Source organism: Euleptes europaea, chromosome 15 (assembly GCF_029931775.1).
Source record: "Euleptes europaea isolate rEulEur1 chromosome 15, rEulEur1.hap1, whole genome shotgun sequence".
Taxonomy (NCBI): domain Eukaryota; kingdom Metazoa; phylum Chordata; class Lepidosauria; order Squamata; family Sphaerodactylidae; genus Euleptes; species Euleptes europaea.
In genome coordinates, this window is record NC_079326.1 from 112,958 (window position 1) to 257,136 (window position 144,179).

Here is a 144,179-nt window from a genome sequence, read left to right on the forward strand (position 1 = left end):
GCAGTGTGATGCTGTCACTAAAAAAGCAAATGCAGTCTTGGGCTGCATCAACAGAAGTATAGTGTCCAGATCACGCAGAGTGATGGTATCGCTTTACTCTGCTCTGGTTAGACCTCACCTAGAGCATTGTGTTCAGTTTTGGGCACCACAATGTAAGAAAGATGTAGACAAGCTGGAACATGTCCAGAGAAGGGCAACAAAGATGGTGAGGGGTCTGGAGACCAAGTCCTATGAGGAAAGGTTGAAGGAGCTGGGTACGTTTAGCCTGAAGAGAAGAAGGCTGAGAGGGGATATGATAACCATGTTTAAGTACTTGAAGGGCTGTCATATAGAGGAGGGTGCCGAGTTGTTTTCTGTTGCTCAAGAAGGTTGGACCAGAACCAGCGGGTTGAAATTAAATCAAAAGAGTTTCCGTCTAAACATTAGGAAGAATTTTCTAACAGAGCGGTTCCTCAGTGGAACAGGCTTCTTCATTTTTTAAAAAAATTTTAAATTATTTTTCTATACTAATTCTTCTTTTAATGGTTTGTCGTTTGGGGAGCTTCCTTCTCTCATCTCTTATCTCATTGTCATAATTCGGTCTTTTATATCCTTGAGATCTCCAGAAATTGCATCCAGTTTCCGATTGACAAGTTCGTAGATATTGTTTGTCAGAGACTAGTCGATCCATGAATTTAGTCTTACTTTCCATGGTTGCTGCTTCTGATAGTTTGTTGAGGTTTAATTTGTAAAATCCGGACAGGTATACGTTGTGAGTTTTAAAGTGGTGTTACGGGGGACAGGATATAAGGTTGCACGCCTGCCGTTCCTTCCTTTTGCCTAGGAACTTGGGAAGTATTTGCCAGTGATGCCACACATCCGGTCTCAAATCCCATAGTATTCTCGCGATGGCAGACGATAGCTGATGCTTCCGGATAAGACATGGCTTGAAAATTTGTTTACTCAGAAAAGCCTCCTCCCGGAAGTGGGGGAGGAAATCTGCTCGTCCCTCCCCTTTACACTTCTGAGTTTCTGATTGGTGGCTATAACGTCATTCAAAAGGTCCCAATTGTTATGTCTATCCATTGATCAATTTGATTAAGATCCTGCCGGCTTATCCAATGTTTTTAAATGTCAAAGAGTCATCTGAACCTCAGATGGGGAGATACGGATTCTATAGATATTTTTTCCACTCCTTCGGAACTTCCAATTCCAGGTAAAACAAAAGAGTTCTTGTTACTTACTCGGATTTTAGAAGAGAAGGTATTCTTACTTATGTATCGTTGCTTAGATGGTAATAGGTAGGGGAGAGCTGAGCCTAATTCCAGAGAGATGTTCGTGGCAGTGGTTTCCCCTTAGGCCAGGCGGGACCTCATCCAGGATTCTGAGAGTCGTCCAATGGCTCTCTCAGCAAAACTGGGGGTCAAACCGCACTTCGTGGGCAGCAGGGGAGATCCTGTTTCCCAATCCACTATTTAGGATCGGGTAGGGGTGCAGGATTACACCCCAGATTCGAACGAATCTTGGTTCCCTTGGGAGCCCCCAAGAGACATGGTGCTCAGCTCAGCGTCCCTAGCAAAAGTCCTCAGTATCCCTAGCAGAAGTCCTGGAACAGGCTTCCTTGGGAGGTGGTAAGCTCTCCTTCACTGGAGGTTTTTAAGAAGAGGTTAGATGTGCATCTGTCAGCAATGCTGATTCTGTGACCTTAGGCAGATGATGAGAGGGAAGGCATCTTGGCCATCTTCTGGTCACTAGGGGTGTGGAGGGGGGAGGTAGTTGTGAATTTCCTGCATTGTGCAGGGGGTTGGACTTGATGGCCCTGGTGGTCCCTTCCAACTCTATGATTCTATGATTTATAAAGATATTGAACAACCCAGGGCCCAGGACAGATCCCTGAGGCACTCCACTAGTCACTCCTCTCCAAGTGGATGAGGAACCATTAACAAGCACTCTTTGGGTGCAATCTGTCAACCAATTAAAGATCCACTTAACAGTAACAGGATCTGAACTTCTGGTAAGGACGCTGGCCGAAGCGAATTTGTCTCCCTGGGGTGTCCCGGTTGGAGACCCAAAAAACGTAAAATTGGGGTGCTTGTCACCCCCCCCCCGATTCCTATACGGTGGATCGGAACCCAGGAATGCTCCTGCTGCCTAGAAGAGTGGTTTGACCCCTGAGCTCTCCGAGAGTGCTTTTTTAAGACTCCCGGAGGCTTGGGTGTTTGGTCCCGCAGGCTTGAGGGGATTGGAATTTGCCGCTGACGTTTATTTTGGCTTAAGGCTTCGTTCTCCCTTACCCTATACCATCTATGCAACCAACTTAAAGAACTGAAAGCCTCATCCTCCGAAATCCAAGTGAGTGACAAGAACCGCTCTGCTTCTACCTTGAGAACCAACTTGGCTTTAAGAATTTGATAACTGGGGAATCCCTGCCTCCCCTCCCCAAACGTCCGATCAATTGAATTTATTTAATTTGGTAAGAAAAAACGGCAGGAGGCTTATCAATTTAAACAGAGTACTAGACTAAACAAAAGGGACATTGAACTGACATACTGACCTCCAATAAAATGCTGTGAAATCTGAGAAAGAAAGAGGAAGTCGCCTTAGACCTTCCTTTTGGCAATGGCTGCTGCGGTGAAAAATTCTGACTGTGTGGCACTATAGAGGTACCAGTTAACGAGCAACAGGCAAAGACAGAGAGCACCGGCTGCAAACCACCATCGTAAGACCAGAAGCGCGTTTCCTGGTGCAACAGGTATATCTGTCCTGATTAACCATAGAAAGGAACGGCAGAAGGTCCGCGATACTTCCTACTTCCTGTCAAAGCCGAGCTAGAGCGACACATCTACTCTATGGTACCTAAAAGTTTTTAAACCAATTTTCTCCCATAAAACAAAGACTAAAATAAAAATAATTGCAGAGAATTAGCTTGGAGGCACTACTAGATATAGCATGCTGGAAAGCTAGATGATCTGAAACCTGCCTAAATTTCGATCTTTTGCTACCTTTATATGTCTGTCCCAAGACAACGATCTGGCTCTCTGCATACCCCTGGAACAATCAAGACCTCTACAGACACCACAATGGACAAGCAAGATAAAAAACTACAAGTTCTTCTAGCCAAACAAACTGACACTTTTACTAAGCAAATGGAACAAATGTCCAAACAACAGGAAAAACAAATGGAACCACTCTCTGAACAACAAGAAGTGCAAATGAGTAAACTGACTGATATGTTGGCAGAGAAATTAGATATGGTAACTAAAGAAGTACAGGAGATAAAAACATAGGTTTCAACATTACATGCCGACATGAAGACAATGGACATGTCTGTTAAGAAAATGACTGAAGAACACAAGGAAGTTAAGAAGATAGATAGCCATGACATGACAAACAACTTGAGAAAATACAGCAGCAAGATGATTCTACGAAAGACCAACTGGCAATGATGGACCTGAGAGTCAGAGAACTAAACCTACGTTTGCGCAATTTACCTGAAGACTGTGGTCAAACAAGAGAATCTCTGGTGAAGACATTAGCTGAATTATTCCACTTGGATGAAGAAGAATTGGAACACGCAATAAATAGAATCTACAGGATACCTTTGCCTCCTAATTTGAGAAGAGCCAAGGCAAGGGATGTCATTATAATTTTTTTATGATGTCAGTAGGGCTGTCAATTCGGTTCGGTCCGAACTGAAAATCAACCGAATTTCCCCTGATTCGGTGATTTTCAGTTCGGACGGATCCGAACTCAAATCTGGCGGGCAACCGGGGGGGCTGAATTCAGCGAGTTCGGGAGTTCGCGAATAAATTCGGCCAATTCGGCCCCCCCTTCAGGGGAGCCCGCTGAAAGGCGCGGGCTGCCCTTTAAACTGATCTGCGCCTCCCGGCCGGGAGGCACAGATGAGTTTAAATGACAGCCCGCCCCCCTTCACGGGAGCCCGCTGAAGGGAGGCGGGCTGTCATTTAAACTCATCTGTGCCTCCCGGCCGGGAGGCACAGATGAGTTTAAATGACAGCCCCCCCCTTCACGGGAGCCCGCTGAAGGGAGGCGGGCTGTCATTTTCCAGGTGACCATTGTAGCGCTTCTCATTCCATATGCTGGCCTTCTTACATGGAGGTGCCTGTTGGAAGGGCCGCGTTGAGTGACTAGGCTTGCTTGAAGAAGAGTTGGTTTTTATATGCTGACTTGCTCTTACACTTAAAGGAGTATCAAACTGCTTACAACCACCTTCCCTTCCCCTCCCCACAACAGACACCCTGTGAGGTAGGTGGGGCTGAGAGAGTGTGACTAGCCCAAGGTCACCCAGCTGGCTTCGTGTGTAGGAGTGGGGAAACCAATCCAGTTCACCAGATTAGCCTCCGCCACTCATTTGGAGGAGTGGGGAATCAAACCTGGCCCTCCAGATCAGACTCCACCGCTCCAAACCACTGCTCTTAACCACTACACCATGCTCTTAACCACTCCCGGCCGGGAGGCGCAGATGAGTTTAAAGGGCAGCCCGCCCCCCTTCAGCGGAGCCCGCTGAAGGGGGGCGGGCTGCCCTTTAAACTGATCTGCGCCTCCCAGCTGGGAGGCTCAGATCAGTTTAAAGGGCCCCTGCGCGCCTTCAGGGAATCCCTGAAGGCGCGCTTCGGCCGAATTTTCCCCCAAACTCCGGATCCCCCCGAATTACCGGGGATCCGAAGCGGGGGAGTTCGGACTTCGGCACGTACCGACCCCACAAGGGTCAAATTCGGCCGAATCTGAACTGTACCGAATTTTTTTTTGACAGCCCTAGATGTCAGGATGAAAGATGTTATGATGCAACAACACTATAAAGAACCAATTGTCCTGGAAGGGAATGCCTTGACACTTCTCAAGGATATACCAAGGCACTTGATGTAAAATCTTTAAAGCTGGTTCTTTTAGCCATCAACCTTGAGGAAAAGTGGAATAAGATACAGATGGCTGTTACCTCAAGGATTAGCATTCACCTATAAAGAGGTAAAATGCACAGTCACTACAATGGATGATGTGGGCAAATTTATGAGAAAATATAAGAAAGAACGTACAGGCCTAACATCAGATCAGAAACCAGACTCTAGCCAAGAAGAAGATGAGGACTCAATTAAAGGCGCTACAGGAGGACTTTAAATACTAGGACATCATGGCTAAAGTTATTTCATGGAATGTAAATGGATTAAATGAAAAAGTGAAAAGAGGACGGATTTTTAAATTTCTGCAAAAACAAAAATACTCATTGATATTTCTACAAGAAACTCATATTTCTAAAAAAAAGAAAAAAATATCTGGAAAGGAACACTTTGGGTCAAAGCTTTATTTCTTCTTTGAAAACAAAAACTAAAGCGTTAGTTATTTATACTCAACCCTCATTCGCTCCAGAACTGGTTTATAAAGATGAAGAAGGTAGAATATTGGTAATTTCTGCCAAGATTTTTGGTCAGAAAACTTTAGTGGTAGGCCTTTATGCACCTAACGAAGGTAAAGCTCAATTTTATAAACAACTTCATGAGATCTTGTTACAACACAGAGATAAACAAATATTATTAATGGGTGATTTCAATGGAGTTGTTGACTGTGTGATTGATAAAAAATCCAAAGTTATAGTTGACAACGAAGGTTCTTTACCTAAAGCATTTTTCAAAATGGTGGATGAGTTACAAATACAGGACATTTGGAGAACAAGAAATACTTCTTCTAAGGAATATACATTTTATTCCGCAAGACACGGGTCACACTCCCGTATTGATATGATTTGGGCAAGTAAATCTATATTTACACAGCTATGAAAAATACAAGTTATCCCTAGAACATTTTCAGATCATAATCCGGTCTCTTTTGAATGGAATACCAGACAAGCATTTAGATGGAGATTAAATGATAGACTTTTGTGAGTGGATGACATAAAGAATTGCATAAACTTATTAAGGAATATTTTGAGATTAACATTAATGGAGAAACTAGTCTAAATACAATATGGAATGCTTTTAAGGCTGTGTTGAGAGGATTTATGATTCAGAAACATGCTGCGTGGAGAAATAAACAATTACAACAAACAAATGACTTACTTTGGGAATTACAAAACTTAGAACAACAACTTATTTTGGAACCCGATGAAGATCAAAGGAAAAATATTTTGTCAAACAGTAAGATGGCTAAACATCAATTAAACTTGGTAGTCATGGAAGAAATGAATACAAATATTAAATATGCCAAACAGATATTTTGAACACGCTAATCGACCAGGTAAATTTTCAGCCAGTCAATTGAGAGACTCCACACAGAAGAAGATAATCAGCAAAATACAGGCAGCTAAGGGACCGGTCCATACTACAACTGATATACAGAAAGAATTTGATTCATTTGATACTAAACTATATCAAAAAGATTTAATATCAGAAAAAAAGATGGATCATTTCTTGAAAGCGGTAAATATTAATAGGCTAACCTCTGAACAACAAAAAACTTTGGACGCTCCTATAACTATAACAGAACTTGAAGATGCAATACTTAAACAGAAAATTGATAAAACTCCTGGCCCAGATGGAATTACAGCTCTATTTTTTAAGACATTTAAAGACGATCTAAAGAATCCCTTCTTGAAGGTTTGTAACACAATATTGGACACGGGACTTTCTCTGGAGACTTGGTCTTATGCTTATATTTCCTTAATACATAAAGAAGGGGAAGATCAAGAAAAGGTAACCAACTACAGACCCATTTCCTTGTTAAATGTGGACTATAAAATATATGCCTCAATACTATCTAATCGTTTAAAACAAAACATTAAAGCATTGATTCATGAAGACCAGGCAGGTTTTGTGTCGGGAAGACAAATAAAAGATAATATGAGATTTTTACTAGATGCAATGAAACAAATAATCAAAATAAAGCTGCTTTTATTTTCCTGGATGCCGAAAAGGCCTTCGATATGGTTTCTTGGGACTTCATGAAAAAGGTTTTAGAAAAGATGAACTTTGGTATACGATTTGGGACAGGTATTGATGCCATCTATAACAAACAAAAAGCTAAAATACTGGTTAGTGAGTCTATGTCAGCTAACTGCGAAATTCAAAAAGGAACTAGACTTTCTCCTTTGCTTTTTATTTTGACTTTGGAAACACTGTGTTGTAAAATAAGAGGTAAAAGAAATTAGAGGACTCAAAGTAAAGAACCATGAATTTAAACTTAGAGCTTTTAAGACTATTTATTATTTATATTGGACAACCCAAATCAATCTATTGTTAAATTACTGGAGATACTGAAACAATATGGAGAGGTCTCGGGTTTCAAAATTAATCAAGAAAAAACTCAAGTATTATTTAAAAACTTTACAAATGAAGAACAAACTGAGTTTACAAACGCTTCAAGATGGGAGAAAGCCAACAAAGTAAAATATTTAGGTATATGGATTACAAATAAAAATAAAGATTTACTATTCAATAACTATGTCAAATTATGGGGACAAGTGAAGATGGATATGATAATGTGGTCCAATAAAAACATTTCCTTTCTGGGTCGATTTTCAGTAATTCAAATGAACATTTTACCAAGACTGTTATTTCTGTTTCAGAATTTACGTATAATAGCACAGAAAAAGTACAGTGATGTTTGGAAGAAAGACCTATTGAACTTTATCTGGCAAGGCAAAAAATCTAGAATTGCCTATAAATACTTAGTTGACTCTAAAGAAAGAGGATTTGCTTTACCACATTTTTAACTATATGCGGAAGCTTCAGCAATGGTATGGCTAAAGGATTGGATACAAATAACAAACACTAGATTATTGGACTTAGAAGGTTTTGATAATAGATTCGGGTGGCATGGCTATTTATGGTATGACAAACTTAAGAAACATCTAACCTTTCAACATCATGTTGTTAAATCTTCAATAATAAAAACATGGTTAAGATACAAGCATCTTTTGGAGACTAGAACACCTTTATGGATTTCAACACAGGAAATGTTAACACTACGACCACTGCGACCTTCCTCATTCATAACTTATCAGGATCTTGTACTTTGGGAAGGTATCAAAGCTGTTTTAAAAGAATATGAAGTATTGAAAGACAATTTGACTTGGCTTCAATATTATCAAATAAAGTCCGTATTTACCCAGGATATGAAAATAGGTTTTACAAAAGATAAATCAATTTTGCAACAAACATTGTTAGATACAGATGATCATTTAATTTCCAAGATATATAAAATGCTGTTGATGATTTATACAGAACAAGATCAAATTAAACCTGCGATGATAACATGGGCTCAAACATTAGGACATAATATACCATTGAATAGGTGGGAAAAGCTGTGGTCAAAGGATATGAAGTGTTTACTTCACAATCACTAAGAGAAAATATCTACAAGATGATATACAGATGGTACTTGACTCCAAAAAAACTGGCAAAAATGAATGGAAATATGTCATTAAAGTGTTGGAAGTGCCAAAGTGAAGTTGGTTCTTTCCACCATATTTGGTGGACATGTGAAAAAACTAAAAAAAATTGGGATATGATTTATAATGAACTTAGACTGATTTTACAGCAAAATATCCCTAAAACGCCAGCAATTATGTTGTTAAGTATTATACCGGATAATATTATAACTCAGAGATCCTTTTTGATATATGCCACCATTGCAGCAAGATTGGTGTATGCTGCAAAATGGAAAATATCTGAAGTACCGGACAAGGCAGACTGGATAAATAAAATGATGGAACTAGCAGAAATGGCTAAACTAACAGCAATGATAAATCAAAAAGACAATGGGGAATTTGTGGGAGAATGGGAGGCATGGATAAGGTATTGTGGAAATGAATTTAACTTAGTAAATATCCAAGGATTTGAATTATGTTAATCCCAAGGTATATCTTTGAATGTTATATAGGAATGATATAGTTAGTTTTCAAATAGGGAGATATTCAATATAATCCAAGGATAGAGAATGATGTTTATAGAAAACTATCGCAAAGGGGATTACTAAGAATACAAATGGACAGAGGAGGATGGAGGGGAAGTCAACTTTTCTTTTTTACATATTTTTTTCTCTTGGTAACGATTATATCTGTAATTTACTGAAAATTGATGTGATATTATTAAAAAGAATAAAAACTTTTCAAAAAAACAAACAAAACAGTAACAGGATCTAAATCACATTTTCCCAATTTGTCAACAAGAATATTATGGGGAACCTTATCAAAAGCCTTGCTGAAATCTAGCTAAACTATGTCTACTGCATTCCCCTGATCCAGCAAGGTAGTAACTTTCTCAAAAAAGGAGATAAGATTAGTCTGACATGACTCTTCTTGAGAAACCCATGCTGGCTCTTGGTGATCAGATCCATCCTTTCTAAATGCTCAAGGACGGACTGTTTGATGATTTGTTCGAACACTTTTCCCGGTATAGAAGTCAAGCTGATGGGTCGGTAGTTATCCGGATCCTCCTTTTCCCCCTTCTTGAAGATGGGGACAACATTTGCCCGCCTTCAATCTTCCGGCACCTCACCTGTTCTCCAAGAATTCTCAAAAATAATGGACAGAGGCTCAGAAATGACATCTGCAAGTTCTTTGAGTACCCTTGGATGCAATTCATCTGGCCCTGAGGACTTCGTTTCATTTAAAGAAACCAGGTGTTTGTGCACTAGCCCAATGCCAATTCTAGGCTGCAAATCCCTTCCCTCATCACATGTTCTGTTTATGCCATGTTGAGCACCACTTCCCTCAGGAGAAAAGACTGAGGAAAAGTAGGAATTGAGGAGTTCTGCCCTCTCTTCAACTCCCGTTACAATTTTACTTTCTGGTCCCCACAGTGGACTAATCTTGTACATAGGAAAAGAACCCTTTTTTTGTTGCGTTTAGCATCTCTCGCTATCCTAAGCTCATACTGAACTTTAGCTTTCCTAACGCTCTCCCTACAAGCACTAGTTATTTGTTTATATTTCTCTTTGCTTATAAGGCCGTCCTTCCACTTCCTAAAGGAGTCTTTTTTATTTCTCAACTCTTTAAAAAGCTGTTTATGGAGACACTCTGGCCTCTTTAGGCTCCTCCCATTTTTTCGTTTCATAGGAATGGTTTGTGATTGCACCTTCAGTATTTCATTTTTAAGAAACTCCCACCCTTCTCGAACTCCCTTCTCCTTAAGTATTTCTGGCCATGGGATTCTACCCAGCACCAGTTTAAGCTTGTTAAAATTAGCTCTCCTAAAGTGCAACCTATATGTCTGGCTACGTACAGTTTTTCCTTTCCCCAAGATTGTAAATTCCAAGATTACATGGTCCCTACTACCCAGGGTGCCGACGACTTTCACCTCATCAGTCAGCACAGCACAAAGGCAAAAGACTGGCAAGATTCCTGCTGGGGCCAGTGTTCCAGGCAGAGTACAAGGCAGATGTGATTTACAAGCCAATTACACTTGCTTGAAATGGCCCCTTGAAGTCACAGCCTAATTGAAAGTAGGCCTGAGCATTCGGTAAAACACAAACTGAAAAAATGCCATTTTGGCTTTTCCGGGTTCAGGTTTTAAAAAGGTAAAGGTCCCCTGTGCAAGCACCGGGTCATTCCTGACCCATGGGGTGATGTCACATCCCGACGTTTCCTAGGCAGACTTTGTTTACGGGGTGGTTTGCCAGTGCCTTCCCCAGTCATCTTTACCCCCAGCAAGCTGGGTACTCATTTCACCGACCTCGGAAGGATGGAAGGCTGAGTCAACCTTGAGCCGGCTACCTGAAACCAACTTCCGTTGGGATCGAACTCAGGTCGTGAGCAGAGCTTTTGACTGCAGTACTGCAGCTTTACCACTCTGCGCCACGGGGCTTTACTGGGGTTTTACTGGATGCAAAAAAAGGTTCAAAGTAGCCCAGCTGAAATGGGCAATTCTCAGATAAGCCGAGAATATTTGGCTTTTCCAGGTTCGGCTATTTCCCGCCTTTGGAAGGAGAAAGCTCTCCTTGGGGCAACCTATCTTGGCTGTGGGACACCCTGAACAGGCGGGGGGAGGGGGAACTTTAACTCCCAGTGGCCAATAAGTGGCCAGACCTGGGAGAAGAGTGTTCTTTGGCCAATCACAGAAGCTGGATTGCCATTCAAAATTTTCGGTGTTTGGCCAAAGGCTATATATACTCCCTGGTCTCTACTGGCTGTTGCTCACTGAGAGAGGGTTTGTTCTGGTGCAAAACCCTTGGCTTTTGCTCCTGCTGCCGCTTCCTGAGATGACCTGGTGTATTACAGCCTGCTGCTTCCATTGGATTATTTCCTGCCTGCAGGAGAAGAGAAGACATCCCACAGTTTGAAACCCTATCATTTTATTTGGGGCTTATTTTCTAAACTTGGCTGCAAGCAAAGGGTGGGGGGTTCTGGGACTGAATTCACATTTCAGCACTGTGCTGTTGTTATTGCTCATTCAAAACTGCTATAATTCCTGTTTAATTCCTGTTTGATTCCTGTTTCAAAGTTTAATTCCAGATTAAGAGTTGGCTGGTGGGTTTCTGTGTGTGGGGGGAGCCATTTTACTTGACTGCCGATGATTTACTGGTGTGATTTCTTTTCTCTGTTCTTGCGTGTGTGCGCGGGGGGGGGGGGAACCACTGAATCCTGCTGAGTGGAATTTGGCTGCCTGGCTCAATTTAATTCCAGTTTTGTTGGCTGCTGGTGGCTTTCTGTAACCAGAAAAAAGCCACCTCTCTGCAGGTGATTTTCTGGTGTGATTTCTATTCTCTGTTAACTTGTGTGTTTTTGCAAACAAAACTAATTGTGTGAATAGGTGGGAAACTTCCAATCAACTCTGACCTAAGATTCCCAGAGGTGCAGGAGGAAATTTGCTGATTGCAATTCTCCTACCTTATTTGCACAATGGAGGTTTTGTTTGCAAAGCTCATGGGGGGCATTTTTGCAGTTAGAGGTCCCAAATTTTCAGGGTAGCTTGAAGGGACTCTCCTTGCAAGAGCCCCCAAGTTTGGTGACAGGGTTCCGATTGTATGGGGTCTGGAAGAGGTCATCCCCTTCCTCCATAGAGAACCAATGCAAAGCGAGACTTTCCATTGCTTTTGTGTGGAGGAGGGGGGCAATCTTTCAGACCCCATATAATCTGACTCCTGACCCAATCTTCACCAAACTTTGGGGTTCTTGCAAGGAGAGTCCCTTCAAGCTACCCTGAAAAATTGGGACCTCTACCTGCAAAAATGCCACGCACACCCCCAGCAGCTGCAAAAAGTCCCCATAGGCTTTAATGGGCGGATTTTTTTGGGAAACCCAAAATAACCCGAATTCTCATATTTACTGGTATGGGAATTAGGCTTTTTCGGGTTCCCCCCCCCAAAAAAAATTGGGACCAATAAACCCAAACCTGAATTTTACCAATGTTTTCTTTCTTTCTCAGCCCTAATTGAAAGTACCATGTGGTAGCTGGAAAGGTCTCTTGTGCCACAGATATCAGTGGAACTCTGCCAGCTTAAACCCAAGTACTTTTGACTTTATTAGGCACAAACCAATAAAGTAGTGATGTAATAGCAGTATCAACCCCCCCCCAATATGGAAATTTATTCAACTACTATCTCTGATACAAAGTTTTGCTTTTTTTAGGGCTGCTCTGCTTGACTGGGAGTAAATCAATAGGTGCAACATTCCTAAATGCTAAAGAAGCTGAAACTTGAATTTATGTAGGAAAGGTAAAGGTCCCCTTTGCAAGCACCGGGTCATTCCTGACCCATGGGGTGACGCCAAATCCCGACGTTTCCTAGGCAGACTATGTTTACGGGGTGGTTTGCCACTGCCTTCCCCAGTCATCTTCCCTTTACTCCCAGCAAGCTGGGCGCTCATTTTACCGACCTCGGAAGGATGGAAGGCTGAGTCAACCTTGAGCCGGCTACCTGAAACCAACTTCCGTCGGGATCAAACTCAGGTCGTGAGCAGAGCTTTTGACTGCAGTACTGCAGCTTAACACTCTGCGCCACGGGGCTCCTTGAATTTATGTAGCTGTTATTATACCACCAAAAAAAAATCCTGCTAGAAAATAATAGCAACCCTAAAATGTCAGAACTTCAGTATGTTAGAAACCAGGGAAAAGCTGGAATGGGGCATCTGCCAAGTTTGGTTAGGGGCATGGCCAGCATTGCCGTGGATGCCCATAATGTTCCAAATATCAGGGTTTCAGCAGAACAAAGTAGGAATGCAACTGGGCACAAAAGGGGAGGAAGAAATGCTAGAAGAGAAAGGAAATGGCAAAGAGCTATGAGTTCTCTGGTTTAAGGGAGACCCTTGATCTATGAATGATGTCAGCCCAACAGAAAAAATAGGCAGGTCTCATGCTCCTGAACATGAGTGTGGTGTAGTGGTTAAGAGCGTGGTGTAGTGGTTAAGAGCAGTGGTTTGGAGCGGTGGAGTCTGATCTGGAGGGCCAGGTTTGATTCCCCACTCCTCCAAATGAGTGGCGGAGGCTAATCTGGTGAACTGGATTGGTTTCCCCACTCCTACACACGAAGCCAGCTGGGTGACCTTGGGCTAGTCACACTCTCTCAGCCCCACCTACCTCACAGGGTGTCTGTTGTGGGGAGGGGAAGGGAAGGTGGTTGTAAGCAGTTTGATACTCCTTTAAGTGTAAGAGCAAGTCGGCATATAAAAACCAACTCTTCTTCAAGCAAGCCTAGTCACTCAACGCGGCCCTTCCAACAGGCACCTCCATGTAAGAAGGCCAGCATATGGAATGAGAAGCGCTACAATGGTCACCTGGAAAAGGAGCACATGAAGCACAGAGCAAAATGTTGTCAGGGTAGAGTTGCCAGTCTCTAGGAGATCCCCTAGCATTACAACTGATCTCCAGACTCTATGACATTATATCCTGCCCTCCTCAGGCTGTACCCCCAAATCTGCAAGAACTTCCCAACTGGAAGTTGGCAGCCCTAGTCAGAGGAGTGGCTGTGTGGTTTTGTTGGCACTCTGCATTACAGCAAGTTTTATAGCCAGCCTTACAGATATAAAACTAAAGGGTCATACAGGCTCTTACCAAGGCCTACAGGATGGGTCATGTTGTTTTAGTTCCACTAGGCCTTTATGCTTTCACCACATCTCAAACTGTTAATGTTATTGCAATAACAGGATTGGCATGAGTCAAAGATTGCCCCCAGTAGTTTGATCTGTTGTTTGAACTTCTATTTTTATTCAGATAAACTGATCTGTAAAAGCCTGAGCCCCCAGATATACAAAGGAAGTGAAGCAGAATTTGGAAATGGCATTTCATGCATTGTTGAATATATTGCATCTGTAAAGAGATAAGCAAAAGAGAAGTTTTAAACACAGTAGGAATGTCTGTGTTGAGAAAATGGATCTTTGGCATAGGGAAAGAGCAAAGGAAGGTTCTTGTAGGTTATCCGGGCTGTGTAACCGTGGTCTTGGAATTTTCTTTCCTGACGTTTCGCCAGCAACTGTGGCAGGCATCTTCAGAGTAGTAACACTGAAGGACAGTGTCTCTCAGTGTCACTTCGGAACAAGAAAGCACATCTACTTTGTTCTTTAACTTTTCTACTGCGATGCAGAGACACTGGAACCATTCCATCTTTTCTCACAAGTAAAAGAATCTTTAAAACTTCACGAGCTAACCGCATTTATGACCATCTAGAACGGGCTCTCTTACGAGAGAGAATTCACACTACCCGCAGAGAACTTGCTGCCACAGACAAAGAGTTGTTTTCCTTACATATCAATACTAGCCACAAAATGAGAAGCCATGATTGGGACAAGATTGATAATCTCACCTACAGAAAAATGGAACAGGGGTTAACCAGCCATACTTCCAGACAGAAGCAAAAGTTTAACAAATTACAGGAAAGAAGACAGAACAGTCCAAAACTTGACAACAAACGGATTATCTTCAATCTGACAGACCGACAACTCTCACCTGAAGAAACTTCCATCTTAGCTAAGGGAGGAAACTTTGCAGTCACTCCCACCCAAATTCCAGTGGAAGACATCATTGCAAATGTAGAATCTGCCATTCGTAATCTACCTGAAGAAGATGCTGAGGAAATAAGAGGAGAGACAGCAAGAATTCTACGAAAAGCAAAGCCCCCTGCTAGCAATATAACATGCAAGGAGAGAAACGCCATCAAGATCCTCAATGCAGATCCAGAAATCATTATTCTACCAGCTGACAAAGGCAATGCCACAGTGATCATGAAAACAGAAGAATACAAAAAGAAGATTGAGGAACTTCTGGACCCTGCCACATCCAACTTGCAAAATTACCAGGAAAACTAGCATTCTGATCAAGAATTCCACTCTTCATCCCGACACACACAGAAAACTATGCAAGACTGAAGCACAACCACCACGATTATATGGACTACCTAAAATTCATAAGGATTCCGTTCCACTCCGACCCATCGTGAGTGCCATTGGTTCCCCAACATATGAATTAGCTAAATATTTGACCACCCTCCTACAGGACCACATTGGAAAAACCACTTCTTACATCAAAGATTCAACTCACTTCATCAACAAAATCAGTCCGTTAAGACTCAATCCAAAGGATATATTAATCAGTTTTGATGTTGTATCCCTCTTTACCAAGGTTCCAGTAAAAGACACAATCTCATTGATTAACCAGATTTTTCCAGAAGATATAACAGCCTTATTTCACCATTGTTTGACAACAAGTTATTTCCTATGGGATCAAGAATTTTATGAACAGATTGATGGAGTAGCTATGGGAAGTCCACTCAGTCCAGTAATAGCAAACTTTTACATGGAATATTTTGAAAAGACAGCATTAGAAGCAGCACCTTACAAACCTACAGTCTGGTTCAGGTTCGTAGATGATACATTTACCATTTGGAGCCATGGTGAAGAAAAATTAATGGACTTTCTAAACCATCTTAATAATATCCATCCAAACATTCAGTTTACCATGGAAAAGGAAATTGAGGGTAAACTCCCATTTCTTGATACCCTTGTCATCCGTAAATCAAACCTTCAGTTAGGTCACAAGGTCTACCGGAAACCAACTCACACAGATCGCTACTTACACAAAAACTCCAACCACCACCCCCGACAGAAAAGAGGAATAATCAAAACATTAATGGACCGTGCAAGACGGATCTGTGAACCACAGTTTCTCAAGGAAGAAACTAATCATCTAAATCACGCACTGCTAGCAAACGGCTACTCCAAGAATGAAATCAGAAGGGCCATTAAACCAAACAAAAATCAGAAAACTCAAGAAAAACAGTCTCCCATAGGAAAGGTATTCTTGCCATTTATTAAAGGAGTCACTGATAGGATGGAGAAACTTTTGAAAAAACATAACCTACAAACAGTGTTTAAACCCACCAAGAAAATACAACAAATGCTACGATCAGCAAAAGACAAAAGAGACCCCCTCACCTCTGCAGGAGTATATCGTATACCTTGCAGCTGTGGAGAAGTTTACATCGGGACCACAAAACGCAGCATACAAACAAGGATAAAAGAACATGAAAGATACTGCAGACTTGGCCAACCTGAGAAATCAGCAGTGGCTGAACATGGACTGACACAAACAGGACACAGGGTCTTATTCCAAGACACTGAAAGACTGGACAATTCTACCAACTATTTTGTCAGATTGCACAGAGAAGCCATTGAAATTCATAAACATCAGCACAACTTTAACAGAAAAGAGGAGAGTTTAAGAATGAATAAGGCTTGGCTTCCTGCCCTGAAAAACCTCCAGACAAAGACAACATTCAACAATAGCCATACAGATTAGTTTTGGATTACACACATTAACAGATCACTTCAGGATACAATGGTTCCATATTAACATACCATACCCTCATTAGCACATTATCTTGATACTTACAGGACAATACTTTTGCAGGACAATACTCAGCTCAAACCCAACCCCTTTCTGACTATATATTACTCTTCCTACACCCTTGACACTGAGAGACACTGTCCTTCAGTGTTACTACTCTGAAGATGCCTGCCACAGCTGCTGGCGAAACGTCAGGAAAGAAAATTCCAAGACCACGGTTACACAGCCCGGATAACCTACAAGAACCAATGAACTCTGACCGTGAAAGCCTTCGACAGCAAAGGAAGGTGTTTGGATCCAAGAGACATGTACGTGCTGTAGCCAAGCAGGATCACTGTGGGTGGCTTTGCAGCATCTTTCACAATTACAGTGCTATCTCCATATTGGTTGCATTTCAATGGACTCAGGGCCATGTCCAGCAAGTTTAATCTTAAAATGAAGAGTCATTTTTGGAGTACCAAATGCCTCTTTTCCTCTTATCATTTCTACTCCCAGGGCTGTGTTGCTACCACCTGCTACCTCTTTCACCCAGTAAATGTCCTCCATAAGATTGTCACCAGTCTTGCACCTATGTGATAAAGCATACACAATTTAGCTTCCTTTGACCATTTTGTAAACAATTGAAATAGGCCAGCAACAGTTTTAAAGCAGTTGGGTACAAATGCTGCAGACTCAAGCTATGTCTGAGGACTACAAATCCAGCTGAGAGCAAGCAGGCGAGCTTGAATTGGTGTACACAGTTAAATGGGTCAATATGTGAAGAGCATCATAATGCTTTTGGGAAAATGAGAAACATTTAGGAAAGCTATGTTTTTTACATCTTTGTAGTACACCAAGTAATTTATCTCTCGAAAGGATTCTTTCTATCTAGATATATCTTAGCTGGGAGAAGAGAGGCTGTCTCAGGCCTAGCCAACACGATGCAGTTTTTTATATAAAAATAAGGTAAGTTGTAGGCAGCTGCAAGAGCTCCTTAGTCATCAGGTGTTTGACAAAAAAGGCAATCTCATAGGGCACAGAAGAAGGGTTTGTACATTTTTCCATCCTGAAGGTAGTCAAGATATTGATGGCCTATGTCCTTCCTTGTTCCTGATTGCCTGAGGGCAGATTCACAGAGGCATCCATAGTACACAGCTTTATGTCCCATCACTTGACGATTTCCAGCTGAACACCTTCACTAGACAGCATCAATAGTAAATTCATACATGGCTTTTGATGAGTAATGCCTGTATCATGCATGCTATCATTTGGATTTTCTACGTAACAATCATGCATTTGTGAATTCAGCTGCTAACTGGATGCCAGGATAGATCTGCAAATGGAACAGGACTACAGAGTCCTGTTCTATTTGCATAGATCCTTTGATTTTTAGACAGTGAAGATTCATTTGCATGGTACAAAAGCACAGATGCACAGGCATGTCACTCTTGTTCTGGTTTGTGGAGGGACTCTTTTGCAGCAGTTGGAACCCTTTGGCTCACCCACCATGTATTGTTTATATATTGTGGATAGGCACCTCCAGAAACGGTTTGATCATCTGCTGGCTGACCTTGCTTCAAAGATTGCAGCCAGACAGGTCCTACTTCCATAGCCCAATGGGAAATGTTGAAGCAGAACTCAAAAGGATACCCTGGTTTAGTAGGCAAAGTTGCTGAAGGAAGCTCACTGGTACTGTCAAAGAGACACGTCTGCCCAGCAGCAAGTTCATTTCCAGTATAAAGTAGCCTAACTTGTCCTTGGTGCATAGCGGAGGTAGATTTAATAACTGAACCACAGCAGTAAACAGACTTGGGTGACATGTTTTCTTGAAGGGTTTGGTCATCTGTGCAAATCACAACGTAAAAAAAAAAAGCAAAATTAATACAAAATATTTTTTTAAAATAAATAATATAATAGTACAAAGTAGCCTCTTCTGTCCAGTCCAGTTCTTCCTAGGAACAGTAGAAGAAGGCAGACAGAGTGCTATGGCATCTTTCCACAAGGTTCTTGTCCACCCTTCCATCACCCACTGGTGGGAGAGGGAGGAGTTACTTTCTGAGGCATAGCATTGGGATCTAGTCAATCTCAGTGGATAAATCCACCATCCGGATGTGGACAAAAAGAGATGCTGGTGTGATCCCTGTGCCATCCTTGGAAAGAAGGTGGATGTGGCGGTATCCTGTATGGAAGAGAGAAAAGAACAACATAAGAACATAAGAAAGGCCCTGCTGGATCAGACCAAGGCCCATCAAGTCCAGCAGTCTGTTCACACAGGGGCCAACCAGGTGAATCTAGGAAGCCCCCAAATAAGACGACTGCAGCAGCATTATCCTGCCTGTGTTCCACCGCACCCAAAATAATAGGCAGGCTCCTCTGATACTAGAGAGAATAGGTAAGCAGCATGACTAGTATCCATTTTAACTAGTAGCCATGAATACCCCTCTCCTCCATGAACATGTCCACTCCCCTCTTACAGCCCTCCAAGCTGGAAGCCATCACCACATCCTGGGGCAGGGAGTTCCACAATTTAACTATGCGTTGTGTGAAAAAATACTTCTTTTTATCTGTTTTGAATCTCTCACCCTCCAGCTTTAGCAGATGACCCCGTGTTCTAGTATTATGGGAAAGGGAGAAAAACCTCTCCCTGTCCACCCTCTCCAAACCATGCATAATTTTATAGACCTCTATCATGTCTCCCCTCAGCCGCCTTCTTTCCAAGCTAAACAGTGTCAACATATGTCAAAGTTATGGCTAGTCTGCAGTTTGCTAAACAGATCATACTGATCAGAGTGACAGCTAAGTCATGTGATGATGCTGGTCTGATCCAGTTTGTACAGCCAGGAATGGGGATTTCCAGAGTGACTCATCTCAGGTGAACTGTGATTGGTCATAAATGGACATAAATAAGTCGTGTAGTGAATGTAAGTTACCTCTTGCCTGAAATAGATATGCTGGCGGAGCATGCTGATGCTCAGAGCTGTGAATGTTAACAGCCAAAGGACTCTGTGTAGATACTGTAAATAAACTGTACATAGCAGAACTGCGTGGTGTGAAGTTGCTACCAGGTAAACTCCTGAAGTCCAGACAAGCTGTGCGCGACAAACAGCCCTAAGTGTTTTAACTGCTCCCCATAGGACAGTTGCTCTTTTCCCCTAATCATTTTGGTTGCTCTTCTCTGCACCTTCTCAATCTCTGTAAAATCCTTTTTTAAGTGTGGTGACCAGAACTGCACACAGTATTCCAAGTGTGGTCTCACTATAGATTTGTACAAGGGCAGTATGATAACAGCGTTTTCATTCTCTATTCCTTGTCTAATTATGGCCAGCATGGAATTTGCCTTTTTCACAGCAACCACACACTGGGTTGACATCTTCATCGAACTATCCACTACCACCCCGAGATCCCTTTCTTGGTTTGTCGCTGCAAACACAGATCCCATCAGTGTATATGTGAAGTTGGACTTTTTTGCCCCAATATGCATTACTTTACACTTGATCACATTGAATCTCATTTGCCATTTTAATGCCCATTCTTCCAGTTTGTAGAGATCCTTTTGGAGCTCTTCACAGTCCAATTTTGTTTTAACCACCCTAAATAATTTGGTGTCATCTGCAAACTTGGCTACTTCGCTGTTCACCCCCAACTCCAGGGCACTGATGAACAGGTTGAAAAGCACCAGTCCCAACACAGATCCCTGAGGGACCCCACTGCTCACATCGCTCCATTGATTCCTACTCTTTGACCATTGGTTTCTACTCTCTGCTTCCTATTTTTCAGCCAGCTCTCAATCCAAAAGAGGACATGTCCTCTTATCCCATGACTATGAAGTTTGCTTAGCAGTCTTTGGTGGGGGACTTTGTGTATTTGGATTTCCAAAAAGCTTTTGACAATGTCTATAGGCTCATTCCTGTCCACATGCTTATAGACACTTTCAAAAAACTCTAATAGGTTAGTGAGACAGGACCTACCTTTACAGAAGCCATGTTGGGTTTTGCTCAGCAGGCCTTGCCCTTCTATATGCTTGATGATTCAGTCTTTAATAATGCTTTCTATCAATTTACCTGGAACAGACTTTAAGCTAACTGGCCTGTAATTTCCTGGGTCCCCCCTGGAACCTTTTTTATAAATGGGTGTTCATTGGCCATTCTCTAGTCCTCTGGTGCAGAGGCTGATAGAAGGGACATGTTACATATCTTTGTTAGGAGTTCAGCAATTTCCCATTTGAGTTCTTGAAGAACTCTAGGATGTATATTGTCTGGTCCGTTACTTGTTAGTTTGCAGTTTGTCTAGACGTTCTAGGATTCCTGCCTTGTTACCACTAGTTGCCCCTGTTCCTCATTCTCCCCTCTCCAAAATCTCTGTTCAGGGGGAGGAATCTGCCCTGTATCTTCAACAGTGAAGACAGATGAAAAGAATTTATTTAGTTTCTCAGCAATTGCTTTATCCTCCCTTAGTGTTCCTTTACTCCCATTGTCATCCAATGGTCCAACCGCTTCCCTAGCTGGTTTCCTACTCCTAACATACTTAAAGAATTTCTTGTTTGTTTTGATGTGTTTAGCAATATGCCCCTCAAAATCCTTTTTTGCATCTCTAATTATCTGCTTGCATTTCCTTTGTGCAAGATTGTGTTTGCTTCTGTTCGCCTCATTTGGGCAACCCTTCCAGTCTCTGAAGGAAGCCTTTTTTTCTCTAATTGCTTCCTTCACCTTACCTGTGTAAGGCTTTCCAGCCTCCCTGGGCAGTTTCCATAAAATCACTTGCTCAGACGACCATTCAGAAACAGGTAAGTTTATTGGAACGCTTCAGGCATGACTAGGCCCTACAGGGTCAAAGTTGCAAGTGCTAGCATTTCCAAAAGAGCAAGGCTATAAACAATTCTACACAGCAGATGTCAGTTACATGTTTTGAGAACTATGAGATAACCGTGTCAGGCCATGCCTAGCACCAGAACATCAAAAGGTCCCAAGAAGCTCGTTATTGCAATCTACAGAAGCCAAGGCCAGGGAAGCAGGAAGCAGGAGGGAGGTAGGGAGGGAATGGGAGTCAGCATGACATTCCAGCTTGGGGCCTGCTTAGGATTTACAACACCAACAGCCTGAACCAAAGTTAGCAAAGGTCTGCCTTGCTGCTTATACGAGCAAAAACAGAAGCACACAGAAAAGGAGCATTACAATTCCTCACATTCTGCCCCCCTTAAGGCCCCCCTTCCCCTGGTTCTGTCGGATGGGGCTTGTCAGGATAGGCAGAGTGAAACTCTTCCACCAAACGAGGAGCTGCAACATGGGGAGCTGCCACCCACTCATCTTGGGCGGGACTCAGATGTTTCCAGCAAATTAAATAAAACAACTTCCCCTTTTTCATTTTGGAATCCAGTACCTTCGAAACTTCGAGATGTGTCTCACCCCCTATGACTGTAGGGATTTCGGGCTTCGGCGAAGGATGGAATTGGGGGGCTGCGACGTAAGGTTTGAGTAGACTGATATGAAACACCAGATGTACCCCTCGAAGTGATTTGGGGAGAGCTAATTCCACTGTGACGTCATTGATGACCCGAGTGATGGGAAAGGGACCCACATACTTGTCACTGAGTTTTTTACAAGGACGAAGTGACCGTAGATTTTTGGTGGAGAGATAGACCTGATCCCCCACCCTGAGTTCCCACCCCGGGGACCGGTGTTTATCTGCCTGGTCCTTGTATTTGCGTTTAGCCCTTTCCAGGTTTTTCTGAAGCCAGGGCCACGTTGTTTGTACCACTTGTGCCCAATCCTGGACTTCTTGTATTCCCTCCAGTTCAGGAGTAATGGCAGGGGAACCAAAGGGACCAAATTCTCTCCCATACACAACCTGAAACGGACTGAAACCTGTAGAGGAATTGGGGGCGTTATTATAGGCATATTCAGCAAAAGGCAACAGGTCTACCCAATTGTCCTGGTGATAGTTAACATAACACCTCAAATAACACTCCACTACGGCATTTACACGTTCGGTTTGGCCATCTGTTTGAGGATGGTAGGCTGAAGATAGTCCCTGTTCTTCCACCCCCATCACTTTTAGGAAAGCCCTCCAAAATTTGGCAACGAACTGGGCCCCTCTGTTGGAGAGGACCTTCCTCGGAACCGAATGATGTTTGACCACGTGATTTACAAACAGTCGTGCCAGTTTTTGAGCCGAAGGCAACCTCGCACAAGGAACAAAGCGAACCTGCTTTGAAAATAAGTCCGTTATCACCCACAGTAGAGTTTTACCCCGGCTTGGGGGTAGATCAGTAATGAAATCCATAGCAATTACTTCCCAAGACATAGTCGGGGTCTCTAGAGGTTTCAAAAGACCAGGGGGCTTTCCCATCCGTTTCTTGGCAGTGGCGCAGATGGGACAGCTGCGCACAAATAACTCCACATCAGCCCTCATACCAGGCCACCAAAATTGTCGCCGCAGTAAATGCAAAGACTTTACAAACCCAAAATGTCCCGCAAGTTTGGCTCCGTGGACCATCTCCAACACTTCTTTTCTAAGTATTTCCGGGACATAAAGTCTACCCCCCTGGAACCAGAAAGGTCCCTGTCGGTTGAGGTTTCCGGGGAGGCTCTGCTGTTCCTCCTCCGTTTGTGAGGCTTCTTTAATCCGCTGTTGGAACGCCTCCGGCACTCCTTTCAGAGGAGACAAATTCTGGGTCCGGGTCTGTGACCGGGTTGTTACTGACAGTCCTGAAACCTCCCCTCTCTGTTCCGGGGTAAACAAGGACTCAATTGGCCGGTCAAAGTCATTGCGGTATTGGGGAAGCCGAAACAGGGCATCTGCTAACGAATTGTCCTTCCCAGGCACATGTTTAAGAACAAACCGGAACTTGGCAAAAAACTGCGCCCAACGAACTTGCTTCGCCGTAAGCTTTCTAGTTCCCTTTAAGGCCTCCAGATTTTTTGTGATCGCTCCAGACCTCAAAGGGAACCTCCGCCCCTTCCAAGAAATGTCTCCAAATGGTGAGGGCATGTTTTACTGCCACTGCTTCCTTCTCCCAAATGGCCCAATTGATTTTGGATTGGGAGAATTTCTTGGAAAAATAAGCACACAGTTTCAGCTGGCCGTTCTCGTCCCGCTGTAAAAGCCCCCCCCCCATGGCAACATCTGAAGCATCCACTTGAACTATAAAAGGCTTTTCACAGTCTGGATGAGTGAGAACGGGTTCGGACGTGAACAACCACTTGAGCGTCTCAAACGCCTGCTGGCAGGCCGAAGTCCACTGCAATTTAGCAGAAGGCAAAGTAGCAGCTGTGCAAGAGCGAAGTGAGAGGGAGCGCTACCTGGGCAAAGTTTGGGATAAAGTTCCGATAAAAGTTTGCAAAACCCAAAAACTGTTGCAAATGTCTACGCGTGGTAGGGGGGTCCCACTCTATTGCCGCCCGAACCTTGTCAGGGTCCATTTCCAAACCCTGGTGAGAAATCACATACCTAGAAAGGTGATGGAGGGTTGATGAAAGTCACATTTGGAAACCTTAGCAAACAGTTTGTGGTCGCGCAACCGCTGCAATACATCTCGGACCAATTGTACGTGCTCTTCCATGGTTTTTGAATAAATGAGGATATCGTCCAAGTAAACCACCACTCCGCGGAATAACAAACCATGTAGCACTTCATTAATCAATTGCATGAACACACTCGGAGCCCCAGAAAATCCGAACGGCATCACCAAATACTCAAACATTCCAAAACAACTAGAGAAGGCTGTTTTCGGTTCGTCCCCTTCTCGTATGCGAATGCGGTGGTAGGCTTCTACCAAATCCAGTTTAGTGAAAATCCGGCCCTCCTTCAATTGTGCGAGCAGGTCTGGAATGAGAGGGAGGGGGTATGCATTAGACTGAGTGACTGCATTCAGTCTACGGAAATCGATATACAGTCTCAAGTCACCCGTCTTTTTCTTGACAAAGAAGGCGGGAGCCGAGTACGGTGCCTTCGAGGGACGGATAAAACCCCGCGCCAAATTAGTGTCCAAATAGTCTCGTAACACGGCCTTTTCATTGGGACTCATAGGATAAATTTTTCCCTTGGACAACTTGCCATCCCCCACCACTTCGATAGTGCAGTCGGTTTCCCGGTGAGGAGGCAATTCATCACATTCCCACACATCAAACACGTCAGCATACTGAGAGTATTCGCTAGGGAGCTGGGGTCGAAAATCTCGGCATGAGGGGCTCCCACAAGAGCGGCCGCTTGGGTTTTGAGCACTCGGTCTTTATCATGGTGCTCACACAGGGTGTGGGGAAAAGTGAGAGTCCGCTCAACCCAATCTATGGAGGGATTATGTCCCAGAAACCAGTTCATTCCCAACACAACGGAGGCCTCGATGGGAGCGATGGTGAAATAAAGCCGCTCCCAATGTTCTCCCACGCCCATCACTACCGCAGCCATGCGGTGGGTAACTGGACCCCCTTTAAAGTCACTACCATCCATTTGGGAAAAGCGGATGGGTTTGGGTAACCGCTTTCGTTTGACCCGCAGTTGCTGGGCGACTTTCTCACTTATCAGGGTACGAGCACAGCCCGAGTCAACCAGGGCTGTAAGTTCAAACAACGGTCCCCCTTTTGGCAAAGTGAGTGTAACTTTTACATATACATTGTCTTCCTGATCGCTTACCCGTAGAGGAGCTCCCTGCACAACGTTCGGAGCGGTCTGCTGAGGAGCCCCCTTTACAGCAGACCGACGGCGTTTTTTGCCGGCATGTCCCATTCCTCCTCTTCGCTGGAGGAGGCAGACTCAGCATTTGTAATCCGTGACTCCGGTGAGTCGAAGGTTTCATTTGTAATCCGGAACCCTGATGGGTCAGTAGCTTTCGAAGCTCCAAGCTCAGTCCGTGCGTGCAAAGCCGTAGGCGTGCTCCGTCAGCCAGGTGCGCCGCTTCGGCGGCGAGGTGGTCCCTCGGGGGGGTCCTTTCAGGTTCGGTCGCTGCCGGCCGAGGTGGTCCCGGACGTCCGATCCGGGAAGGGCATTGAGACGCAAAGTGTCCCTTACCTCCGCAAACGAGACAGGCCCCGCTCTCAAAGCGTTTGCGGCGTTCAGTCACTGACGGCCCTCCCCCCGGGGGGAAACGAGAGTCTTTTGGACCGCCGGGTCTGTCTCCACGGACTTTGGTCTCTCGGCCGGTACGTTGCCTAGATAGGAGCAGCAGCTGCTTCTGGTTCTCAATGTCGGCGGCATGCCGAACCCATCCTTCTACATCTGGAGGGTTACCTTGCATAAAAGCCCAGTGTTGCAATTCCGGGTTCAAACCCTCGCGGAAATATTGCACTCTGGTAGCCTCACTCCAGTCCAAAATTTTACTCGAAAGCGACTGAAATTCACTTGCATACTGCGTCACCGACTTAGTCCCTTGGCGCAATTGTAGCAAGGCCGTTTTGGCTCTCTCACCCAAGTGTGGGTCCTCAAAACGATGCCGGAGGGCTATCATGAAGTCATCGAGACTTCGCAAGACGGGAGCGGAGCTCATACTGCAGGACCATCCAGGCGGCCGCTTCACCCTGCAGTAGAGAGGCCACATATTGGACCCGAGACTCTTCCGAGGTGAAGGTCCTGGCCTGCTCCCGCATAAAAATATCCACTTGCACCATAAAAAATGTCAACTGGTCGCTCGACCCATCATACGTGATTTTCAAATCCCGGCGGACAGGCGGAGTGGGACGGACGGGTGGTGCGGGAGCCACAGGCTGCACTGTCTGCTGTCCTCCACCCACCGGGGCTGCAGGCGGCTGTGGTGGATTTACTCGCAGGTCATCTAATGCTTGAGCCATGTCCACTATCACCGCGTTCATGGCATCCATCTGTTCAAGCATGTCCTGCCGTTCCACCTGCCACTGTTGGCGTTTCTCTTCCATCTGGTGCATCAGGAGGGCTTCCTTACGGGCTGGATCGTCCTCGAAACCAACCCCGGGAACTGCGGTCCTCCGCGCCCGCGCTTCACTCTTCGGAAGCGACCAACCTCGGGGGGACTCCAGCCAGGTGTTTAACCGGGTCGATTTAGGCTTTGTACCCGGACCCGATCCTGAGTTGGTTCCACTGGGCGTCTTCCCAGTCGACTTCCCTTCCAAGAAGCTCGTTATTGCAATCTACAGAAGCCAAGGCCAGGGAAGCAGGAAGCAGGAGGGAGGTAGGGAGGGAATGGGAGTCAACATGACATTCCAGCTTGGGGCCTGCTTAGGATTTACAACACCAACAGCCTGAACCAAAGTTAGCAAAGGTCTGCCTTGCTGCTTATACGAGCAAAAACAGAAGCACACAGAAAAGGAGCATTACAATTCCTCACACCATGGTGGTGACCTCTTGGACTTATTACTACCTTTCCTGACCTGCGGTATACAAGCTAGCTGAGCCTGTAGTAATGTGGACTTGAGTAACCCCCAAGCCTTTTCCAGAGATTTAACCCTCCTAACTGTTCCTTTCAACTTCCTCTTTACCAGGTTTCTCATTTTAGGGAAGTTCCCTCTTTTAAAGTCAAAGGTAATTGTGTGAGATTTCCCAGTCACTTTCCCACTTACATATAAATTAAATTTGATGCCATTGTGGTCACTATTGCCAACTGGCTCCAATACATCCACATTCCGCACTAAGTCACTGGCAGCACCACAGAGTATTAAATCCAGGATCGCCTCCCCTCTGGTTGGGTCTATGACCAACTATTCGAGGGCACAGTCATATATAAGCTTACCTTATATTGAGGAAAACTAGTAGTCAATCTAGCCTAGTAGGGCTGATTTTGACTTGCAGTAGTTTTGTTAGAATTCTGACAGGGATCTTTACCACTCTGCTCCACTAGATCAAAAATAAATACATAAACAAACTGATCTTGGGACTACCACATGCAAATAATAAGCTCCAGACCCTCCACTATGATACAAGCAGAGGAAACATTTTTGCTTGTTTCTATAAACTATTTCCTGCCTGGTATCCTCAGCCCTTTTTTGTCTTATCCCACATTTCTGAGCAGTTTGGAATGGAAACACAAAACTCTGCCAGCTTAAGCTGGGAACAGAAGTGATAGACTGGATTAAATTTCAATAGTATGCTAACTAGTCTAAATACCAAGAAATGGAATAAACCTGTTAGTTGATCCTGACCTGTCTGTTAGTTGATCCATTGCACAAGTTGATGTTTAGACATGCCAGTGATTCATACTGTGAGTTGTATGAAGGGACTGATCTGCTTTGGAGTCACAGGCAAAATGGATGTAGCAACCACCTGCATGCTGCCATTCAATGTGGCCGAGTAGCTACGTTCTTTTTTGCAGACTATAGCTTACATTACCTCCCCACTCTTCACAAGTAATCTTCTCTGTTTGATGCTGACTGACTTTCAGTTGCTTAGGCTCAGAGAAGCAAACAGATGCTCAGTTGTTGGTGGGAGACTCTCATATGTGAAAGAAAAATGGGGCTAACCTAGCAACCTGGCAGCAAGCCTAAAAGGGTGACAAGTGACAGCTTTATTGTCTTGTGAAGCCCCTACACATTTCGCTATGCAAGCGTCATCAGGGGGCTCAGAGTTCCTTTGTGCTGTGGAGAGGGTCAGCATGAAGAAACTCTGATCCCTCTGATGAAGCTTGCATAGAGAAATGAGTAGGGGCTTCACAAGACTCTTGTGTGGCAATCCTGCACTCGCCTCATGTAGCCAAGGTGCTGAAAGGAGACACTCACCTGCTTTGACACTAGTAAGAGGAATTGTGTACTGCCCCACAAAGTCATTCCGTGATGCCTTGTCATAGTCCTCCACCACAAAGCGCACGAGTGCCAGCTCTGGTACCCTCACTTGGAAGTGAAGAGTCTCACCCCACTGTGGGTTAAACCCTGTCCAGGAAAACAGAAGGCTGGTATGAGTGTGGGGGTCTCAGTGCCTCCTTGTACTTTCCCCCAAGCCTCTCCCAATCTCACACAACTCCCTTTTTTAGTACCTCTTTTTGGCTTCCTACCTAACTAGGGTTGCCAAATACCTGAAGAAAATGTCTTGTCCTGTTAATAGAGGCTTAATTGGATGTTATTTACCAGGTGATGTTATTCACTTACGTGTCATGAAAACCTTCAGCTGCCCATTTCCATGCATTTATCCTCTCTTAAAGGGACAGGACATTTTTTCCCTAGGCAGTCTTATACCTAACCCTTTTCATCCAATTTCCTTTCCAAAGTTCACTTTCCAAAGGACAGGAGGTGCAATTGTGCTGACAACTTCTAACATCCAGACTGAATTTTTGTCTCCTTCCTGTGCAGGTGCTTTAAGGCGATGGGTGCTGCTTTGGGGGCAGGAGTCACGGTGCTCTTGGCCTGAGAGCTGCAGTCTTACGGCCAGCAGGAAGATCTCCTGGAAGAGGGAGAGGGAGGGAGAAATATCTGCTTTGCATTCAGAACACTTCCCCCTTCCTTCTCTTGTTTGTACTTTATTGTAGCTTAATTTTTTGTTGGGAGCCACTTTTGTTCTCCAACTGGGGAGAAAGGTAGGATGTAAATAAATACATTTATACAAATGAAGTGAACATAAGAAAAGCCCTGCTGGATCAGACCAATGTTCATCAAGTCCAGCAGTCTGTTCACACACAGTGGGCAATCAGGTGCCTCTAGGAAGCCCCCAAGCAAGACAACTGCAGCAGCACCATCCTGCCAGTTTTCCACAGCTCCTGATATAACAGGCATGCTCCTCTGATCCTAGAGAGAATAGGTATGCATCATGACTAGTATCCATTTTTACTAGTAGCCATGAATACCTCTCTCCTCCATGAAAATATCTACTTAAACCTTCCAAGTGGGCAGCCATCACCACATCCTGGGTGCCACAACTTTTGTGTGAAGAAATACTTCCTTTTGAATCTTTTTTTTTTAATTTTATTTAACTTATACCCTAACCCTTTCCCAGAAAGGCCAGGCTCAGGACAGCTTCCAACAGTAACAACTCACAACGTACTATAATATAAATGTAAGATTAAAACATACAATTTTAAACCAGTTGTCCGGTTTAGATTAACAAGATGGCATCCTAACTCCATAACTGCTTCTTAGAAATGACAAGAATATCCTCAGTGGTGAGGATGGTCTAAGGCAGTGATGGCGAACCTTTTAGAGACCGAGTGCCCAAACTGCAAACCAAAACCCACTTATTTATCGCAAAGTGCCAACATGGCAATTTAATCTGAATACATCTGCAGTCTGGAGATGACCTGTAATTCCGGGGGGGGGGGGTGTCACCAGGTCCCACCTGGAGGCTGGCATCCCTACTCCCAGGTGCTCAGACCCCGAAAGCACTCCAGGTCTGGAAGGGGACCCCGGGCTTGGATCTGCCTATCCAGCTGCAGGTCAGGGCGGCTCCCAGGGAGCTGGCAACTCACGGCGCGGCTGCCCACCATTCCTGTTCCCTTGCCCGAGGTGAGAGGGGGGTGTCGGGGGGCTCCCCCTCACCCCTCCATCTAATCATCATTAAAGCGCCATTACACGCCGGAGCCGGGAGGCTGCAGCAGGGCTAATCCCATTAGGCACCCTGAGAATGCCGACGGCTCCCAGCGTGGCTCCACTCCAGCTGCGGCGGGCCCATTGTCCGCCCCATGGCCCCTGCTGCCCGGGGGGCCCCTAATCCCTCACATGATGGCCAGGGGGGGCTGCACACGAGGGAGCACAAAGGCGCCATTCAGGGACGGCCATTGGGGTGCCTCCGGGGGCTGCTAAACCGCCCAGCCCAACCTGTCCGGGAGCGTACAAAGGCCTTTGTTGGGGCCGGAGCCTCCCTCCCTCCCCGGCGCACCAGAGGCCAGCCTAAGGCTGGGCTGCTGCAGCCAAGCCAGCACGCTCCACTCGCATGTTGTAACGAACTCAGGCAAACTCTGTGCTTGGGCGACAGCGCACGTGCCCACAGAGAGGGCTCTGAGTGCTCCCTCTGGCATGTGTGCCATAGGCTCACCACCACAGTCTAAGGTGATACTCAGGAGACCAACATCGATTTAGAAAGTCCCAGGTCCTCTAAGGAATAGGGACAGGAAGAGGGGACAAGGAGAAGGGGGAAAGGACAAAGAATGGTAGGGCAAAAAAGGAAAGGAAAAGGAAGGGAAGGGAGGTCAGCTGATAGAATGGTAGAAAAAATTAGCCACTCCAATCTGAGCCAAGATCCCAACCATCATGCACATACTTTTGGTACCTAACACTTCAAGCATGAGGAACAGGAAATATGGCTTCTGGGTTACATTTGCTCAACAATTCCCAGATGCTGTCAGTGCTGCATACAAATTAGTATGAAGTCAGTCTTATCCCGAGGTGAACTACTAGATATATGTCCTTTTTACAAAGGGGCTAGATTTTAAGTGAATTCTAAGGTCAGAAAACTATTGCCTTTGACAACATGTTGAGTTACAAACAATAATCAGGCAGAAGCTTTAAAGTGGGCTCTGGCACAGATTCGGAAAGTTGGCAATACGGTCTGCCAACGGAAAGAACAACAATACAGTTGTAACAATTTTGAGGCCAATTCTAAGTCCTCAATCTCCTCATCTGTATCCCCTGGCTGCAATAACTCTCCCCCATCTATAATATTGCTTTCTGTGCCCGGTGTCTTGTTAGGATTGTCCTCCTTTGATGCTGTAATAGAGGGGAGCATAGAAGTTGGAGTAATTGAACGGGGACAATGTTTTATCTGTTGAGGCTGTCCTTTTAGACTGCGGGGTGTTCATGATGGAGCCATTTGGTAACTCTGCCCAGACCATTGAATCCTGCTGTGGGGTGTCCTTCTGCTTGTCCTCTGATGTACTCTCCTTATCTGGCAGGGATTTGGGTAAAAGGATTTCATGTTTTGTTCCCCTATTTAAAGGGATTTTTACCCCCTTAATGGCACATATTTGTTTGTTTCTATATCAGTTTTGATATAGAAACACTCGCCCTCCAGCTTCAGCAGATGACCCCGCATTCTAGTATTATGAGAGAGGAAGAAAAGCTTCTCCCTGTCCACTCTTTCCATACCATGCATAATTTTATAGACCTCTATCATGTCTCCCCTCAGCCGCCTTCTTTCCAAGCTAAACAGCCCTAAGCGTTTTAACCGCTCCCCATAGGGGAGTTGCTCTAGTCCCCTGATCATTTTGGTTGCTCTTTTCTGCACCTTCTCAAGCTCTGCAATATCTTTTTTGAGGTGGTGTGACCAGAACTATACGCAGTATTCCAAGTGTGGTCTCACCATAGATTTGTACAAGGCAGTATGATAACAGCGTTTTCATTCTCTATTCCTTGTCTAATTATGGCCAGCATGGAATTTGCCTTTTTCACAGCAACCACACACTGGGTTGACATCTTCATCGAACTATCCACTACCACCCCGAGATCCCTTTCTTGGTTTGTCGCTGCAAACACAGATCCCATCAGTGTATATGTGAAGTTGGACTTTTTTGCCCCAATATGCATTACTTTACACTTGATCACATTGAATCTCATTTGCCATTTTAATGCCCATTCTTCCAGTTTGTAGAGATCCTTTTGGAGCTCTTCACAGTCCAATTTTGTTTTAACCACCCTAAATAATTTGGTGTCATCTGCAAACTTGGCTACTTCGCTGTTCACCCCCAACTCCAGGGCACTGATGAACAGGTTGAAAAGCACCAGTCCCAACACAGATCCCTGAGGGACCCCACTGCTCACATCCCGCCATTGTGACAACTGACCATTGATTTCTACTCTCTGCTTCCTATTTTTCAGCCAGCTTTCAATCCATGAGGACTTGTCCTCTTATCCCATGATTAAGAAGTTTGGTTAGCAGTCTTTGGTGGGGAACTTTGTCAAAAGTCTTTTGGAAATCCAAATACACAATGTCCACAGGCTCATTCCTGTCCACATGCTTATTGACACTTTCAAAAAACTCTAAAAGGTTAGTGAGATGGGACCTACCTTTCAAGAAGCCATGTTGGGATTTGGTCAGCAGGGTTTGCCCTTCTATATGCTCGATGATTCTATCTTTAATAATGTTTTCCATGAATTTACCTGTTAAGCTACCTGGTCTGTAATTTCCTGGGTCCCCCCTGCAACCTTTTTTTAAAAATGGGTGTTCCATTGGCCATTCTCCAGTCCTCTGGTGCAGAGGCTGATAGAAGGGACCTGTTACATATCACTGTTAGGAGTTCAGCAATTTAAGAAAGTGAAACGTCGCTCACACTCTTTGCATTCCCTTTCTGACCTCTGTCAGTGAACGAGCTTTATCTGTACGGCCACCTTTCAATAAGTATAAGAGAGAAAGGAGGAAGAGTTCTGTAAACCACTATATTTGTAGTCTGAAACCTGGCTGAGAATTTGCTTTCCTGAGTTGAACTTTCCTTTCAAAAAGGCCCTGAAAGTTTTTAGCCTTCAAGAATGCAGAGGAAAGTTTTAAAATTTGAAAGATAATGGTTGTCTATCACATTGTTTATATCCTATCCTTTTTACAAGAAGCTCAGAATAGTGGACATGATTATCTTCCTCCATTTTATTCTCACAACTCTCCTGTGAGACAGGATTGTCTGTGATTGGCCCAAGGTCACTTAATGTGTTTCATAAGTGAAAATAAACAGGATTCTTGTAGCATTTTAATGAATATTTTTTTTATTCCAGCATATGTTTTTGTGGACAACAGTGTACTTCTTCCAGTTCAATTAGCAGATCCTGAAAGGCATACCTTCTGTGGTGAAGATATGGAAAAACAAATGACCAGCAGGGTCACAAGGAAATGAAATGTAGGGAGTACAGAGTGAAATGTAATTAAATAATGGAAATCTAATTTAAACACACACTGGTGCACTAGGTTTGTTAAGTGGACACCTGTAAGAGGTAGGGCGTCTCAGGTTTTGCTAAAATAATTAGAAATTCTAAATTCCTCTTTGTTTGAATGTTTCAATCTCGCTGGAAATTCTGTTCCTAATTTAAAGCTCATGATGCTCCTTCAAAAAGATTTCAAAAGGAGAATCCATCATGAAAGTGCTGAACTGGACTTCATTAAGCGGCTTCACATTATCTCTCCCCTCCCTCTACCCAGGTCAAATGGGGACTTGGGATTTCTTACTTCTTCTTAACTGCCCTGACCTGGGTGGCCTGAGCTAGCCTGATCTCATCAGATCTTGGAAGCAAAGCAGGGTTAGTACTTGGTTAGTGCTTGGATGGGAGACCACCAAGGAAATCCTGGGTTGCTATGTAGAGGCAGGCAATGGCAAATCACCTATGTTTGTCTCTTGTCTTGAAAACCCTATGGGGTCACCATAAGTTAGCTGCAACTTGACAGCACTTCCACCACTACATAGGTGTTAACTATCTTAGCAAAACCTGGGATTCCTTGACCACTTCAGATATTAATTATGTTGGCAAAACTAGTGAATGGTCTCTGTATTTTTTTATTACATTTAAATTTACATAATCATATTTTGTTGCCCTGCTTTTATTTATTTTCCTATCATTCATCTAAAAGTTTTGCCTAGTGAGTCTTCACTTACTGAATCTGAAGAAGTTAGCTCTAATCATCAAAGGTTTGTCCTAGACCAAAATGTGTAGTCATTAAAGTGCCACAAGCTTCCTGTTTGTTTATGCTACAAAAGGCTACCACTCGAATTATTTTCATAGGTTTGAAAACAGGTCTCCCTAATCCTAATTTAATACTCTACCAGTACCTAATTCAATATTCACCATACTGGTGAACAAAAAGATGGTATAGTCCAGTGAAAATACTAAGCAGGAGTGACTTGACTAAATCCCAGTAAAATCAACGGCACTAGTTAGCTAATGCAACTAATGTACCATTTTGTCGTTTTCAATGGGACCTTGATACAGTTAAATTCCTCTGGATTATGGTCAACACTTGTTCCAGACTGGGAATTTAAAAGAAGTGGTGTTCAATTGTCTTTTCATTGCTCTAACCAGTTTGCCCTTGTCCTTTGTCACTCCAATTCTTGCCAAAAGTTTGAATTCTACAAAAATTAAAATACTAAAGTTGAAATCAAGCAAGTTTAACAAATACAAAAATATTTCCATAATTTAATCACATGGTAGAATTTACTTTTCTCCAGGTAAAATTTGGATGTCTTTGGGACAGGAAGTTTATTCACCCATCTTGAATAAGTGATGTTCGTTTGACTCATGAGTTGCCACATTTGTTAAGCCAATGCATAATTGCATCAGCTGTCACTCATCCTAGTTGTTCTTTATGCCAGCTAATAAAGTAGCTTACCATTGTTTTCTATATATTTGGTTTCCCGCTTAGCACTATCAGCAGGAATCCCATGAATCTCAATGCGCACCATTGGATCCACAATGGAGCCTTCTTTGCTGTTGGGCACTTTGGGGAGCTGTTGTCCACTAATCACCTGGAGAAGAAGATCACATGAACATGAAAGAGCAGGCAAGACCCCATGTGCAAGAGCTGAAATGCATCCACAGCATTTTATATCCTATGCTATGGAAAATGGTGGCCTGAAGCAAAGGAAGTTCAACACCATAGCTTACAACTCAAAGGAACTGATAAATCGCTACTAATTTGCCCAACTTCCCAAGCTCAGTTTACCCAATGGCACTTCACCCAACTGCAGTGAACTGCAGAAAGACACCTGAGTAGCTGAAACAAAATGTAATGGTGGGATAGAACTTCCATTCTGTTCATCTCAGTGGAAGGATTCCCACTACAAATCATACACAGTTTCTAAGCAAGGACAAGGATAAAACGTTGAAATAAGCTTCCATGCAAGTGGCTCAGTTTGCCATCATGCATAGTCTATTGGTCTTTAACATGAATAATTAATACTGTATTAATACTTTATTGAATCTTTAGGGTTCAGGATAAATTATATTGTAATTTATCCTGAACCCTAAAGATAAAGTAGGCAAAAATGATTTTTAAAAGATCAGGAAGGGACCATTGTTTAGTGGTAGAGCACATGTATAAATAAATACATTTGAAAGTATCCACAACTCAGTAACTGCAGTTTATGGCATTTTAAAGTGATATAAAACATAATAAAATTAGTAAAAATAACTCATAATAATTAAATTGAATTCAGTAAACAGCAGGGTAGATAACAAAAATAAGGATTGAGAGAGAGAGTGTCACAGTGGACAATACTAGGCTACAGGGACCAGTGATTGAGTATAAGGGACCTTCGCATTTCAAAATGTCATTCTGTGAACTCCCCAAAGTACGATTAGAAAAGGCATAAGTGAAAGGTTCATACATTACCTGAATGGATAAGCTCAGAGCACTGTCACCCCTACTTGGGGGGTTTTCAGGGCTGAAAGCTGTCTCTGTATCCCTCATGAAGCTTGGTTTCAACACATAGCCACAGTGGCCATTTTGACTGAAGAGCCCGTCGCACAAGTCCATCTCTGTACCAGCTGTTTGAAAATTCAAAGCCACTGAAAGGAGGAGAAAACAGAAATGTCTTTCAGACCAGAAGCAATGGAGATGACCACAGAGATACTGCCAGCTCCTCCCATGCAAGGCCCAAACAACACATTATAGAGAAACATGAGCAATGCCAACTGACACCTCCGTAGTAATATGCACCTTAAAAGAAACACATGCACCCATGCGCGCACAGCAGCGTCATTGCATCGGCATTTCCCTGTCCCTCATGCCGTTTCACTGGCAGCTTCTTAAACTCACAGCCCAAAACCTGACTCCATCATCCTGTGTCACAGTTTGTAAATCTGAAGGCAGCAAACTCAGCTATTTGAAAAGGGGAACCTGGACTTCTTCTCCCACTTTGACAGTCCAGGGTCAGTCAGGGAAGTGATAAAATGTAAGCTGGCAATACTAACCGATTCCCTAAAGTTGTAATTTGGAGTTGGAGATGTAAACTGGCAATGCTCACATGTAGTCAGTTGGGGATGAGTGGAATGGTTGATATTTCCCCCTGCTTAGTGTTAAGGGTCCTCCCACCAGAGATGTCCCCTCAAAGGGGTGGAGAAAGCTGCGTGAATTGCAGGATGGAACTTTCTGCTTTGCAGAAGTTTTGACTAGTTGGTAAAGGAGCTTAATGAAAGCTGAGAGTGAACTTTCCCTTTAATCTCCTTGGTGCTTGCGCCTCAATCATACCCATCTGGCACCCCACATTCCACATGTCCTGGGGGTTGTAATTGGAGGAGTCGGCTCGGATCCCACTGGGATAGATCCGTGTTAGCTGCCAGGCATTATGGCGGACAAAGTCATTCCCTGCAGAAAGCACAGCAACAGTTAGGAAACCGGGACTGGCCTATGCAGTGAACTAGATGAGAGGGCATTTGGGCTGGGGCTCAGGAGGACTTTACATTAGAGCTGTCATTCAAGATTTTCCCAGCAAAAGCATAACCCAAAACCTGAACTAAGACGGATAAGAATGATCTGAATAAGAAAAATCACTTCTTCCCTACAGAGAGTAGAGTCTCCAGGTCCAGATTTGAAAATTCCTGGAGATTTGGGGGTGGAGCCTGGGGAGGGCAGAGTTTGAGGAGGGTAGTGACCTCAGCAGATATAATACCATAGAGTCCACCCTCCAAAGTAGCCAATTTATCCAGGGGAACTGATCTCTGTAATCTGGAGATCAGTTGTAATTGCAGGAGATCTCCACGCCCCACTTGGAGATTGGCAACTCTAGTACAAAGAGAATCAAGGAAATAAGTGATGGGAAAGGGTGTTGTGTTGCAGACCCTTAATCTGTGGGCTGAACAGGGAAAAATGGAAAGTTCTTTTCTGCAAGTGCCCATGCTGAATAAGACTCATGCTAATGGCCCACCCCTTGATCTTTGGGGGAACGGCACATGCCTATCAGTGCTTGCCCCACATTTCTTGCCTGCCAACTGGCCCTCGTCTTCAGTTTCTCACCAGCCTCTCGGACGAGTTTCCGGGCCTTGGATTCTGTGAAGGATGACATCTCATAGGGCTTGTAGTGGGTACGGGAGTGTTGGAAGCTAGAGAAGGGCACACTCTTGCAGTAGATAATACAATCTGAAAGCTCCTCAGAAAGGGACTGTTTGGATTTCTGTAAAGAATTTGATTTGTAAGGTACATGTGCAAGCAGTAGGCCTGTTGATTCGTTTCGTGCCGAACTGGAAATCCCCTGAAGCAAGCTTGAATCGGGGCTTCCCAGTTCGTCACAAACCGAAAGCAAAAACTGCGGAGATTCTCGAATCTGAACTTGCCAGCTTCGGGGAGTCTCTGCTTTGAATTCGTCAAGTTCGGCTTCGGGGAATGCAGCCGCGGCGACGCCTGCTTTCTTTGTTTCAATTAGAAACAAAGAAAGCTCTTCCTCCTCAAGGCAGTCTGCCTTCGAGGAGACAAAGAAACAGCCAACCAGCAATGGCCAGCTGGTTCTTCTGGCCAATCAGAAGGGATTCTCCGTTTTGAACTGGGAACTTTCTTGTGATCATTTCCTCTTTTGTGGTTCACACTGTGGGCTGGGGAAGGCTACAGTGTGAAACCACAAACAAGGAAGTATTTGAAACAAAAATTTACCAGAGAAGAATAGGAAAACATTTCCCACGGCTCCTGGGGGGGCATCTTTTGAGCTGGAGGTCCCAAATTTTCAGGATAGCTTGGAGAATTTTATTTGTAAGGTACCCACCTTGCAAGAACCCCCAGGTTTGGTTAAGACTGGGTCAGGGGTTCCGGAATTATGAGGTCTGGAAGGGGTCCCCCCCATCCACCCATTGGAATGAATAGAAGCCGGTTTCATCCCATGCAAGAGGCTTGGATTTTAAAAGGACATTTTCATGTGTGCTTGAAGCTGGCTCAATCTGCATATGAATCGCAAGGAGACTGCCTATTTTGCATTTGTATATGTCTCCAGCTTACCCTCTGCAACTAGCTCTTGAGAAACTGCCTTCCAAATAGGAGGCTGAAGTTGGTTCCCAGTTCCCAGTTTGTTCCCTATTCCCAGTTCCTTATTCACATTTCCTAGTTCCTGAATGATATTGAGGAAACTTATGCTAGGTAGAATCCCATGGTCAGAAATACTTAAGGAGAAGGAAGTTCAAGAATGGTGGGCATTTCTTAAAAATAAAATACTAAAAAAGTATTTAAAAAAAACCTGAGAAATCAAAAAGACTCATTTAGGAAGTGGAAGGAGGGCCTTATAACCAAAGAGGAATATTGTGAGGGTTCCTGACCCTTCTGTGCAAATCCCAAAAAATCACTTGTTCATCCAGGCATATAGAAACAAGGTTCTTTTATTGGAAGCTACAGAAGATACAGTCCACACACTGATAGAAAGTTGCAAGTAAGCCAGTTTGCTTAACTACAGGATTATATCCCCTACAGGGTAGCAAAAGGTCACACCTATGTTATGGGAAGCTACAAGATAGATGGGCATGGTACAGACATCAATCGTCCCCAGAGAGCTAGTTAGAGTTATCTACATCCCAAGGCCGGAATTGGCAAGAGGGAGTGAACCAAAGCGCAGCCGGGGAAACACAGCAGGGGAGGCACTTGTGAGACATACCAGTCAGGGCTTGACAGATATGGTGCCTGAGACCAGGGAAGGCCAAATGGTCTGAACTGCTTTTACGAGTCCAGTGGAGAAGGGGGGGGGATTGTGATAACAGCACACAAAGACATACAGACTCTCACATTCTGCCCCCCTTAAGGCCCCCCTCCACCAAGGTCGGACGGACGGTGCCGGTCAGGGTAAGCCGAGTGAAATTCGCGGACCAAACGAGGGGCGGCCACGTGTGGAGCTGCTACCCACTCGTCCTGAGCGGAGCCCAGGTGTTTCCACCGAATTAGATAGAACAGCTTTCCTTTCTTCAGTTTGGAGTCCAACACCTTATAAACTTCCAAGTGCGCCTCCCCCCCCACCACCGTAGGAATTTCGGGCTTTGGGAGAGGATGGAACTGGGGGGCGGAAACGTACGGTTTTAGCAAACTAATGTGGAATACAGGGTGCACGCCTCTAAGAGACTTAGGAAGTTCCAATTCCACAGTAACATCGTTGATCACCCGGGTGATGGGAAAAGGACCCACGTATTTGTCATTCAGCTTTTTACAAGGTCGAAGGGAGCGTAGGTTCTTGGTAGAAAGATATACCATTTCCCCCATTTTGAGTTCCCACCCCGGAGACCGATGTTTATCTGCTTGATCTTTGTATTTGCGTTTGGCCCTTTCCAGATTTTTTTGCAACCAGGGCCAAGTGTTTTGCACTATCTGTACCCACTCCTGAACCTCCTGCACCCCCTCGAGCTCGGGGGTGATGTTGGGGGAACCGAAGGGTCCAAAGTCCTTCCCATATACTACCCGAAAGGGACTGAAACCTGTGGAGGAATGGGGGGCATTATTGTACGCATACTCAGCAAATGGCAACAGATCTACCCAATCATCCTGGTGGTAATTGACATAGCACCTCAAATAGCATTCAACCACCGCATTGACGCGCTCGGTTTGACCATCCGTCTGGGGGTGGTAAGCTGAAGAAAGCCCCTGTTCCTCCACCCCCATTATTTTTAGGAAGGCTCTCCAAAATTTGGCTACAAACTGAGCCCCCCTGTCGGAGAGGACCTTCCTCGGAATCGAGTGGTGTTTTACCACGTGATTAACAAATAATTTAGCCAGCTTCGGAGCCGAAGGAAGTCCTGCACAAGGAACGAAGTGAACCTGTTTGGAAAATAAGTCAGTTATTACCCACAGCACAGTTTTTCCCCGACTGGGGGGCAAGTCAGTGATAAAGTCCATAGCAATCACTTCCCAAGGCATGGTAGGAGTTTCAAGCGGTTTCAAGAGTCCAGGGGTTTTCCCCATCCGTCTTTTGGCAGTGCCGCAGGTGGGGCAGCTACGCACGTACATCTCCACATCAATTCTCATGCCGGGCCACCAAAACTGCCGCCGCAACAAATGCAAGGTCTTGACAAACCCAAAATGTCCCGCAAGTTTAGCCCCGTGAACCATTCCTAGCACCTCTTTCCGGAGTGCTTCTGGAACATAGGTTTTACCCCCCTGCACCCATAAAGAGTTCTGTTGGGTGAGCTGCGTGGGGAGAACTTGCTGCTCCGCTTCCTTCAGAGAAGCCTCTTGGAGCCGCAGTAGAAAGTCTTCCGGGATCCCTTTGGGGGGAGGGACCTGCTGGTGTTGGGATTGGGAGCGGGTGGTCACTGCAAGTCCTGAGGCTTCCCCCCTCTGCTCAGGGGTGAATAAGGAGTCTACAGGTCGATCAAAGTCGTTGCGGTACTGGGGAAGCCTAGAGAGAGCATCTGCTAACGCATTATCCTTCCCTGGAACATGTTTCAGAACAAAGCGGAACTTAGCAAAAAACTGAGCCCAACGAATCTGTTTTGCGTTGAGCTTTCTAGCCCCTTTTAAAGCCTCTAGGTTCTTGTGGTCAGTGCGAACCTCAAAGGGGAATTCCGCCCCCTCCAGAAAATGTCTCCAAATGGTGAGGGCATGTTTGACTGCAGCTGCCTCCTTCTCCCATATGGCCCAGTTAATTTCCGACTGGGAAAACTTTTTAGAGAAGTAGGCACAGGGTTTCAATTGATCGTTTTCGTCCCGCTGTAAGAGAGCCCCTCCCATGGCAACATCTGAAGCATCCACCTGGACCACGAAAGGTTTATTACAGTCGGGGTGGGCAAGAACGGGCTCGGACGAGAAAAGCAGCTTGAGCGTATCGAAAGCCTGTTGGCAGTCTGCAGTCCATTGTAACTTAGCCGAAGGCAGAGCGGCGTTCGCTCCCTTCCCCTTAGTGCGCAGGAGCGAGGTAAGAGGGAGCGCTACTTGGGCAAAATTAGGAATGAAGTTTCGATAAAAGTTGGCAAAGCCTAAAAATTGCTACAAGTGTCTACGCGTGGTGGGGGGTTCCCAGTTCATTACCGCCCGAACCTTTTCGGGATCCATTTCCAGGCCCTGATGGGAAATTACATAGCCCAGAAAGGTGATGGAGGGTTGGTGGAAATCACATTTGGAAACTTTAGAAACAGTTTATGTTCGTGCAGCCGTTGCAGCACTTCGCGCACCAGCTGAACATGCTCTTCCATGGATTCAGAATAAATGAGGATGTCGTCTAGAAACACCACCACCCCTCGAAACAATAAATCATGTAGGACTTCATTAATCAATTGCATGAACACACTCGGAGTCCCTGAAAGTCCGAACGGCATTACTAAATATTCAAACATTCCAAAACAACAAGAAAATGCAGTCTTTGGTTCGTCCCCTTCTCGAATGCATACTCGGTGGTAAGCTTCCACCAAATCCAATTTGGTGAAGATTCGGCCCTCCTTCAATTGTGCGAGAAGGTCTGGAATGAGAGGGAGGGGGTAGGCGTTAGACTGAGTGACTGCATTCAGTCTATGGAAATCAATACAAAGTCTTAAATCCCCCGTCTTTTTCTTGACAAAAAATGCGGGAGCCGAGTAGGGAGCCTTGGACGGGCAGATGAAGCCCCGCGCCAGATTGGTGTCCAAATATTTGCGCAACACAGCCTTTTCATTTGGACTCATGGGGTACACCTTCCCTTTAGACAATTTGCCATCCCCGACTATTTCAATGGCACAGTCCGTTTCTCGGTGGGGGGGCAATTCGTCACATTCCCGCACATCGAACACATCGGCAAACTGAGAGTACTCGCTGGGAAGCTGGGGCAAAGCAGTCTCGGGAAGGGGGGTCCCCACGAGGGCGGCCGCAGGAGCGTTGAGCACCCTTTCTTCATCATGGAATTCGCACGGGTGGCGCGGGAAGGTGAGCGTCCGCTTCACCCAGTCTATAGAGGGATTGTGCCCCAGCAACCAGTTCATTCCCAAAACTACGGGTGCTACAATGGGTGCTATGGTAAAATAAAGGCGCTCCCAATGTTCCCCTATGGACATGATAACCGCTGCGGTGCGGTGGGTTACGGGTCCCCTTTTAAAGTCACTGCCATCCATCTGAGAAAAACGGATGGGTTCGGGCAGTCGTTTCCGCCTGACTTGCAGCAGCTTGGCTGCCTCTTCACTCATCATGGTACAGGCACAACCCGAGTCCACCAGGGCGGTGAATTCTAAGGTGGGACCCCCTTTAGGTAGTGAGAGTTTGACTTTAACATATACATTGTCTTCCTGAGCGCTTACCATTAGTGAAGCTCCTTGCACAACGTTCGGTGCGGTCTGCTGAGGAGCCTCCTTTACAGCAGACCGGCGGCGTTTTTTGCCGGCAGGTCCCAGTCTTCCTCCTCGCTGGAGAAAGTGGTGGTGGGGTTGGTAATCCGCGACTCCGAAGAGTCAAAGGTCTCCATTGTAATCCGTGACCCCGATGGGTCGACGGTGTCCGAGGTAACGACCCCGGTACGGGTGTGCAGGGCTGAGGGTGCGCTGCGTCGGCTCGGAGGAGGCGCGCTGCTCCGGCGGCGGGGTTGCCCCTCGGGAGAGGGCTTCTCCGGTTCGGTTGTGGTCGGACGAGTCGGTCCCGGGCGCCCGGTTCGAGAAGGGCATTGCGAAGCAAAGTGTCCTTTCCCCCCGCAAACGAGACAGACCCCGCTCTCAAAACGCCTACGGCGTTCGGCCATGGAGGGTCCGCTCCCGGAGGGGATGCGAGGGTCCTTTGGACCTCCGGGCCTGTCTCCACGGGGTTTGGTCTCCCGTCCGGTGCGTTGCCGGGACAGGAGCAGCAGTTGCTTACGGTTTTCAATGTCGGCCGCGTGGCGAATCCAGCCTTCAACATCGGGAGGGTTGCCCTGCATGAAGGCCCAGTGTTGCAATTCCGGGTTCAAGCCTTCGCGGAAACACTGCACTCGGGTATTCTCGCTCCAGTCTAAAACTCGACTCGACAGCGATTGAAACTCGCTTGCATACTGTGCAACGGTTTTAGTCCCTTGGCGTAGTTGCTGTAGGGCAACCTTTGCTCGCTCACCCAAATGCGGGTCCTCAAAACGATGTCGAAGGGCAACCATGAAGTCGTCGAGGCTTCGTAAAACCGGGGAGCGTAGTTCATACTGCTGTACCATCCAGGCGGCCGCTTCCCCTTGAAGAAGAGAAGCGATGTATTGGACCTGGGAATCTTCTGAAGTAAAGGTCCGGGCCTGTTCACGCATAAAAACATCCACTTGTACCATGAAGAAGGTTAACTGGTCACTCGACCCGTCATATGTGATCTTCAGGTCTCTGCGCGCTGGCGGAGCGAGGGGTACTGGGGGGTTGGGTGGCGGTTGTCGTCCCCCGTCAGGTGGAGCGGCGGGTGGGGGCTTAATCTTCAGTGCATCCATGGCCCCGGCCATCTCCAGCATCGCGGTTTGCATCAGGTCCATTCTTTCCAGTAATTCCTGGCGTTCAGACTGCCAGCGCAGCCGCTCTTCATCCATTTGATGAAGGAGCACAGCTTCCTTCCGGGCGGGATCGTCCTCGAACCCTACCCCGTGTAGCACAGTCCGCCTTGACTGTATGTCGCTCTTCGGTAGCGACCAATGCTTGGGAGTTTCCAGCCAGCTTTCCAAGCGGGTCTTCTTTGGCTTAGTTCCCAAACCGGGTCGGTTGTCAGGCCCACTCGGTGTCTTCCCCGGCGACTTTCCGTCCGGCGGGGGCACGGTGGGCTCTGTGGGAACAGCGCCGTCTTTCTTGTCGCCGTCGTCCGGCTTGTCGTTGGAATCCCCGTTGCCAGCCATAACTGTCCAGAGACGGTACAGGAGCAGGTCAACGTGGTAAAGACTTGCAACTTAATGTGAGGGTTCCTGACCCCTCTGTGCAAATCCCAAAAAATCACTTGTTCATCCAGGCATATAGAAACAAGGTTCTTTTATTGGAAGCTACAGAAGATACAGTCCACACACTGATAGAAAGTTGCAAGTAAGCCAGTTTGCTTAACTACAGGATTATATCCCCTACAGGGTAGCAAAAGGTCACACCTATGTTATGGGAAGCTACAAGATAGATGGGCATGGTACAGACATCAATCGTCCCCAGAGAGCTAGTTAGAGTTATCTACATCCCAAGGCCGGAATTGGCAAGAGGGAGTGAACCAAAGCGCAGCCGGGAAACACAGCAGGGGAGGCACTTGTGAGACATACCAGTCAGGGCTTGACAGATATGGTGCCTGAGACCAGGGAAGGCCAAATGGTCTGAACTGCTTTTACGAGTCCAGTGGAGAAGGGGGGGGATTGTGATAACAGCACACAAAGACATACAGACTCTCACATTTATAAGCAAATAACTAGTGCTTGTAGGGAGAGTGTTAGGAAAGCTAAAGCTCAGTATGAACTTAGGCTAGCGAGAGATGCTAAACACAACAAAAAAGGGTTCTTTTCCTATGTACAGAGTAAGAGTAAGATTAAGGACAAGATAAGCCCATTGCGTGGACCGGAAAGTGAAATTGTAACAGGAGATGAAGAGAGGGCAGAACTCCTCAGTTCCTACTTTTCCTCATTCTTTTCTCGTGAGGGAAGTGGTGCTCAACATGGCATAAACAGAACATGTGATGAGGGAAGGGATTTGCAGCCTAGAATTGGCATTGGGGTAGTGCACAAACACCTGGTTTCTTTAAATGAAACAAAATCCTCTGGGCCAGATGAATTGCACCCAAGGGTACTCAAAGAACTTGCAGATGTAATTTGGGAACCTCTGCCCATTATTTTTGAAAAGTCTTGGCAAACAGGTGAGGTGCCCGATGATTGGAGGCGGGCAAATGTTGTCCCCATCTTCAAGAAGGGGAAAAAGGAGGATCCAGGTAACTACCGAGCCATCAGTTTGACTTCTATACCAGGAAAAGTGTTCGAACAAATCATCAAACAGTCCGTCCTTGAGCATTTAGAAAGGATGGATCTGATCACCAAGAGCCAGCATGGGTTTCTCAAGAATAGTCATGTCAGACTAATCTTATCTCCTTTTTTGAGAAAGTTACTACCTTGCTGGATCAGGGGAATGCTGTAGACATAGTTTATCTAGATTTCAGTGAGGCTTTTGATAAGGTTCCACATAGTATTCTAGTTGACAAATTGGAAAAATGTGGGTTAGATCCTATTATTGTTAGATGGATCTGCAACTGGTTGACAGATAATACCCAAAGAATGCTAGTTAATGGTTCTTCGTCCACTTGGAGAGAAGTGACTAGTGGAGTTCCTCAGGGATCTGTGCTGGGCCCTGTGTTGTTCAACATCTTTATAAATGATTTGGATGAAGGAATAGAGGGGATGCTTATTAAATTTGCAGATGATACTAAATTGGGAGGGGTAGCAAATATGGTAGAAGACAGAGCCAAGATGCAGGATGATCTTGACAGGCTGGAGAAATGGGCTAGAACTAATAAAATGCATTTCAACAAAGACAAATGCAAAGTTCTGCATTTAGGTAGGAAAAATCAAATGCATAATTATAGGATGGGGGAGACTTGTTTGAGCAGTAGTGTTTGTGAAAAGGATCTTGGGGTCTTAGTTAGACCAAACACTGAACATGAGTCAGCAGTGTGATGCTGTCACTAAAAAGGCAAATGCAGTCTTGGGCTGCATCAACAGAAGTATAGTGTCCAGATCACGCAAAGTGATGGTATCGCTTTACTCTGCTCTGGTTAGACCTCACCTAGAGCATTGTGTTCAGTTTTGGGCACCACAATGTAAGAAAGATGTAGACAAGCTGGAATGTATCCAGAGAAGGGCAACAAAGATGGTGAAGGGTCTGGAGACCAAGTCCTATGAGGAAAGGTTGAAGGAGCTGGGTATGTGTGAGGTTCTGTATCTTCGTTCCTGTGTGTTTCCGCTTTGGCTCGTAAAAGCAGCCGAGCGGCCCTTTTGCTAACTTTGGTTCAGGCTGTTGCAACTGCCAGCTCCAGCAGGCCCCAGGCTGGAATGTCCCTCCCCGCTTCCCTCGCTTGCTACAGCTCCCCCCTGCTTTCTCTGGCCTTGGCGTTTGTAGATTGTAGATTGCAGTAACGAGCTTCTTGAGACCTTTTGATGTTCCTGTGCTAGGCACGATTATCTCATGGTTCTCAAAACATGTAACGGGCATCTGCTGTGTAGAATGGATTATATTGCTGTCTTTGGGAAATAGAAAGCACTTGCAACTTTGATCCTGTAAGGGCCTAGTCTCCTGTAGCTTCTAATAAACTTCCTTGTTTCTGAAAGATCGTCTGAGCAAGTGATTTTATGGAAACTGCACAGGGGGGTTGGGAACCCTCACATTAAGTTGCAAGTCCTTGCCTCGATTCCTGCTCCTGTCCCACGTTTGGACAGCTATGGCAGGCAACGGGGATGACAAGAAAGAGAAGGATGACACAGTACCAAAGAAACCCGATCCGAAACCCTCGGAACGGAAGTCGACTGGGAAGACGCCCAGTGGAGCTGACTCGGGATCGGGCCCAGGTACAAAGCCTAAATCCACCCGGTTAAACACCTGGCTGGAGTCCCCCAGAGGTTGGTTGCCTTCCTAAGAGCGACGTACGGGCGAGGAGGACTGGAGTTCCCGGGGTTGGCTTCGAGAATGATCCAGCCCGAAAGGAAGCCCTCCTGATGCACCAGATGGAAGAGGAACGCCAACAGTGGCAGGGGGAATGGCAGGAGATACTGGAATGAATGGATGCCATGAATACGGTAATTCTGGAGATGGCTCAAGCACTAGATGATCTGCGGGTAAACCCACTGCAGCCGCCTGCAGCCCCAGCGGATGGAGGACAGCAGCCCGCAGCCCCTCCGCCACCGTCCGTCCTACTCCGCCGGTCCGGCAGGATTTGAAAATCACGTATAATGGGTCGAGCGACCAGCTGACATTTTTTATGGTGCAAGTGGATATTTTTATGCGGGAGCAGGCCAGGACCTTCACCTCGGAAGAGTCCCGGGTCCAATATGTGGCCTCTCTACTGCAGGGTGAGGCGGCCGCCTGGATGGTCCTGCAGTATGAGCTCCGCTCCCCTGTCTTGCGAAGTCTCGATGACTTCATGATAGCCTTTTGGCATCGTTTTGAGGATCCACACTTGGGTGAGAGAGCCAAAACGGCCTTGCTACAATTGCGCCAAGGGACTAAGTCGGTGACGCAGTATGCAAGTGAATTTCAGTCGCTCTCGAGTAAGATTTTGGACTGGAGTGAAGCTACCAGAGTGCAATATTTCCACGAGGGTTTGAACCCGGAATTGCAACACTGGGCTTTTATGCAAGGTGACCCCCCAGATGTAGAGGGTTGGGTTCGGCATGCCGCCGACATCGAGAACCGGAAGCAGCTGCTGCTCCTATCCAGGCAATGTACCGGCCGAGAGACCAAAGCCCGTGGAGACAGACCCGGCGGTCCGAAAGACTCTTGTTTCCCCCCGGGGGGAGGGCTGTCTGTGACCGAACACCGCAAACGCTTTGAGAGCGGGGCCTGTCTCGTTTGCGGAGGTAAGGGACACTTTGCATCTCAGTGCCCTTCCCGGATCGTACGTCCGGGACCATCTCGGCCGGCAGCGGCCGAACCCGAAAAGACCCCCCCCGAGGGGCAACCCCGCCGCCGGAGCGGCGCATCTGGTCGACGGAGCATGCCAACGGCTTTGCACGCTAGGACCGAACTTGGAGCTTCGAAAGCTACGGACCCATCGGGGTCCCGGATTACAAATGAAACTTACGACTCACCGGAGTCACGGATTACAAATGCTGAGTCTGCCTCCTCCAGCGAGGAGGAGAAATGGGACGTGCCGGCAAAAAACGCCATCGGTCTGCTGTAAAGGGGGCTCCTCAGCAGACCGCTCCGAAAGTTGTACAAGGAGCTCCCCTAAGGGTAAGCGATCAGGAAGACAATGTATATGTAAAGGTTACTCTCACTTTGCCAAAAGGGGGACCTTCGTTTGAACTGACAACCCTAGTTGACTCGGGCTGTGCTCGTACCCTGATAAGTGAGAAAGTCGCCCAGCAACTGCGGTTTAAACGGAAGCGGTTACCCAAACCCATCCGCTTTTCCCAAATGGATGGTAGTGACTTTAAAGGGGGCCCAGTTACCCACCGCACGGCTGCGGTTGTGATGGGCATGGGAGAACATTGGGAGCGACTCTATTTCACCATTGCTCCCATCCAGGCCTCCATTGTGTTGGGAATGAACTGGTTGCTGGGACATAACCCCTCCATAGATTGGGTTGAACGGACGCTCACTTTTCCCCATACCCTGTGTGAGCACCATGATAAGGATCGAGTGCTCAAAACCCAAGCCGCCGCTCTTGTGGGGGCCCCTCAGGCCGAGGCTGTTCGACCTCAACTCCCCAGCGAGTACTCTCAGTACGCTGACGTGTTTGATGTGCGGGAATGTGATGAATTGCCTCCTCACCGAGAAACTGACTGCGCTATTGAAGTGGTGGGGGATGGCAAGTTGTCCAAGGGAAAAATTTATCCCATGAGTCCCAATGAAAAGGCCGTGTTACGAGACTATTTGGACACTAATTTGGCGCGGGGTTTTATCCGTCCCTCAAAGGCGCCGTACTCGGCCCCCGCCTTCTTTGTCAAGAAAAAGACGGGTGACTTGAGACTGTGTATCGATTTCCGTAGACTGAATGCAGTCACTCAGTCTAATGCATACCCCCTCCCTCTCATTCCAGACCTGCTCGCACAATTGAAGGAGGGCCAGATTTTCACTAAACTAGATTTGGTAGAAGTCTACCACCGCATTCGCATATGTGAAGGGGACGAACCGAAAACAGCCTTCTCTAGTTGTTTTGGAATGTTTGAGTATTTGGTGATGCCGTTCGGACTTTCTGGGGCTCCGAGTGTGTTCATGCAATTAATTAATGAAGTGTTACATGATTTATTATTCCGCGGAGTGGTGGTTTACTTGGACGATATCCTCATTTATTCAAAAACCATGGAAGAGCACGTTCAATTGGTCCGAGATGTGCTGCAGCGGTTGCGCGAGCACAAACTATTTGCTAAGGTTTCTAAATGTGACTTTCATCGACCCTCCATCACCTTTCTAGGGTATGTGATCTCTCACCAGGGTTTGGAAATGGACCCTGGCAAGGTTCGGGCGGTTATCGAGTGGGACCCCCCTACCACGCGTAGACATTTGCAACAGTTTTTGGGTTTTGCGAACTTTTATCGGAACTTTATCCCAAATTTTGCCCAGGTAGCACTCCCTCTCACTTCGCTCTTGCGCACGAAGGGGAAAGGGGCGGCTGCCACTTTGCCTTCTGCTAAATTGCAGTGGACTTCGGACTGCCAGCAGGCGTTTGAGACGCTCAAGCGGTTGTTCACGTCCGAACCCGTTCTCGCTCACCCAGACTGTGAAAAGCCTTTTATCGTTCAAGTGGATGCTTCAGACGTTGCCATGGGGGGGGGGGCTTTTGCAGCGGGACGAACATGGCCAGCTGAAACCATGTGCTTATTTTTCCAAGAAATTCTCCCAATCTGAAATCAGTTGGGCCATTTGGGAGAAGGAAGCGGCAGTAGTAAAACATGCCCTCACCATTTGGAGACATTTCTTGGAAGGAGCGGAGGTTCCCTTTGAGGTCTGGAGCGATCACAAAAATCTGGAGGCCTTAAAGGGGACTAGAAAGCTCACATCGAAGCAAGTTCGTTGGGCACAGTTCTTTGCCAAGTTTCGATTTGTCCATAAACATGTGCCAGGGAAGGATAATTCGTTGGCCGATGCCCTGTCCAGACTTCCCCAGTACTGCAATGACTTTGATCGCCCAATTGAGTCTCTGTTTACCCCGGAACAGAGGGGGGAAATCACCGGACTGGCCGTAACCACCCGATCCCAGGTCCAGACCCAAGAGCTAACTCCCCTGAAAGGAGTACCGGAGGCTTTCCAACAAAGGCTTTTGGAAGCCTCAAAGCACGAGGAGGAGTTACAGAGCCTCCCCGCAAACCTTAAACAACAGGGTCCCTTCTGGTTCCAAGGGAATAGACTCTATGTTCCTGAAACACTTAGAAAAGAGGTTTTGGGGATGGTTCATGGGGCCAAATTAGCAGGACATTTTGGGTTCGTAAAGTCTCTGCATTTATTGCGGCATCAATTTTGGTGGCCAGGCATGAGAGCTGATGTGGAACTGTTCGTGCGCAGCTGCCCCATCTGTGCCACCGCCAAGAGACGAATGGGAAAGTCCCCTGGTCTCCTGAAACCTTTGGAGACTCCAACCATGCCTTGGGAAGTTATTGCTATGGACTTTATTACTGACCTACCCCCAAGCCGGGGTAAAACTGTACTGTGGGTGATAACGGATTTATTTTTGAAACAGGTTCACTTTGTTCCTTGTGCAGGATTACCCTCGGCTCAAAATCTGGCAAGGTTGTTTATGAATCATGTGGTAAAACATCATTCGGTCCCGCGGAAGGTCCTCTCCGACAGAGGGGCTCAATTTGTTGCCAAATTCTGGAGGGCTTTCTTGAAAGTCATGGGGGTGGAAGAACAAGGTCTTTCTTCAGCCTACCACCCTCAGACTGATGGTCAAACCGAACGTGTAAATGCTGTGGTAGAGTGTTACCTGAGGTGTTACGTTAACTACCACCAGGACAATTGGGTAGACCTGTTGCCTTTTGCTGAATATGCCTATAATAATGCCCCCCATTCCTCCACAGGTTTCAGTCCGTTTCAGGTGGTGTATGGTAGGGAATTCGGTCCCTTTGGTTCCCCTACCATCCCTCCTGAACTTGAAGGAATACAGGAGGTCCAGGATTGGGCACAAGTGGTGCAGACTACCTGGCCTTGGCTTCAGAAGAATCTGGAACGAGCCAAGCGCAAATACAAAGACCAGGCCGATAAACATCGATCCCCGGGGTGGGAACTCAGGGTGGGGGAGCAGGTATATCTCTCCACCAAAAACCTACGGTCCCTTCGGCCTTGTAAAAAGCTCAGTGACAAATATGTGGGTCCTTTCCCCTTTACCCGGGTCATCAACAACGTCACTGTGGAATTGGAACTCCCCAAGTCCCTGCGAGGAGTGCATCCGGTGTTCCATATTAGTTTGCTCAAACCATACGTGGCAGCTCCTCAGTTCCATCCTCCTCCCAAACCCGAGATTCCCACAGTTGTAGGGGGGAAGACACATCTTGAGGTTTCTAAAGTGTTGGATTCTAAACTGAAAAAGGGGAAGCTGTTTTATTTGATTCGCTGGAAACATCTCAGTCCCGCTCAGGATGAGTGGGTAGCAGCTCCCCATGTTGCTGCCCCACGCCTGGTACAGGAGTTCCACTCTGCCTACCCTGACAAGCCCCGTCCAGCTGAGTTTGGGGGAGGGGGGCCTTAAGGGGGGCAGAATGTGAGGTTCTGTATGCTTCATTCCTGTGTGTTTCCGCTTTGGCTCGTAAAAGCAGCCGAGCGGCCCTTTTGCTAACTTTGGTTCAGGCTGTTGCAACTGTCAGCTCCAGCAGGCCCCAGGCTGGAATGTCCCTCCCCGCTTCCCTCGCTTGCTACAGCTCCCCCCTGCTTTCTCTGGCCTTGGTGTTTGTAGATTGTAGATTGTAGTAACGAGCTTCTTGAGACCTTTTGATGTTCGTGTGCTAGGCACGATTATCTCATGGTTCTCAAAACATGTAACGGGCATCTGCTGTGTAGAATGGATTATATTGCTGTCTTTGGGAAATAGAAAGCACTTGCAACTTTGATCCTGTAAGGGCCTAGTCTCCTGTAGCTTCTAATAAACTTCCTTGTTTCTGAATGATCGTCTGAGCAAGTGATTTTATGGAAACTGCACAGGGGGGTTGGGAATCCTCACAGTATGTTTAGCTTGAAGAGGAAAAGAGTGAGAGGGGATATGATAACCATGTTCAAGTATTTGAAGGACTGTCATATAGAGGAGGGTGCAGAGTTGTTTTCTGTTGCTCAAGAAGGTTGGACCAGAACCAGCGGGTTGAAATTAAATCAAAAGAGTTTCCGTCTAAACATTAGGAAGAATTTTCTAACAGAGCGGTTCCTCAGTGGAACAGGCTTCTTCTTTTTTTTTAATTTTTAAATTATTTTTCTATACTAATTAGACAAAGTATTCAAAAATCAATATAGGTAAACATCAGAGTATAAATTCTAATAAACAATTGTTGAAAATACATATATAGATAAAAAATAAAATATAGACTTCCCTTACACCTCCCTCAATCTTGTCATTTATTTGTAATCTCCTTTGTTTAAGATTGTAATCCTAATATTGTTACAAACGTTTATAAGATTTTTTTTGTTTATTTAACATTACTCAGAATCTAAGTATTTGCTATTTCATTTATCTATATTCAAATAAAGAAAAATAAAATAAAAATAAAAAAGGAAGATCAGAAATAAAAAGCACTATTTTTAAAATAAAAAATGGATTAGATAATAAGTATCATTTTAACTTCTTTTGAGAATATCATTATGATTCCTCCATTTCTCCCACATATCTAATAAGTATCAGTTATGTTAATGCCATTAAGTATTCTGTTTTTGTCAGAGCCAAGCCATTTAATCAGTTCTTTTTAATTAAATCCCAAGCAAGACTAAACCCTTTGACCCAGGTTCTTTAGCTTAAATTTCCAGCATCTTCCTCTTTTTCCCAGTAGCTTTAAATGTCGAAGGGCATCCATGGAAGTTGTTAGTGCAATTCCCTCTGTGAAAATTGATGGGGGATAGTAAATCTGCAGCATATTTTCTTCCATCCCTAAAGTGAGAAGAAAAATCCCGGTATTTCCAGCTTTTTGCCCTTTTAAATTCTCCCAGTTGACTTTGAAAAGTTCATCAGGTAAATCATACAAACAAAAGTCAAAGTCTCTTACGTTCATATCCATGGTTGTCAATTGGGTTGGTTCAATTTCTTCTTGCAGATGTATATCCTTTGGTAGTCCTTCATAGCTCTCCATCTCCTTTGCAGAATTTAATTCTTCTTATAATGGTTTGTCGTTTGGGGAGCTTCCTTCTCTCATCTCTGATCTCATTGCATTAATTTGGTCTTTTATATCTTTGAGATCTCCCGAAATTACATCCAGTTTTCCGATTGACAAGTTCATAGATATTGTTTGTCAGAGAGACTAGTCGATCCATGAATTTAGTCTCACTTTCCATGGTTGCTGCTTCTGATAGTTTGTTGAGGTTTAATTTGTAAAATCTGCACAGGTATACATTGTGAGTTGTAAAGTGGTGTTACGGGGGACAGGATATAAGGTCGCACACCTGCCGTTCCTTCCTTTTGCCTAGGAACTTGGGAAGTTTTTGCCAGTTACACAGTGGTGCCACACATCCGGTCTCAAATCCCGTAGTATTCTTGCGATGGCAGACAATAGCTGATGCTTCCGGATAAGACGTGGCTTGAAAATTTGTTTATTCAGAAAAGCCTCCTCCCGGAAGTGGGGGAGGGGAATCTGCTCAACCCTCCCCTTTATACTTCTGAGTTTCTGATTGGTGGCTATAACGTCATTCAAAAGGTCCCAATTGTTATGTCTATCCACCGATCAATTTGATTAAGATCCTGCCGGCTTATCCAATGTCTTTAAATGTCAAAGAGTCATCCAAAACTCAGATGGGGAGATACGGATTCTATAGATATTTTTTCCACTCCTTCGGAACTTCCAATTCCAGGTAAAACAAGAGTTCTTGTTACTTACTCAGATTTTAGAAGAGTAGGTATTCTTGCTTATGTATCGTTGCTTAGATGGTAATAGGTAGGGGAGAGCTGAGCCTAATTCCAGAGAGAAGTTCGTGGCAATGGTTTCCCCTCAGGCCAGGCGGGACCTCATCCAGGATTCCGAGAGTCGTCCAATGGCTCTCTCTGTAAGCACTTGTTTCCACTGAAAGTCCAATAGCCACATCAAGAGACAGGTAGTCCAAAAGAGTTGGTTTATTGGTAACAGGTATGCAGAGCTTAGAAATCAAAAGGCAGGAACGAAGGGGGAAGGGTGTACACTTGGTTATATGGAGAAACCCAGACAATACAGTCATATCAAGATAATACAGTTCAGACTATCAGGCTCCCACAAAGCTCCCAGGCCCTGAGGAGCTATGCCAGCTGGAGGCTGTTCTGGTAAACAACCTTGAAGCTGGAGGCAAACGGAGAATCTAAAAGTCAGCCTGACATTCTGCTCCCCTCAAGGCCCCCTCCCATCCCGAAAGGGGGCAGGTTTGGTGGGGTAGGCACTGTGAAATGCGCGCACCAGTGGGGGGTCGGATACATCGCGTGAGCGCACCCACTCGTCATAGGTAGGAGGGAAGTGCTTCCAACGAAAAAGATACTGAAGAGAACCACGATGCCAACGGGAGTCCAAAATTTTAGCAACTTCGAAATGCTCCCCCCCCCACCATGACCGGCTGCTCAGGAGGCGGGTCAGGATGCCACTCCGGAGCGGCAATATGAGGCTTTAGGAGGCTGACATGAAATACAGGATGGACGTGCTTCAGAGTCTTTGGGAGGGATAGTTCCACGGTGACTGGGTTGATTATCTGAGCAATGGGATAAGGACCCACGTACTTGGCACTGAGCTTACCACACGGATGGGTGGACCATAGATTCTTGGACAAATACACCAAATCTCCAACGTTAAAGTCTTGACCAGGGGAGCAGTGTTTATCCGCTTGATCCTTGTATTTACGTTTTGCCCTCTCCAAATTCTTTACCAGCCAGGGCCAGGTGGTGTGGATTGCTTGTACCCAAGATGCCACATCCTCACCCCCCTCCACCCCAGAAACATCGATTTGCCCAATGGAACTAAAATCCTGACCATATACAGCATAGAAGGGACTGAAACCAGTAGACTGATGTACAGCATTGTTAAAGCATACTCAGCAAAAGGCAACAACTCAACCCAATCATCCTGATGGTAATTGACATAACAACGCAGGTAACATTCCAGGACAGCATTAACACGTTCAGTCTGTCCATCTGTTTGGGGGTAGAAAGCACTAGACAGACCTTGTTCCACCCCTACTAATTTGAGAAAAGCTTTCCAAAACTTGGTGACATAACTACCCCCGCAGTCACTAATTATCTTGCGTGGAAAGGAATGTAGACGGAAAACATGTGACACAAAGAGGCAGGCCAACTTTGGGGCGGAGGGTATACCTGCGCACGGAACGAGATGCACCTGCTTGGAAAACAAGTCAGTGATCACCCACAGGACTGTCTTACCCTCGCTGAGAGGGAGATCTGTCATAAAATCCATAGCAATGACTTCCCAGGGTCTGGTGGGGACCTCTAGCGGTTGCAAAAGTCCAGAGGGCTTTCCCTGGGACCGTTTGACCATGGCACATATTGGGCAACTGTGGATGAAAGAGTCCATGTCGGCACGCATGCCTGCCCACCAAAACTGCCTACACAATAAGTAGAGGGTTTTCAGAAATCCGAAGTGTCCTGCAGTTTTGGCTCCATGGACCTCCTTCCACAGCCCTTTAGGCACATACAGTTTAGAGTCTTTGTACCAGCAACCACCCCTTTCTAGCAGGGAAGGGGGAAGTGTTTGAGCTGTGCGTTCAGCTAGGCACTGGGTACGAAGAGAGTCTACGAAGGAATTGGGCAGGTCCACTCCGGCTGTGGAGGAGGGTGGCGCGGGGCTAGACGGCAGCGTCAGTGGGGCGGATTGTACAATAGGTCGAGTCGGGGTTCTTGGCGCAGGAGGCACAATTGGTGAGGGAGTCGGGCTGATCGGTTGTATAGGCGACCCCCCCTCAGAAGCGGTGATGTCCGCTGGTCAGGCTTGGGACTGGAGCAGAGTTTGAGACCGGGTTTGCACCACCAAGGTAGGCAAGGCACCCCTTTGTGCTGGGGTGAATAAGGAGACCGTTGGGTGGTCAACTTTCACCGGATATTGGGGCAGTCTGGAAAGAGCATCTGCTAGTACGTTCAGCCTTCCAGGCACATGTTTGAGCATAAAACGAAATTGAGCAAAGTCAGCCCAACGCTGCTGTTTCGCGGACAACTTGTGAGCCCCCGTAAGGGCTTCCAAATTTTTGTGATCTGTCCAGACCTCAAAGGGAACCCTGGAACCCTTCAGAAACTGCCTCCATGTAGTGAGGGCATGGTGAATGGCGGCAGCTTCCTTCTCCCAAATTGGCCAGTTCAGTTGGGAGTGCACAAATTTCTTAGAAAAATAGGCGTAGGGGTGGAGAAGACCATCTGGACCCTGCTGCAAAAGGGCACCTCCCATGGCCACATCTGATGCATCCACCTGTACTACAAACATGTGGTCAGGATCAGGGTGCTTTTGCACCGGCTCTGAAGTGAATACCTGTTTAAGGTTGTCAAAGGCAGTTTGACATTGAGCCGTCCACTGAATCTTAGTGTTGGGCAATGTGGCAGAGACCCCCTTATCCTTGGTTTTAAGGAGGTCTGTGAGTGGCAGTGCCACTTGAGCAAAGTTGGGAATGAAACCTCGATAAAAATTGGCAAACCCGAGAAACTGTTGCACTTGTTTGCGGGTGGAAGGAGGAGCCCAATCAACTACAGATTGTATCTTAGCAGGATCCATGGTTAGCCCATGGTGTGAAATGATGTAGCCTAGGAAAGTTAATTCTTCTCGGTGAAATTCACATTTAGAGATCTTAGCATAAAGTTGATTGTCTCTAAGACGCTGCAACACTTCTTTGACAAGAGCAACATGCTCGTCCATGAAATTGGAGTAAATAAGAATGTCATTAAGATAAACCACCACGCCCCGATATAACAAATCATGGAGGACTTCATTAATGAGTTGCATGAAGACCCCTTTAATCCGAAAGGCATCACCAGAAACTCATACATTCCAAAGCAGCTGGAAAAGGCTGTGAGGGTTCGTCCCCGTCACAAATCCGGACTCAGTAATAAGCTTCAACCAAGTCCAGCTTGGTGAAAATGCGCCCCTCCTTCAATTGTCCCAAGATATCTGAGATTAAAGGGATGGGGTTAGAGTAACTGCGTTGAGTTTTCGAAAGTCAATGCACAAGCGTAAGTCACCCATCTTCTTAAGGACAAAGAAAGCGGGGGCTGAGTTGGGTGCAGTTGATGGCCGAATAAACCCTCGAGCGAGATTTTTATCCAAAAAGTCCCGCAGTACGGCACGTTCCAAAATGTTCATAGGGTAGATCTTACTTTTAGACAGTTTGCAGTCTCCTATCACCTCAACAGCACAGTCTGTTCTGCGATGGGGGTAATGTATCGCATTCCTTCACATCGAAAACATCAGCGAAATCCCGGTATTCATCGGGTAACTGAGCTGAAGGGAGGGCATCGGAGGCTAAGGCTGAGGTGGGTGGAAGGACCACCGCGAGTTCGTGGCGATGCTGTTCATAGACAGGATCGGTGAATGTAATAGTATCAGCCTTCCAGTCTATGGAGGGACTGTGTCCCCGAGCCCGAGGCGGTGCGTCCGGTCGAGGGAGATCCGGATGCTGAGGGCAAGTCGCTGCGAAGTGACCCATAGCACTGCAAACGAGACAGGCTCCCCTCTGGAATCAAGACTCACGATCCTGAGGGGGCCGCGTTGGTCTCTGGGCAGGAAATTGAAGTTTTGGGGGGAGGTTTCTGGCTGCTCTTCTCTTTGGTTCGATGCCGGACCAGGGAAATGAATCGTTGGCGGCTCTCCACCTCCTCCGCCAGTAAAATCCAATCCTCCAGGGTGTCAGGGACACCCCGCATGTATGACCAGTTCAGAATGTCCGGATGCAAGGCTTCTCGGAAATAGTGGATAAGGGTAGCTTCAGGCCAGTCCACTATTTTACTAGCGAGTCATTGGAATTCATCTGCGAATTCTCAGACTGGAGAGGAACCTTGCCGTAGTTGCAAAAGTTCGGCTTTGGCTCTTTCTCCCATAAAGGGATCCTCAAAACGCCTTCTCAAAGCAAACATAAAATTGTCGAGGGAGCGAATGGAGCGGGTCCGCGTATCAAACTGGAGAATCATCCAGTCGGCTGCTTTCTCCGTCAGCAGGGAGGCAACGAAACGGACGCGGCTGTCTTCGGTAGGGAAGAACTGCCTATGCTCCCTCATGTAGCTATCCACATGGTGTAGAAACTGGGGCAGAGTCTCAACCGAACCGTCATAGGAAACTTTCAGCTTGGGTTGTCTCCAAGGAACCAGGGGTGCTGCGGGTGGATGTCCAGGAAGTGGTGCCCCCGGTACTCCTGGCGCACCCGGTAGCAACGGCAGGGCAGGGGCTCCTGGTGCAACGGGCCCTCTGCCAGGAGGAACTACCGGCGCCGCTGGTTGCTGTGGCGGCTGCTGTGGCAGCGGTTGTGGCGGCTGCTGTGGTGGCTGCTGTGGCGGCGGCGTAGCCAGACCCGGGGCAATGGGTGCCATTTGGGCCTGTTGTAACTGATTGTTGTCGCGGAGTAATTGGGCCATCTGGTCTTGTAAGCGGGCCACCTGGTCCATAAGGTCCCGATTCTGGCTCCGTAACAGAAACACATTGTCGCTGGCACCGCCAGTGCGGCGGGACTGGCTGACCCGTAGGTTAGCGGCCCAGAGTGATTCCCCACCGTACAGGTCCTCCTCGTCGGAAACATCCGGTACATTGGGTAAACCTCCGGCGAATCCACGGGCGCATTGGCCACTGCGAGACGGGACGAAAGTCGGGGGAAATGAGGGAAATCCATAGCCCCCGATGTCTCGAGGGCGTGTGCCGAACCTTGCTCGTTCGGCAGCCAAATGTTGTTTCTCCTCCTGCTCGGCCCGAGCCTTGGCTGCAGCAGCCTCCGCTGCCCGCGCCTGATCTTTGGCCCTCTTGTGTTCGGCCAAGGCCTGATTGGCTTCACGTTTAGCGGCGAGGGCTGTGGTAACCAGTGGGAGAGCCTCCAGTTCCAATATCAAGAGGAGTTCGGAGGGGTCGGTAAGATCCAGCAGCAGCTGGATCTGAACCGCCAGGGCCGCCGCATCGGTACCGAATTCAGGGGTCAGATGCTTTGTGATTTCGGCCACTGAAATTGTGGCCAAGGTCTTTCCCTGAAAGAGCGCAGCCACCTGTGTTGCCACCGCTTTGGCCTCCGCTTGGCAAAGCTGGGGATCCGGCGCGGCTAGAGCCGCCATGTCTTGCGGTGAAGCAGGACGGATTGGGACCACTGCCTGGTCCAACTGCGTGTCGCTTGAGGTTAGTCCCGCCAACAAGTTAGTCAACAACTGTAAATCCTCCGCTGCCAACCGAGCGTCCTCCACCAACCAGTCCAAGGTGTGGAGGTCTTGGTGGGCACTAGAATCCGTGACCTCGGATGTTCAAGGAACCGTCGCGGCCAGAGAACGCCACTGAGCCCGAACAAGTCCAGTCAGGTGATTGACTTCCGCGTCAGTCCGATGTATCTCGGCTAAAACGTCCTGCACTATGTCGGGGTCGTCATCTGCTGTCCCCAACGGAAGGAACCAAGGATGGGAGCCTTCCAGGGCTCCAGGCAGGAACCCACCACCTGGGGAGCGATCCTGCTCCCACCCGGGTCCCGGGTGACCCGCACGGGGCTCCAGCCATGGGCAGGTAACTCAGAGAGCACCGTCCCAGCTCCAATCCGAGCGCTAGGCGAACCCTCCGGGGCTCTAGCCTGGCAGGTGAGAAGAGAGAAGGGTTCCTGCCTTAATGTAAGCACTTGTTTCCACTGAAAGTCCAATAGCCACATCAAGAGACCAGTAGTCCAAAAGAGTTGGTTTATTGGTAACAGGTATGCAGAGCTTAGAAATCAAAAGGCAGGAACGAAGGGGGAAGGGTGTACACTTGGTTATATGGAGAAACCCAGACAATACAGTCATATCAAGATAATACAATTCAGACTACCAGGCTCCCACAAAGCTCCCAGGCCCTGAGGAGCTATGCCAGCTGGAGGCTGTTCTGGTAAACAACCTTGAAGCTGGAGGCAAACGGAGAATCTAAAAGTCAGCCTGACACTCTCAGCGAAACGGGGTCAAACCGCACTTCGTGGGCAGCAGGGGAGATCCTGTTTCCCAATCCACTATTTAGGATCGGGTAGGGGTGCAGGATTACACCCCAGATTCGAACAAATCTTGGTTCCCTTGGGAGCCCCCAAGAGACATGGTGCTCAGCTCAGCGTCCCTAGCAGAAGTCCTCAGCATCCCTAGCGGACATCCTGCAATAGGCTTCCTTGGGAGGTGGTAAACTCTCCTTCCCTGGAGGTTTTTAAGAAGAGGTTAGATGGCCATCTGTCAGCAATGCTGATTCTGTGACAGGCAGATGATGAGAGGGAGGGCATCTTGGCCATCTTCTGGTCACTAGGGGTGTGGAGGGGGGAGGTAGTTGTGAATTTCCTGCATTGTACAGGGGGTTGGACTTGATGGCCCTGGTGGTCCCTTCCAACTCTATGATTCTATGATTCTATTCTATGATTCTATGAAAATTTAAAAGCTTTGCACCCCAAAATATGTATTGGAGGCTGAAGTTGTTCCCACTTCCCAGTTTGTTCCCTATTCCCAGTTCGTTATTCACATTTCCTAGTTCCTGAATGATATTGAGGAAAATTTAAAAGCTCTGCACCCCAAAATATGGATTGGACCACCACATATCATACACCCCCACATTCAGGGGACTGTGCCCTTCGAGGTGGTGCATTCTGGGTCCTGGTCCAAAGTCCGATTCTTGTGCCAGTGGCAGATGCACAAGAACCAGACCAGGACAGATGCACATACAGACTCTGGGGCTCAGCTGCACCCCAAACAATCTTTGGACCACCCCACATTATACATACCCACACTCCAGAGACTGTCCCCTCCAAGAAGACATACAGCGGTGCCTGGTCCAAACACCGGTTCTGGCACCACTGGCTTCTTTTTGGGTCCCCCCGCCGAAACTTATATTGCAAAGAGGATTCGAATAAGTAACTGGAGCTCTGCACCCCAAAATATGGAATGGACCACCACATATCATACACCCCCACATTCAGGGGACTGTGCCCTCCACGATGGTGCATGCTGAGTTCTGGTCCAAAGTCCGGTTCCTGTGCCAAAGATTGTTTTGGGAACTGGGAACCAACTTCAGCCTCCAATCCATATTTTGGGGTGCAGAGCTTTTAAATTTTCCTCAATATCATTCAGGAACTAGGAAATGTGAATAAGGAACTGGGAATAGGGAACGACCTGGGAACCAACTTCAGCCTCCTATTTGGAAGGCAGTTTCTCAAGAGCTAGTTGCAGAGGGTAAGCTGGAGACATATACAAATGCAAAATAGGCAGTCTCCTTGCGATTCATATGCAGATTGAGCCAGCTTCAAGCACACATGAAAATGTCCTTTTAAAATCCAAGCCTCTTGCATGGGATGAAACCGGCTTCTATTCATTCCAATGGGTGGATGGGGGGGACCCCTTCCAGACCTCATAACACCAGAACCCCTGACCCAATCTTCACCAAACCTGGGGGTTCTTGCAAGGAGGGTCCCTCCATGCTACCCTGAAAATCTGGGACCTCCAGCTCAAAAGATGCCCCCCCAGAGCCACGGAAAGCCGCAAATGAGTTTAAATGGCTTTAAATGGCCGAATTTTTCGGGAATCCCGAATTTAAACCCGAATTCCTACCTACCCCTACATAGGGGAATTTGGGGTTCTCCGGGGGAAAAAGGCCACTTAACCGTGAATCCGAATTAAAATGATTTTTTAAAAATTCAACAGCCCTAGCAAGCGGAGTCAGAGAAGAGAAGGAAAAAAGATACACTTATTACAGTGAGAACGCTCTGAGATGGCTGACTACAGATCCCCTGATGAGGCTGCATGTGAAACATTTAAGGATCTTCAAGTGATACATAATAAAATGTCTTTTTCCACTGCACCATTGGGGTTTTTCTTCTTTGATTCTGTATTGGTACATCCTCTTTTGTTGCACTTGCAATGTGCACGCAGACATGGAAGTAACTCCCACATAGGGTTATCCTCTTTTTTTTCTCTTTCTGGCAGGGTTCTCTAGTGTTAATTGACACATGGCTAATGGAAATTCAAAAGGGGAATTTTTCCTGGCACACAGGTGTTGCAGCTGTTGAATTTCTTTCTTTAATGCAGCTGGAATTTTAAAGTGGTATTCCTAAAAAATAAGAACTGGCTCTCATTTCAATATCACAGATTAGAAGATGGGTCATAGGATAGAAGCATCTTTTAGCTTCCTAGATAGAGCCGGTGACTCCAAATAATTTAAAAATTGTATGTATTGGGGTATGAGCAAGTTTGCCCTGTCTTCACAGTGGGTTTTGGTAGCCTCTGGAGAATCATCAAAGCTCACCCTCCCCCCACCCAAACTACCATACATGTAGGAGTATTCAGCTACTACTCCTGGGGTTGGCACTGTCTGAAAAGGAACCACCTGCCCAGGACACTCACCTACCTTCTCTTTCTTTTTTGCTTCATTGCGCAGGATTTCCTCTTCTGCCTCTTCCTCCTCCTCCTCCTCCTCCTCAGAATCCTCTCCCTCAGGCTCCTCATCTGGCCGTCCAATCAGAGAATCCTCTAGGCACCCGATCTTTTTCCCCTTCAGAATGACCTTGCCTCTCAGTTCCTGTGTCAGGACACAGAGCCAGTAGCAAGGCAGAAATTGGGCTTTTCATCGTGGGGGAGGGGATCCCCCTGTTTCCAGCAGCTCCATCTCAGTCTAGCAGCCATTTTCTGGTGAGTCTGCCAGCAAAGCTACATCTTTCATTGGTTCTTGTAGGTTATCCGAGCTGTGTGACCGTGGCCTTGGTATTTTCTTTCCTGACGTTTCACCAGCAGCTGTGGCAGGCAGCTTCAGAGGAGTAACACTGAAGGACAGTGTCTCTCAGTGTTACTCCTCCGAAGATGCCTGCCACAGCTGCTGGCGAAACGTCAGGAAAGAAAATACCAAGACCATGGTCACACAGCCCGGATAGCCTACAAGAACCAATGAACTCTGACCGTGAAAGCCTTCGACTACATCTTTCACTATAGCCATGTCAACCCCTCATCTACTTCTAGCAAACATCTTTCTGAATCAGCATGTTGATGCATTGACACTAAATGGTCAATATTCTAATGTCCCTTTGATTATCCCAGCTTATGGTGTCGGCTCTCCTTGTACAAAAGGATATTGCAGAGCTGGAAAAGGGGCAATCAAGATGACTAAGAAGTTGGAGCACCTTTCCTATGAGGAAAGATTAAAGAGAATGGGACTTTCCAGGTTAGAAAAAAAGGGGGGCATGATAGATTTATGATATTACACATGGAACACAAAGAATGGATAGAGATAACTTTTTCTCCCTCTCTTATAATACTAGAACTCAACAACAGATAAAAGGAAAAACTTTAATCAATGATTGATTAAAACATGGAATTTGCTGCCAGAGCGTGGAGCAATGGACATAAGCATAGATGGCCTTAAAAGGGGGATTAAACAGATTCATGGAGGACAGGTCTCTCATGGGCTACTAGCCATGGAGACTGAAGGCGCTTGCACATTCAGAGGCAGTATACACCTGGAGACCAGTGCCAGGGGGCAACATCAGGGGAAGGGGCCTCAGCCTCTGTGCCCTGTGGTTGGACCTCCTGAGGAACTGGTGGGTCACAGTGTGGAACAGGATGCTGAACAAGATGGGCCCCTCCTCACTGGTCCTGCTCCAGCAGGGCTCTTCTTTCGTTCATATGTTCTCCATCTTTCACTACAAATTTATTTACCAAACTGCTTAGTTGCCCCCAGTACATCTCCCTTCTGCCTTGACATCTTCCGGTGCAAACCAGTCCTTCCATTTTCCCCATTGTCTCCCTAAAGTTCCCATCAAACATTCCTTTAAAAAAAAACACTTCCTACAAACACTCCTTTTGAACCCACACCCCAGTCTTTCTACCTGTCTTAATCCTTTTTTTTTTTTTTTGCCATAAAGTCACAGCTGAGTTATGGCGACCCCGGGTGGGGTTTTCGAGGCAAGAGACGTTCAGAGGTGGTTTGCCATTGCCTGCCTCTGCATCACGACCCTGGTATTCCTTGGAGGTCTCCCATCCAAATACTAGCCATGGTCAGGGCTGAGAGTGTGTGACTGGCCCAAGGTCACCCAGCCAGCTTCCGCGGCATGAGTGGGGATTTGAACCTGGGCTTCCCAGGACCTAGTTTAATGCTTTAACCATACCAGCTCCCCTCATTTCTCTCATCTTTGACTCCTACAACTACCATTATTAAAGGTTCAGGCCGATAAAGGACATCAGGGCACACAAATGTTGTTGAGCTGGCTCTACCTCCTGTAATTGTGATTTGGCTACTTAAGCTTAGTCGGAGAGAAATCCGTTGACCCACGCCCTACCCCTACCTCAGGAGAAGGCAGCTGCACAGGGACTCGCCCGTCCGTGGTGGTGGTGAGGAGCTGCTCTCCGAGAATGCTTTTCAGCTGCTGTGCCATGGCATCCTGCTGCTCGATGCTGCAGTGGTTCTCGATGGATAGGAGGACGGGATAATCAGAAACCTGCAAGACCAACCCCACAAGAAGATAAACGAAGCAATGATGGTTCAAGAGTTGGATACAGAGCACAGAGGCTTTTTCAGCCCTGGCCCAGCCTGGCGGAGCCCCGTCTCTCCCCAGGCCAGGGCCCCGCAGGATCTGACGCGGTTCCACAGGGCCAGCGAGGCCAAAATGTTCCCCCAGCCCTGTGGTCGAGGGCAGCGACGGTTTCCGTCAAAGCTGGCCTCCCCGTACCCCCCCTCTTCTTTCCTTCTCCTCTTCTATCGGGGGGCCCCGATCGCTTTCTCCTGGACTGGTCTGTGTGCAGACAAGGAGCGCCTGCTTGTTTTAATTTTAGAAGCTTGTGGTTTTAAATTAGGATTGAATTTCCCTTGTATTTTATTGTTGTTTATAATGTTTTACTTGATGTTAGCTGCCCTAAGCCCGACTTTGGCCAGGATAGAGGGCGGGACAGAAGTCCAAAGATAAAAATAAAACAAATAAAGAAGGGACTAAGAATGCTGTAAATGCCACTGAAAACTGAAGAACATCCTGAAGGGCCAGTAAGTGGCTCTTATACCCATGATAAATTGATTCCTGGGTCAGAGACAATGGAGGAGGGAATGAAGGTCATCGCTAGGATGTGTCAAAAACCACAGCATCACTGCAAATCACTGCATTCCCCTCCCCCAACTGCCATTTCTGACCTCAGAAAAGTTTATTCTCTGGGTTGTGGAAAACTAGTGGGTCAATAGCCACAACGTGGACCATGAGGCTGCAACATAGCAGGGGAAGGGGATGAAATTGCCCCCTTTTTTGCCTTTTCTGTCAGAGCAGCGCCACAGATGGGAGGAAGAGAATTACTCCACCCCCTTCCACCTTCCCATATGCAACCTCACAACCCACCCACGGTTCCTGTGACCCTATGAAACGGCTGCTGGGGGAGTGGGGAAAGCAGCAATGGTCTGCAATTCTTGTGTGTAGGGATCACAGGATCCAATTCATTGTTGTGCTCCCAAGCTCCACTACAGGTTAAGAGATGTGATGAATGATCAAGTGGAAATATACTGAGGCATTATAACTTTGGCATACAGTATGAAGAACAGGGAATGTTCATCATAAATTAAATTCATAAATTAAATGAACTATAACAAATACACCCAGAACACACCATTTTTAAACCTGTTCCGTTGAAGTATTTCCTCCATAACCCAATGCGCTGTATAGTTAAATCTGTGTGTGTGCACAGGGCAGAGCATTTTTAGTTTATCTGGAAATCCCTTTTAGTAAAATTCTGCTTCAGGCATTTAGGGAAAAGGAGACATCTTACTGTTTCATCAGACTTCCACGGTAATGTCATCTTACGAAAAGTCCACCTTAAACTGTTACCATATTGCCTTTTTCATATATGATTTTTGTAAATTGGATTAATACACTACACACACACACACACACACATTGTTGAGTCATAGGACCCCTTGGGCTGTAATACTGAGTTTTGAGTATGCTAGGAATGGACAAATTACAGTATAGCAGCCACACGAAGTTCATGGGATATTTTCATAGGCCTGTAAGCTGCTTAAAATGTTTCTAGAACATCACATCAGCCCACTTGTCTCCCACCAAAACTGTTAAGCAGTTAAAGGGCTGAGGGCATTATGACAGCAGCAGGATAGGACAGAGGGCCACCCCCTGCCCTCCACCAGCAGCCAGGGGGAACCTGGCCACCCCTAGCTTCACCCACAGCAGGCAGCAGCTTCTGCTTGGTCCCCAGCACCACTGCCTTCCCCAAACGAGCGTGCCAGATGTCACATGGGACTGCAGATGCTAGAAACAGGAAGAACTGCCATGCAACCAGGAGCCCTCAGAAGTGGATGGAGATCCAGATGAGGCCCTTGGGCTCAAAGCGTTGTCCAGCCCTGAGGTAGACAAATGATGGAAACCCTCTACTTCAGAATTCCCCACCATAAGCAACATGGCAGTCCTCATTCCAGTAATGGGACTGTCGAGGGTCACCTGCCCACGTTCCCTCTTGGCTACATACATTTTTTCCCTTTTGATACTGTAGTTTTCCCTTCATGCATCCTCTGCCATTCCATCCAGGTCATCCCTCCACTCTGGCAGAGGAAAGCCACTTGTCCCTGGTGACAGAAGAGTTCAATCTACCTGGAAAGCATATTTCTCAACAGTTGACACTACTTCCCGGAAGGGGATCTTGGAGGTGAATGTATGGCCATGGTAGACAATGGGCTCCCCACTAGGCCCATCCCAACAGTCTACCTCTAAGCATCGGCAGCCACGCTTCAGAGCCCTGCAGGAGGAAGAAGACAATTAATGAACCCTCCCTGTCTTCCCAGTGTATGGGAAACACCTTCAGCTGCTAGCCTATATCATGGGGAACCCGCTTTTTATTTGTCTGTACACTCACTGCTAAGTTGTTTGAGGAGAAAGACCCTAGCCATACCTCACTTTTGTTCATCTGAAAAACAGCACGGATAGCTCACAGTAGCTCACCACCTTCTGCCTGAATAATGCCTAGGAAAAGGGCAATAAACTGTTGGCTGAGGTAGTATGAAAACAGAGTTTTCAGTTGGTCCTTCAGCCATAGGGTGAGCCCAGCATTTTCACAGCTTTGCAGATTTGGCACCCATGCATACAAACAATTCAAATGCCAAGTCAGCCATCAGTCTCTTTCCTGTTTTAAGTCAGATTTCATAATTTCCTATTTTCTAAAAAATGCCGCATTAACTTTCATGCCTTTATTTGTTCATTTGCAACATCAGTTTAAAATGAACACTCTAAAAGTTCCTTTTTATAAAAGGAACAGGGTTGTAGTATTAATGTCTGTGAAAAAATAGGTAGTGTTATTGCATTGTTTATTGTACTATATTGCATTGTTTTTCAAATCGGTAGTTTTGTTGATTATTGTATACTCTTTTATTGAGCAATTTAACTTTGTAATCTGCGTTGAGTCGCAGTGAGAAAAGCAGTATATAAATGGAGTGAGTAAATAAATAAATTATATGAAGTATTGCAGGTTCTGGGTGACATCCCAGGAGGCTAGCCTATCAGAACCCTGCACAGCCAGCTTTTCATTTATTTATTTAAAATTTTAAAAATCCTAAATCCCACTTTTCTAGTTGTAAACAGCGATTCAGGGGAGCATAGAGTAGCTTCCGTCACAGAACTGTTTTTCAGAGAGTGATAAGACAGTGAATGTGGTAAAGCTACTTCCAGCTCAGCCCCACTGTCCTATCTATATTAAATGTGTCTTCACCTTAAATGTGGGAAGCAAACAACATCAGTTCTTTTATTATACTCTCATAGCATGATCAGTTGCCATTTTTCCTGAGGCTCTTGTGCCTAACACTAGTGTGATGGTGAGAAGCACAACTGGAACGATTTTTCTTGCTATAATGATGAAAGAAAAGCAGCATCTGTTGAGCTTCTCAGCACTGTGCAACTGTTAAAGTCACTGGAGGTTCTACTGGGAAGGAGGAGCACTCCTGAATGCTATGTCTGTCCTGCGAGTGGCTTGACTAGTCATGGCCCTGTAAGGGCAGGGCAGATGAGTGGGAACAGGCAGGAGTCTGAAGTAGCATGAAATTGCAGGAGTTCATGGACTGCAGGGTTTGGATGGGCACTGAATGCTATATTAATGTGCCTTAACTTGCACAGTATTCTAGGCAATTCTGTGTTATGCCATGGGAGGGCTAGGTGCCCTCCTTGTAGGGACCTCAAGGGTGCAAGAAGACAACTCAGTTATCTTGACAGGGTCGGGCTTTTCAATGAAATGGTGAAGTTAATTCTAAAGGCTAGGCAGATACGGGACATGCAGACACAGAAGCAGGGAACAGGGTTGTCAGGGCTGAAGAATTAAACAGGAGCTGGCAGAGCCTGCATCAGAGGAGAAACTGGAAAGAGGAGGAATCCGTGAGTCTTATACAAAAGGTGGTTTGTTGCACAAAGTCTGTTGAGAGACAGTTTATGTAAGGACAAGAAAGGACAGTGACCAACTATTGTGGAGGTGGACCAAGACAAAGATCTAGTAAAAAACGATGTGGACCCTGGGAAGCCTCTGCTCTCCAGCAGAGAATCAAAGGCTCAGCAAGAGAGTTCCAGCCCAGTTTCCAGAAAGCCTAGAATTTGAATCTACCTGTGATTGACAACCCTGAAACTCTTGCATCCCTGCCACGAGGTACCAATTGAATATGTGAGCAAAAGGTTTTAGGAAAGAGCTTGTATATGATTTTGCTGAGGGAGGGGAATTTACGGATTTACTTTGATGCCTGTACATTGATTGCGATACCTGATATATCCCTCAATGCTGCTCTGCCCTCGCAGTTGGTCCTCCATCAGGTACGTGTTGTGGGAAGAGGAGATAAAGTAATGGCAGAGGGGCTGCGACATGTCCTGGAAGACCCTCCTGTGCTCAGGGTTGAAGATGGCACCGTCTGGTGAGCAGAGGTACGTGAGGAATCCATCTATGCTCAGGACGTGGCGAGCCTTGGCTGCAGGGAAAGAAGGCCAGTGGAAAGAGAAAACAAAATCAAGGGAGATAGGTCTCCAAGCAACAATTTGAGGAAAAGGTACAGGGCTTTGAATTGGACAGAGTCAATGAACTCGTCCAAGGAAACAGGAGTAACTAGGAAAAAGCAGGCATGGCAGCAATTTCTATGGAAATAGATGTCACAAGAATGATAAACATAGTGATAATTTTTTTTAGAAATCTAGTGAAACTAGAACAAACAGGAATCTTGTGGCACCTTAAAGACCAGAAAAATTTGTTTTAGCTTAAGCTGTCATGGACTACAGCCTGCTTCATTAGATGCATAAGGTGGAAGCTCAACTGGTAGACATGGTTATGGAGAAAAAACAAGGGGGGCAGGGCCAGAATGCATGCGTGGGGGGGTGAGTTCTTAGCCAGTGTGTCCTCATTTCATCCCTGCAGGCAGAGGCAGCAGGAGCTGGCCCCAACCACATGGAGCAGGAGCAACTCCAGCGTGTGGCTGGACGGCTACGCCCGGTTGGTGCAACTGACCATCCTGTTCCACCAGGTGAACAAGTGCACCACTGGTTTGATGCCTGCCTGCTTGCCCACGCCGGGGGCGGGAGGGTTATCTGGGCATCTGCCTGCTTGGGGCTTAGTCGGTACCCCCTCACCCTTCTAGTTCTTTCCCCTCTTAAGTCCTGCATAAAACATGTAGGGCGGTAAAGTGCCGGATCGGGGCATTACTGGACCAGGCTCCTTTGCCTACAAGCCCTGAGCGGCTTGTCGCTCACTCCGTCTTGTGTTTACTGCCCTGCCTGAATCTCTCAGGCCCAGCTGGGGATGGCAGAGCTCAAAAGCAAGTCACTCTACATGGCAGACACTCGGAGCCGTCTCCGGTCGTGCCTCTTGGCTAAATGTTTGACCAAATATAGCAGGCTAATTTTTAAGTTGATAATTTTGTATGGCCCGTGAATGATGTTATAAATATCCAAATGGCTCTTGGCAGAAAAAAGGTTCCCCACCCCTGGGCTAGAATCACACACATACTCTGTCCCACCATGCATAGCAGGCAGATTTACAATGCAATCCTAAGCAGAGTTTCACCTTTCTAAATCAAATGAAGTCAATAGATGGTAAGTCTGGAGTTGAACTCTTGAGTTTAAGGCTTTGAACAGTATGTCTTGAGTCTAAGGAAATAAGGTGGGCTATAAATATTTTATATTAATAAGAACACTGTAGCTAAGGATTGCACTGTCAGAGTTACATTGAGCAAAGTGCTAGGGATGCCCTTTTAGGATTCCAGGGCCAACCTGCACTAGCCCTTGATGTTTGTCCAGAGTGTGGATGGACCCAACAGCTCTTCACACACACACCCCCACCTGTGTCAGATGGCTCATATCTATCAATCAGCTCCATGGCCAACTCCTCAAGGCCATTGCTCTCCATCTGCTCCTGCTCCAAGAAGTCCACAAACTCCAGCAGCGTCAGCTTCTTGCCATCCTTGGAGTAATCCTGGAAGATCTTGAGTACCTCATCTCGCTGAGTTAGCGCTTTGTAGAATAGCACAAACTCCTCCCCTTCCAGTGTCCCTGTCTCGGATTTGTCAGCCATCTGCAAGGAATGGAAGGGTCTCACTACTGGGGTCCTTGCACAGGAAGGAGAGCAGAGGAAATCAAACGAGTGATGTCAGGGATCTAGTGCTATTGATAGTGTCTCTTTGAAACTGGCTACTACTACAATAGCAACGCTAGGTGCTGGGCAGTAATAGAAGTAACGCGGTCCTTGCCCATTTAATCAATACTAAACTAACACAATAGATGTTAGAGGAAGAGGAAGGGAAAAGGGCATGGAGTGAATGTAAAGTTGGCAAGCAAGCAAGATCCAGGAAAGGCTTTGTTAAAGAAGTGGGTCTTTGAGAAGGACATGAAGAATAGAGGAGTGGTGGTTGATTACCAGAGGGGAAATATAGCATTAGAAATACAACAAAGCACACGGACTTCTGCAAAGCAGATGGAATTTAAAAGGAGGCAAACAAGGAGATACTGTTCATTGTCATTCTATCCGATTATAGTCAGACCTGTTCAGTTGCTAGCGATTGTTGTGTTGGTCCCCAGTAACTAGAGAGCAGAAAGTGAAATTGTATCAGCTCAAGGTAGTGCTACCTGTTACATGATCCTTTTTACTGACTTCTTGAATGATATTCAGCGTGGGTGCTGGTGCTGCAACATAAGGGGAAGATCAGCTGGCCTTGTGTGTCCCATTTAGCCTTTTCCTCTTGTGTAATTTGCTAGCTGAAAATCTCCACCCCTAGGCCCCACACTGCTTTATGTCCTATTGGGGAATAATATATATTATAAAAGTTCTCCTCAGAAATAAAAGCAGCTAGGGAGTATCAATTTTTAGCTGGAAAATAAAATAAGGGGGAAAGATTAAATAGCTCCCTTACTGTCATACCCAGGCTTCCCCTTATATTGCAGCCCTAGCAGCTACATTGCATATTTTATTTTAAACATCAGTAAGAAGGATCAGTGTGTAATGTGTAGTTGGTATTGAACTCGAGTGGAAAAAATGTGCAGACAACACAGATTCTTACCATCAGGGATGAACTAAAGGTTGAGAGACGATGGCATGTCAAGGCCACCCAAGTGAGGACTTATCACTTGATCCCAACATTCTGTCCACTGAAAGGATTCTGGGTCCCTGGCTGGCTTATTGTAAATGCCAGTGAGGGTTTGATCAGTTGGAGCTGTGGGGATATGCCATATGTTTGTCCTTCTACCCTAACCCTCCAATAATCGACCAGGATAGCTTGGGCTGGGGATATTTGTTCCACGCAACTGTGTCTACTGCTCTCCCTTCTGGATAGAGCAACCAAATCATTCTCACAAGTTATATCTGTTTGCATTTTTTTAAAACAGTTTTGCATCTGTAAGAGGCAAATGAAAGTCCATACACTTGTTACTTGGACATTCAATTTTTAAAAAGCTCTCTGACATATTAACATTGACATGTGACACATTCCATCCTACTTTTCTTTTCTGTACCCCCTTTATTATGAAAGTAAATAATTTTTTTAAAAAAACAACAACATTGAAATGGACACATTCCAGATTAAAAGGGTATGGGTCAGGGCTCTGAGCCAGGGTGGCCTCGCCCTAAAACCTGGGATTCACAAAACAGAGGAGGCCTGACTCTTCTGCATCCCACCAGTTGCCCACACTGCAATTAGCATTGGGGTTTTTGGCCTGTATGCACTGCAGAAACCTCTTGAGCAATGAAATAAAGTTGGCCCTTTGATTATCTCAGTTTTGGTGTTGGCTCTCGTTTGTGGACAAAGCAGAGAGTTTGACCATCAGCAATGGGGCTAAGAAAGTAACAGGTTGTTGCTACCGTACAAACATGAGCATGGATGTCTCTGGGTAGTCCACTTCCAGAGTTCCCCCATTCCTACACACAAATTCACCTGGAAGAGCCGGAAAGCATGGTCTTCATTCATATCCACATTCATCATCCTGAGCAAGTGCTGGACCTCCTTGAAGTTCATGCGCCCATCCTTGTCCTTATCAGCTTTTTGGAACCAATCACAGATCCATGTGCAGGCCAAAACATAAGTTAAGGAAAATAGATTCTTTGGAGTTGAGTAGAACTCTCTCTTCAAAGGAGAAATTAAACTGGCATAGAACACCTTTTAGCAAGGGAGAAAAGAGTTCTGCCACAAGACTATGAACACCAACAGACCTGTCTTGGGAGGTGTGAAAGCTCCCTGATAAGTTATTCTTTGGGTTTCCCTTAAGATTCCTCAGATGGTGCACCTGAAGAGGAAACCTCAAAGTTTCTTTGAACTTTTGTTTTAGATAAATTTCAGAGCCAGCTCCAGCCTACCTAAAGTACAGAGAGGGAGAAGAAAAAGTGTGAAGTTAGACAGATATTCTCAGCATGGCAGAAGTAGTATCAATTGTTGTGAAAACAAAAGTTCAATCAACTTTCATCATATTCAGAATGTCTGTCTGTCTGCATCTAAAGAACCCACAGAAGACTCTCAACTCCATTAGCACCACAACCTGCTGTTTCCAAGCCAAGTGTAGGTTGGCCAATGTAGGTTGCTGACTCCTTGAGACACACCAAAGTATTGGACCTGGTTTGCTGCATCAATTGATTTTGCAGTAGCCCTTCATTCAACTTTTGTGTCTTGCTTTATAGCGGATTTGAAGGAGTTTTAGGCATAGCCTACTTTCAGTTTTGCCACAGTTCTGAAGGATTCATTCAAGAGGAGCACAGCCTCAAGTCAGGTCACAGATAAGTGCTTATTTACACATTCTGAGATGGCCTGGATCTAGTTGACAGTTTCTTTGGTTGGTAAATATTTTATAGTTAAGCACAGAAATGGCTACTGTGTTGTTCTCACAACAGAATACCCCATAATTATTCAGAATTCATATGAACAGTTTTACTTAAGGTGGTGTTTACAAAATGGAGAAGAGACACTATTGATGTAAAATAGAATGACAGGCAAAATGGAAAAAACAGGGAAGATCTGGATGGGGAGAAGAGAGCCACAAGGGGCCAAAATGGAAGCAACTAATGGGTGGGGGGAGTTGTGGAGAAGAATGCTGTATGTAGGGATAAATGAAGGTCTGGAGAACAAGAATGGAAAAATGTAAGGGGAGCAACAGTGCTGCCGATATAAAGTTGCTGTGGCATTTGTTAATGCAGGAACATGTATTCAATATATCTTTAACATTTGGACGAAACTGGAGCTGAGTTTCCAGAGTCAGCTTTCCACTTTTTGTTGGAAGGGCCCTGAAATAGGCAGTGGATAGCTACCTGAAAGGATATTGATCTATCTTTTCCTTCTGATCCATGTTAGTGACCACTTCCACAAGGCGTTGCAGGCCTTGGATCCAACATTGAGCTTCTTCAGCTGAGCTAGCAATTAGGTCCAGGTTGCCACGACGCCCATGGAAAACGATGGTGAAACAACATTCAGGTGGGAATTCCTCAGCTAGACTCTGTAATACCTCCGATTGGTGACCCTCGCGCACAGTCTCCACATCGCTCACTGAAACTGGGAGAAGGACAGCCAGGCAGACTTCACGTGGAGTTTAATATTACAGAATTATTCCCTTGCCCTCCCAGGCATGACAGGAGCCGGAGCATCATTACCTGACTACTCATCAGTTCACATATACAGCGATCTATTCAGCCTGCCAGCTTAACTAACCATCCTATGCCTGCCTCTCATGCAAGAAGAAGGTTTTTGTGACCGTTTTGGCCACCACGGAACATGATACACAGAAGAAGAGAGGCAATACCTTTTATTGCATTAACTAATACTGGGAACAGGAAAAGAAATTAAGGCACACTCAGCATAAACAGATAGTGGCAAGTTCAAAGCCAGCAGAAGACATTTTCAGCAGTGTGTCATTAGCTGAAGTCAGAGCAGAAGGGCCAGAGTGCAGAGAAATTCCCAAAGGAAACAAAAGGTCTCTCTATGGCTGACAGAATGAAAACATGCAGCACTACAACGGATTATACAACCAACAGAAGGAAGCTGTTCGTAGGCTCTTATTGAGGACTAAATCTAAATTCTGACATTAGAAGCTAGGGTTGAATGTATTTCTTACCCATCCCTCTGAAACAGGCTTAACATTTTGGGTCTTCCACTCAGGGCTGGCCCAACATATTTTGGCCCTGAGTCAGAATATCCAAATTGCATCTTCACAATAATAAATTAAATAACTGTTAATTAAATAATTGTTAATTGGTACTCTTTAATGATACCCTAAATCTGCCACTTAAAGGAACCACCTCACACTAGGGCATAGTATTTCAGACCTGAAAGACTAGGCTCAGTAGACTTTGGGGATGACTCATACTTTGGCATTTCTTGTGCCTTCATAAATATATCTTGCAGAAACCACAATTCAGTAAATACGTGCACACATACAGACACACAAATATGCATGCATCATATGCTAAGCAAAATTGTTTATAGTGCATCTGTTACAGCTAGATATAAAAATTTCCATAAATTTTGAAGCCATGAAAAAAACACTCCCTGCCCAGAAAAAAAAATATTTTTTTGGAGAAATGTGAAATGTATGTAATACTTGTATATCAAATTTATTTCACTCCTTTAACAACATAAAGTGCATAATGTATAACTTAGCATATAAAAATGTACTATTTGGTATATTTCTATGTACTATGATGGCATTTTAAAATATAAATGACTTAGTTTTCTACAAGCAAAATTGCAAATATACCTAATACTTGAGAGAGGCCTGCTGTACCCTGTGCTACCTTAGCACATCTATCTTAATTTTTGCCATCTGAGAGGTAGGTAGGAAAAAATAAACAATGACATTGGAAAACAAATTTTGTAGTAAACAAAAGAAATAGTCACAACAGAACTACCAACATATTTCTATATCAAATTAAATGTCATAACTGAACTCTTTAATAATTTCACAACATAGCATCTTAATAGTAGCCAAAATTATTCACATTTTAAAAAACTCATCCTTGATAATGACGTGTGTTTGTGTATAGTATACACAAAAATTATCGTCATCTAATGCTGTAGATTGTCTTATATTAAAATTATTCATTTTGAGTGACTAAAATCTTGTAGTAAAAGCATCCACCCTGACCTGGAGGGCCCAGGCTAGCCTGATCTTGTCAGATCTCAGAAGCTAAGCAGGGTCAGCCCTGGGTAGTATTTGGATGGAAGACCACCAAGGAAGTCCAGAGTTACTGTGCAGAGGAAGGCACTGGCAAACCACCTCTGTTAGTCTCTTGCCATGAAAACCCCCCAAAAGGGGTCACCATAAGTCGGTTGCGACTTGACGGCACTTTACACACACAAAAGCATTCAATTCCAAAACAGAATATATTTTGTAGGATTTTTTAGTGCCCCCCCCACCTCCCAAGAGAAAAACAGGTTTCTCCCCACATTTTTAGGGAGGTGGGGGACAGGCCTTCACAACAGCTCCAGATCTGCACAGCCCAGGACTTTATATCAAACAAAATAATCTTTTGCTTCAGAAAAGTTGTAGTATGTATTCTGGCAGCTACTGATTTTGCCAGACCTTCATGTGGAAGTTTATACCATCTGCACAAATCTGTACACATGTGCAAGCATTTGTTCATTGTACTGTACATTTGTTTCCATGTCAAACGCAAAGGCATTGTTGCATAAGGAACTAGCCTTGTCAACAAAACAAAGTGGGGGACCAAACTCACAAGCAGACTTGGCATTTCCAGACTTCTTGGACCTGTACCAAATGGTCATGCAGTCATCCTGCAGCCTGAAGTACCGCAGTTTCTTCCAATTCTTGGACTTCACTTTACGCATCATTGTCCCTTGCTGCATCTGTTCAAGATTGCCATCCAGACGAAGCCCTGATCAGGTGAGAGAGGGGCAGGCCCTTCAGGTAAGGTGCATGAAGGCCAACACCGATGTTTGTCCCTCCTGAGTCAATCATATATGCCTGATTCTTGTAGGTTATTCGGGCTGTGTGACCGTGGTCTTGGTATTTTCTTTCCTGATGTTTCGCCAGCAGCTGTGGCAGGCATCTTCAGAGGAGTAACACTGAAGGGCAGTTCCACATTAACATACCACACCCTCATTAGCACATTATCTTGATACTTACAGGACAATGATGAGCACATTACCTTTGATACTTTTTACAGGACAATGACTCAGCTCAAACCCAACCCCTTTCTGACTATATATTACTCTTCCTACTCACTTGACACTGAGAGACACTGTCCTTCAGTGTTACTCCTCTGAAGATGCCTGCCACAGCTGCTGGCGAAACGTCAGGAAAGAAAATACCAAGACCACGGTCACACAGCCCGGATAACCTACAAGAACCAATGAACTCTGACCGTGAAAGCCTTCGACAATATATATGCCTGGGTTTAGCGCCCCCATAAGGGACAGAGTCAGCAAGACAGAAGCTTATGCTATGGGATCCCAAAAGGAAATCCAGAGGGAGTCATTAATAGTTCAATTGTTGGGGAAACACTGTGATGAGGCTGAATGAAATACATTCTTAGGATCATACTGGTTGGAAGTTAAAATCCTATTTTGTTTCCAGCCTCCTCCAGCTATGAATAGACGTCCAATCCTTTGGATCAAAGGTGACAGGATATAATCACCTGTCGTGCTGATGAATGAAAACATTGGTTGCAGGGCTGAAATTTAATTTAAGAGGGATTAATTTCCTTAAATTTCAAATTAAATTATTTTGATTTCAAAATCTGACTTTCAAATTTGATAGATTTCAAATTTCAGAATCAAAACTAGATACCAACATTGCATTGTTTGGGGGTTTTTTTTTCCCCCCATGGGAGATGTTTTCTGGTTGATAATACAAGAAATTTGTATACATTTTACTAAATGAGAACATAAAAATGCCACATACTGTCGAATACTGAATGACATATCAGACACTGTAAAATCTTTACTGCTATAGCAGAATCATTGGATGTTAAATGTTGGTTCTCAGTATTCACACATCCAGAGAATACTCTAAGAATATTTGCTGTCTAAATTAACAAAAGATAATTTTTAACAAAATCTTTCTGGACAAATTAATTTCAGCTCTATGCAGCCCACAAACCAAAGTCAGCAGCCTTTCCATCTATGCGACACAGGCAATTTTTGGTGGTGGATACAGCAAGCCACTTTCCCATTAGGAATGTTCATCTGTTTCAAGCGAGCAGCCACTTGCTTTGAAGCCCCAGATTCTGGTTTGGCCTCTTCTCTGCTCATTTCTTCCAGAATAGGAATATTCTGATAACTATTTGGATCCAAACTACTGCACTGATCACAACCTTGTCTTTGGGTTGCAAGCATATACCTATGACTTAACCACTGCTGTGTTTATTCACGAATACAAAAGTGGGCATTGAAAGGAAGAATTATGAGGTCCCTCTTCTTCAGGGAGTCCCTCAAGGAGAAAGGTAAATGGTTTACTTCATGAACAGATTGTATGAAGGAGGAAAAGGTTGTGGTTGAAGCAAATGCAGGGGATGGTGGGCCATGTATTTCTCAGGCCCAGCATTTCTCCAAGAGGGCCTGAGACAGATTGGCTTGTGCAGGGGGAGACTGGCTCTTTCACTTATCAGGAACATTCCCAGTGGGCTGCTGCCCTAGAGGGCCAGTGGTGGCCAGGAATGATTTTTATTTTATTTATATTTAGAGTAATAACTACGGCTGCCAGGTTGGTGGTTTTGGCGGGTGGCCGTCAATTCACCCGGCTGCTCTGGAGTGGCGATCGCCCCAGCCCCGCCCCCTAAAACCTCCCCTGCCCCCCTTGGAGAGGGGGGACCTGGCAACCCTATTCATAACCTAATCTCTTCCTGGCCAAAGCCAGGCTCAGAGCGGCTCACATCAGATCAAAAACAGAATATAGTAGATACAAAATACAATAATTTCATATTCCAATTAAAAAACAGTATCTCTTATTAAAATCAAGTTGGCACCAGTTTATTAGAGCACCAAGGGGAACATTGTGGCTCTGCTGCTAGCCAATGGGCTCAGCTTGCTCCAGGGCTTGTAATGTCCCAGTCTGTCCTGGGGTCTAAAGAGAAGATATGCTGACTGGCTTCTATAGCTAGAGGGCATCCACTGGCCCGGTGAAAGCAAACAGGAGTCTTGTGACACCTTATGGTCACAAGCATGGTGCAGTGGTTAAGAGTGGTGGTTTGGAGCGGTGGACTCTGATCTGGAGAACCGGGTTTGATTCCCCAACTCCTCCATACGAGCGGCGGAGGCTCATCTGGTGAACCGGGTTGGTTTCCCGCCCACTCCTCCACACGAAGCTAGTTGGGTGACCTTGGGTTAGTCACAACTCTCAGTCTCACCTACCTCACAGGGTGTCTGTTGGGGGGAGGGGAAAGGAAGGGGATTGTAAGCCGGTTTGATTCTTCCTTAATGGTGGAGAAAGTCGACATATGAAAACCAACTCTTCTTCTTAAATACAAACAATGTTTTTATTCTAGCATCAGATGCACAATGAACAGTGCCCATACAAAGCAGAGTTATTATATTCTAAGCCCAGGGTGTAACTTTTCTTAGAATTGTATTGGAAGTCATGATCCACAAACATTTATGCTAGAATAAACATGTGTTTCCTTTTAAGATGCCACAAGATTGTGGGAATCCACAGGCCGCAATCCTATCCCCCATGCTCTTCCATCTTTGTGTAAAGCCCTTAGGACAAATAATTCGTAGTTTGGGGGTTGGCTGTCATCAATATGCAGATGATACACAAAGGCCTGACCTTTGTCTACATTTAGATGGAGGTCATCAGTTGAGCAGAGCCGTATCCCTCCCACAGCCCAGTCTGAAACCAGAGTGAACAGGTTCTAAAGCAGATGAGCTATCCAAGAAGACCTGGAGCTGGTCTGCTACTGTTCTCTGAACCACTTTGCCTGGGAAGGGCAGATTAGAGACAGGACAATAACTGGATACATCATTTTTCCGTAGGGATTTTTTTAAGCAGTGGATTTTTTAAAGCCTCTTTGAGTTGTCAAGGGAAGGTGCCTTGAGTTAGTGATTGGTTTATCATAGAAACTAAAGATTTGTTGATGTAGTCTTTACATGATTTTAGAAGCCAGGATGGGCAAGGATCCAGGGCACAAGGGGTGGCCTTCACTGATCCCAAGATTTGCAAAAGTATTACAACTAATTGTCTAGTCCTGATATAATGAAGGCTCAACTTTAGGAGTCAGCAGATGTTGTGTTACTGTCCAGGAACAGACTCAGATGCTGCAGTCTCTGCCGCAGCAGCAGAGTCCAACCCGACCTTCAAAGCCAACAGCCCAGGCATGGATGTCTTCCTGGCTTCCTCTGCCAGCCCCTACCAGAAACCCCCAGTCCCACTTACCTGTGAGGACTGACCCCACAGTCCTGGACAGTACCGGCCCTACCTACTCGCTGTCTCAATGGAAGGTGCAGCAGAAGAACCCTCCTTCCCAAGGCCAGCAGCCCTGCAAAAGCACTGGCTGCCAAGCAGGTAGGAGAAGCTGCCAAATGCCTACACCTGGGAGGCAAGGTCTAAGGTGGAGGGAGTGAGGGAAGGCCAGCAGAGCTGGAGAAGAAGTCTCACAAAGAGCCCTGGAAGGACAGGGAGAGCCGGACCCAGGCTCAGACAAACATGGGTTAACAAAGGGGCAGGGGGAAAGAGAAGCACCTGGGTGAAAGGGTTGGGGGCTGGGATTGAAGGGGGAAATAGGGATAAAAGGCAGCAGAATGAGCCATGCCTGGAAGGAGAGTGGACTGAAGCCTGACTCAGAGAGAGCAATAGGCAGAAGTCCTGGGCTGTAAGACTGGAGAAGCGTTGTCTCCAAGGGTTCTTGTAGGTTATCCGGGCTGTGTGACGGTGGTCAACCAGTATGATCCTAAGAATGTATTTCATTCAGCCTCATCACAGTGTTTCCCCAACAATTGAACTATTAATGACTCCCTCTGGATTTCCTTTTGGGATCCCATAGCATAAGCTTCTGTCTTGCTTCTGTCTTGCTGACTCTGTCCCTTATGGGGGCGCTAAACCCAGGCATATATATTGTCGAAGGCTTTCACGGTCAGAGTTCATTGGTTCTTGTAGGTTATCTGGGCTGTGTGACCGTGGTCTTGGTATTTTCTTTCCTGACGTTTCGCCAGCAGCTGTGGCAGGCATCTTCAGAGGAGTAACACTGAAGGACAGTGTCTCTCAGTGTCAAGTGAGTAGGAAGAGTAATATATAGTCAGAAAGGGGTTGGGTTTGAGCTGAATCATTGTCCTGCAAAAGTATCAAAGGTAATGTGCTAATCATTGTCCTGTAAGTATCAAGATAATGTGCTGATTAGGGTGTGGTATGTTAATGTGGAACCATTGTATCCTGAAGTGATCTATTACCATGTGGAATCCAAAGCTAATCTGCATGGCTGTTGTGGACTGTGGTCTTCGTTAGTCTGGAGTTTTTCAGGACAGGAAGCCAAGCCTTATTCATTCTTAAACTCTCTTCTTTTCTGTTAAAGTTGTGCTGATGTTTATGAATTTCAATGGCTTCTCTGTGCAATCTGACAAAATAGTTGGTAGAATTGTCCAGTCTTTCAGTGTCTTGGAATAAGACCCTGTGTCCTGTTTGTGACAGTCCATGTTCAGCCACTGCTGATTTCTCAGGTTGGCCCAGTTTGCAGTATCTTTCATGTTCTTTTATCCTTGTTTGTATGCTGCGTTGTGTGGTCCCGATGTAAACTTGTCCACAACTGCAAGGTATACAATATACTCCTGCAGAGGTGAGGGGGTCTCTTTTGTCTTTTTCTGATCGTAGCATCTGTTGTATTTTCTTGGTGGGTTTAAACACTGTATGTTTTAAACAAACAGCTGCTGGCGAAACGTCAGGAAAGAAAATACCAAGACTACGGTCACACAGCCCAGATAACCTACAAGAACCGATGAACTCTGACCGTGAAAGCCTTTGACAATATTTTGTCTCCAAGGTCTGCATCCATTCTGAGGCTGGCTCAATTCAGGGATTCTAGGGCTGTCCATACTGGGAAGGGAGAGAAGGACCCCGAGGGCAATCCCCAAATTTACAGTTACCTTATAGAACTAGGATGGTCGTGAACAAGCTGACGCAACAGTAGCAGAGTAGTAACATTTCTTAGTGCTGTCACTGCTGCTTTATAGTTCTTCCAGTGAGCTCTATAACATGATCTTTCAGATTCAGTATGGCTTCTTGGCCAGCGCTGTTCTAGACATCTCCCAGCCCTTTTCAGATCTCCCAGCTTGGTGGTTGTTGTGTATGTATTTAGTAGGGTAGTAAGCAAGGGGAGACTTAGGAGCTTGAGTTCTGCACAAAGGATCCTGAACCCTCCTCGCCCTATTGGCTAAGCAAACGGATCCTATTGGCCCTAAGCCAGCATGTCCCATTGGTCACCAAGAGGGTATTCCCCCTATCACGGATTAGGGGGGGAGTGGCCGCAGGTGGCCAGGGGGCATATAAGCACGGCACGTTCAGTGTGTAAGTTAGTTCTGTGCTGAAATCAAATAAAGCTGTGTTGTTGAATTCCCTCTCTAATCTCGTGAATCCTTCCCACGCGGACTTAACAGTGGTAACCCAGGGGGCTTTCATCCCAAAGGCGGAAGATGTCATTGAGGGGTGACCTTGTCGATAGCTTGGAAGAGGTTCATATTCCACGCTTCTAGTGCGACCTCAACAGAGCGCATGTCTGGAATTCTAAAATCCCCTAGAGCCATGGCCTTGGACCGTCATATCTGGCTTCTTGAAGATTTGAGGAAATACTCACGGGCACTGTAAAGAAGTGAAGCCATGGTTCTTCATTCCCTGTGTTGGCACAGCTGTTACCTACAAGAAGAAAGAGAAGAAGCAAGTGAAAAATGTTGAAGAGAACTTGATCCTTTCAATCATATAAGCCCGGGATTCTTAACACTTTTTATTAAAGGGGCCACCCAAAGAAATTTTCTCTTTGTTCAGACAGATTGATAGATTCTCCATTTCCTCAATTCAGTGGTAAAATCCATATGGTGCGTGTAGAAGATTCCAGGTTCAGTTGTTGGCATTTCCAGGTTAAAGCATCTCAGACACCACAGCTGAGAAAGTGTCAGGCTTCAGCAAATACACAGTGTTTCAGGCAATAGACCTTCAATCCAGGCAGAGCAGCGATTCATAGATTTATTTCAGAAAGTCAGAGATTTCAGTAAGACACGCGCAAGGTTGGAATACATGACAGGGGGAGTGTGGATACATTTATAGGGCTGATACAATAGGGTTACAGGAACAAAGAGACAATGTAGTCGTTTCCTGCCGGTAACGACTTAAGTAAAACTGAAACAGAAACAATCATGAACAATCAGTGGAGGAGATGGCCGAGCTCTCGGCTTTGTGCTCGGGACCCGATATCAGATCGATATCGGGGGGGTTCCCAGTCTCGGACCGCCTGGACCTTCTCGGGGTCCATGATTAACCCATTGGGAGACACTACAAACCCAAGGAAAGCAAGCTTGTCCTGATTAAAGGCACACTTGGACAGTTTGGCGTATAGATGGTGCTCCCTCAGTCGGCGCAGTACCTCCCGCACCAACTTCCGGTGTTCCGCCTGATCCCGAGAATAGATTAAAATGTCATCCAAGTACACAATGACCCCCCGAAACAATAAATCATGTAAAATTTTGTTGATGAGTTGCATGAAGCAGGACGGAGCTCCAAACAACCTGAACGGCATCACGTTAAACTCAAACAGACCAAAACAACATGAGAAGAATGTCTTCGCCTCGTCCCCCTCCTTAATCTGGACCCGGTAATAGGCTTCCACCAGGTCCAGTTTCGAAAATATCCTGCCTTCCTGTAACTGACTGAGGAGGTCAGGGATGAGGGGGATGGGATACGCATTCTTTTCAGTCACTGCATTGAGACCCCTGTAGTCTACACACAACCAGAGGTCCGAAGTCCCCTTCTTCTTTACAAAGAAGCTTGGTGAGGAGAATGCAGCCTTGGGCGGACAGATGAACCCCCTAGCCAGATTCTTGTCCAGAAACCCCCGCAACACAGTCTTTTCCAGGGGGCTCATGGGGTAAACCCGGGCCTTGGAGGGCTTCATGTCCGCAGTGAGCTCAATGTCACAGTCCGTAGTGCGGTGAGGGGGTAGTAAGTCACAGTCCTTCCCCTCAAATATGTCCATAAAGTCCTGATACTCCGGGGGTAGTGTCACGGGGGTCGCTGTCACGGCAGTCACCCTCCCCCCATCAGGCATGTCCTCCCGGCAATGCCACCGGCATTGTGGAGACTCAAATACTATTTGACACTGCGTCCAGTCAATGCTGGGGTTGTGACCCACCAGCCAGTTGCTTCCCAGAACCACTGGGTAAGCGATCCCAGGAGCAATGGTAAGGCTGATCTGCTCCCAGTGATCACCCACCCCCAACAATACTGGGTCAGAGCGTAAATGAACGCCCCCCCTTGTAGGTCGCTCCCATCCATCTGGTGGAAGCTCAAGGGTTGATCCAACTCCACAGCCCCCAACTGCAGTCGGTCAAACACACCCTGGTCTATTAAAGTCCTGGAGCAGCCAGAGTCCAAAATGCCCACTACTGCAATTGGATCCCCTCCCCGGGGATTCTTTAACACCACTGGCACCGGTAGAGTCTCTCCCTGGTCACTCACCCAGGTCGGAACCGGCTCATTGTCTTGCAAGGTAGCCTCCTGTGCCGGTTCAATCACAGGAAGCTTTCTTCGTTTTTTGCCGGTGAGGCTTCTCCGGGGCAGCAGCGATGTTCACACGGAGTAGGCGCCAGGTCTGCGCTTAGAGCTGCCGTGCCGCACTGGGTGGGTGTTCCCTCTGCTCTCCTTCAGTCTGGAACTCGGGGGTCGGTCGGGATCGCTCTGTCTGCCGTCTGTCCAGGGGATCCGTACACTTGGCCGCGAAGTGTCCCATTCTCCCGCAATGCAAGCAGGCCCCCTCTTTGAAACGACACGCCTTCACTTCTGAGAACCTGCCTCGGTTCCCCTCACCATGGTGCACCCCCACCGCGGCATTCCCCCTGGTTGAGCCTCTGGGGGGGGTTCCCTTCCCGGGTTATCCTTGGCAAACTGCAAGGTAAGCTTACGGTGCTCCACTTGCCCTGCCAGCCGGATCCAGCCCTCCACTGTTTCAGGGTCGCCCAGAGTCAGGCAGCCCTCCAACACTTCCCATCTCAGTCCCTCGCGAAAGTGTTGGACCTTGGTGGCCTCGTTCCACTCCCTTACTATGCACGCCAGGGACTGGAAATCTTGGGCATATTCCAGTACTGTACGGGACCCTTGCCTCAATTTGAGCATGGCGATCTTGGCCCTCTCCCCCCGGTGCGGGTCCTCAAACCGGCGGTGCAGGGCTTCCAGGAAACCATTGAGGGAGCGCAAAAGTCTGGGATTAACTTCTGTTGCTGTTACCGCCCACTCCACCGCCTCCTTCTCCAGAAGTCCAATGGCGTACCGAACTCGGGCTTCTTCGGAGGGGAAAGTCTCACCCTGGTCCTTCATGAAGCCAGAAAGTTGTAGTAAGAAGTGGGGTAACAGGGCGCAGGTTCCATCAAAGGAGATCCTCAAGTCCTGGGGGGCTGTGCGTGGAGGATGAACGGGGGGAGGTCGTAGCGACGATGGACGATCGGAGTACTCGCACCATTCCTGCTAGCGCCGTCATCTCCCTCCTTAGGATTCCCAGCTGGTCCTGAAGCTCCCGGTTCTGCCGAGTCAGGTCGTGGTTCTGCTCCTGCAGAAGACGGCGTTCCTCTTCGTAGGGGCATGGGGTTGAGGTGACTGCAGCTTGGCCTCGGAGCGGTTCCTCCTCCCTGGAGTACAGGTCCTCCAGCGGGCCTCGATATAGGAGATCCAAGTTTGGCCCCGTGGTTGATTGGTGGATGTACTGTCCGATGATCCGCGGTGCCCCCTCTGCAAGTTCTGTGGGGCACCTTCCTGGGGTTACTTCCTCCAGGCTTGGATCTGCTCCTCTCGGGGCTACTTCCTCCCAGGGCAGGACAGCTCCCTGCTGTTCCGACAGGCAGAGGCATTCGTACCGCCGGATCAGTTCGGCGGATCGGGTCGAACTGGGGAACATCTTTCCCAAGAACTAACTAGTAGAAAATAAAAAAAGATGGCTTCCAACCTATTGTCAGGCTTCAGCAAATACACAGCGTTTCAGGCAATAGACCTTCAATCCAGGCAGAACAGCGATTCAAAGATTTATTTCAGAAAGTCAGTGATTTCAGTAAGAGATGCGCAAGGTTGGAATACATGACAGGGGGAGTGTGGATACATTTATAGGGCTGATACAATAGGGTTACAGGAACAAAGAGACAATGTAGTCGTTTTCCTGCCGGTAACGACTTAAGTAAAACTGAAACAGAAACAATTATGAACAATCAGTGGAGGAGATGGCCGAGCTCTCGGCCTTGTTCGCGGGACCCGATATCAGATCGAAGATTTACATGGGTGGGTCCCAATACAATTGTAAATCTCTGGCCAGAGCTTGTGTGCAAAACAGGGGGGGGAGGAGTGCATGGAGAACATCCCCTCACCTGTCAGAGAGCTGCTGCCAGTCAGAGTAGACAGTACTGGCTAGGCTTGTGCAAAAAGTTTTTTTAAAAAAATCAGTAAATTTTGGGTTCGTGTTTATTGGGCCCTATTTTTTTCGGTAAACCCAGATTAAGCCAAATACCCATACTGGTAAATTTCAGTATTCGACTTATTTCTGGGTTTGCCAAAAAATTCAAGCCCATTGTAATCTATGGAGATTTTTTCAAAGCTCCTGTGGGGGCAGTTTTGGAGGTGGAGTTCCCAAATTCTCAGGGTAGCTTGAAGGGACTCTCATTGCATGAACCCCGAAGTTTGGTGAAGATTGGGTCACAGAGTCTGATTTTATGGGGTCCAGAAGGGGTGATCCTCCTCCTCCATAGAGAAGTTTATGTAGACCAGAATACAAGAAGACCCCAAACTGCCACAAAAAACTCTCTCTAAAGGCAACAATGACAATGATGACAACATCAACAAAGCAGGTCCTCCCTCCCAAACAATCAATCAAATCACCCCCTCCTTTCAGGTGAAAGCCAGCAATGAGGAAGAAACCCACCCAAATCCAAACGGTGGAACTGTGAAACAGCTAGAAAGCAGTGGAGAAATGGAAGCAGTGCCCCCCAAAAACAATCAAATCACCTCCTCATACTAGCAAACCCCCCCCCACACACAGTAATCTAACAAAATTTAGAAAATGAGCCTCAAATACAACAACTGGTTTAAAAGGAAAATGATGATACCTCAAACCCTTTGATGACTTTCTCCAGGCAGCAGGCAGGAATCCAATTCAAGCAGCAGGTTGTAATCCAGCAGGTCAGGATGAGGCACCAGGACGCAGAGGGAGAATCAGGAAGCAGAGCTAAAGACAAGCTTTGCCACCAAACTTTCTCAAACCTCTGTGAGGAAATGGCCTGGTCTTGGATCCAGACCTGCTTTTATAGTCTTTGGCCAAGCACAGAAAAGTTTGGAAATAATTCCAGCCAAAAAAACACCTTCCGTGATTGGTGACAGAATACTGTTCTTCCTTACCTGGGTGCCTACTGGCCACTGAGAATTACTGCTCCTCCTCCCTCCCCCTCTCTAGGTTGTCCTCTGTTGCAATTCAGGTAGACTGCACCAGCTGGTTTTGCAGTAATTGCTGCCATTGGCCACATGGGAAGCTCCAGTCACATGGGAAGCTCCAGCCCTGGAAACCAGCCAGGGGGCAGGATTACGAGGAAAGGAGACTGGCTCCCCTTTAAACGCAAGAACGGCCACAACATGGAGACTCCGCAAGCGGTGAACAGCCAAAACCTGAAAAGCCGAATATTTATTCAGCTTTTTGGGGGGAATTGCATATTTGGCTTCAGGCAGACCCCCAGGTTTTGGTGTTTGGTAAACCCAAAGCCTGAATATTGCCGAAATGGCTAATTTTAGGTTTATTTTCGGTTTGGGTTTATTGATATGCACAATCCTAGTACTGACAGATATGGAAGTTCAGTTGTCTCAAAATAAAACTGCTCACATCCTAACCTTGAAATGAAATCTAGCTCCCTAAACTGCGCACCATGCCACACACTACTAGCAGTTTATTGTGTCAGGCCTGCTTTCCACTGCTCTCAGCAGCCTGTCAGAATGAGCATGTTTTAGTTTTGATTCCACCAGATGCCTCTCAAGGTCGAGCCTGCTAACTGTTGAATTCCTGTTCCAGCGCTATCTCCCGTGGGAACTTCTCCCCGTTGGGAGGGGGGTTGCTAACACTTTCCCATATAGGCCCTGTACTGTGCCAGCATTTCCCATTTGTGCCAATTTACCTGTAGCTCTGCAAACCTGTATGTTTTCCAATAAATCAGCTCTCTTTTGGACTCCTGGTCTGTGGATGCTGTTTGTGGGATTACCACGGGGACAAGTGCTGACATCTTGGCACGAATCCCTTCTCAATTTTTTACCTGCCTGGCTGGAGCCCTGGAGGGTTCGCCGGGGTCTCGGATTGGAGCAGGGGACGTGCTCTCCAAGTGAATTGCCTGTGGCTGGAGCCCCGGAGGGTTCGCCTGGGTCCCGGGTGGGAGTTGAGACAACACTCCCCGGGTGGAGGGTTTCTGGCCGAAACCCTGGAGGGTCCTGAACCTTGGTACCCTCCGTTGGAACCGTCGGACGAGTACCCCGACGCCCCTTCCTTGCTGAATGACATTCTTGCTGAGGCACTGCGGACGGATGCAGAGATCAATCGCCTGATTGTACTCATTCGAGTCCAGTGGTGTTGCCTGGCTGACACGACCCCCTGGACAAACCCCGATGCAGATCAAAGTGCCCAGCATGACCTCCGGATACTGGACAGTCTGGTGGAAGAAGTGCGACTGGCGCAGGAGGATTTAGCAACTTTGACCCGTTTGTTAGAGGAACAACTAGAGCCAGTAATGGTCCCGATCTGCCCCTCTCCATCCCGACCTATGGCGTGAACGCGGCCGGAGGAGGCCCCAACCCCAACCGCTCCTGACCCCAACCTGTGCTTGAAGGAAGCACAGGACATGGCGGCACAGATGGCCTTACTGTTTGTAGGACTAACCTCGACCACGGCCTCAGTGGCTGAACTCACAAAGCGCCTGACCCCTGAATTTGGAGCGGACGCTGCTGCTCTGGCAGTCCAGGTTCAACGGTTTTTGGACCTACCAGATTCCTCTGAAGTCCTTCTGCTTCTGGAGCGAGAAGCTCTCCCGATCGTCACCACGGCGATCGCCACCAAGCTTGAGGCCGACCAAGTGCTCGCTGACCGACAGCGAGCCAAGGAATAATTGAGGGTAGCGGATGCGGCTGCAGCTCGGGCGCGAGCCGAGAAAGAAGAGGAACAATGTTTGGCCGCTGTTCGAGCCCGCACGGTCACGGACGTGCGTCCCAGAGACAGCGTAGGTGTTGGATTTGTCCCCTCATTTTCCCCATGTTTTTGTCCATCTCGCGACGCACAATGTGCGAGTCGGCTCGCAGGTTGCTTCACCAAGCCAGACTACTCAGATGAGGAGGACCTATATGGCGAGGAACCCCACTGGGCTACTGGTCTCCGGGTTAGCCAGTCCAGACGTACGGGAGGGGCGGGGGATGAAATGCGTCTATTGGGGGGCCAAAACCGGGACTTGAATGATCGTGTGGCCCGTCTGCAGGACCAAATGGAACAATTACTCCAAGAAAATGAATGTTTGCAACAAGCTCTAACCACCCCAGTCCAATCGGTGCCTACTCAGCCAACTCTGCCGGCTCCACGACCACAAGTTCCGCCGCTGAGGGCACCAACTCTCCCCCCTCCGAGGCTACCGGCCCAGCCGCTCCTGAGACTTCCAGCTCAGTCGGCTCCCGGAGCACTGGTTTTACCAGCCCCCGGAGCACCGGTTTTACCGGCCCCTGGAGCACTGGTTTTGCCGGCCCCAGGAGCACCGGTTTTGCCACCTCCAGGGCAACCGCCAGCGCCCCTTCCCATACAGTGGAAACAACCCCGGTTGAGAGTGACCTACGACGGCTCAGTTGAAGCCCTACCCTGTTTCCTACACCAAGTAGACAGTTACATGTGGGAACAGGGGCAGCACTTCCCCACCGAAGACAACCGGGTGCGCTTTGCTGCTTCCCTCTTGACTGGAAAAGCCGCCGACTGGATGGTCCTCCAGTTTGACACTCGGGCCCGATCCATACGCTCACTCAACGAGTTCATGCGAGCGTTATGGCGCTGTTTTGAGGACCCTTTCCTGGGAGAAAAGGCCAAGGCAGCCCCCCTACAACTTCGACAAGGCTTTACACCAGTGCTGGAATTTGCGGACGAATTCCAGAGACTCGCCAGTAAAATAGTGGACTGGACCGAGGCTACCCGAATACATTATTTCCAGGAAGCCTTACATCCTGAGATATTGAACTGGGCTTATATGCAGCGAGACCCAGACACTCTTGAAGAATGGATTTTACTAGCTGAGGAGGTGGAAAGCCATTGCCAGTTCATTTCGCTGGCCCGACATCGAGCCAGGGAGGGGGGCAACCAAAAGCCCCCTACTAAGGCTGCAGCTCCTACACCGCGGAGGCCTGCTCTACCCTCACAAGACCGCATGTCTCGGTTTCAAAGACCGCATGTCTCGGTTGTATAGGGGCGTGGTGGTTTATTTGGATGATATTCTTATTTACTCTAAAACTATGGACGAACATGTTGCCTTGGTAAGGGAAGTATTGCAACGCCTCAGAGACAATCAGCTCTATGCTAAGGTGTCCAAGTGTGAGTTTCACCAAGAACAGTTAACCTTCCTGGGCTATATAATTTTGCACCACGGACTTACTATGGATCCAGACAAGGTGCAGTCGGTAACTGATTGGGAACCACCCTCCACCAGTAAGCAAGTTCAGCAATTTCTTGGGTTCGCTAACTTCTACAGGGGATTCATCCCCAACTTCGCTCAAATCGCACTCCCCATCACAGATCTCCTTAAGACTAAGGAAAAAGGCAATGCCACCACGTTGCCCTCAGCTAGAATCAACTGGACCCCCAATGCCAAACCACTTTTGATACTCTCAAGCGACTGTTTACCTCTGAATTAAAGCACCCTGATCTCAATCAAATGTTTATTGTTCAGGTTGACGCCTCAGACGTGGCAATGGGGGGTGTACTTTTACAGCAGGGGAGGGATGGTCTTCTGCATCCATGCACTTACTTCTCTAAGACGTTCGCGCAATCTCAGCTCAACTGGCCAATCTGGGAAAAGGAAGCGGCTGCTGTCCACCATGCCCTTACGGTGTGGAGACAATTTTGGGAGGGGTCTATAGTCCCTTTTGAAGTGTGGAGCGATCACAAGAACCTGGAGGCGCTCACGGGGGCCCGTAAACTGTCCGCAAAACAAGTTCGCTGGGCTGACTTCTTTGCTCAGTTCCGTTTCGTTTTAAAACATGTGCCGGGGAAACAAAATGTCCTGGCTGATGCTCTATCCAGACTTCCCCAATATCCAACCAAGGTTGAACGCCCCACGGAGTCCCTGTTCACTCCTGCTCAAAGGAGTTTGCTGCCCACTCTAGCAGTCCAAACTCGATAGCAAGCCCGGCTCCCACCACAACCCCCACAGGGGGGGCACTTCAAGCCCAACCACACTGGTCAGCCTGACCATGCCACCCCCCTCGCCACCTTCACCAGGCCCGCCGGCACCCAGTCGCTCGGAGAACGGTGGGGAGGGGGCCTAAAGGAGGGCAGGATGTCAAGCCTACTTTCCACTGCTCTCAGCAGCCAGTCAGACTGAGCATGTTTTAGTTTCAATTCCACCAGGTGCCTCTCAAGGTCGAGCCTGCTAACTGTTGAATTCCTGTTCCAGCGTTATCTCCCGTGGGAACGGCTCCCCGTTGGGAGGGGGGGTGCTAACACTTTCCCATATAGGCCCTGTACTGTGCCACCATTTCCCATTCGTGCCAATTTACCTGTAGCTCTGCAAACCTGTATGTTTTCCAATAAATCAGCTCTTTTTTGGACTCCTGGTCTGTGGATGCTGTTTGTGGGATTACCACGAGGACAAGTGCTCACATATTGGCCCTGTGATGATGTGGCAGGTCTTTAGCAAAAATTCTGCAATCATTTATCTAGTGAGAAGGCAGGCATTAACCATGAAATCCTAAGGAAAGCTACACCCTTCTTGAGGGCCAAAATAGATGTGATGGCTTCCTCATGTCCCACACAGGGACTCGGCCACCATTTTAAAGACTAAAGTGGTGGATTAAAAATGTTACAAGCTCCCCCCACACACAGCACAGTGGGACCAAGTGCTTTTGTTCTTCCCCCCACACACACATGCCTTTTAAAGTGCCAAAATGCTGCTTTAAAAAGCACATGGGGGAGAAGGAGGGTGCTTGGTCCCACTTTGCTGTGGGGCCCGATCAAGCCCTTGCCTCATTTTGAAATTGCCCATTTTAGGCCTTAAAATGGCAGTGAAACCCCCATGTTAGACACCTAAGAATCTGCTTAAACTATTGTTGTAACACTGCAGCATTATATTGCTATTTTAGGGCCATTTAAAAAAAAATAAGGGGGTGCTCTGATGCCACCCATAGTGCCACCTATGGCAACAGCAACCCTCCTTTGAAAATCCTCATTATTTAAACCACGTACAGAAGCAAATAAACTGACTCCACAACTGTAAAAATGCATGGGGGGGGGCAGATGTGGGGAAGAACTCTGGCCCAAAATGAATCCAATGCTTGTGGATCGACTTCCAAGAAAATCAGGAGAAACTCCAGAAAAGGTAAATGAATCAAAAGTGCTTAACTTTGGCTAGATAATGCCCCCTAAACAATCTGTTTCATCTTCTTTTAATATAATTATATAGGGCAAAACATTTTGTCCAACATGGGCAACAGTGCATATAGATTATCCAGATGGACATTAAAAAAACAACATCAGTGAGCAATCTGTGTTCCTGTGAGCTCTTGACCCATCGAACCAGAAATCACCACAGAGACAATCAGATTCCAAGCAGATGGCTTTACTGGTCAAATAGGCAATACAGTGCATTGAGGATAAGATGACAGCTATGAGTTGTCTTGCCCGTTATTTGGAAATATAAGGCAGAGAAACGGCGGGAGATTACAAAGCATAAACAGAGCATTATTTCCCAGGAGTGGCGTTCCCAGGCTTTGGTATAAAGCCGTCCTTGAAGTCTGGACGGTTCAGCAGAGAAACGAAAGGAAACATCTATACCATCTAACAGCCTGACATCTTGCTCCCCTTAAGGCCCCCTCCCATCCGGCAAGGGGGCTGGTCTGTCTGGGTAGGTATTGTGAAAGGCGTTGACAAGTTTGGGGGCGGAGACATCCCGTGCGCGAACCCATTCGTCATAGGCAGGGGGGAAGTGTTTCCAGCGGATCAGGTATTGCAAGGCCCCGTGGTGTATGCGGGAATCGAGGATTTTGGAGACTTCGAAATGTTCCTCCCCCCCCCACCATTATGGGCTGTTCAGGAGGCGGCTCCGGGTGCCATTGTGGGGAAGCAACATGGGGCTTTAGAAGGCTGATATGGAAAACGGGGTGTACACGTCTCAGAGTTTTGGGGAGAGACAGTTCCACCGTGACAGGATTTATGATGCGGATGATGGGAAATGGGCCAATGTATTTAGCATTGAGCTTATGGCACGGACGGGTGGAGCGCAGGTTCTTGGTGGAAAGTTATACCAAGTTACCCACTTGCAGGTCCCCACCGGGGGAACGATGCTTGTCGGCCTGTGCCTTGTATTTGCGCTTGGCTCGGTCTAGGTTGCTAACCAGCCAGGGCCATGTTGTACGGAGGGTGTGTGCCCAAGAGGCAATGTCGGCATCCCCCTCCCCCTCTAAACCTTCTATTGGGGTGATAGGACCGAAGTCCTGTCCATACACCGCATAAAACGGGCTGAAACCTGTGGACTGATGTACAGCATTATTGTAGGCATATTCTGCAAAAGGCAACAGTTCCACCCAGTCATCTTAGTGGTAATTGACATAACAACGCAAATAGCATTCAAGTACAGCATTGACACGTTCGGTTTGACCATCCGTTTGGGGATGGTATGCACTAGACAACCCCTGCTCCACTCCCACCAATTTGAGAAAAGTTTTCCAAAACTTAGCAACGAAACTACTTCCGCTGTCGCATATTATCTTGCGCGGAAACGAATGTAGTCTAAAGACATGTGACACGAAGAGGCGGGCCAACTTCTGAGCGGAGGGGATCCCCGCACATGGAACCAAATGTATTTGCTTAGAAAATAAGTCAGTGATAACCCATAACACAGTTTTTCCCCCGCTGAGAGGGAGATCCGTCATAAAATCCATAGCAATCACTTCCCAGGGTTTGCTGGGTATTTCAAGTGGTTGCAGTAGTCCTGGGGGCTTGCCTTGAGATCGTTTGACTGTGGCGCAAACAGGACAGCTGCGAATAAAAGAGTCAATGTCAGAACGCATTCCCCCCCACCAAAATTGTCTCCGCAACAGGTGAAGGGTCTTTAGGAACCCAAAGTGTCCAGCTGTTTTTACTCCATGAGCCAAGTGTAAGACGTCTTTTCGGAGCGCTTTGGGCACATACAATTTCGAGTCTTTGTACCAAGAGCCTCCTTGTTCGATTACACCAGGAGGCAGGGTTTGATCAGAGCGTTCCATAAGGCATTGTTCCCGAAGGGAATTTAAGAAAGATTCGGAGACGGGAACCCCCCCCCCTTGTTTACGGTGGCAGTAGGAGCAGTTATGGGGGTTGACGAGGGGGAAGCGCTTACGTGCGGCGGTGTGCAGACTGCAGGCGGCTGGGCGGCCGGTTGGGTTGGAGGAGCTGGAGCGCCGGTCATCGTGAGCTTCCATGGTGGGGGCAGCTGGGCGGCCGGTAGGGCTGGGGGAGCTTGTGCACCGGCTACTGTGTGCTTCCGCTGGGGCAGCGTCTGGGATTGAGTTTGTACAGCCAGTACGGGCAGGGCTTCTCTTTTCGTGGGCATAAATAAAGAGTCTGTTGGCCGATCGAGTTTCGTCGGGTATTGAGGCAACCGGGAGAGAGCATCTGCGAGAACGTTTTGTTTTCCTGGGACACGCTTCAGGACAAAACGAAACTGAGCAAAGAATTCCGCCCAACGCTGTTGTTTCGCGGATAACTTATGGGTTCCTGTGAGGGCGGCTAGATTCTTGTGATCGGTCCAAACTTCGAAGGGGACTTTAGACCCTTCCAGGAATTGTCGCCATAGAGTAAGTGCATGGTGAACGGCTGAGGCTTCTTTCTCCCAAATGGGCCAGTTCAATTGTGCGCAAATTTCTTTGAGAAGTAAGCGCAGGGGTGAAGGAGACCATCTGGTCCTCTTTGGAGCAGGGCCCCTCCCATAGCTACGTCGGAGGTATCGACTTGTACAATGAACATTCGATTTGGGTCTGGGTGCCGTAGCACAGGTTCCGACGTGAAAAGGCGTTTGAGGGCTACAAAGGCGGTCTGGCATTGATCAGTCCACAGTATCTTAGTGGAGGGTAATGTAGCAGAGCTTCCTTTACCCTTGGTTTTCAGAAGGTCGGTGATGGGCAGCGCTTTTTGGGCAAAGTTAGGGATAAATCCGCGGTAGAAATTAGCAAAGCCCAGAAACTGTTGTACTTGCTTGCGGTTGGAGGGAGGAGTCCAATCGAGGACGGATTGGACCTTGGCCGGGTCCATGCTAAGGCCATGGTGGGAGATTATATATCCCAAGAAGGTTATTTTGCTCTGGTGAAATTCGCATTTAGCCAGCTTTGCAAAGAGTTGGTGATTGCGCAGGCGGTGCAGAACTTCTCGGACCAAAGTGACGTGCTCGTCCATGGTTTTTGAATAAATAAGAATGTCATCCAAATAAACTACCACTCCGCGGTACAGTAAATCATGGAGGATTTCGTTGATGAGTTGCATGAAGACCCCCGGGGCACCTTTTAACCCGAAGGGCATCACAAGGAATTCAAACATTCCAAAACAACTAGAGAAGGCAGTGAGGGGTTCGTCCCCCTCGCGGATACGGACGCGGTAGTAGGCTTCTACTAGGTCCAATTTGGAGAATATACGTCCCTCTTGCAGTTGTCCCAAAATATCTGAAATTAGCGGTATAGGATAGGCGTTGGCTTGAGTAACTGCATTGAGTTTTCGGAAGTCAATGCAGAGACGTAGGTCGCCCTCCTTTTTTCGGACGAAAAACGCGGGGGCTGAGTTGGGAGCATTCGACGGGCGAATGAACCCTCTGGCAAGGTTTTTGTCCAGAAAGTCCCGTAGTACAGTGCGCTTGGAAGTGCTCATAGGGTAGATCTTACTCTTTGTTAATGTGCAGTCTTTCACCACTTCAATTGCACAGTCAGTGGCCCGGTGGGGGGGGGGTAAGGCATCACATTCTTTAATGTTAAAGACATCCGCAAAGTCCTGGTATACATCAGGTAGGGATGGCGGTGATGGGACATCGGAGATTAATGCCGGAGCGGGTGGAGACAGCACCGCAACTTGCTGCCGGTGCTGGTCGCATTTGGGGTTGGCAAAGGAGATCGTGTTCGTCTCCCAGTCTATACTGGGACTATGACCTTTAATCCAGTTAATTCCCAGGACCACTTCAAATCGGATAGGGGCTATGGTAAAGTCTATTTGCTCCCAGTGGGAGCCAATTCCCATCGCCATCCCTATAGTGCGATGATCAACTGGGCCCCCCTTGAAATGGCTTCCATCCATTTGGGCAAATTGGACGGAGGCTGGTAAAGCCTCGGACTTGACTTTGAGTGCTGCAAATGTGGCCTCATTGATGAGAGTGCGACCGCAACCGGAGTCAATGAGTGCCTTAACGGGTAGTTGGGGACCACCTTCATAGTGTTGTAAAACTGCGTCCACATAAACGGTGGTTTCCACTTCCTTTACTTTAGTGGGAGCTTTCGGTTTAGCAGGAGAATCTGCAGAGGTCTGTGGAGACGCTCCACTCACCACAGACCGGAGCCGTTTTTTGACAAATCAAGGGGGGAATCCAGGTTTAAAGCTGGAGAATTCCATGGGTTCTCTTCGTCAGAAGAAGGAAAGTTGTCCCCCCAATGGGGCATTTGTAATCCGGGACCCGGCGGGGTCATTCGATGTAGGAAGGATAGATGAATCCTCAACCTGAAGTGCAGAGGGTGTGGGTCTTCCCGGCGCTGCGCTGCGGGTGGCCGTGGTGCCTCTGCGTTGAGGTCGTCCTCTAGCTCGGGCTGTCATGCTGGGACGAAAGGGTTCAGGGCGATGTGGGCAGACTGCTGCAAAGTGGCCCAGTTCCCCACAAGTGAGGCAAGCACCTCTTTGAAATCGGGTTTCGCGATCCTGGGGTGGACGCGCGGGTTTCCGTGGATTGGGGGGCAGTGCCTTGGGCTGGGGCTTTTGGACGTTTTTCTCCTTGTTTCTTTGGCGGACAAGGGAAATAAAGCACCGGCGGCTTTCCACCTCTTCGGCTAATAGAATCCAATCCTCGAGGGTGTCGGGATCACCCCGCATATACGACCAGTTCAGAATGTCAGGGTGTAAGGCTTCCCTGAAATGGTGAATTAGGGTGGCTTCGGGCCAGCCCACAATTTTGCTTGCTAGTCTTTGAAATTCATCGGCAAACTCTCGAACTGGAGTAGAGCCCTGTCTTAGTTGTAGAAGCTCCGCTTTGGCTCGTTCCCCCAGAAAGGGGTCCTCAAACCTCCTCCGTAAGGCAGTCATGAAATTGTTGAGGGAACGGATAGAGCGGGATCGGGTGTCGAACTGGAGGACCATCCAGTCGGCTGCTTTACCTGTCAAAAGGGAAGCCACATAGCGAACCCGGCTGTCTTCTGTAGGGAAGAACTGTCCTTGTTCTCGCATATAGCTGTCCACCTGATGCAAGAAACAGGGCAGGGTTTCGAGAGATCCATCGTAAGTAGTTTTCAACTTGAGTTGTTTCCAAGGACCGGGCATCGGTTGGCCCGGTTGCACGGGTGCCCTGGGTGCAGGTAAAACAGGACCTCCGGGAGCCGGAGGTTGCACAGGCACATTAGCGGGTGGCTGGGCTGGCACTCCCTGAACCGGTACTGCGGCTCCCTGTGGAACGGGTTGTGCCGGGGTTGTCAGGGCCTGCTATAACTGCCTGTTGTCCTGAAGCAAGCGTTCCATTAGCTCCTGGAGTTGATCAACACGACCAGATAGCTCTCGATTCTGAGCTCGTAACAGGTGAACGTCCTCACCTGGGCCACCTGTACGATGAGGTTTGCTTGTCCTAAAACTTGTGGCCCATTGAGAACTGTCCCCATACAAGTCCTCTTCCTCAGACTCCAGAGTCTTGGCGTCGTTCCGCGAGGCGTCGTGCGCGACTGGGCAAATACCGGGGAAAAAGACAGACCCAATGGAGGACCGCTCCTTCCGGAGTCTTTGGGGCGCCCGCCTGTCCGCGCCCGATCCGCAGCCAACTGCAGTTCTTTATCCCTTGCGGCTTGAGCCTCGGCTTCCGCCTTAGCCGCTTCAGCAGCTTCCCTATCCGCGAGAACTTTTGCGCTTTCAAGTCTCAGAGCGGCAGCTGCAGTAACGTTCGGTAAAAGTTCCGTTTTCAGGAGCGTGAGTAGGGGGTCAGGATCCCCACCTAGCAATGGTTGCACTCGGACCGCGACCGCGGGTGCATCGGCCCCGAACGTCGAGGCCAAACGTTGAGCCAAGGTGGCTATTGTGGTATCCTTTGTACAATCCGCAAAGAGGAGGGCCGTCTGGATAGCGACCCTCTTGGCTTCAGCTTGACAGTCAGCTGCATTGGGTACCAAAGAAAAACCTGCCGGTGCGGCTCCCGCCATGGTACCTTTCCCCAAGGCGACAGGACGCGTTAGAGCCATGGATGAGAGAGTCTCACGGGCAATAAGCTTATCCAGTAAATCAGTTAGTATTTGTAAGTCCTCAGTTGCCAGCCGGGCATCATCCAGCAACTGATCAAAATCCTGGAGGTCTAAACGAGCATTAGTATCCTCCGACGTTAACATCCAGAGAACCCTCACCAGAGATTGCCACTGTGTCTGGACCAGTCCACTCAAGCGGCAAACCTCTGAATTAGTCCTAAAGAGTTCAGCTACTATGTCCCGTAGAAGGGTAGGATCCTCAGATGAGGACTCCAGGGTTCCAAGAAGCAGTAGTCACGGTTCACTCGGAGAGCGACCTCCTAGCTCCCATCCGAGTGGCAGGCGAACCCTCCGGGGCTCCAGCCTGACTAAAGAATCGATGAAGAAGAGTAGGGATAGCTGTCATAATGTGAGCTCTTGACCCATCGAACCAGAAATCACCACAGAGACAATCAGATTCCAAGCAGATGGCTTTACTGGTCAAATAGGCAATACAGTGCATTGAGGATAAGATGACAGCTATGGGTTGTCTTGCCCGTTATTTGGAAATATAAGGCAGAGAAACGGTGGGAGATTACAAAGCATAAACAGAGCATTATTTCCCAGGAGTGGCGTTCCCAGGCTTTGGTATGTGAAGCCGTCCTTGAAGTCTGGACGGTTCAGCAGAGAAACGAAAGGAAACATCTATACTGAGATAACAGCCTGACAGTTCCTCCTAAGCCTTTTGCAACAACCTGGCAAAATGAAACCAGCAAGTGAAACTTTTCACTGCATAGGTATAAACATCCTCACCTGCCAAAGTCTGTACATCAAGCTGCCATAATGGTCAGCAAAGAAGATGGCAACTCTAAACAGATCTTCCAGGCTTGGGACAAAATCAAATATAGATGCAAGAGTATCCGTCTCTGGTATCTCTTTCCCTTTAAAGAAAGCTTCAAAACAGTCCCATTGGAAGAATCATTCTCACTTTAGAAAATATATGATCTCCTCACATATTGATATAATAGATAATCTCAAAGAAGCCCATTCACTGCAGCTGGGACTGCATGCATAGAGCCCTTTCAAAGAAACTAAAATCCCATTAGACAACCCCTTCGGCAGAAAAGGGGGAGGCAAGGGAAGGGGCTGAATCCCCAGCCATCCCCTTCTCCTCTTCACTGACTGTTGGATTGGCCCACATGGGAAAGAACCCATTTGTGCACATGGCTTCCCTTCTAGGCTAATACATTTTTGTATTTAAAAAAAAAATGAAAGAATGACAACAAGCTACCATGGCTCCAATAAATACAGTTCAGCTGTTCTAACCCCAGTTTCTGTCATCAACCCCATTGGAGGGAAGAAATTATGGGACTGGTTATTGGAAAGGGGTGTGTGTGAAAAAGAATAAAGTAGCAGTGCCCCCAGGCCCACTAGCTTCCACTGTTCCTAACCAAGGAGGGAAATTACCAGGAGGCAAAATAAAGGAAAATACAATTCCAAAACAACTCCCAGACCCTCCAGTCACCTTACAATCATTAACAAGTAGAGCTTACAATATGAGTAGGGTTTAATGCAACAAGAGGGATGAGGAATCAAAGTAGGACACACATGTACAAAACTCAGAAGGCACAACTTAGAGTTGAAACCCAAGAGATGATAAAAGATGACTGGCTCTCCGAGGCCCTTCTGCAAGTCTCTCACACTTATTTGCAACACTGTGTTAAGGACCTGAAGTTATTCATATTGGATAGAGATTCCTAACAATAGTGCAACCCTGTGGGTTTTACCCACTTCTGGAGTCGGCGGCGGGGGGGGGGGGAGGTATTTTTTCCCTGATAAGAAGCTGTAGGTTCAGCCTGAGAAAAACCGATTTCTGAGGGAAAGGGATTTTGCGAAGAAGAGGGAGGAAGGGTTGACCCCTGAGGAGATGGCATGTTCTGCGCAGAGAACAGAGTAGCTTGAGAAGGAGCCTGACTAGAGCTGCAGTCTCTGGATATCTGCAGCACCACCACAGAGAGCCGCCCTTGCTGTTTAAAAGACAGGTGAGTGGCCTATTGATATGCCGGCTTTAACATATCACAATTGCCTGAATCCGCACTTTGAAACAGTGTAGTATCACTGTTGGTGTACTCAGACTTGGGATCCCCTCTTTATCGTGAAGTTCACTGGAGGACCTTAGGTTGTTAACTATCTCAGTTACCTCATAGAAGCACTGTGAATCTGCAAAGGAGAACTATGTATCTGAGCTCCTTGGAGGATGAGTGAGAAGAAATATCTGTATTTGTAATATTTGTATTACTACAATCTGAATCGTCCCCCATATGCCTGGAAATTGAGTCCCGAGTGAGGAACCCTGCACACGGTTGTGCAGACCCGGGTCCGGGGGGAAGCAGGACAAGTAGTCCGGCCCTTAATTCTGTAGCGGCTGTACACAGACTACCATGGCTCTGGAAGAAGACTTTGCTTTGTTCTTGCTGAGGCAGGCTAACATCGTTTGTCCGGTAGAATGTCTTTGGTCTTATTTATGCTTTAAAGTTCTAACGTTTTGCAAAGTACTGTCTCAGACTCCTTACTTCTCTAAGCAGTAGGGAGTTCCAGGATAACCTTTTATTGGGCCAGTTCCTTACAAGAAGGAAGTGCTGGAGGCTCATGGATATTTTGTATTGAATTGTTTTATTTAAAAAACGAAGTCAGAATACACACAGTAGTAATAGTTCCTAAAATAACCTTCCCCACAAAGCAATAGCAGCTCCCCAGCATCGCTTCTTACCAGCCTATGGTTGCCAATCCCAGGTTGAAAAATTCCTGGAGATTTTTTGGGGGTGGGTGGGCCTGGGGAGGGTGGAGTTTGGAGGAGGGGAGGGAGCTCAGCAGGGTATAATTCCATAGAGTCCTCCCTTCAAAGCAGCCATTTTCTCCATGTCAGGATCAGGCGTCTGTCCCTAGCATCCCATCAGCAAACACATCCAGGCAGGTAATACTTTATTAGGAGCAAAAAGACAGATTAAAGTACTGACTGCCTACAGGCAGGTGAGGCTGGTAATGGCGAACATAGGCAGGCTACATGTTTAAAAGCACTACAGGCTGTGAAGGTAAACCTGGCTAAGCAACCCCGAGATAAGCGATTCCCAGGAAGGAAGACTAAACATTAGAGCGCAGCTGTGGAAAACAGGACGAGCGAAACTGTACACAGACGCTTACAGGCATGAGAACCAAGGCCTTGACGTGTAGCCAGAAACTGGCCTACTCATGTCAAGAGCCTTTACTCCTGCTAACAGCAAAAGCCTGACATTCCAGGGGAACTGATTCAGGTCATCTGGAGATCAGTTGTAATTCCAGGGATCTCCAGGCCCCACCTGGAGGTTGGCAACCCAATGCCAGTCAGCGGCAAACACTGTCTCTTCTCTAGCTAAATGCAAAGCTACAAAACTGGTTCTTTCAACCCTCTCCCAGTGAAATGACACGTGATACAAATTCCTGCATCTGAGAAGAGCTACCAACAATCAAGGGCCATTAAATAAGTACTTTCCATTATCCAGCTACCAAAAGCCTAGAGACAAAGCCATTTTGCACTAGCAAAAGAACACATGATTATTTTATTGTAGTATCGTTAAGAGCACTATATTCAGTCTTACCAGCTGCAAAAGTACATGGGGAAGGGCTTGACCTCCATCCTAGAATTATATAATTTCCCATCAAAATGGGTACAAATCGGGTCTTGTCCTACGGTGAAGACAAAGTTCTGTAGCTACCAAATTGCCTAAAGTCAGCATCAGGCACAAGGAATGCCAGCTATAAACATCACAGAAACCAGTCCCTATTTCCAATGACAGACACCTCAGGGGTTGATCTGTTCTGCATACTTTGGCATACTGAGTCATTCAAATAAAATATCACTACACTGGGCTACACAGAGAAGCAGACATCTTTCACTGAGGCCTGCAGGTTTGTTTCTCCAAGCTTACTGGCAACAAGGGTAGGGGAATTCCATAGCTGGAAAGACATTTGACACATGATGGTGATCCCTTGCTAAAACCCTAACTTTCTCCCTCCTAATGCAGTGTGGAGTTTTTTGTGTCAGCTCACAAACCACTCTGGCCAGGGAAGGACTCAGGAACAGCCCAAGCAAGGGTGTGCGTTTAATGGAATGACACAGTGGGCTTTGGGGAAGAGCTTCAGAGGAACATGCAGTCTGTGCAGTTCTTTGCCATAAGCAGATATCATCTCCCATAAAGCTTTTCCCATTGTAAAGCCACTTCCCAAAGGACAGAGAAGGGACAGAAAAGGATTTGAAACTGGACTTGCCAGAGCTCCTGAGTTCCCTGTGCTGTGTGGTGGAAGCTACAGTTGACCTTAGTGTAGCTATACAGTGTAAGATGCTGGGAACGCCGAGAAGCGAAGGGCCCTGGCTGCGAGCACCCTCTGTGGCAGAAATATGTTGAATCAAACTCTCTCTGTCATCTTTCTTGTCTTGAAGACTACATTGCTTGGTCATCATTACTAGCAATCATAACGACGTGTGAAAAATCTTTTTAAAAGTAACATTTTATTGTATTCTCCCAACAACCCTTAAAATCTATCAGCAAGGCATCCTTTTATGGATTGGAATCATTAGCTTGGATCCAAGAAGGTACCAGGGAAGGTGTCATTCAGCCGGAGGAACAGTCCTTTCCCACCTCCCCACTCCTGCCACAGCTCACTGTGCCCTCCAAAACACTGACCCCCAGGAGTCACAGGACCTCCCCTGGAACGGAACTGGGGGTTGCAGTTGGGGGCAGGAATCAGTGACAATTGCCCCCCTGTTCCAGCTGTGAAAATTCCCCAAAGGTAAAGCACCGGGTCATTACTGACCCATGGGGTGCCATCGCATCTCAACATTTACTATGCAGACTATTCTTTACAGGGTGTTTTGCCATTGCCTTTCCCAGTCATATACACTTTAACCCCAGCAAGCCAGGTACTCGTGACCTTATGCAGATCATGAGAGGGAGGGCATCTTGGCCATCTTCTGGGCATGAAGTAGGGGTCAATGGGGGTGTGGGGGGTAGTTGTGAATTTCCTGCATTGTGCAGGGGGTTGGACTAGATGACCCTCATGGTCCCTTCCAACTCTATGATTCATTTTACCAACCTCAGAAGACTGAATCAACCTTGAGTCGGCTACCTGAAACCGACTTCCGTCGGGATCGAACTCTGGTCATGAGCAGAACCTTTGACTGCAGTACTGCAGCTTACCACTCTGCGCCATGGGGCCCTCCCCAGGAGGAAAATGGGGCTTGGATCCAAGCCACTGTCCTTTAAATCAAATATCCCATTGAACCTACCCTCCCCCCAATTTTTAAAAATCTGTCCTTCTGAACAATTTTTGTTTACACATTTGGCTAACAGTAGAGAGTAGAAGAAAAGAAAGAGGGAAAGGTGGGGAGGAGGCTGTGTGCTCATGTGCATGAGATTTTGAGAAGAAAGTTTTACACTTCTTTCTGCTTTCGTCTTCGCAACTACCCTGCAGAATAAAACTTTAGTATTTTTATGATTCAGAATTGAAGCCAAGGGTCTTTTCACACCACTAGTCGCATTTTAGTCATTGCCCAGTAGGCCCACCATTTTCCATTGGCATATAGCCAGGACAGCAAACAGTTTTGCCAGACAACTGCTTTCAGAAGTGGCAAGTGCCAAGCCAAAAGCCCAGCCCAAAGCCTCCGTACTGGCTTACTGACACGGCCAGTTGCCACAGCTGAAAATTCCTTCTTCACCTCTTTCAGTTCTGGGCTGGCAAGTGAGGAGGCAGATGGCACCACGTAGGTGGCGAAGTTAACCCAGAGACTGACCCCTAACACATAACAGGAAGATAACCTTGCCGTATCTGGCCATTCATTTTGCTGTTCAGCTTTTCTTCTGGCTAGCCGTATACTCCTGCACAGTTGTCCTACAGCAGCGCACACTGTCCTATCACATAAAATAAAACAAAAAAATCACCAAAGAATGGGCATTGGGAATGGTTGTCATCACCCACAGGCAATCTCATAAGTTCCTGTGATACACAACAACACTCCACATGGCAACCAAAATAACGATGGATATGACATCAGAATTTCCAGGGCTCAGGATTCTGTCCACTATGCATCACCGGCTTTGGATCGCTGGTGGTTACACTCCCTTGTTCTATGGCTGCCTCCATTGTTTCCACTAGCCATGACCATGCTGGGAACTGGGCACCAAAACTCTATCCAGCTGGAGAAATTGGACATGAAAGAAAGACGACATTACCAGCTTTGGATGAAAAACGCAATCGGAGCCTCAGTATGACAAGATAAGGGAACACGCTATTAGTGACCGTCTAATGAAGATACGGCAAATAAATGAAAAGAGATATTGTCGAAGGCTTTCACGGTCAGAGTTCATTGGTTCTTGTAGGTTATCCGGGCTGTGTAACCGTGGTCTTGGAAAATGAAAAGAGACTTCGCCTGACTCCTGCACCATTAATGTCTCCTACAGAAGCAAAACTATGACAGTTCAGAGAGAAAGCTCAATGATTTTATGAGATATCAGGACACGATTAATTCACATGGTGAAATCAAAACGTGGCAGACAATGAAAGAGGAGACAAATATACAACATGGTGAACTTATTGCCAATTGACTGCAAGATTAAGAAAAGATTGTCTGGCTATGGGTAAACTGTATGATATGTCAGAATTTGAAAGTATGATTATGAATCAAAAAGATCATCTCCTGGGAAGAATTTATAAATTGTTACTTAAACATGATTCTGAGTTGCAGCAAGTCAAAACACGTATGGTGAAATGGATGCACAATTTTGGAGAAAAGATATCGATGCAACAATGGGAGCAACTGAAGTGAGTCAATGCGTTTCAGTGCCTCTGCTCTTAGAATCGACCCCTTCCTGAGAAGAAGTATGTTATCTTATTCAGTTAGACACCTAATAAGCAGGACTCAACTGCTTTCTTACCGAAGTAAGCTTTTTATTGAACAGCTTCAAAAATATGTAAAATATGTATATGTGTGTACAGTCTTAACATAATGTAGTATGTATATATGTAGATGGTTACAAAATCTTTAAACGTTACAAACGTTCAGACATTATGAGTCTTAAACATGTTCTTGTTGCAAGCAATCTTAAACAATCTCTATAGCTTTATATGAGAGTTTCAAACCTTAAAACCGTAATAATATTTCATTCAGAAAATATAACAGTTACAGAAATCTTGTAAAAATGGTTAGGTCAATGAATAAGATCTGATTTAGTTAAAAGCATCTTAATTCAAAGTATCTAGAATATCATAAGAATAAGTAGGCATACTTTACCCAATCATTTCATCTGTGAACCTCCCCAGTCTATCAGCACTAGAGAGATCTGAGAGTCCCCAGTCCTCTTAGGATGGGTAGACCTTTAAGACTCTCCATTTGTTGTTGGAGTCTCTAAGAATCTCTAGTATATACAAAGGCAAGAGGAATCTCTGAACATTTTCAGTCCATGCTAGGATTTAATGGGTCTTAGTGAAAGCACCTTAATTCATGTAAGAATTAAGGAGATCTTAGTGCCTCCATACAAAGGATGGAGAGATCTATAAGAAGGAAGCAAGGGAGCAAAAACTTGGAAAGATCAAAGGTCCTCCAGTCCATGAGGACTGGAAAGCTGTAAGAGCCTCAATCCACATAAGGATCAAGATCTGAAAGCTCATTCATTCATTCATAAACCTTTAATGGCATATAAATTGTTACAATTGATACGAACAATGGTCATAAATCTTAAAACCGATAAGATAAAATCATAGCCAGTAACATCAGATATCAGAGGTTATACATTTTTGGACATTTAGCACTTCTACTAAAAAATTGGTGACATCCACAGTAACCTCTGGAGCTGAATCATTCATTAGAAATTGACATTTAACTTTATTAGACAGGTAAAACTTGGGATGTAACCAGTTTTTTAACCATTTTCTATGAGGTGTTTCATATAGAGGGCAATCACATAGAATATGTTCAATTGTATCCAAGGAATTTGAATTACAGGGGCAAGTCCGTTCGTGAATTGGGATTTGATGGAACCTTCCATACAGTATCCTAGATGGGAAGGCATTGACCCTGGCAAGAGAGAAAGCTCTACGGAGAGTAGGTATATCCAAATTATAAAAATAATGGGGAATACTGTCTGTTTTATTCAAAAGGCACAACATTGCTGAGGAGCAGACAAAAGGTTGAGTAGGATGCAACCATTGTAACTCTATATCTAAAAGACGATGTTTGATTATTTTAAAAATGTGCGCCTCTGTAAATGGAACCAAGTCATCAAGAGAGACTCCGATTGATCTTATTTTAGTCAATATCAAGTTGTCCCAGGATGTATTATGAAGTTCTTTTAATAATAGAGATAAAAGAGAACCGTGCTCCGCTCTAAAATATAGTTTAAGCCAGTAACGAATAGTTAATAACCAGGCCTTGGTTTCGCACAGGTTTTGGCCTAGTTCAGAGATGATTGCGTAATAGGATGCACAACGAGGGAAACCCAGAATCTGTCTATAAAAATTGGCTTGAAGAGATTCTAAATCGCGATTAAAAGCATTTACCCAGATAGGGATACCATACAAGACCTGGGGTAAATTTTTAGAGTTAAACACCTTAATTGTGGCAGGGATGCATTGGTTGCCCTTATAAAAGAAAAAGGACTTCAATTGACTCGCAGATATTTTCCCTAATTTAGTGATTCTACTTCTGTGTACTGCCAATTTACAGTTATAATTAAAAGAAATGCCCAGATATTTAAAACTCTTAACCTGTTGGATTTTGGCCTTCCCAATGCGCCAGCTGGAGGGCGACCACTTCTTAGAAAAGACTAAAACATTGGACTTAGAATAATTTATTTTGAGAAAATTTAGCTGGCAATATTTCTCAAAAGCTACTAAATAGCGTTTGTGTCCAATTTTGGTATAGGATAAAATGGCAGTATCATCGGCATATAATAAGATAGGGATTGTTTTGCCACCTAATTTTGGCGGGTGTCCATTGATAGGGTCTAAAAAACAAACCAAGTCTGACAGAAACAAATTAAAAAGAAGGGAAGCAAGAATGCAACCTTGCTACACACCTTTATTTAATGGAATTTTATCAGTGAGGCCACTGTTTGAGGAAAATTTAACTTGGCTCGTTGTGGATGAGTGTAGTTTCTTTAAAAGGAATAAAAGACGCAGATCAATTCCTAAACTCAACAGCTTAGACCAGAGAATGTCTCTGTTGATCGAGTCAAATGCAGTCTTTAAGTCAATAAAGGCGACGTAGAGTTTCTTACTGCCCAGTTTCATGTACTTTTCTGCAAGAGTGGCCAGGATCAGACAATGATCCAAAGTTGATTTATTTTTGGAGAAGCCAGTTTGCTCAGGGCCGATGATGGCATTGTCCTTTACCCATCTAAGGAGACGCTGCTCCAAGTGCTTCGCATACAGTTTGCCTAAGATTGATAAAAGGCTAATGGGATGAAAATTTTCAGGTAGGGTTGGGTCACCTTTCTTATAAATAGGAATTATGATTGAATTTAACCAGGAGTTAGGGAGAATACCATATAAATCAATGGAGGTAAATAATTTGGCGAGAAGTGGGGCCCACCAATCTGAGAATTCCTTAAACAGCTCTGCATGGAGACCGTCCGGACCTGGGGCTTTGCCGGATTTCATGCTACTTATCAGATCAATGACTTCTTCAACCTCAACAGCTGGCCATCTAGGGTAATCTGAGGGGATAATTTCATCAGGGTTGAGCCTAAGATTGGTGTGAGAATGAAATAGCTTAGTAAAATGTTCAACCCAGATTTGGGGTGGGATACTAATTTCAGGTGAAGGGTTGTTATTAGCTGAGGTTACCATTGCTTTCCAAAAAGTCTTGCTATCACGGGACTTAAGGGATACAAGAAGATGTGACCATCTTTGTCGGAAGTGGATTTTCTTTTTTTCTGTGACCAAGTTTGCATACAACTTTCTGTGTGTAAGGTAGTCGTCAAATCTATCAAAGGCAGCATTCATACTAACTTTCCTAAACAGAGATCTTAGCTGCCTTTTATGGGCTAAACATTCCTTGTCGAATCATGAAACCGGCTTGGTAGAATTGGTCTGGCAAGGTTCGGCCAATGAAAAGCAATGCACTTCGATCTGTCAGAGGGCTGATAAAGTCTCAGTATGCGAGTCAAGAGTTCAGAATCGTTGATTTAAGGGCAAGCATTTCCTTAGATTGAAAAAGGGTGAAGAAAGTACTCACCCGAGAGTCAGACCACTTAATTCTTTTCAGGCCTAAAGTTGTTTGTGATACAGAGATGGGTTCTTGCAAGACAGCATTATCAGACAGGAGCATCCAGGAGATTAAAATTGGGAGGTGATCACTTTCAGAACGAAAATCAATGTTAACAGATTTGACTAAGTCTAAAAATTTGGGGGAACAAATTCCATAGTCAATGACGCTTCTTCCTTGCCACGAGTTAAATGTGAAATACTGGGAAGCTGGAAATTGACGGAGTCCATTTGAGATCTGAAAGCTTACATCCCATGCAAGGGATGGAGAGATCCATGAGCATCCAACCTACTCCAAAATTAGGAAGCCCTGCAACTCTAACTTTAGGCTAGAAGGGTCCTTCTTTTATATCCTTTCAGGAATCTTTCTGCCCTTGGCAGGATTCATTTTTACAGCTTATCTGATCTGATCTTGAGAAATATACTCTGAGTCTGTGCACAACTGCTGTATGATTCCTGTGGCAGCAGTTTTTCTGGATGTTACCATATAAGGAGTTCCTACCTGCTGATCATGACCACATATATTAAACAGTCAGTTTGTGTCTTTGTTATGTCTCTATAATTATTAATTTTACCAGTATTCTCGTCTCCTAAAGAATACGATAAAAATGAATATTCTCTTAACATTCTACTACAATTCTTTCATATTTAACCTTAAAATCCTATATAATATTATATTACATCATTAGGTAACAGTTAGCAAAATTACCACCGGATAAAAATGCTACCAGATAAAAAATTCCCAGAGTACAAGGAAAAAGACCAAAGGCAAAAATATTTCTGAAAGTGTAGTCGTCCGAGGACAAAGATATGAGAGTGCAATAATAATTCTGGCACATAAGTCCTTGGCAAAAGAATGTCTAGGCTTGTCCACTTTTAAATGAAAGACAAGCCTCTAAATGGCTGTACTATGAACTTTAAATAGGAAAATTCTACAAACTCTTCTGCTCCATATGTTCCTATAGGCTTCTATATGGCCTATAGGTTCAGAGCTGTAACACAGCTTTGGACTAAATTGATTAAATTTACAGCAAGTCAGGCTTTCAGACAAAACTGGTACAAAATATTTTTCCATTGGTGTATCACATCAAAAGACCCAAAAGACAAATAGGGACGTGAACAGACATTATTGAAAATGTAAGGAGATAGATAGGACTTTCTTTCATATTTGGTGGTCTTGCCAGAAGATAAAAATTTTTTGCTGTGAAGTCCATAATGAAATTCAAAAAATCTTAAAATGCACATTTGCAATGGACCCTAAAACTATGCTGTTAGGAATTACTCCCACTGCCATTGCGAAATCACCAGAAGAGTTATTTAGACTATGGCCGCAAGAGTGGTGATCGCTACAAGGTGGAAGTCAGAAGAATGCCCTGGTGTAGAATAATGGAAAGACAAATTAGCAGAATACGCAGTGATGGCCAAGTTGACAAAACCAGCGAAGAGTTGCAAAAGAACTGGAAACTGTATTATTTATATGAGATGTGAAAGAGGCATAAAATGGGGAGAAAATGAAACATGTATACTTAGTATGGAAATTGGTTAGAAAAGTAACTAATAGAAAGTATTGAATATAATTGTGTTAACAGTAAGATTTATTTAGAGGAGTATTTAGTAGACAAGCACATGATGAGCTTGCAAAATGTTAACATTTTATAGAATGGATAAGTAAACAATAAGTTGAATGGCAAAAGTCAGAATAGTACAATAATAATACACTAGTATCTGTTTTACCCAAGTACAGAGTGAGATTTTTTTTTGTAGTTTAGATTTTATGTTTTGTAGTATATTATGTTGTAATGATAACTATGTAAGTTTGTAGTTTATCTGCTTTGTTTATTTTTTAAAATAAAATACTTATGAAAAGAACTGTATCCATACAGTATTTTAAAATTCTTTAATAATTGTATTAGTTTTCTTTATTTTTGTTATTTCATGTGATTGTGTTCTTTGCTCTTTGTTTCCTGTAGCTTCAGTGGGAAACACATTTTCAGAGATGGTACTTCTCACCCCTGGGATCCTGTTTATCAAATTGCAGGCAGATGGCAACTCCTGAATCTGCAACTCAGAGAGGCTGGAGGAGAGCAATTTGCTGCAGTAGTGGAAGGATGATCCAGATAGCAGGATGCTGCTTTCTTTGTGACAGATTTGGGGGAGAGGGGATGAAACCTATATAAGACCACCCTCTTCCTCTTTTTGACCATCTGTGAGGGAAACAGATGCAGGACAGCAAGAAGGAGAAGGCAAAGGTACCACCTGCAGGGATAAGTAGGAAGGTACTCATATAGTCCAAACACCCCCTGACGCTCCCCGCCTCTCTTTTACTGTGCTTCCAGGCACCGGCTGGGGCTGGGGCTGGGGAATCAGGGCGGTGGGGAGCAGGTGACTCTAAGGTTGGTTATGCATGGCTGGTTTGATTCTCCCGCAAATGTCCCGATTCTCCGTGGGGATTATGCATGGCGTCCCCCTCCCTTGGGGCTCAGCTCACTGCCATTCTGCAATTTCCCTGGGTTTTCCAATCCCTTTGTATCCTGAAAATAAGTTTATTTCCGAGCTTATCTTGGATGTGAGTAGGTGCAGGGTTCAACCATGGGTTGATCTTCCCACATCACGACACGCCCGCATTCTCCAGCCCCTCCTCCAACTCCTCCTTCAGCCACCGTTCAGCCATCCCCTCCCCAATGCCCCAGGAAGCCATACTGGAGACAGAGACAGAGGCAGGCATGGTCGGTCCCTTCACTGTGCCCCCTCACCGAGTTGGTTTTTTTCTGCTGCTCCGATGGAATACCGATATATCATCATATCATCCAAAATACTATTAAAAATTGCAGAGAGAGCCAGCAGAGGCTAGAATCATACATTCGCTCTCCCCCCTGCATTTGGGTGATGACTTACCCATGGTGGGGGAAATCGAAATCGAAATGTTTAATACGGTCCCAGACCAACAAAAAACTTTTACATATTAAAAATAGTAGCTGTATACATCAATACATCAATAAATATATAATCAAACATTCGTAGGGGAACTATTAAAAACATAAGCGTAACTAGAACACAGTTAAAACTCATTCGTTGGGTTCGACCCATGCTCGTCTAGCCTTCATAATTCGCCATCTAAATTTGGCCATTTTAAAAGTTAGCTCGGTGTCTTTACTGAGAGCAAGTTAGAAAGGAGAGTCGCTCTAGTGCTCCCTGAGTGGTCCGCTATTACAAGGGAAATGTCTTCTCTTATTTTATTATAAATTTTGCAGTCATAAATGACATGTTCAAGGGTCTCTATGCTCCCATCAGAACAAGGGCATACGTGTTCACCATAGGGGATCTTCTTGTATTTACCTTCCATTATAGCTGAAGGGAGAGCATTGCAGCGTAACAAGGTAAAGGCCCTCCTATAATCAGGATTTTCCAGATGAACAAGATATGGCATTGGGGTCACATTAGTAAGGGTATTTCGATTGTAACAGACATTTTTAAGTCTATTCAGATCATGCTGTCTTTCTACGTCTCGTATTCTTTGCCTTATCAAGACCCTGGCCTGCAAATACTCCATAGTTAAAAGTAGTTCTTGAGAGAGACCATAGAAGCCTAATTTACCAGGGAGTGGTAAAAGTGTCGTACAGGATCAGATTAACGAGTCCTTTAGGACATGGTGGGGGATGATCCTAGGCTCCGCTGGCTCTCTCTGTGATTTTTTAATAGTATTTTGGATGATATGAGAATATATCAGTATTCTAACGGAGCAGCAGGAAAAAAAATTAAAAACATGGCAAGAGGGCACAGAGAAGGAGGCTTCTATTTTAGTGATTTTCAGCGGTATGTGTCCAACCGCGAAGATCCCCCCTTTCCTTTTGTGCGATTCACAGGGACAAATGGCAAACATGCCTGTCTATTCAAGTCCTTTGCCATTTATGCATGGCCGATTTGTCTTGCGATTCCCCCTCGAATGTAGCAATTTCCCCGGGTCCCCATGCACGTGATCTCCGGCCTGGACATCCATAAGAACATAAGAAAGGCGCTGCTGGATCAGACCAAGGCCCATCAAGTCCAGCAGTCCGTTCACACAGGGGGCAACCGGGGGCCTCTAGGAAGCCCACAAACAAGACGGCTGCAGCAGCACCATCCTGCCTGTGTTCCACCGCACCCAAAATAATAGGCAGGCTCCTCTGATACTAAAGAGAATATAGGGATGCATCATGACTAGTATCCATTCTAACTAACAGCCATGAATACCCCTCTCCCCCATGAATATGTCCACTCCCCTCTTAAAGCCCTCCAAGCTGGCAGCCATCACCACATCCTGGGGCAGGGAGTTCCACAATTTAACTATGGGTTGTGTGAAAAAATACTTCCTTTTATCTGTTTTGACTCTCTCACCCTCCAGCTTTAGCAGATGACCCCGTGTTCTAGTATTATGGGAGAGGGAGAAAAACTTCTCCCTGTCCACTCTCTCCATACCGTGCATAATTTTATAGACCTCTATCATGTCTCCCCTCAGCCGCCTTCTTTCCAAGCGAAACAGCCCTAAGCGTCCTAACCGCTCCCCATAGGACAGTTGCTCTAGTCCCCTAATCATTTTGGCTGCTCTTTTCTGAGACAATATTCCAAAAGAGTGAGGTATCTTTAAGTTTAGCGGCCTGAATAAGGTGTAACCAGTTCATTTTTAGTGCCTCTCTCTTTTTCCTTTTAATTAGTTTTTTATACTGTTGTTTTAAGGCAGCTAGAGCTGGAGGCATTGAAATCATGGTATGAGATTTATAGTACACAAATCTGGCTGTTAAACTTTTTTTAACTGACCAACATTCTTGGTCAAACTATGGTTGTGAATGGTATCTTGATCTTATAGAACCGGCAGTCTGTTTGTTTTTGGAGATTAAATCTGACCATCCACTGGAAATTTGGCAATAGGATTCTAGCCTTTTCAGAGTGCGCGTGATTGATCATTTTATCACGGAGATGGAGGATCTTTTCTGATCTAAAAAATTATTTAGCTATTTTGTCTACATTTTTAGACCATTTGATTCTCTTCTAGCCAGATGCCCCTGCTCTGTTCTATCTATTTCTCTCAGACCTCCCCTCTCTTATTTTTAGACAGGGAAACCATCCCCCAAAATTGAACTCTTATCATGTTCCCATTTTGCTGTATGCAGATGATGCAGTGGTGCTGCTTATACTAGAGTAGGCATGAAGCGAACTCTGTTAGCTTTTGCTTCATACTGCGATAAAAATTTTTAAAACATTAATTATATCAAAATTAAAATTTTAGTTTTCTCCAGATCATGGAAACGGGAGATCTGGAGAACTGGGGATACGGAAATTGAACAAGTTAAAACATTTAGATATTTGGGGTTGCTTTCCCCCCACAAATTGAACTGGTCTATACATAGGGAGCAAGCCCTTGTCTCAACTAAGAGTGAGCTATCAGCTATTACCCAATTTTTCTACCATAAAGGAAACCAATTTGTTCCTGCAGTATAAGAATCTTTCAGGCCACAATAATTCCGCATTTATTGTATGGCGTCCTGGTGTGGATCCAGGCTGCAGCAGCGATACCAAAGGTGCAGAAAATTCTGCTCCTTCAGCATAGGAGAAGTGCTAGACTGCAAGCCCTTCTGAGAGCCCTGCCAGCTGACTGCAATGAAGAGGATGAGGCTCCCTCCAGCAAGGACTGCTGAGTCAGAGGAATCAGCAACAGCAGCTGGGTCCTCTTAGGCTTATTTAAGCATTAGCATTAGCACCAAGGCTGACTTGTGTTTTCACTCCATATTACCTGTGAGTTACCTGCTTGGACCCCTGTGTGTATCTTGAACTTTGGACCGGACTGACTATTCTTTGGCACTCCGTTTACCTGCTGCTGACCCTTGGCTTACCTATGAACTTGGACTGGACTGGCACCCCACTCTTGGATTACGTTTTGGCTATTTGCACCTCAGCTTTGAACTGAGACTTCTATTGACTATGCTCCTCTGCCTCTGGCCCTGGACCTGACACTTTGTTCCCACGTCTGCACACTTAACGTGCCACTAACAGTAAGGAAAGTAGCTAGTAAAAATGAGAATGCACTTGTTGTATATAAGGGTTAGCAATCAAAAGGGAAATTAACAGCAACGTAGTCCACCACACTGCACTATAAATAGATAATGCATACACACACACACTTCCAATAATCACAACATTTATATAACTAACAGTGCTCGTCTTCAATGCATATGTACATGCCTTTAATCAGTATAACAGACCCCAATAAGACACTATCACATTACATAGGTAGCACAAGTCACAAACACTATACTGTGGATGCAAACTAATAGCCTAAAAAAAGCTACTGATAGCAAATAAATACGTGATATGGCTTGAAAGTAAGGACAAAATATGCTCAAACAATAGGTAACAAAATAGGAGCAATGGAATGCCCAAAATCCCACAGCCCACGGAGTCCACAAAGTAGCTTGAAAACCGGGACTGCAGGCTCGCTGATGTTGTAGTTCAGCTTACTGCGAGGGAGCCTCCAACTTGCTGGGAGTAAAACTCGCTGGGAGTGAAACTGACAAGACACCAGTTCATCTTTGTTTTGTAATGCAGGTTCTTCAGAGTTATTTTTGTCATTAAATCTACAAGGTGCAAATAAAACTTATACTAACATGAATCCTCCTAAACAATGTTACAAATATAAATACAAAGTACAATGCCATAACCGCATACCAGACCACAATCTTCGCTGGTTCTTGAATGAGACTCATCTGTCTGTGTTATCGGGTAACACTAAAGCTAGACTAATGAATCCTTCAGCTTCCCAGCCCAGGTGTATCTCATTAAGTGATAGTGCAGTCTTTAAAGAAATACAATGCAAAACTTCCCCTAACTTATATTTATATATAACAGGCTAAGTCCAGAAAAGTGTTTAATCCATTTGGTTGTAAAGTATTAAAGAGATGTATGAACTTTGCCTCTTGATGGCAAATAATTTTATCTATATCAGGACTGCCTATAAACAAGAATGTCTTATCCTATGCCTTCAGATGTAGAATAAGGAGAGACACCTCAGTTGGGAAATAAAATGGGCCAAGTTTATTCAGTTATTTATTTACAGCGTGGGCAATTGTTGGGATGCAGAAGAGTCGGGCTTCCTGTTGTTTGTGCATTTATGGATGAGGCTGCTTCAGATCCAAGCCTTGAGCCATCACATACCTATGGCTCAGGTTCCTCCTTGCCAAGCCTTCACAATGCTTGAGGGAGGTGTGTCACTTCCTGACCCCGAAAACTCTATGAGTTTTTCTGTGTTTCCTAGAATCCACAAGCGAGTGGGGCAGGTCTATTTTTAAGCAAAACTGGAGCATGCAGGTGAGAATTCCACCCTCCGCACCCTGCCTTACCTCATTGAATGAATGAATGAATGAATGAATGAATGGTTTTATTTGCATTTAGCCAAAGGCCATTGCAAACATGTCAAGGATACCACAGATACATAATAAAAGAAATATTAGGTTAATAAAATTCTGGACTGATAATAAATATAATAAAACTATGCTAAGCCTTACCTCATTGTGCTTCAGCAGTTTTATCCTAACCATGCTCTGACACTGGAAGTTAGCCAAGCTGAAAGAAAAATGCTTCAAGCACCAGCATAAGGCATGGGAAGGGGTGCATGGTTTAACACCCCCTCACCTACTCTCAAATTTGGTCTATGTTGCTTTGCACAAATGGGAGGTTTCTTCTTTTCTTCTGCTGTCAATGCTAACAGCAGCTGGGGAGTAGGGGGTTTGTATAAAAGGTTCTACCTGCTTTTACATGAAGATAAAGATGTTGACAGAGCTCAGAAATTAGATCCTCGCTAGTCTCTAACTGGCACGACCCCCTGTTCACTGATCCAGACACAAAACTGGGTGAGACTTCAGTCCAGATCCTTTTTACATTGGTCATTGTTACAAACACAGTTGTGGAGAAGACCTGCATATAGGCCCTGAACGAACAAGCAGAAACGCGTACGCACCCCCCTGAAAGCCTGCCCCCACCTCCCGCACCTGCCTCAGATGTCACAACCACCAAAACACACACACACTCAAACACACACACACACACACACGAACTCTGGAACGACCTGCCGTCTGCACACTGAAGAGTTGCTGCCATTAATCCAGATGCGTGGAATTGACTCAGAGGCACCACCACCCTGGGGAGTCCCCCGTGGGCACACCGTGCGCGTTTGGTACAAGCACAAGTTTCACTTTGTCACATGCATACCGGCTCTCTTCAACATTACATCATTCAGAAGCCAGACCATGCATAGTTAGGGTTGCCAACCTGCAGGTACTAGCTGGAGATCTCCAGCTGATAGAGATCAGTTCACCTGAGAAAATGGCTGCTTTGGCAATTGGACTCTATGGCATTGAAGTCCTTCCCCTCCCCAAACCCCACCTTCCTCAGGCTCCGCCCAAAAAACCTCCCGCCAGTAGTGAAGAGGGACCTGGCAACCCAACGCATAGTAATGCACCCCCCACCCAAAAAAACAACAACCTGAGCATAAGCTCCATTGATCAGAGAGGGACCTCTGAGTAAACATGCCCTACTAGGCCCTCGTCCTCCTTTCTAGCTGGTCATTCTAGCTGCACTGAAAATGGTTGTCCAGGCAAAACAGTATATTCATAAAACAGGCCTCTAGACAACCGATATAACTTTGTGTGCTGGCAAGAGGAGCTGGGAGTTGGCCCCACAGAAACCCCTCACAGAATTGATGGCCAGTTTTTCAAAGCCTCTAGTAGTGGGGTTCTCCTACAAGAAGGGCTCTATTCTTTAAAATGCTATTCTACCAATTGAGAATCTTTTTAGGCAAAATATTGAGCCTTCCTACAGCCCTCTAGGGGCCAGAGATTTGATCCTGGATTGCGGAGACCTGAGTTCAAAACTCTTGAGCAGCTGAGTTTTTTGTATTTAAAAAAAGACACAAGGAATCAGAAGAGGTTGGTTTTTATATGCCAACTTTCTCTACCATTTAAGGAAGAATCAAACCGGCTCACAATCCCTTCCCCTCCCCACAACAGACACCCTGTGAGGTAGTTGGTGCTGAGAGAGTGTGACTAGCCCAAGGTCACCCAGTTGGCTTCGTGTGGAGGAGTGGGGGAAACAAATCCGGTTCACCAGATTAGCCTCCACCGCTCACGTGGAGGAGGAGCGGGGGAATCGAACCCGGATTCTCCGGATCAGACTCCCACTGCTCCAAGCGACCCATCTCACAGGATGAACACTGCAGTAGACATACTTTATTTTTTAAAATGTTTTATCCCACCTTTCTCCCAACAGGGATTCCATGTGACCTGGAAATAGATCCCATACAAATCTAGAAGGGTTAATTCTGAATCAGCAAACATGATCGAGTTGAAATCTGAAAGATGATATATAACACTTTGCAAATAAAAAGCAGGGGTATTGTTTTCTTCTTCTCTTGCTCACAGTCGTTTCTTTACTTCAGAGAACCTGAAAATCACTCATCTCTTTTTCAAAATTTAAAAAGTGGTGGTTTTTGTTTCTTGGGTGCTTTCCCCTTTCCATTCAGGCCTCACTTCTCAAAGACAATTCAATCATTTTTTTTCCATTTTCTCACAGCTCCTGCTCCCCCCCTTTAAACCTGTTCTTTTCTAATTTCACTTTAAAAAAAAAAAAACGTAGGAAAGGAGACAGCAGGATAACGATGCTTGAGAGCAGGCCACCCAAACAAAATGCAACTTTTAAACTTCAGGTTTCACTCATAAAATTCTCAGGAATACAATTTCCTAAATAATTGCCATCCTTTTTGAAACAACATTCCAGTAATGTGGGATCAGACTATTGCCCTAGAAAACCAAACAAATGTATTTGTGCCTAGCCACACTTGAAGACTCACAAGCCGTGGACATAAATGCACATGTGAATGAAGAGAGAAATCAAACATAACTAGATTCTCTCAGAGGCATTGCAACCTTATCCCTTGTGATTATCAAGTGAAATTAATACAAATTAATCAAATTGTCTCATTGAGGCTTGCTTCATTGTCTTCGAGACTAATCCTAAACTGCTCTATTTTGAATCCTATTCAGTCGGGGTTATTCCTAGGAAAATGTTCTTAGGACTGTACTGCTGACCCCTTTGATGTATTGATGCCCAGGTTTTAAGCATGTTGTTTCAATACTCCCCCATCAGATACATAACTGCCTGAGCTTGGTTTTGTCCATTTTTTGGCCCCCAAAGCCAGAAATCTAGCATACACACATGAAGCTGCCTTACACTGAATCATACCACCGGTCCATCAAAATCAGTATGGTCTACTCAGATTGGCAGTGGCTCTCCAGTGTTTCATTTAGAGGTCTTTCACATCACCTATTGCTAGATTCTTTAACTGGAGATGCCGGGGATTGAACCTGGGACTTTCTGCATGCCAAGTAGATGCTCTACCACTGAGCCACAGCCCCTCCCCAAACATAAACAACTGTCGTATACTTGAATCCAGATCATCCTACTCCATCAAACACTGAGCACAACACATGCACACATAGGTACCATGTAAACAGCACATAACTTGTACCTCCATGTGAGTGCCTTGAGCTCACATCTTCAGTGCTACCTAGCTACTGTACATGCTTGTGAGTCCATCAATAATTCCCCATTCCCAAGGTTTATTTGTCTTTGTAGGTCCCATCTGCATTCTGTGATGTGGTTCCATCATGGAAAACAATCTTAAGAAAAGACCTCTGAACACCTGTCTAATTCCTTCCCCTTACCACCAAGTAACCGTGATTAACCCTGCACATCTGAAACCAGGCTCCCCCCCCCCGTTTCAGGATAAAGAGGGGGAGACTCCCAAGCACACGCCTTAGACCCAGCGCTTCGCACTCCAGACGTTAAGTACCGCCTCTCCTAATGCCTTCTCCAAGTGCTGGTTCTGCCTTCTCCCTCTCGGTGAGTCCTGCAGTGAGCACTGCAGCAAAAGTCCCTCTCCTCTCTAAATGCACAAAGTCTTTTCAACACAGCTCTCTTACCAACGAACAGAGAATCCCAGGGATGGAGGGGTTCTGTTTCAGAACATCGCTGGCTTTTGAGGTGACACGGTAGCTCCTGCTCCGGGTCCCCTGACTTTGCTCTGCCACCTCATGCTGCTGGCACTCGAGGGCTGCTCTGATGCAGCCGCTGAGCCTGCACTGAGGAGGGTGGGGGGGAAGAGAGCACACAGGAACTCAGCCCTACCCAATGTGTTGCTTAAAGGTACAGGGCCAAAGGCTCACTTGCCACCCAGCCACCTGGCAAAGCTGGTCAGTCTTGCACAGGTAGATGCAGGGGGTTAGGTGCATGCAGCTTATTTACGACCTGAAGCTAATCCTGAGGTAGCAGTCAGTCAGTCAGTCAGTCAGTCCAGCATTCTTGGTGCTATTCTGATACGCAAGCAGAAATCCAGTTTCTCCTACCCACACTGATTTATCCAGAACTCTCTCAGCCCCACCAACCTCACAAGGTGCCTGTTGTGGGGAGAAGAAGATATTGTGATTGTAAGCTGCTTTGAGACTCCTTAAGGTAGAGAAAACTCTTCTTTCCTTGTCAAGCATGCCTGGGCATGAAAACACCCCCTAGCTCCTCTTAGGTCTGGCGTTACCCAGCGGAACCCCAAGGAACCCTGACCTCTGTCCCCAGTCATCAGTGGTATGGAACATTGTAAGGTTCCCACCTCAGCTGTTTTGGGGATAATTTCACTGACTTAATTTATGTATAAATGATTGATGGCCAAGGTTTATTTCCTCTGAAAAAGGCAGTGATCCACTGATTTTGAGATCCTAATGTTGAATTTGATGGAGTTCATGAAGACATTTGCTTGAGGAAGGGGCCTTTTGATGACAGTAGTGTTAATACCTGTGTTTAAACTAAAAGAAAGCCCCGTGGCACAGAGTGGAAAGCTGCAGTACTGCAGTCCAAGCTCTGCTCACGACCTGAGTCCGATCCCGACGGAAGTCGGTTTCAGGTAGCCGGCTGAAGGTCGACTCAGCCTTCCATCCTTCCGAGGTCGGTCAAATGAGGACCCAGCTTGCTGGGGGTAAAGGGAAGATGACTGGGGAAGGCACTGGCAAACCACCCCATAAACAAAAAGTCTGCCTAGTAAACATGATGTGATGTCACCCCATGGGTCAGTATCAATAAAAGAGAGAGAGCCAATTTATGGTAGTAGATAGCCATATCAGATAATCACACTAAGGTTTAACCCCATTGTGCCATGATGCTTATTGGACCAGACTCTCCCTCTCAGCCTAATCTACCAGACAGGGCTGTTGTGAGGATAAAAGTGGGTGGTGGTGAGGGGAGCCTTAAACACCATCCTGACCTGCTTGGAAGAAGGATTCAATAAAAAGACGCAGAGTCACTTTTCCATGCAATCCAAGAGCTATTTCTGTGAACCTCTATTAGTTGAAATAAGCTGCCAGGTCTTCTCCACTGCTGAGCTCTAGTCTAGACAACCAAATTAGGGGGAATGTTCTCTGAAGGACCCCACGTTAAAGGGCTGGTGTCAGGGTTAAAAGCTCACATTCTAATTACTTGCTTTTTGTTCATGAATACTTAAAGTAACCCTGTTTGTTTGCTGAATCCCAGGCTGAAGCTTCCATTTTTACCACTGCCTACCCAGGTAACTAAATCATGTTCTTGTCAAAATTATTTTTAGTAACCATGTAACATTCTTTTACCTGGCTTTTTACAGAACACAACCACTGGGTGCAATTTAAAGTGGGAAACTGGTACATGGGATTTGCTTCCCAATTGCTCCCTCCCAAAATGTTTTCTGGCTCCAATAGGGAAATAGTGTGAGAATCTAGGAAGAATGGCCAGAAGAAACATGGTTTTTGTGAGGTTACAGTCCCATACTCTCTTTTGTTTCCTTTGAAAAAGAACGGTAATGAGCCTCTTGTCATTTCATTGAATATAGAGTCTAAAATCTGTAGAACCCATATGCAGGTGGGTTTAAGACGAGGATTGGTCTGGATCTTGAAATCAGAGCCAGTGTAGTATAATGTTTACAGTGCCAGGCAAGCCTCAATGGAAACCTGGGTTCAAATCCACACTGTGACATGAAGGTTATGTGAGGTTCTCCAACCTCCCTGGGCTATTTCCATAAAATCACTCGCTCAGACGACCATTCAGAAGCAGGTAAGTTTATTGGAAGGCATCAGGTAGGGTCAGGGCCAACAGGGTCAAAGCTGCAAGTGTTCGCATTTGCAAAAGAGCCAGAATATAAACATTTCTACATTGCAGACGTCGGTTACATGTTTTGGGAACCAAGTGATAACAGCACTGAGCTAAGCTACTGAATATACATCAAAGACATCAGGGAAGCTCGTTAACTCAAGCCTGAGAAAGCCAAGGTCGGAGGAGGGAGGGGGGAACGAGGAAAGGAAAGCGAGCGGGACATTCCAGTAGGGGCCTAAATGGGAAACAGTCCAGCCAAGGCCTGAACCCTTCTACTGAAAGAGGTCCGGCCTGTCGCTTGTACGGACAGTCCAAACACGGAACAGCGCAGTCCCTTACAGGTTACTGTTATGTATGTAGATAGGCCGGTAAGCAGGGGAAAACCTAGGAGCTTGAGTCCCCAACAAAGGCTCCTAAACCTGCACGCGCCATTGGCCCTAAACTGGCACGCCCCATTGGCGACCCAGGGATTGTTCCCCCTATCACGGATCAGGGGGGAAGTGGCCGCGGGCGGCCAGGGGAGCATATAAGCAGGGCCGGTTCAGTGTATTCCCTAGTTTTGTTCTCGTTCTCAATAAACGCTGTTGTTGTTGGAACTCCGTCTCTGACCTCATGTGCCCTCCCCACATAGACAACAGTTACCAGGTGACCTTGGGCTAGTCACTCTCTCTTAGCCTCACCTACCTGTCAGGTCTATTGAGAGGAGAAAAAATGGAGGAGTGAAGAACCATTTAAGGTCCTTGGATGGAGGGCGGGATAAAAATGCAATAAATAGTTGGATATGGTTTGCTAAATTTCTTTAGAGCCCAGGGGTGTTGAACTCATTTGTTAGGAGGGCTGGATATGACATAAATGTCAGTTGGTTGGGCCGGGCCATGTGTAGCATAAAATTTAGTGCCAGGTACCGGAGATACAAACTTTATAGAAGACACAGGCAAAGCCAATTAGTGATAGTATTTTTTACTTAAAATATGAACATGCTTAAAACAATAACACTCTTACAGTATTTTATTTTATGTAACAGTCTTTGATCAGTGACACCTTAGGACTGAGAAAGGTGGCTGCCTCGGCTGGGGAGCCCTGCAACAAGCTTGGCCGCCCAGATCAGGAGTGGTGGTGGTGGTGGTTTGCCTCAGCTGGCTTGTGAGCCAGATAAGAGCCCTCAAGGGGCCTGATCTGGCCCTCAGGCCTTAATGTTTGACACCTAGGGTTGCCAGGTCCCTCTTTGCTACCGGCGGGAGGTTTTTGGGGCAGAGCCTGAGGAGGACGGGGTTTGTGGAGGGGAGGGACTTCAATGCCATAGAGTTAGGGTTGCCAGGTCCTACCTCTCCTCCAGCGGGAGACTTTTAAGGCACATCTCGGGATCGCAAGGCAACAAGTGGATGCGCATGCACGTTTGCCCTCCGACTGTCAGCTGGTCGGCGGGCAAAGGGGCAAATTGCTGGGGGTTTGCCTGCCACCACCGGGAACCTGGCAACCCTACATAGAGTCCAATTGCCAAAGCGGCCATTTCCTCCAGGTGAACTGATTTCTGCCAGCTGGAGATCAGTTGTAATAGCAGGAGATCTCCAGCTACTACCTGGAGGTTGGCAACCCTATTGTCACCCATGCTATAGCATCTTTAAGACCATCTAAATTAGCTTTTATACTTTTATGATTGCTGCCTCATTGTGTGTGTCTAATTGTTTTTCTTAATCCACTGTTTTATAATTACTCCTGTGGATTTGATTCACATCTCTAGAAGTCTTGAAATGCCTGTAATATTGTATCAATACCCAATGACAATAAAACAGCAGGAGGTTGACGATTCAAAGCAGTTTGTTTATTGGGCCAATACACAAACACCTGGTGAAAATTGCCCAATGCGCCGGACAATTCACACACACATCAAAGGATTGCAAGCACGAATATAGTCTTTGGTAATGGATGGTACAAAGACGTAATACATAACGTAGAGACCCAAATTTCCAATACTAGGGACCCCCGGATTAGCATACCCTATTAGAGAATCAGAGGCATTGCATAGAAAGTGGTGATCTAATGCTCACTAATGAGCAAAGAAGACCCACCATTGTTAGGTGCTTCTTTGTTTGATTCTAAGTTACTGCCATCCTTATCTTGGACCTTGGTTCCTGCCAAGGCTAACTAAGGAGGTTCCTAGCTGGTCCTTTATCTCTGGAAAACCAGCTTATCGAAGACCATCTATGGATTCTTTAATTAGCTTCTAACTAAGGAGCAAAACTGGGCCTCTTATACTTGAGGCATGTAACATACACAAGTGCTTGGTGTGACTATAGTAATGGATGCCAACTCTTATATACTGAGTGTGGCATGTTTATAAGTGCAGATATACTTTATTGAGTACAAAGAATACAATTCAAATCAAAGAATACATTTCCCATAGCATATATGATTTCAGGCATTACAGTCTGACTTTTGCACTAGTGATGTAATATGCTGTATGAATAAATTCTATCCGCAGGTGGGAGAAAGGGAAAACAAATCTAAGGATCCTGCTGTAACCCAGAAAAGGGAATGCTTAGCTGTCCCCAGTACTAATCTTATATGTCCTAATGCAGTGGCCCTCGTGTGGATTATGGAGCCCAACTTGCTGTACCACAAGCCCTTATAGAGACATTTTTTTGCTGATCTTGGAAGGACTTGCTGCTGGTACATGTGCAAGGAGAGCAAGAGCATCTTTTCCCTCTCTTTGCATGCATGCTGAGATAAGCACCAGGATGAAGAGACAAGGTCACTCTGCAGTGGAGAGGATTCCTTTTTCTCATAGGAAGGTACAGATGCAGGCATACCCACAGATGCAGGCATACCCACGCTTGCCTTCTTTTTGTACCCCAACATCTCGCATAGGCTGCAATCCTAAAAAACAGCTTCCTGAGAAGAAGTCCTGTGTCAGGATCAGGCGTTTACCCCTAGCAACCCTCAAAAGCAAATTCATCCAGGCAGGTAGCTCTGAAGCAATAATACTTTATTAGGAGCAATAAGGTAAATAAAAAGAACTGTCTACAGAACGAAGAAGGTTGGTAATGGCAAGACACGGGTAGAATACATGGTTAAAAGCACTCCAGCTAGAGAAAGGAAAACAAAGTGAAACTAATCCGAGAGAACAATTCCCAGGGCAAGGTAGACAACACAACAGCTGTGGATTGCAGGCTGAGTGAATAACAGGATAACAGGAAGATAAACTATACACAGAGTTTGTGACATGTGAACCAAGAACTTGACCTGAAGCCAGAGCCTGGCCTGGTCCTGCCAAGAGCCCTTCTTCAGGTGACTTTAGTCAGAACCTGACACCCTGCTGAATAAAACAGGAACTGCCTTCTCAGTAGATCTACTTAGGATTGCTCCCACAGCCACTTCCTTCCCTCTAGTAAGCCCTCAGATGCTCTGCACATGTGCTTTTGGCAAAGGCTGGTCTTTCATGGGTATGGAGGGCTCTGTACCTCAAGCATGCACACTGAACACCTAGCAGTGGTATATGTGGCTATGCCATGTCAGGCAAAGAGAGAGAGAATGCAAGAGAGACCTTTGCAAGGGGTGTACTGCAGTCCAAGCTCTGCTCATGACCTGAGTTCAGTCCCGACAGAAGTCGGTTTCAGGTAACCAGCTCAAGGTTGACTCAGCCTTCCATCCTTCTGAGGTCGGTAAAATGAGTACCCAGCTTGCTGGGGGTAAAGGGAAGACGGCTGGGGAAGGCACTGGCAAACCACCCTGTAAACAAAGTCTGACTAGAAAACCTCTGGATGTGACGTCACCCCATGGGTCAGGAATGCACAGGGGACCTTTACCTTTATTCATGTCTGAATCTGGGCCAGTGCTAGCTCATTTCTCACTGCAGTATATCTCTTAGTACTTTTGTGTTCCTGGCTCTCTTGTCTGCCTGAGATTCTGGCTTTGACAGTGGTGAAATATGTTGAAGAGGGCTGCACCAAAGATTTAGCAAACAAACAAAGAATGGTGCAGTGAGAAAATAATTGTGTTATTCAGTATAACTGGGGAGTATAACTGAATATAACCATTCTTTTTGCTTTGATACTGGTGAAATAGAATGCTGACTCCTTCTCGGCATGTTACTTTTATGCCATTTGATTTCCTGTCAGGTGTAGCTCAATGGGTCCCATGCTGCCACCTGGAGATTAATGGTGGGTTCTATTCCTTCATCCAAATCATTTATAAAGATATTGAACAACAGGGCCCAGGTCAGATCCCTGAGGCACTCCACTAGTCACTCCTCTCCAAGTAGTAGAAAAGAGCAAGAGTCCAGTAGCACCTTAAAGACTAAGAAAAAATATTTTCTGGCAGGGTATGAGGTTTCCAAGTGGATGAGGAACCATTAACAACCACTCTGGGTGCAATCTGTCAACCAATTACAGATCAACCTCACAGTAACAGGATCTAAATCTGTCAGAGTATCAAGTTGGTTGTAATAATCTGACAGTAACAGCTGTGTGAAAGCTGTCAGATCTGGGAGATCTGAGAGGTCAAAGATGATGTAAGCAGAAGCAATAGCCTTGCTGGTACCAAAGGGAACTGCAGGAATCCGGATCTGGGCAGTTTGCTGATGCAATGCTTGGGAAGGTCCACAGGTGGCCTAATGCAGATCAGGTGCAGTGGGTGTATATAAGGCTATGTAACTGTGATTCTGTAACCAAACCAAATCTAACCTAACATTTTTTTTAATTATTTTTATTATTTTCTACAATTCAACTAAAATAAACATATCTCAACAATATATTCAGTTGTAACTGCTTGTAACAAAAAAAGTTCATTGCTATTACTGAGAATATGTTATCTATAATATTCTATGCTATCTACTATATGTGACTTCCCCGCATCTTCTTCAGTCACTAATTCTACTGGTTAACACTTTTGCATTTCAAATTAATTTCTAATCCTTATTTTCTCTCATACAGACTTGCTTTAAGCTATCTATACTACTTCTATAAGCAATTTCAAGTCCTACCTAGTTATAATATTATCATCATTGTCTCTATATAACATTCTATTATTCTAAATTAAAGGGATTAGATCAATACATAAACAAATTTTCCCATTAAAAATTCATCAAAGTAAATCCACCGTGGCTCCCTTACACCCCAAAAATAAGCATCATTTTAGCCATTATCTTGTTTTGGGAGGGGATCTGCCAGTCCTTCTTTATTTCCCAATCCCCACCCCCCGTTTTTCAATATAGTAGCTGCAATTCTGGCCTCTGAAGATGTAAAAGAAGATCCCGGTGATTGTATCCATTGGCTTCTTGTTAAAATTTCCAGCATCTTCTTGGTAAAATCCTTCGTCATGTCTCCCTCCATCGCTGGCTGGCAGGAAGTGTTTTCTTGGGATAATAATGCTCCTCCTGTCAGCAGTAACTCAGACAAGTAAATTGTAGAGGTATTGAGTTCTCTCATGTTGCTCTCTCTCCTTGCCAGCTGGTCACTTGCAGCTACCTCTTTAAAATCTTGGGTCTTCATATTGTGGATCTCCTCAATAATTGTGTCCAGTTTTCCATTAATTGATTTAAATAGGATATTCATCACCTCAGCTAGTTGAAATACTTGATGTGAGAGCGCTTGTTGTTTTTCAAAGACTAAATCTTGTTGCACTGCAAACATGTCCATTTGTTTGAGTAACATCTCTTCCATCCTCTTGTTTGACATATCTGCTTGTATTCTTATATAGAAGCAGGCTTTGTAATTTTCAAGATATCCTCAATTATGCTTCAAAGCAGCACAGATAAAGAAAAGAAAGTAGACAGGAAACTGCAGTATCATAGACCCTGCGTCGTCTCCTCTCGGTGGTTAAGTAGTAGGAACGATTTGATGGTTACACAGGGGAGATTCACTTCAAGTCTTCCAATCTGCCCTGTCTTTTCGATGGTAACAAAGCCCTTCTTGTTATCTTCCGGTCTTAAGAGGCGACGTGGCTGGACATTGAATCAAAGAGAGCCGGAAGTGGGGGGGGAAGGTTTTCGTCTCCCTCCCTCCCCTCAAAGCATTTAATTGGTAGTTGTAAAGTCATTCAAAAGTCCCTTTTATTGCGTCTACTCACTGATCAAGTTGATAAGGTCTTAGTCAGTTCATTTAATGGCATTTGTTTATTTTAAAAGTCTCATTACGCTGGGCAGGGAGTCGCCGGTTTTCGTAGGTGTTTTTATCGTCATTCAGGTCTTCTCAATCAAGATAAAGGCAAAAAGTGTCTTTTTACTCACTCTGACTTCCAAAGGTGAGGCTTCTTGTTCTTTTCATAGATTATTTGATGTTAATGTATAGAGGAGGTCAAAGCCTATAATCCAAAGAGTCGTCCGTGGCAATGGTAGCCCCTATGCCGGCGGGGACAACTTCCAACTCTACGGGAGGCTTAAAAAAGCTCTCTTAGAGAATATGGGAGTCCAAACCGCTCTTGAAGGCTGCAGGGGAATTTCCTGCTTCCCGATCCACTATTTAGGACCGAGTTGGAGTGCTTTTTGCACTCCAAATCTAAACGACTCTTGGTGTTTCCTGGGAGCCCCCAGGAAACAATGGCGCTCGGACCAAACGCTCTACAGGAAGTCCAAATCTAACCTAACATTGAAGAAGCCTGGAAGTAGTAGTGGAGAAGTGTACATGATGGTATGTTTTATCTGTGCACTGTAAATAAAAGACACTGTTTGTTATAAAGCAAGACTTCTGGTGGTATGTCCTGGAGGAACTCCTAATCCACTTGCTTCCACGTCAGGGCTCTGGGCCCAGAATTTGCTTCACTGAGCAGGAGTCGTGTGGTGAGAGCTCGACTGAGTTCCAGGATGTCCAGAGGCTTTTTTGAAACAGTGAGAGACTGAGTGGGAGTGATGGCTCAATCTGCAATCCCAGTGGAGAGGCTCGATGCTGACAACTACTCTATATGGTCAGTGAGAATTGAGCATTACCTTAAGAGAGAAGGTTTATGGGATGTTGTGGCCCGGACCCCCAATGATGATGATAATGAAGGGCAAGAGAAAGATAAGAAGGCACTTGCCAACTTCATACTGACTCTGGGGGATGGACAATTAGTATACATTGCCAGCAAAAACACAGCAAAAGCTGCGTGGGAGACTTTGCAAGGCGTTTATCGCAGAGACTCTGCTGGCTCGATACTAACACTAATGAGGCGATTATACTGGACTTATAAATCACCTCACATTCCTGTCTCAGAGCATTTGAGAGGTCTGGCTGACTTGTTTCAGCAGCTGGAACTAGGAGGGAAAGTAATTGCAGATGAGGATAAAGTTTACATCATGCTGGGTTTCCTTGATGCAAGCTTTGATGTGTTAGTGGCCTCACTGGAATGCATGGCCATGCAGCAGCTCACATATGATTATGTGACTGGAAAGATCCTGGAAGACGAGGAGCTTTGGCAGGAGGGACGTTTTCAGATGACTACAGCCCCACTGGGAACCAGACACCCACTGGATAGAGCAGCACCTCGTCCATCTATGGTGACAACAGCCCACGAGTCTTACAACCCAGAATTTCACCCCCGGCAGCGAGGTTCGTCACAGTCAACGCCGCTGACCTCAGCCCCGCAGCGGAGACAGCCTGTAAGTGGGAATGAAACCTACTCAGCGCAGACTTCGGAGAAGCAAGGCTTTGGAACGGGCCGGAGGAGTGGAGTCTTTAATCAAGAGGGGGAGGACTGTGTGCTCTACGTGAGAAAATGTTATTCTTGTGGAAGCACTCAGAACCTGAGATGGAACTGCCCCCAGTTAAAGAAGAAGACAGCTAAGCAACAGGAAAAGAATGCCACACACACAGTGGTTGTGCTGGCTGGGACTAATAAGGGTGAGGATTTATGGCTGGTTGATAGTGGGGCAAGCAAGATGTTTGTTAGAGATAGCTTCTTACTATCAAATAAACATGAGTCTGCAAGAACGCATGTAAGCTTGGCAGATAGGAAGCGTTTAGAGGTCCAATGTCAGGGCAGTTTAAACTTCCCTGAGTTAAGCCATATGTTCCAGAATGTGCTCTGCGTGCCTCTCCTGGAAAATAATCTGCTAAGCATATCTGCCTTGACTGGGGCTGGTTTCTCTGTGAGGTTTACAGGAAACACCTGCCAGATAAGCAGAGAGGGAAAAAAGCTGTTAGAAGGGCAGTTAAAGCAGGACGTTTATGTGGTGTGCAGAGGGGCTGGGGAAGCCACAAGCACAGTGGGAACTTCAAATGTTAATCCTCATTCAGAGTGCCTACATTTGTTACACCGGCATTTAGGCCACGCCTCTTTTTCTACGATACAGAAAACCCTGAGCTTGTTAGGGGGAAATGAGGTAAAGCTTAACAAGTGTAACACCTATCTTGATTGTACAGTGTGTAAATCTGTAAAGAGCAGGAGGTCCCCAGTGTCAGGCTGTCTGTAAACACCTCGTTTCGCCTTGACTTCAAGGCTGTTTTCTGGCGCAGCTGCCAGTTGCTTTGCTTAGCTTAGCTTCCCAGGGTCTGAGGTCCGTGGCAGCTTGGTCTTTCCAGACTGCCTCTGTAATCATGATGTGACTGTAGTTCTGTGTCTGTAATTGTCCATATAACCAAGTGTACCCCCATCCCCCTTCGTTCCTGCCTTTTGGTCTCTAAGCTCTGCATACCTGTTACCAATAAACCAACTCCTTTGGACTTTTGGCTCTTGATGTGGCTGTTGGAATTCAGTAGACACAAGTGCTTACACCCAGTAGCCAAAGTAAGCCAAAGAGTGACAGACAGACCCCTAAGGCTTGTCCATGTAGATATCTGTGGCCCATTCCAGGAAAGTGTCTGGGAATAGATGGGCTCTGGTTCTGGTCGATGACTGGACTAGGTTCGGCTGGATTTATCTGCTCAAGCATAAAAGTGAAGCCTGTAAGACACTCAAATACTGGGTGAAGAGAGTGGAAAGGCTGCTAGATTTGCTGCTTGCCAACATCCAGAGTGACAGGGGTGGAGAATTCCTCTCTAATGAGTTAGCCCAGTGGTTAGACAGCAAGGGAATACAGCACAGACTTGCTAACCCGTGTGTCCCCCAGGAAAATGGAGTTGCAGAACGAAGGGTAGGCTATTTGAAATCCATGCTGCAATCTCTGTTAGAGGATGTTAATCTAAAGCCTAGGTTTTGGGCGGAAGCAATTAAGGTCTCAAATTACCTCATCAACCAACTATGGACATCCAACATGGATAACATCCCCTATATAGCTTTGTATAAGAGAAAACCATCCCTAAAGCATCTGAGAGTGTTTGGTGCCAAGGCATGGGTTAATATACCTTTAAAGCTAAGGAGGGGGAGAGGAAAAAAGTCCAAGCCGCTTTTATTCCTCGGGTATCAGAATGCTGCAAAATCCTACCATTTTGCTGATACCAATAACAAGATTACAATAAGCAGATCTGCCAACTTCAGTGAGTCATTTAATTGGGAAAAATTGCATGGCTCAGATGAGATCCCTGACACAGTGTTTATGCCCCTTAAAGAGCAGCAAGGAGCCAGAGGTAACGGTGGTTCTCTGGCTTGTACTCCCAGAAGGGAAAGTGTAGAAAGTTCAGACAGCTCAGAAGGAGAAGGTTCTGACACTTCAGGGGGAGAAGCTGCAGTCAGGAGATATGAGAGGAGCACCAAAGGTGTGCCACCGGTGAAGTTTGGTTTTGAAGATTGTGACTGTATATATAATGTGTCTGCAATTGAGACAACTTGTTATGAGGAAGTAATTTCTCTGGAAAGGAGAGAAAGAGACATGTGGATAAAGGCGATGCAGGAGGAGATGAATGCTTTGAATGAATATAATGTTATTACTCCTGCTACATTACCCAGAGACAAGTCTGCAATAGGTTGTCATTGGGTCTTTAAACTGAAGCAGCTGGCAGATGGTACTGTGAAACGTAAGGCAAGGATAGTTTGCAAGGGGTTCGCCCAGCGCAAATATCTGCATTATGATCTGACCTTCAGTCCCACGGTTTATTCTACCACAATCAAAACAGCTCTGGCTGTGGCAGGGTTGAAGGGTCTAGATGTGTACCATTATGATGTGCAAACAGCGTATTTGAATGCACCTTTAAAGGAAGAAATATTCATGAAGCAAATACCTGGTTTTGAATTAAAGCAGGAAAGCATGGTCCTAAAATTAAACAAAGCTTTATATGGTCTCCATCAGTCTGCTAGAGAGTGGAACCATTGTTTGACTGATGCTATCAAGAAGTTGGGATTCAAGCAGAGTGTGTCTGATTCCTGTTTGTTTTCCAAGTGTTCAGGACAGAAAGAGTGCTTTGTAATGTCTTGGGTAGACGACCTGTGTTTAATGACTAATAATAAAGGTGACAAAGAGCATTCTGAGAAGCTACTTGGTGAACGTTTTAAGCTAAAATGTCTAGGCAGAATAAGTAATTACCTGGGAGTGCAAATAAGCAGAGGTGAAGATGGAATGTTTTCTTTATCTCAGCCAGATAAAATACAACAGCTTCTAGAGAAGTTTAAGATGTTATAAGCTAATGTTGTAGACTCTCCCATGGTAACAGGTTATGTGAGTGGAGAAACAGATGGACAGGCAGAGTGTGATAGAACAATGTATCAATCTCTGGTAGGAAGCCTGCTGTATCTCACAACCTGGTCTAGACCAGACATATATCAGGCTGTGCACTGCCTGAGTAAACAATGCATGTCACCAAAAGTAACTGACTGGAAGGCAGCTAAAAGGGTGCTAAAATACCTGAAAGGATCTATACACAGGAAACTGCTTGTGATGGAGAACTGGTTGCCTATTCTGATGCTTCATGGGCAGACTAGGCAAAAGCAAAGTCCACCAGTGGGTATGTACTATATCTGGGTAAGGCTCCCATTCACTGGAAGTCAGTGACTCAGTCATTCATTGCAATGAGTACTTGTGAGGCTGAGTACAGTGCAATAAGAGAACAGTAACGCAGATGAAGTGGTTCATGTACTTATTGAAAGAACTGTATGCAACTATAAATGCACCTGTTAAAGTATATACTGACAATGCTGCGGCAATGAGCTTGGGAAACGAGCAATGTTTCAGAAGCAAGAGCAAGCACATAAGGATAAGATATCAAAATGTGGCTGATGCAATAAACAGAAAGGATGTATATATTGTAAAGTGTGCAGGTGAAAGGAACGTGGCTGATCTGTTCACTAAAGCAGTGAGTAGTGACAGATTTAAACAACTGGTCCAATTATTATAACAACTTGAGAAGGAGTGTCAGAGTATCAAGTTGGTTGTAATAATCTGACAGTAACAGCTGTGTGAAAGCTGTCAGATCTGGGAGATCTGAGAGGTCAAAGATGATGTAAGCAGAAGCAATAACCCTGCTGGTACCAAAGGGAACTGCAGGAATCCGGATCTGGGCAGTTTGCTGATGCAATGCTTGGGAAGGTCCACAGGTGGCCTAATGCAGATCAGGTGCAGTGGGTGTATATAAGGCTATGTAACTGTGATTCTGTAACCAAACCAAATCTAACCTAACATTGAAGAAGCCTGGAAGTAGTAGTGGAGAAGTGTACATGATGGTATGTTTTATCTGTGCACTGTAAATAAAAGACACTGTTTGTTATAAAGCAAGACTGCTGGTGGTTATGTCCTGGAGGAACTCCTAATCCACTTGCTTCCATGTCAAAATCACGTTTTCCCAATTTGTCAACAAGAATATTATGGGGAACCTTATCAAAAGCCTTACTAAAATGTAAACTATGTCTACTGCATTCCCCTGATCCAGCAAGGTAGTAATTTTCTCAAAAAAGGAGATAAGACTAGTCTGACTGTCAGGCATGGGCCTGTGAATGGTATTTGGTGGTTTTGCAAGTTGCTGGCCAAGGTCGCTGTATTTTGCTGCTCTTATGATGTTTAGACTGTCGTCCATGGAAAGCTACCTCCAGCTCCGAACTGCTCCGGGGAGGGGGGAGGTTGCCCTGGTACCCTGAGCTGGCCTGCCTTACTCCTTCTATATATGCCATGGGATGAACAATTGACCCTTACTAGTGTTCCCTTGATTCCCAGCTTCTGCTACCTGTAGAGTTTTCCTAATAAATCAGCTTACGTTGGACTGTCGGTCTATCGAGTCTGTTTATGGGTTTACCACAGGACTAGAGCTTACTGCAGCAGATGGAGTGACATCACAGACCACTGCAGATGCTTCTGCACGTTCCAAAGCTCCACTAATGGTGAGCGACGTAAGCGAAACTGTATATCTTGATGTAGTTTTACAACACTACCGACGGGGTCCCCAAGTTAAAGTTAAGGCATTAGTAGACTCCGGATGTGCCGCACGTTGATCAATGAAACCACCTTTAAGGCCCTTAAAGTGAAAGCCGTGCCGTTACCGGCACTGGTTCAGTTTGCCCAAATGGATGGCAGTGACTTCAAGGGGGGCGGTAGACCGGCACACTGAAGGGGTGGCGATGGGAATTGGACATCAAGGGAACACATCAAGGGAACTACGCTTGTAGTTGGGTCTGGGTTTGACAGCGAGTTTGCATGGCTAGAGCTGGCACCAGACCCCTTTGGGCGGGAGTGAAAATGGACTCTGTGGGACGGTCCACCTTACTTGGGTATTGGGGGAGTCGGGACAGGGCATCCACCAGCAGGTTTTGCTTCCCTGGAACATATTTCAGTACAAAGCGGAATTGGGAAAAGAAGTCCGCCCACCTCAACTGCTTTGCGGAGAGTTTGCGAGTCCCTGTCAGAGCTTCCAGATTTTTGTGAAAAATAGGCGCAATTGTTGCAATTGACATGACTTGTTCTTGAGAAACCTGTGCTGGCTCTTAGTAATCAGATCCATCCTTTCTAAATGCTCAAGGACTGACTGATGATTTGTTCAAAAACATTTCCCAGTGTAGAAGTCAAGCTGATGGGTTGGTAGTTACCTGGATCCTCCTGACGCAGTCTCTGACATGTTACAGCACATAAACCATAGTATTCTGTTGTACATTGGCAGAATTATTCATTATAAAACTAAAAAGCTACACATAAAAGACTGAACAGTAATATAACTGAAAGTTTAAACAGAAGGAATAAAAGCTTCTGGTTTCATTGAGCTTATGTGTGTAAAATACTCATGCCATCTGTTAGGAGAAATATTTCTTTACACTTTCAGTAAAGAACTATTCGTTTTTCAAGGTTCTCAGTGCAGAGTTTTTACCTTTTCAAAGCAGCCTTTCAAGGTAATCTCAACTACCTTTTTTAATGTAGTGCTCAACTACTTTTTTAAAGTGCTCAACTACCTTTTTAATGTGGGAGCACAAAAGACTCTTCATGTTGTTAGCCAAAATGCTCTTTAAATGGGGAAATTAGTGAACAAGTGGCAAATTACAATATTTATTTGTATAGCGGTATTGCAACCTTTGTATACCAGAGCCCGTTTTTGTGACCTTTAGAATAACAACAGAGGCAAGGGATTCCGAATTAAGAGAGTATATGTTTTCAAGCTTTCAGTGGTGCAACACAAACATACAGAGAGTCTAAGAATTCAAAAGGTAGTAGAGTAGCGACAGATGCCAATGTGGCAGGGATCGTTGGTGGGGAAATACTTCACCTTTCCAGTAGAGGAGTTGTCCCAAGTTCCAGTATACGAAGACAGCAGAAAATAGAGTGAGGGCGAGGGCAAGGGGTTCCCGTAGACTCGACCAGCAAGGCAGGAGGGATCGTGGTCAGGCTGCGCAAAACCCAAACCAACAGAGTAACGGCGAGTATGCCAGGAAAGACCTAAGGTAACATTATGGGCACCCCAGATGTACAGTTTTTCTGGGGGTGGGGTGATTGGATTACCCCTCCTAGGTTCCCAGGTGACAAAAGGTGACAAAAGATTTAATGTTCAGCTACTGGGGTGTGGAGGTTGGAATTTGGAAATCTATTCTAATTCCAGTGGCTTGTACAACCCGGGAGAAACCGGGAGGATCTTGCTGATGTGCTTAACAAGCGTAAACAATAGGTGCGATCTTTGCTAATGTCCGGGGATCGCTGCTTGCATTATCTCAATGTCTCTGAATGGCTTTGCTTAACCAGTCCATTGTTGCAGGGGGGGGTGCGAGGATGCAGCCTACGTGCCTCTGCACTTTCTCTGACATGGCTTCTGCTGGAACAGAGCTGCTCAGGAAACATGGTGTCCCTCTGGTTCACTGGAGAGGGGTGATCTGGCCTCTGTCTCTCAGCTGCCGACTGCTCGGAACACACAGGAGCGGTCGTGTCAGTTGCGCTGGCGCCTTCCCTGTAGCGTTTAGGGCAGGTGCGCGGCTGGAACAGAGCGCACACGTATGCTGCTTGGGGTTGCCATGACCAGTCCGGGAGTTAGGTGACCCGTTTGGTAACAATGTCTTATCAGTTATGAACTGTCTTACTGCCCTCTTGAAGGACACTGAATGTCTTATTGCCCTATCAAGGACATTGAATGTCTTATTGCCCTACCAAGGACATTGCATATTTTCTCCCTACAAACCACAAGGCTATGTAATGCTAAATAAGCATATAATTGTATTTTGTGATTTAAGTGTGTAAACATTATACTATTGATTCACAAATTAATGTAACATATGCGTCTTCTGCTGGAGATGAAAATGATGTTAAAATTGAGTATATAGAGTGATTACAAAGCTTAAAAACTTAGTTTATAGTTTAGTGAAAATTGCTAAGAGGATGTGGATGTCCAAATATGGTCTTATGAGTGGAATAACAGTACACTAAATGATGTAATTTAGCATGTGCCTACTGCAAGGTTACTGCAGGGTTAAAAACCTTCTAGTTAACAAAAATGCAGGATCTTTACTACTTCCTTTTCAAGGAGCTTGTAACAGTATAAATACAGGCACAGTGAGACTAGAATTTCAGATCTCTCTCTAAGAGGGTCTCGAAGAAAGGCTACTGGTATGTATGGTTTTGAATTATTATTCTAGATATTGTGAATTAGATACTTTAAACTGAATCAGATTTATTTGACTATTATATTTGAAATGGATTTTAAAACTGAATAGTATGTGATACTTGTTTGCTTTTACTGCATACATTGTAACAGAATACATTGTCACTGCATACATTGTAACAGAGTGTGAAGACTTTGTAATTTGCATTTACACATTTTTACTGGAAGTATATCAATAAAAAGACTTGCTTTTAACAAAGTAAGTAAGGTCGTTGAGTCCTGCTTTGGTGACTGGCTGAATAAGATAACATATCACTTCTCAGGAAATGGTCCTTTCTAAGAGCCTAGTCACTTCAACAGCCCGACCCGCTTCACTCCTTTTTCCCCTTCATGAAGATGGGGACAACATTTGCCCACCTCCAGTCTTCTGGCACCTCACCTGTTCTCCGAGACTCCAAAAATAATGGACAGAGGCTCAGAAATTACACCTGCAAGTTCTTTAAGTACCCTTGGATGCAATTCATCTGGCCCTGAGGACTTAATTTCATTTAAAGAAACTAGATGTTTGTGCACTACCCCAATGCCAATCCTAGGCTGCAACTGCCTTCCCTCATCATGTGTTCTGTTTAAGCCATGTTGAGCACCATGTCCCTTGCAAGAAAAGACTGAGGGAAAGTAGGAATTGAGCAGTTCTGCCCTCTCTTCATCTCCCGTTACAATTTCACTTTCCAGTCCCCGCAGTGGGCTTATCATGTCCTTGTTCTTATTCTTACTCTGTGCATAGGAAAAGAACCCTTTTTTGTTGTGTTTAGCATCTCTCACTAGCCTAAGCTCATACTGAGCTTTAGCCTAACGCTCTCCCTACAAGCACTAGTTATTTGTTTATATTTCTCTTTGCTTATAAGGCCGTCCTTCCACTTCCTAAAGGAGTCTTTTTTATTTCTCAACTCTTTAAAAAGCTGTTTATGGAGACACTCTGGCCTCTTTAGGCTCCTCCCATTTTTTCGTTTCATAGGAATGGTTTGTGATTGCACCTTCAGTATTTCATTTTTAAGAAACTCCCACCCTTCTTGAACTCCCTTCTCCTTAAGTATTTCTGACCATGGGATTCTACCCAGCACCAGTTTAAGCTTGTTAAAATTAGCTCTCCTAAAGTGCAACCTATATGTCTGACTAAGTACAGTTTTTTGTTTCCTCAATATTGTAAATTCCAAGATTACATGGTCACTACTACCCAAGGTGCCTACTACTTTAACCTCATCAACCAGTTCTTCCTTGTTGGTGAGAATCAAATTTAAGATAGCAGATCCCCTTGTTTCCCTGTCCACTTTCTGGAATAGGAAGTTGTCACCAAAACAAGTCAGGAATTTATTGGACCTTGCATTTTTAGAAGAGTTGGACTTCCAACAGATATCTGGGTAATTAAAATCTTCATTTCAGTAAGGATTTGTCAGGATTTGTTATCTTCTGGTTCCCAAGCCACGTAGCTCTGCACCTGGGTGGGTGTCATGCTTAAAATTATGCTTTGTAGTTTTGGCCGCCATTAGCAGCTTTGAATCCGTGTAGTGCTCATGCTGTGTTCCTACGTGCTCTTCCATAAACGTTTACCTGCTTCATGCTCATCTGTCTGAGCAAGTGACTTATTGGGATTGCCGAGGGCAGCTGACGAACCTCACAGGATTCTGATAAGGTTCCCCATAATATTCTTGTTGACAAACTGGGAAAATGTGATCTAGATTCTATTACTGTTAGGTGGTTGACAGATTTCACCGAAAGAGTGCTTGTTAATGGTTCCTCATCCACAAGGAGAGATTAGTGGAGTGCCTCAGGGATCTGTCCTGGGCCCTTTATTGTTCAACATCTTTATAAATGATTTGGATGAAGGAAAAGAGGGGATGCTTATTAAATTTGCAGACGATACTAAATTGGGAGGGGTAGCAAATATGGTAGAAGAGAGAGCCAGGATACAGGATGATCTTGACAGGCTGGAGAATGGGGCTAAAACTAATAAAATGCATTTCAACAGAGATAAACGTAAAGTTCTGCATTTAAGTACGAAAAATCAAATGCATAATTATAGGATGGGGCAGACTTGTCTTAGTAGTGTTGGTCAAAAAGGATCTTGGGGTCTTAGTAGACCAAACACTGAACTTGAGTCATCAGTGTGATGCAGAAGCTAAAAAGTCAAATGGGATCTTGGGCTGTATCAACAGAAGTATAGTGTCCAGATCACGCAAAGTGATGGTATTGCTTTACTCTTCTCTGGTTAGACCTCACCTAGAGTACTGTGTTCAGTTTTGGGCATCACAATTTAAGAAGGATGTAGACAAGCTGGAACATGTCCAGAAGAGGGCAACAAAGATAGTGAGGAGTCTAGAGATCAAGTCCTGTGAGGAAAGGTTGAAGGAGCTGGGTATGTTTAGCCTGAAGAGGAGAAGACTGAGAGGGGTTATGATAACCATCTTCAAGTACTTGAAGGGCTGTCATATAGAGGAGGGTGCCGAGTTGTTTTCTGTTGCCCCAGAAGGTCGGACCAGAACCAACGGGTTGAAATTAAATCAAAAGAGTTTCCATCTAGACATTAGGAAGAATTTTCTAACAGTTGGACCAGTTCCTCAGTGGAACAGGCTTCCTTGGGAGGTGGTAAGCTCTCCTTCCCTGGAGGTTTTTAAGCAGAGGCTAGATGGTCATCTGTCAGCAATGCTGATTCTATGACCTTAAGCAAATGATGAGAGGAAGGGCAACTTGGCTATCTTCTGGGCATGGAGTAGGGGTCACTGGGTGTGTGTGTGGGGGAGGTAGTTGTGAATTTCCTGCATTATGCAAGGGGTTGGACTAGATGACCCTGGTGGTCCCTTCCACCTCTATGATTGTATGAAGGCAAGAGACGTTCTGAGGTGGTTTGCCATTTCCTGCCTCTGCCATAGCAACCCTGGACTTCCTTGGAGGCCTCTCACCCACATACTTGCCAGGGTCGAGGCTGAGAGTGTGGGGCTCGGCCCAAAGTCACCCAGCAAGCTTCCATGGCACAAGTGGGGATTCAAACCTGGTTTTCCCAGATCTTAGTTTTGACACCCTTAACCACTACACCAAGCTGGCTCTCACAGGAATACCTCCACGGCAACAAAAACTGAAGACCCTTTGAGATGAGTTTCCTTCCTATCTGGGGTATTTACACTGCCACAGCCAGATCAGAGTCTGGAGCAATGATAATATTCTGCTTGGATCAAGTATCCTTTCCATGAAACAACTATTCATGCTTTTCCAACTTGAACGGTAATGCTCACATATAAGTAGGTATTAGTTAACATGTTTAAAAACCCCATGAATAGGCCCCAAGTTTTCGGATTGCAAAAGATAATTTGGGGGTAGAACTAGTTCTTTCATGTTTGACCACCTGGGGTATGGGGTCCATAGTTTGCAAATCTTACTGTAATGAAAGATACATCAAGCAATATGTAGCAAAGCAGCAGCACAGAAAAGCAAGCTGAACACACCGGCTTCTTAGGTTCAGCACTTGTGGCCAACTGTTGCAAGCTTAATGAAGGAGATTATAGAACTAGGCTGAGGTGCATGATTAGTAGCTCAGAGGTCAGTCAGGAACACTTAAGCTGCATCAAGTTCCATGTGCAGTTTATGTTCCATCTGAAAATGTGTCCTGTGGCTGACTGCAGCTGGAGAAATTGGATGTAATTCTTCAGAGAGCAACTATAACATGAAGCTTGCTTTGAAAAGGAAACTAATAGACAATTAAAGATCAAAGTAATCATAATCATATTTGCATTTCAGATTGGCTATAAGTGAATGGTTTTTAAGGAAAGAAGATGAAACAACAAACTGGGAAAATGCACAAGAATGGCTACCAAGAATTGGTGTGGGATAGTGTAGGACAGCGGACAGAGAACAGAGTTGAACTGACCTGTAACTGTGGTCCATTGTCAGTCTTCTGTGCAGACCCACATATGGGATTTTAGCGAGCTACTCACAGTTATGGAGGTGGGGTGGCGAACTATTGGAAGAGTGACTGTAGCACCGCTTTCTCCACCCTTGAGCCCTTGTCGAGTGTGCCTTGATCACCAATGGGCATTCCTCTCTGGCAGCCCTGTAAGCTGACCTGATGGCAGTCACGACCCATCTGGACACTGGGAAGAAGCAGACCTCCCCTTCTTTAGCCCAGCATAACATACAAAGACTTGTCCTTCCTAAAATGCCTAGTCCTGTCTCTAAATAATAAAGAATGGCCCACTTGGCATCTAATTTGTGCAGAGTCTTTTCAGCTTCAGAGGAAGGGTTTGGAAAAAAAATACTGGCAATTATACCAATTGGGCCAAATGAAACCTAGAAACTATCTCGGGCAAAAAGTCCAAACTGGGGTGTAGCACTACTTTTTCTTGAAAAACCTTTAAGAAGGGCAGATCTGAACGCAAGGCAGCCACAGTTCGCTCACCCTTCTGGCCGAAGTGATGGCCACTAGGAAGGCTACCTTTCTGGATAAGAATGAAAGGGAGCCGTCCCCCGCATAGGCTCGAAAGGGGGACCCGTAAGCCTAAGGAGAACTGGTGGAAGGGACCACTGAGGGGTCAGAACCGGTACAGGAGGGAACTCATTCAGCAATCCTTTCATGAATCTTTTAGACAACGGATGAGAAAAAACTGTAGACCCTTCGATGGGGTCATGTTGGGCTGAGATTGCAGCTAAGAACACCTTGACACAGAGGATACTGCCAGGCCCCTACGTGCTAAAGTAAGTAGGAAGTCCGAGGACAGGTGGAGGGAGACACCCCTTTCTCTACCGCCCAATTTTCGAATTGTGTCCACTTCTTCGCATAGGAATCCCTAGTGGAGGGTTTCCTGGCTTGTAGGAGAACGTTCTGTACCTCTCTACTAAAGTTAACCTCTATATTCCGAACAACCATGCTGTCAGGTGCAGTCTGGGTATATCATGATGCCACCAGTCGCCCCACACAAGCAGATCCGGTACCGGAGGCAGTGGAATGAAGTTGGGGCCTGCCTGATTGATTCTGGAAACCAGATTTGCCTGGGCCAGTGGGGCGCTATGAGAATGCAGCGAACCTTGTCTGCTGCTAATTTGCCTAACACCCTGGGTAGTAGCTGGAAGGGGGAAAAGGCATAGCAGAGACCGTGGGACCAGCTGATTTGGAAAGCAGCCCCCAGGGATAACCCATCGTTCCTCACTAGAGAGTAAAAACTTGGGGCCTTCCTGGATTCCCAAATTATGCTTTGAGGAGTCAAATATCCTGCAAATTATGCTTTGAGGAGTCAAATATCCTGCAAAATTTTAAACCACACATCCTAAATATGGCATCTTCCTTGTGGCTTAGGTGCAGTCCAGAACTCTTAAAATTAATGTGCATTTTGCTAGTGGCTTCAGTGGGATGGGATTGAACCTTGAACTTTGTATGTGCAGCTGTCATTTAAGGCTGACAGACCCTGGAAACCTGTGTGTCTAGAGTTTGTTAACTGATGTGGTGTGGAGGATTACACTTCTGGTAGTGCCCATTGCACAAACTGGAAAATCCATTGCCATTTTTGTAGCTCAAGATCCTCAGGACTCAGATGACTACCACTTGCAAGTTTGCAGGCCCTGCCTTTCAACAGTGAGGCAGAACTCAGTTCTGCAGCTCAGGGCAGGAATGTTTACCATCTTTTAAGATTTTTAAAAAACCTGTTTTATTTTACACCAGACTTCAGCATTATGCATGTTCTCAAGCTGCAGGTTATATTATGAGAACAAACAATGGCAGGCCACTCAAAAATATAAAAGCATTCTACGAGAAACATCTGAGTGGAAGAGAACGAGCCTTGGATACTCACCGTGAAGGCTCCTTCTGCTCTGAGATACGAAGGGCATCTGTGATTGGTGTTTCGGCATCGCTTGCTTCGGGAGGCAGGACTTAAAAGAATTTTACTCCCACTTCCTGTCTCCTGGGAAACGCCCCCCTTCCTCTCCAGTTCAAAACTTTCAGAGAATTAGAGGGTTCATACATAAATCTCCAGGAAGGAAGCAAACTCAGGTAACAGGTTATACATCAGAAAGAACTGTAAGAAACATAAATAAGCAGAAGAAAATGTAATAATGCGATAAGTACCCAAACTACACCCATGTAGAAACCTGGCGAAAAAGTACAATAGACCAACTAACTAACTATTAAGGGTTAAACTAGCTATAACTGCGTCAACCCTAAAAAACTGTTGTCAGTATGAAGTGCAGGACGTCTGGGCAGGGAGATGCCCTTCGTATCTCAGAGCAGAAGGAGCCTTCACGGTGAGTATCCAAGGCTCGTTCTCGCTCTGAGAGAGAAGGGCATCTGTGATTGGGACCTACCAGAGCTGTCCCCTAAGCGGGAGGGATTAGAAGTCCTGCAATACGACAAATGTGGAGATGAATTTCCATGTTGCGGCCTTACAAATTTCCTCCATGGAGGCCCTACGGTCAAAGGCAGTGGAGGTGGCAGAGCTCCTAACTGAGTGGGCAGTGATCCCACTGGGAACTGGTAGGCTACTGTGTATGTAGGCCTGAGAGATGCAGCTAACGATGGCTAGACTAATTGCTGACCTAGACATGGATTTTCCTTTGTTGGGTGAGGAAATATTAACAAAGAGTGAGTCTGACAACCTAAAGGAACCTGTGCGTCTGATGTAAATTCGCAAGGCTCTTCTGAGATCAAGGGAATGCCATTCTTTTTCTTTTCCTGACTTTGGGTTAGGGCAAAAGGAAGGTAATACTAACTCCTGTTCCCTATGGAATCTAGAATTTACTTTCGGGCAGAATGACGGGTCTGGTCTGAGCACTACCTTGTCTGCATGAAAAATACAAAGTTCCGGTCGAATAGACAAGGCGCTAAGCTCTGACACCTTACGTGCCGAGGTCACGGCTGTCAGAAATAGAACTTTCATGCGCAGGTATCTGAGTTCCGTTTGTCGCAGTGGCTCGAAAGGAGACTTAGTGAGAGCTGTGAGAACAGTATGTAGGCTCCATGTCGGGAACCTGTGGGTGACAGGGGGAGATATGAGAGTGACCCCTTTTAGAAAGGACTGAACATGAGGGTGTTTGGTAATTTGAAACCCCGACACTTTAGGGACTATTGTTGCTATAGCCGCCAGCTGTCTACGGAGCATAGAGACCTTCAACCCTTGCTTGCGCCCGTCCTGCAG

At 45.9% G+C, this 144,179-nt stretch overlaps 1 protein-coding gene across 1 annotated transcript; it reads right to left on the reverse strand.

Moving 5' to 3' along the window:
• Positions 1–18,787: 18,787 nt before the first annotated feature.
• PLCD4 (phospholipase C delta 4) lies at positions 18,788–82,703 on the reverse strand. Its single transcript, XM_056861300.1, has 15 exons — positions 82,644–82,703; positions 76,581–76,739; positions 74,172–74,400; positions 72,799–72,928; positions 70,715–70,946; positions 69,153–69,354; positions 67,010–67,154; positions 64,715–64,867; positions 62,788–62,958; positions 37,554–37,710; positions 36,789–36,905; positions 35,931–36,106; positions 34,929–35,064; positions 28,421–28,570; positions 18,788–18,924 (listed from the first exon to the last, which is right to left on the reverse strand). The coding sequence occupies exons 1-15, from the start codon at positions 82,666–82,668 to the stop codon at positions 18,821–18,823; spliced, it is 2,286 nt and encodes a 761-aa protein (XP_056717278.1). The 5' UTR covers positions 82,669–82,703; the 3' UTR covers positions 18,788–18,820.
• Between the last annotated feature and the right edge of the window lie 61,476 nt (positions 82,704–144,179).

What these genes read in the sequence shown, in the direction of transcription:
- PLCD4 (XM_056861300.1), bottom strand. Translation starts at nt 82,668, where the DNA reads ATGGCTTCACTTCTTTACAGTGCCC. An exon ending in CAGAAGGAAAAGATAGATCA is followed by an intron (nt 72,929 to 74,171) that starts ATATCCTTTCAG and finishes TTTGGCCTGCAC; the next exon opens with ATGGATCTGTGATTGGTTCC. An exon ending in ATGCTTTCCGGCTCTTCCAG is followed by an intron (nt 70,947 to 72,798) that starts GTGAATTTGTGT and finishes CATTCCTTGCAG; the next exon opens with ATGGCTGACAAATCCGAGAC.